We start from the raw sequence: 132991 nt of genomic DNA on the forward strand, positions 1-132991 counted from the left end.
AAAGTCCCACGCATCTTGGGCCGAACCAGAAAAATCGGACCCTACAATTATTTTTAATCCAAGTAAAAAAAAATGACAAGAAGGAATTCCTCTCAGTGTGTTGTACTAAAATTTTATATTTTCAAACTCCGACTCAAGCCGGTTAGTTAATTATAGTATTTAGTACTACAGTGGACAATTTGGTATTCCAAGTTTGAGACAAAGTGTTCGTTTGGAGGAAAATTATTGAATACTCCGGGAATACAATGAATGCGTACTCTCCCCTCTCATATGAATTTTAGGTCCCACCATAAATTTAATTAGTGGGATCCACAATTATGTGAGAGGAAGAAATATGTATTTATAGTAATCCAAGAGTATCCAATAATTACCCCGTTTGGATCTGCTTATTTTGCTAAAATTGAAAATTTTTTGCTGAAAGTACTATAGATAAAAATAAAAGTTAGCTAATATAGTACAGTGAAACTCATAAATAATACCAAAAAGTGCAGTGAGACCCATGAATAGTAGTAAAAATAAGCTGAATAATAAAATAAGTTGAGAAAAATAATCCATTCCAAACGCACACAAAAATTAAAAATCAATTGGGTTATTATTATGTGACAGAATTGGCAAAAGAAAAAAAAAAAACAATCTAATTGAGTCACCAGTGTATCCTATTGGCTGTTTATATCTAGTAGGATTATAAAATGCATAATATGAAGAATTTTTATTTAATTTTATTGTTTCCAGAATTTGACTTTTTTTTTTTTTTAAGAATTTTGTAATACACATTCAAATTATGAGGGTGCCCCCTCCCCACCAATAAAAAGGAATCAATGTAAGTTGTGAGAAAAAACAAAGAGTAAGGAATCAATGCAAGTTGTGAGAAAAAACAAAGAGTAAGGAATCAATGTAAGTTATGAGAAAAAATAAAGAGTAATTGTAGTATCATATACATGTAACTATCTATTACAAAGTTACAGACTTATCATTTCATTAATTTGGGAAATAAAAATTATAGGTAGGTTTTATTGGTCTGGTCAAAATATTTTAGGTCACGATGTTTGCCAATTGCCAGTGATAATCGTGGAGGGCTTCACTATGCACAAGAGATTGTGCAAGTTATTTTTGGGCAGGTATCATTTGGACTTGTAAATAAAGCTCCACATTCCTGATCCTTTGCTTCAGAGATTGAACTAGCATAAGTTTTGTTGGAGGGAACTCTTCCCCTATTGCAAAATTTACCTTTGAAGATGTAAATTGAGTTATAAATAATAAGTAAATTTATTTTTCCTTAAGATTTAAAAAAATAAAAAAATTAAGCATGGGTTTTATTATTATGTGCCGGCCTAACAAGCGTCTTCTTCTTTTTTCTTATAAAAAGTTTCTAAAAATTAGGAATGACAACAGGTCGAGTTCGGATTGGGTTTTTTCATACCCCAACCCGACCCGCAGGTCTGCCCCAAAAACTTGGACCCGACCCATTTATTAAACAGATTTTTTTCTTGACCCCAAACCCAGCCCGTCGGGCACCTACAGGCCCCGCTAGCCATGCCACGATTTGGACCCAAACCATGGCCTAATCCCAAAAAAAAAATATATATATATATATATATATTTGCCTGATTCATTATTTTTGAAAATGTGTTTGCCAGATTCTTTTTGAGAATGTGTTTGTCCATATTCAAGGCTTGAATCTAGGCAAACATTTTTTATTTATTTTTTATTTTTTATACTAGCAGGAGTATACTTAGGTAGAGAAAATCAAAGAAATCAAAGAATGAAATACCCACATACAACAATTGTTGAAAAATAATAAAGATTTGAGGATCGGCAGAGAAAATCAAAGAATGAAATTGAAAATTTGAAAAATAAAAAGACCCACCAGGAAATCATGGATGAACAATGACCAAAGATTTATGATTTTCCCTTTCAAAATAACAAAAACAAACACAAATCCTAACACCAACACAAACACAAAAATTTCAAATTTATAATTTTCCCATTCAAAATCACAAACACAAACACAAAAATTTCAAATTTATGATTTTCCCTTTCAAAATCACAAACACAAATACAAACAACTCACATGATTGAGACGAAATGAACCTAGAAAAAAAAAAAAAAAAAAAAAAGATAGAGAACGAGGTGGTCCAATGGAGACACATGGAGGAAACAAGGCGGCTGGAGGTGCAACTGATGGCTGGCGGTGAAGGGCTTCAGGCTAATCAGGCCGACGGTGACAGATGTTCAAGCCAGCGGTAACAGATTGGAGGTTGGGGGTAAGTGAGAGGGAGTGATCGAGTGGGAGTGGAGAGTAGAAAGAGTCAAAGAGAGTAGTGGCTGACTGAGTGAAATGGGAATATTGGGTTAGGGTTTTTTTTTTTTTTTTTTTTAACTTATATATATCGGGGTATTTTAGTATTTTTAACTTATATATAAACGGGTCAAGTCCGGGTCCAAGTTCGAGCCGGGTTTTTGCAAAAACCCGAACCCGACCTGGACCCATTTTGGGTTTTTTTTTAAACCCATACCCAACCCTATAATTTATCAGGTTGGGTAAAATCCAACCCATTAGGGTTAAGATGGGTATCTGTGGGTTGGAAATAAATTGTCATCCCTACTAAAAATATTTCCTAAACCATATTGTGGGGGGATGAAAGAATTTACACCCAGGTATGAGGCCCAAATGTTTAGAGGATCCTGTGGAGTGGAATGGGCCGGACCCATCTACTTAAGATAAGGCTCAAATGCCTGGAGGATCCCATGGAGTAGAATGGGATAAGCCCATCTATTTAAGTAGCGAAGGGAATCTCTACGAATCGTTTCTGCGAAATTGATGATACGCTACATCTCTCGAAGCCTTATCCGAGGTAATGAACACAGATAATCCACCATGTGCCCAAATATAACCTTGGGAAATCCTCTAGACAGATAAGGATAACAAAGATCTTTACCTCCGCATTAATGAGGAGTTCTTTTCCTAACCTCTGCTACATTAAATGCAAATAACCTCTACCACATTAAATACAAATGAGACAACCTGAATAGTACAAACACCCCCAAAAGTCTTGTATCAAGATAAGAAAGGGGAGAAACCAATAAAGGAGGTGAGAAATATCCAAGGAAATCCGGCCAGAAACAGGACAGCTAGGAGGATAAGGGAAGAGAGGATGTCTATAATAGGGGGGGGGGGGGGACTGGCAAATAGGGGGGAGGGAAAAAAAGGAAGAGAGAAAGAAAAACTAAAGGAGAGAGTAAATCTTGTCTTTTGTAATCCAATACCGTGGGAAAAAGTGGTTTTTCCTTTGTAATGAGTCTACTTCAATGTGAATGAAATTTTGTTTTATAAATTAGTTGTTTGAGTTTCTCCTTGTAGAGTCTTCCCTTTATATTTTTATTAAATAAATTGGGTTTATCAATCACCCCAACGTCTTGCCAGCCTTTAGATCTTTTTCCTTTTGTGGTTTTTGACTCCCACAAATACTCTTAGGGACTCAACGGTGAACAAATAAATAAACTAACCACATTCCATTTATCGAATCATAACATACATTCAACTACTTTAATAAATGTCTCAACTCGATTATAAGCTTACGCTACTAAGCTCGGCTCTTAGAGTCTTCGTTAAATTTTCCTTTTTAATAATATTTTTTTTAGGTGAATATGGAACCAAATATTTAGGATTGAGTTGCTAAAGATATACATGAGTTGATTAGCACTGCTTGTACTTGGCAACAAGGCTGAGTACCATTGGCAAAAAGACAAGGATTTGCCTGATTTCTCCTGTGAGAAGTAGGGCTATAAATATTTTCTTGAATTTTTTTTTTTTTTTTTTTTGTTAAAGGGAAAAACAAGAAAAGAAAACTAAGGAACTAAACACAGCTCAGGACAGCACCTGGCTACACCAACCCCAGTAAGGTCAATTTCAACAATAGCAAAATAACAAGAGGACTGAGACAAGGCGACCCTTTGTCACCTTATCTCTTTCTATTTTGTGCTGAGGGGCTTACTGTGTTGCTTAGAAAGGCAGAAATAGATGGAATTATAAGAGGAGTGGCAACTAGCAGAGATGGTCCTTATATTTCTCATCTCCTATTTGCTGATGATAGTTTATTATTTTGTCGTGCCTCAGTCGAGGAGTGCCAACAAGTCATTTCTTTGCTTAATTTATATGAGGATGCTTCAGGACAAAAGGTTAATATTGATAAAACTTCTCTTTTCTTTAGCAGCAATACTAGCTTTGAGACTCAAGAATCAATCAAACAGGCATTGGGTGCAGAGAAAATCCCAGAATATGAGAAGTATTTAGGGCTGCCTAGTATAGTGGGGCATAACAAAAAAGCAGCTTTTGCTCAAATCATTGAAAGAGTCTGGAGTAAACTAAAGGGATGGAAGGAAAAGATGATGTCTCAAGCTGGAAAGGAAATTTTGATTAAAGCCGTGGCACAAGCTATCCCCACATATGCCACGGGATGTTTCTTGCTACCGAAAGGTTTGCTTAAAGATCTTGAAGGGATGATGAGCAGATTTTGGTGGGGTCAAAAGATGCAAGAAAGGAAAGTACACTGGTTGAGTTGGTCTAAACTCTATATGCCCAAGTCAATGGGAGGAATTGGTTTTCGGGAGCTTCATTCCTTCAACTTAGCCATGTTAGCCAAACAAGGATGGAGGCTTATGAAAAATACACACTCCTTGTTCTATCGAGTCTACAAATCAAAGTACTTTCCCAATATATCTTTCTTAGATGCTCCTTCACCAAATTCAATTAGTTTTGCATGGAAAAGTATAGTGGCAGCCAAATCTGTCTTGGACAGTGGTTTAAGATGGCGAGTAGGAACCGGAAATAAAATTCGAATTTGGCAAGACCGATGGCTTCCAACTCTACCATCATTCAAGGTGGTAACCCCATACTCCACAATGTCATCAATGGCCACAGTGGATAACCTCATTGATCCAATTACAAGATCATGGTGTGTATCCATGATTGATCATGTATTCCTCCAACACGAAGCTGAGGTTATTAAATTCATCCCTTTGAGCAATAGAGTGGTGCAAGACATCCAAACTTGGGCATACACAAACACGGGCGAATATTCAGTAAAAAGTGCATACAAGATGATACAAACTCAACAACTGAGATCTTCTCATGGCCAATCATCCAATTACTCACAGTGCAATAAAATTTGGAAAGCGATTTGGGCGGCCAAGGTATGTGATGAGGATAAAAACACTGGCAAGGGTGACGGCACGTGCCTGACAAGGGTGACGGCACGTACCTGACAAAGGCGACGGTGCAGACCTGGTATGGGTGAAGAGGCCGACTTAACAAGGATGACGAGATGGTCTTGCCGTCAGCATACCTTCTAGGCTGACGGTGATGTAAGGCAAAAGAACTCCACATAGGGCCGAACTTCCTGAAGCTTACGGAGTAAGCATAGACTGACGGGATAACATAAACTGACGGTGTCAGTCTATGGAGTTTCCATTTTGCACGTATAAGTAAATAACTTGCTCCCCACGTTTCATGGAACCTAAAGACTCCTATATGGAAAGAATCCCGTAAAATACGCCCAAGGAGACTCCTACAAGGAAAAGACTTCTACTCCAAGGAAAAGAGGGTCAACCCTCTCTACTATAAAAACCCAAGCACCCTCACAAACCAAGGTACGCGTAATTTACCCTCTCTAGCACTCTAGAGCAGTGAGAATAATTCTAATTTGACCTTCGGAGGGTACTTGGCCGGTACCACACCGGTACTCCCCGCTAGGTTATTCTTTTTCGTTGTGCAGGTGCCATTAGTGATCGTGCGAGGAACGTGTGACTCATTGGTGGTATTGTTTTCGGTATCATCAGTTGGCGCCGTCTGTGGGAAACGCTTTAGCACGTTCTCGCTTTCAAGACAAGAGAGTTACATGGTACTCACTCGTTCAATGGCGACCAACAACGATATTCAAGAAGAAGAAGCTCCTACAACCGCGCTTGAAAGACAGGTGAGGACGCTCGCCGCCGCCGTGGAGCGCCTCACAAAGCAAAATCACGACCTAGAAGAGCAACTGAGACAGAAGAATGCAGCTCCCAACAACCAAGGAGCAGAGCAAGAAGGAACCAGCGCTGACAGGAGAAACCAGGAAGGACCCCAGGCCAGCAACGCCCCGAGCAAACCTGAACGACAGAACACGAGCATCCCCTCCCTCGCGGAAACCACTCCGCCCCTCGTTCTCGCGGAGATGCAAGCCATGAAGGAACAAATGGAGGTTATGATGAATGCTCTCAAGGGACGGGTATCGAGCGACCTTGACGACCTCGTCAACCGAACGGACTCACCGTTCACCACTACCGTCAACTCCTACCCGTTGCCAGGTAAGTTCCGCATGCCGCAGATAGACAGTTATGACGGGGTCAAGGACCCACTGGACCACCTGGAGACCTTCAAAACACTAATGCACCTTCAAGGAGTAGCGGACGCCATCATGTGTAGGGCCTTCCCTACAATGCTAAAGGGCGCAGCGAGAATTTGGTTCAGTCGACTGGCCCCAAACTCCATCAGCACCTTCAAAGAACTCAGCGCTCAGTTTACTGCACACTTTATTGGAGGCCATCGGTACAAGAAGTCTACGGCTTGCTTGATGAGTATGAAGCAGCGAGAAGACGAAACTCTAAGAGCCTACATCTCCCGCTTCAATAAAGAGGCGCTCTCGATCGACGAAGCTGACGACAAGATACTTGTCGCGGCATTCACAAATGGTTTGAAGAAGGGCAAGTTTTTGTTTTCCATATACAAAAACGACCCAAAAACCATGTCAGAAGTGCTTTATCGTGCCACAAAGTATATGAACGCTGAAGATGCACTCTTGGCTCGGGAAGAGAGGCCTAGAAAAAGAGAACTGCAGGAAGACAGTCGACAGGACCAAAGCCGAAAGAAGATAAGAACCGCGGACCGAAGGGACGAAAGACGCCCTAAGCCCCTGGGGGGAAGGTTCACGAGCTTCACTCCGCTAACAGCCCCGATAGATCAAGTCCTTATGCAGATCAAGGACGAGGAATCGCTGACGTTCCCAGGAAAGCTGAAGAGTGACCCCAACAAACGTTCCCGAGATAAGTACTGCCGATTCCACCGCGACCACGGCCACGACACAGCTGATTGCTATGACCTCAAGCAGCAGATTGAAGCCCTTATTAGACAAGGAAAGCTGCAGAGATTCGTTAGCAAGGAGAGAGCGGATCCCCCCGCACAAGACCAGCACCCCCGACGGGACAATGAGCGACCAAGGCCCCCAATTGGGGATATAAGGATGATCATAGGAGGGATGACCGCCGCCGGGTCATCCAAGAAGGCCCGTAAGACCTATCTTCGGATGATACAGAGTGTTCAACTGACGGGAGCCGTGCCTAAGATAACAAGAAGAGAAGGTCCCGTAATCGGATTCTCAGAAGAAGACGCACGACGCCTTCACCATCCACATGACGACGCACTCGTCGTCAGCTTGCGTGTAGGAGATTACAATATGCACCGGGTGCTTGTCGACAACGGCAGTTCAGCAGATATCTTATACTACACCGTGTTCCAGCAGATGAGGATCGACAGGGGGCGACTGATCCCAACAAATGCCCCACTTGTCGGCTTCGGCGGGAGCCGAGTATTCCCACTGGGCGCGGTCACCTTATCCGTAATTGTGGGTGATTACCCCCAACAGATAGCCAGGGACGTGACATTCTTGGTTGTTGATTGCTCATCAGCCTACAACGCTATCCTCGGGCGACCCACGCTCAACTCATGGAAGGCAGTAACCTCCACCTACCACCTGATGATTAAGTTCCCAACTGACTACGGGGTAGGGGAGTTGCGCGGGAATCAGATGGCCGCGCGCGAATGTTACATAGCCATGGTGGAAATGGAGGATCAGGTTCAGACTTTAAGTATAGAAGAGCACCGGACGGTAACGGAGCCGGTTGAGAAGCTAGAAGAAATACCCCTTGACAGTTCCGATCCTGGCCGAACGACCAAAATTGGAACACTCGCTAACCCCACGACCCGTCAAGAGCTCATAACATTCCTTAGGCAAAATCAAGACGTATTCGCATGGGGTCATGAAGATATGCCAGGAATAGATCCTTCAATCATGGTGCATAAGCTGAATGTGTCGCCCGCCTTTTCACCCGTCAGACAAAAGAAGAGGGTGTTTGCCCCGGAGCGGGACCGAGCCATAGCAGAGGAAGTCAGAAAGCTACGGGAAGCAAACTTCATCAGGGAAGTGTACTATCCCGACTGGTTAGCAAATGTAGTGATGGTGAAGAAAGCGAGCGGAAAATGGCGAATGTGTGTGGACTTCACCGACCTTAACAAGGCCTGCCCCAAGGACAGCTACCCCCTTCCCAGGGTCGACGTCCTAGTAGACTCTACGGCCCGACATCAGTTGCTGAGCTTCATGGACGCTTTCTCAGGATACAACCAAATCCGGATGCACGAAGCCGACCAGGAGAAAACGTCGTTCGTGACCAGCCAAGGCCTATTCTGCTACAAGGTCATGCCCTTCGGCCTGAAGAACGCGGGCGCAACATACCAAAGGCTCATGAACAAAATGTTCGCGCAACAAATTGGGAGGAATGTCCAGGTCTACGTAGACGACATGCTAGTCAAAAGCCGAAGGGAGGAAGATCATCTAGGAGACCTCAAAGAAACATTCGACACCCTTCGCTCTTACAACATGAAACTCAATCCGGGGAAATGTGCCTTTGGAGTGACGGCAGGAAAATTCTTGGGATTCATGGTGTCTCAAAGAGGGATCGAGGCAAACCCGGACAAGATCCGGGCCATTATGGATATGGCACCACCAAGAAATGTGAAGGAGGTGCAAAGCCTCAATGGAAAAATAGCGGCACTGAATAGGTTCGTGTCAAGGGCGACGGACAAGTGCTTGCCCTTCTTCCGAACATTGAAGAAATCCTTCGAGTGGACTGACGAGTGCCAACAAGCGTTCGAAAGATTGAAGGCTTACCTCTCCTCCCCACCACTGCTAAGCCCGTCACAGCCTGGAGAGGAACTTTTCCTCTATCTAGCCGTCTCCCCCGCAGCCGTTAGCGCGGCCTTGGTTAGAGAGGAAGAGAAGGTGCAAAAACCCGTGTACTACGCAAGCCGAGCGCTTCACGGTGCCGAAGAGAGATACCCGCCCATGGAGAAACTTGCCTTCGCATTGATTACGGCAGCCCGTAAGCTTAAGCCATACTTCCAAGCTCATACTATAAACGTCCTAACGGACAAGCCCTTACGACGGGCGATGAGCAGCCCAGAGACGGCGGGACGATTAGCACTCTGGGCCATAGAATTAAGCGAATTTGACATTCAATATCGCCCGCGGACCGCCATCAAGGGACAGATCGTCGCCGACTTTATAGCTGAGTTCACCCATGGGGAAGATGAGGAGGCAGCAGGGTCCCCTCAATGGAGCATATATACGGACGGATCGTCCAACAGACAAGCCGCAGGGGCCGGCATCGTGCTGCTATCGCCCGAGGGAGACACCATCGAATGTATGGTCCGTTTCGACTTCCCTGCCACCAACAATGAATCAGAGTATGAGGCTCTGATAGCAGGACTTGACCTTGCCAAAGTAGCAGGAGCCGCCAGGGTAGTCATCTACTGCGACTCGCAGGTCATCACTAACCAAATAAACGGAGACTACGATTGCAAGGGCGAAAAGATGAAAAGGTACCTTGGCGAAGTAAAGACAAGGGTGGGAGACCTAGAAGCCAAAGTCGTTCAGATTCCCAGAGAAGAGAACCAGAGAGCCGACCGTCTCGCGAAGGCCGCTTCAGCTGAACAAATGGTCATCCCTGGTAATGTACTCTCTTTTGTACAGCTTTCCCCGCTAATAGATCTCAGCAACATGCAGGAAATATGTTCCGACAGCAGCTGGGCAGCACCGTTAGTTTCGTACTTAAAAGACGGGGTCTTACCAGACGAGAAGGACGCCGCAAGGAAACTTAAAGTCCAGGCGGCAAGGTTCGTCCTGATAAAAGACGTCCTATACAAGAGAGGTTTCTCCCGACCGTATCTGAGGTGCTTGGGTGCGGAAGAAGCAGACTACATCATGAGAGAAGTACATGAAGGAATCTGCGGAAACCACTCAGGGTCCAGATCATTGGTACACAAGCTTGTACGAGCAGGGTATTATTGGCCCACCATGCAGAAGGACGCCGAAGCCTATGTCAGGACCTGCGACAAATGCCAACGGTTCAGCAATATCATCAGACAACCGACCGAAGAGCTGACCCCAATGACAGCCCCATGGCCGTTCGCACAATGGGGATTAGACATTATGGGACCATTCCCTACAGCTATACGGCAGCTGAAATTCCTGGTAGTAGGCATCGACTATTTCACGAAATGGGTAGAAGCTGAAGCTTTAGCCACGATTACGGAGAAAAACGTTCGGAGCTTCGTCTGGAGATGCATCGTATGCAGGTTTGGCATTCCTAGAGTCTTTGTCTCGGATAACGGGAGACAGTTCGACAACGACCATTTCCGGGATTTTTGCTCACAGTTGGGAATAAAAAACCACTACTCCTCCCCCGCCCACCCTCAAGCTAATGGACAGGTCGAAGTCACAAACCGATCCTTGCTCAAGATCATCAAGACTCGGCTCGAGGGGGCAAAGGGTATATGGCCCGAAGAATTGCCAAGTGTACTATGGGCATACAGGACGACGGCAAGAACACCCACAGGAGAGACACCGTTTCGCCTGACGTACGGAAGCGAAGCAATCATCCCGGCCGAAGTTGGACTCGCAAGCTACAGGGTACACAACCACGATGAGGGCAGAAACGATGAGGCTATACGACTGCAGCTTGACCTAGTGGACGAGATCAGGGCAGCAGCAGAACAGAGGCTCGCTAGGTACCAGGATCGCATGGCCAAATGCTATAACTCTCGGGTCCGACACAGAGACTTCCAAGTCGGAGACCTTGTTCTTAGAAAAGTCATGGGCGCCGCTAGGGACCCTACCCAAGGGAAACTCGGCCCCAATTGGGAAGGTCCTTACCGAGTTTTGTCGTGGCAGAGAAAAGGTACTTACCACCTTGAAACATTGGAGGGACAGAAACTACCACATCCATGGAACACCGAGCACCTACGGAAGTACTACCAATAGGAGCAGCAGCATGAAAACCAACTCCTTTTATATTTTTTCAGCAAATTATAGTTTAACTCCTCAGATTTATCGTTTATTTTAGTTTTTTTTCGCAACAACTTTTTTAGCCCAAGGGGCAGGATTTGGTTTTAATTACTTTTATTTAAATGCATGGCAATAAGAGGAGTTTTATTCAGAAATTGCTGAAGTGTATTTTCCTTCCGACGGTCCACTAAGTTTGCAGCCCAAAAAAACGACTAAGTCCATAACACACGGAGTAAAGAAAAAGCCGACGGTCCAATAAGATGGAGTAACCATCACAGGGCCCAGACCTTAATAGTTGACGGACTAATGAAAGATGTCAAGGCATCAAGGCTAAAAAAGCCAAGAAAACAGTGGTCCGAAAAGGCTAAAAAGCCGACGGATCAACAAAGATGTCAAAAGACATCAACACCTAAAAAGCTGACGGGCTAAAACGATGTCAAATGACATCAAGGCCAAGGCCAAGAAGGTGACGGCCCAAAAAGGCTAAAAGCCAAAAAAAAAAAAAAAACTGACGGACCAAAAGGATGTCAAATGACATCAGGGCCAAGGCCAAGAAGGTGACGGCCCAAAAAGACTAACAGCCTAAGGGCTGACGGTCCAATAAGGTGGAATAACCATCTTAGAGGCAAGGTCCTCAAAGCTGACGGACCAACAAAGATGTCAAAAGACAACACTTGTAAACCGACGGTCGTAAAGCTGACGGGATATTCAAACAGTTTAAAAAGCCGACGTATTAAAAACAGACGGGAATTTCCAACATTTGTCTAAGATAGAGATAAAAGCGACGGAAATGAAATACGTGCAACTATGCATAAACGTCATGGGCACTTAAACATTACAATTGTTTAAAAACTACAATTGTTTAAAATTACAACTGTTTAAAACTAAAACTGTCTAAAAATTACAACTGTTTTCCAGAAGAGATGAAAAAAAGAAAAAAGAAGCAAACTACAAAGCCATAATTAGGCAGCAGGAACGTCAGCAGGATTGCCGTCAGCAAGACGGTCTTCAACGTCCACTATAACAGCAGGAGAATCAGAAGCTGTAGGATTAGCGGCAGGCTGAGCCAGGACGACGCTGCCGTCATGCTCCGGTGTGGGTTCGGGCTGAAGAGAGACGTCGTCTCCATCATCCATTGTAATCCCAGACAAGTCCAGATCCGGGAAGGCCGACGCAACCTGATGAAGGCAATCATCAAACCCAGTGCCATAATACTGACCACATGAGTCGATGAAAGACTGCGACGTTTTGAAGTCCCTGATCGCGTCAGCCCCCGCCGTCTGTAGCCTCTCCTCCAGAGCCGTCACCTCTCCTTGGAGCTTGACGTTCTCGCCACTGGCCGCCGTCAGTTTAGTATTAACATCCTGCAGCTCCTGGTTCAGGATACGGACGGCTTCCTTATACTGAGCCTGCTGATTCAGCAAGTTCTTGTTATGGCTGCGAACTCGGCTGACGACCCCCTCCTTCGCCACGCAACGGTCACGGAGGGCTTTGACACGAACCAAGGCCTGAAAGAGCATATCCGTCAGATAAAAAAGTACGCCAAAACAAGATACGGCATGTTCAACCCAAAAATGTGAGAAACTTACCCTGGAGAGATCAAAGAGGGCCGACGCCCCTAAATCCTCCGTCCCTACTTGATCACAGGGCTCCATGTCCGTTGGTTTTATCAGGGACTCAACCTCCCCGACGGCATATTCTTTGTGGGTTAGGAGACGGCATGGACCCTCAGTGACGGGACCAGCGGAAGTCATCACCCCCTTTCCCGCACCATGGCCAGACGTCGGAGGGGACTTTTCCTTCAATGGTTCGACTGACGGAGTGACGGCAGGCTTTTTTGAGGGACGGCCGTCACTCCCGTCAGGTTTCCTCTTCGTCACTTTGGCGACGGCCGTGGGGGTTGACGAGGCTTCCCCCCCTGCGTCCTTGGCCTTCCTCTCCTCCTTCTGACGAGCTGCGGCAGCCCGTATCCTTTGCTTCGCAGAATCCATCTCTACAACACAAAGAAAACACTTTAGGAAAAGTGACGGAAATAATGAAACTGACGGAAAAATAAAAGTCTACTTACGACGTCGCGCAAACTCCTCCAACCTGCGAGCTTCCGCTGACGGATTTGGGCCCCCACAGTATAGATGGAGGGTGTCAAGGGTAATCAAATCCTTGCACTTACGGTCCTCCAAAGGAATTTCTAGAATCCGACGGATGAACTCCTCCTGCTCGTCAGTTATATGCGGACGGGTATAAGCTGGAAAAAGAAAAAAATAACAAGTGTTAGCACCGTCACTTCAAAAAACGCACGAGCCTTATGGGTGACGGGATTAACCTGAATCCTTGACAAAGGCCCAGGTATTGTCAAAGTAACCACTGGGCATCGTCACCCACTCCTCCTGACGGCACACCCAGTCCGTCCCTTCAACGAAAAAATACCTACTCTTCCAGTTCCTATTTGAGTCAGGCATATCTGACACTAACCGTAGCCCTTTCTCTCGGGCATTAAAATGATAAGTCCCCTTAGACGAGGCAATGTGATGAGGCCTATAACAATAAAAAAATTCTCCAAGTGTAAGCTGACGGTGCCCTCCACTAAAGCTGCCCCACAGGATTTCAGCTCCTATAAAGGTCCTCCAGGCGTTTGGGGCAATCTGGGTGACGGATATTCCTAGGAAATCAGCTAGCTGACGGTGCAGAGCCGTCAACGGTAACCTCAGGCCCGCAGCAAACATGGCGTCATACATACCGACGTCAGCTGTCCGCCCGGAGTAACACCTCTCACCCTCTCTAGGGAGACGGATGGGAATGTGGTCTGGGATCTGATAGCGAACCCGTAACTCCCTAAAGACCTTACCACTCATCCCGGGCAAAAATTTGTTGACGGCCCAATCCTCAGGAAGAATGAAGGGACGGTTATCTCCGGAACCCTCCGAACTCCCTTCACTAGATCTCTCAGCCCCGTCACTATCATCCCCGTCAACATTTATGCCATCCCCGTCAACATCCATTCCAACCCCATCATTTTCATCCCCTCTTCCCTCATCCCCATCTCCCTCAGCAAAACTCTCTTCACTGTCAGGAGATTGGGCTGACGACTCTCTCTCTGACGGGAGGGAGAACTTTGACTCATTTCCAGAACCAAAGGCCTCGTCGTAGCCCGCTCCCTCGCGGACTGACGACTCGTCACAAGACGCGTCACTCGACATCTGACTACCTACAAGTGACGGGTTCAAACTAAGTACCTAGGCTGACGGCCTCACTTATGAGCCAAAAAATAAAAAGAAAAAGAAGTAAGGAGAGAGGATGAAAACTCACCGGTATGGAAGCCTTCTGGACGGCTCTAGAGACAGCAACGGTAAAGTGACGGTGGTGAAGCTAACGAAAGGTGAGCGACGGTCTGTCTCTCCACAAATTCAGCAGGGTTGAAATAGTGAAAAATGACTGAAAACGCTGTTTATATATATGGAAAAAATGGCGCGGAAGACGAAGCGACATCTCGTCAGGAGTGAGGCCAATGGGAACGAGCCACCTGTCCAGGGCATTAAATGCTCAGATCTACGCGATGTTTCTGCCTCTTTTGAAAACAAACTCCATAACCCGTCAGTGCAGAGGGTGACGGAGGTATGGAGTAGGGGGCAAATGATGAGGATAAAAACACTGGCAAGGGTGACGGCACGTGCCTGACAAGGGTGACGGCACGTACCTGACAAAGGCGACGGTGCAGACCTGGTATGGGTGAAGAGGCCGACTTAACAAGGATGACGAGATGGTCTTGCCGTCAGCATACCTTCTAGGCTGACGGTGATGTAAGGCAAAAGAACTCCACATAGGGCCGAACTTCCTGAAGCTTACGGAGTAAGCATAGACTGACGGGATAACATAAACTGACGGTGTCAGTCTATGGAGTTTCCATTTTGCACGTATAAGTAAATAACTTGCTCCCCACGTTTCATGGAACCTAAAGACTCCTATATGGAAAGAATCCCGTAAAATACGCCCAAGGAGACTCCTACAAGGAAAAGACTTCTACTCCAAGGAAAAGAGGGTCAACCCTCTCTACTATAAAAACCCAAGCACCCTCACAAACCAAGGTACGCATAATTTACCCTCTCTAGCACTCTAGAGCAGTGAGAATAATTCTAATTTGACCTTCGGAGGGTACTTGGCCGGTACCACACCGGTACTCCCCGCTAGGTTATTCTTTTTCGTTGTGCAGGTGCCATTAGTGATCGTGCGAGGAACGTGTGACTCATTGGTGGTATTGTTTTCGGTATCATCAGTATGTAATAAAATCAAAACTTTCATTTAGAGAGCTTGTAGAGATATACTGCCTACAAAAGCAAATCTAGCTAGAAGAAAAATTTTGTTTGATGCTAGATGTGAATGTTGTGAGGATGGGGTGGAGTCAACAAACCATATCCTGCTAAGTTGTACATATTCTGATATGGTTTGGAAGTCCACATGCTTAAGGGGGCCCATGTCTCATTGCACAAATCTTTCATTTGTGGATGTGGCTGATCAAATTATGCAAAGGAAAAATGACCTAGAGATTGCAATATTTTTCACAACCAGTTAGATGATTTGGAATAAGCGGAATGAGGCTCACTATGGTACTCCATGTCCTGACCCCTCTTTTCTAGTCAGGTCTGCTGCAACCCATTCTATAGAATATTTGGAAGCTAATTATGGAAGCTTGTCTTGAGCTTGTAAGATAGTCTTGTTTTTCTTTGGCTTTCCTTGATGTAACCTTGCATATAGCTGCTGTGTTTGATAGGTGGTGGGAAAGCTCTGTAGCTTGTGCAGTTTTCTTTGGCTCTCCTTGATGCTACTTTGTTCTTGTATAAATTTATTCTTTCTTTGAATAAAATTCTGCCGTTTGTTCTCAAAAACAATAGCAATCATATCCTCCTGAAATATTTCATTTCATGCATTATAACTCGTGCACCTTGTTATGATTACAACGCTGACGGGGATGGTGAACGATAACTTCAAATTTGTCCCCCACATTTTTAATGTCCTTCCTATCTTATCCAAATTAAGATACAAATGAGGATAATTTTGACAGTCTAGTTAGCACCGCAATTGCTGATTTGCTGTGCCACATATTATGAGATATTTGTCATGATATCCTTAACAGGGAGAAAAGGTTCGAACAAACTCAACAAACTACTGAGGAAATAGTCATGATCTACGAGCTTAAAATTTTGTTGGGTGCATAAAATGATCACGAACTACTAGTATTTCTGAAATGACAATATTATTATTTAGTTGAATATTTTCTTTGTTTATGTGGGATATTTTTTTTATGGTATCTATTTGTGTGAAATAATAATAATAATAATAATAATTATTATTATTATTATTATAATATTGTAAATGCAAATTTTGTTTTTGAAAATATCCCTCACGAGAATTGTTCACACACCATCTTTAAGTTTTTAAATGCATAAATTTGGAATTGGTTCGAAGCATGTTTATTAGAATCACTTATTACTTGATGGAGACCAGAATGACCTGTGTAGACTTAGTGGTTGACTTGTGCCAAGTAGCTTTTTTTTATAAAAAAATAAAAAGATGAAACTCGTGCCAAATAGCTGGCTCGTGCCAACTAATCAAGAATGATATGTACATAAAATAAAAATAATTCATCGTTATAAAAGATAAAAGCGAACAAACATTTTTTTTTTTTTGATAAAAAGTGAACAAACATGATCAATACACGTACGTATCAGTCTTATCAAAACCACATATTATAATAGATTATAAGATTTTTTTTTTTTAAAAAAAAAACATTTTAAATATGTTAGAATTTTTTGATAATATTTTTTTGGATATAATAAGGTGGGGCTAGTGCTCACAGACACTCGAACCCGGACTGACCCACGAAAGGAGAGGTACCATCCCAACTAGAGATTGGGTGGTTGAAACTTTTGATATTGAGTTGTTACTTTTAATCTAAATATTAAGTAATTAAGTTTTTTGAAACTTTGGTAATAGAATTTTATTTAGAATAAACTTTCATATTAATAACTTTTATCTATACTATATATAAGAGGATACACTTTTAAACTGAACTTTTACGTGATTCAAAAAAATCATCATTAATGAAGAGTAACTTCTATAAGGAATAAGATCACAAATGTCAAATAATAGATTTCATTTTGAATTCAAAAAGTGAATTCCTAAAATTTAAGATTTTTTTCCTTTCACATTTATCTTTTTATTTCCTAAAATTTAATATTTTTTATTTATTTTTCATCTAAACAAAAGTAAAACACTCCAATTAATAATAATAATAATTATTATTATTATTAAAGAACTCCTAAAATTTAACCATCTTTTCTCTCAAGTTTATCTTATTTTTCTTAATCTCTAAAATTTATCCTTTTTATTTGTTTAAAAAATAAAAAATATATATTTCAAAATTATAATAAATACAAATTATTAACCTTTACCTACAAAATAAAATAGCTTCTTAGCACGCACAACTCTAGTATGCTTAGTTACCTGACAAAATTATATCATACTTGCATTGGTCACAGTGCAAGTATGATGTGTACAGTCCAACTCAACTTTTGAGTAGCCCATTTTTAAACAAGACAATGATTTCAAAGCTCGCCCAAGATGTCAGAGTAGCCAATCTAAGAAGTCCAGAACCATTTGCAAGCTCCTTCACAGTGCACTCATTCATTCGTCACCCCATGTTGAAGGTCCACCAAGTCCAATTTCAAGTGTGGGGGATATGTGGGGTGCAGGGTCAACACCATGGCTTTTAGCTTTCTTTTTCTTTACGGAGATGGAAACTAAGCCATCCGACGTCTTCATGTCTTTAATAGCTTTGTTAGCTATCTTCTTTTTATCGTCATATTTGGGATTTTCTGCATTGTCAGGTGCAAAAATCTCCATAAATGAAGCTTCTGGATCATCAATAACATCAAGCGCACCTTGCCTCGCATTTGTTTTCTTTAGTTTCTTTTCAACCTTGGCATCAACCTCCTCATGGACTGGAACTTGTTTTTTTGAGAGCTTGTCATTCTTCTGCTTCTTGTGCCTAGATTCTCTCTCTACATGAACATCTTCGGCATTGTCTTTACTTAGTTCCACAACGTGATGTTCGGAGTTGTTTTTCTTAATATCATCTCTTCTCTCATCCTCAAACATGGGAGTTTCTTTTTCTGATGAAATGTCATTTGTTTTCGACCTTTTCTTCTTCAATTTCTTCTCAACATCAACACCTATAGCATTATCAAGAGGACTATCTTCGCCTAGATCCTTGAGATGATATTTGGAGTTCTTTTTCTTGATGTCACCTCTTTTCTCATCCCTGTGAAACGAAACTACGTTTTCAGACACATTGTCACTTGTTTTCTGCCTTTTTCGCTTCAACTTCTCCACATGTATACCTTCAGCATTATCAATAGGACCATCTTTGCTTTGGGCCATTACATGATGTTTGGAGTTCTTCATGAAGTCGTCTCTTTTCTTGTCCTTCTGAACTTCCACCTTGTTAGTAGAATTTACATAAGAATCATCAACTTTATCAATTCCATCACTGTTATTGGTGTACTTATCTGCCGGTTTATTGTTGAATATCTTCAAATTTGGCAGAACTTCTTTGATCTGCAGATTAAATTGCTTCGATAAGAATCATGCCAAGGCAGAAAAGTTGGATTTAAATATAGATCAGAAAGGAGAAAGGGGGAGGTGGGCAGCTTGAGAAATGACAAAGACTATTACCTTTTTTGCTAATTTATCCTTTTCAGCAACAGGGTTTCCTTGTAGATTGAGATTTTTCAGATTAACTAATGAAGCCAGTACCTACAATTTTAGCAAAAAAATAGGTGGTAAAATGTTTTCCAAAGGAAAAAGGCAAAACAGAGAAGAGACAATTTCAGCTCCCTGTATCTGACCTCCAGATCTGACCACCTTATGATGGCATTATTCCCCAAGTCCAAATTCTGGAGTTTCTTATTCCGAGCCAACTCAGCTGGAAGAGTCTGAGCAGTTCAGAGAGGACAAAAATGTGGTTAGAATTTAAGAAGCAAAAATAAACTACAAAGTAGAGATACATCAAAGGAAAAAACAACAAAGATGACAAAAGCAATTACATGAGGATAACATTGAAGAAGTTTTCATTTGAGGAAAGCATGCTTGGCAGAAGAGATAGAATGGTCTGGAATGCATACCCTGATACTATTGTGGGAAAGTCGGAGCTCTTTCAATTCAGTACAGTACTTGAGTGAAGAGCCAATAGTATGAAGTTGACAACTAGAGAGGGAGAGCTGGAACCAAAGAAAGGTTGTAAGAGTGAAAGCCATATCAGGTGAAGTTATTGCTGAGGCCATAGAAACTTCTTACCTTTGTGATAGACTTCACCTTCACTAGAGATTCCCCAATTTCACAAATTGGATTTCTAGAAAGAACTGCATCATAATCCCAAAGGCCAAAAAAGTATTATTTTTTCGGTTGGTAAGTAACATGACCTCACCCTCCCACGCTCTTACAATGGGAGGAGGTCCCATTTGAGTTAGAGCTCATTAGCGAAAGGCTACCAAGTATCATTCAACTTCCCCAAACCAAATTATTTGTATTTATTAAGCAATTGAACTATTAATCAAGAATTTTTTTTGTAGAATAAGAGAGCCATTAACTTTAAAGTATTCAATTAAAAAGAAGTAAATGACTCAAGTTCCCAAACCTGAATTTACCTAGACCAGCCCTGTATCAACCAACTACAAAGTATCACATTCCTATCCACCTGAAAGTGAAAGATTTTATTTTATTTTATCTTTTTTATAAGTTAAATTAGTTGGGAAACATGTGACTTGGGCAGCTTTTGCCTACAAATACCAGCCCATAACTTTTTTGTGGAAGAGTGAAAATTTTCAAAGGGATTTCTCTATGCTACAAGTCAAGCCAAAACCAAAGATGACTACCACCCTTGATTTGATATCTGATAAATTTAGAAAATATACTTCAAACCACTTCTAATGATCTACCATCCCATGTAACCTCATCCAATCCATTGATTACCCCATATTTTTCCTGAATACCTGCCTCCAGAGGTGGTCCCTCACCCAGTCACAGCATAGTCCCGAGTCCCACGTTGGCTGTATACTAGATCCATTTGCACTATATAAGCAAGTAAAAGAAGCCCTAAATACACTTTTCTGTTTTGATAAATGGCACTCCAAGTGGTTTCTTCAATTGACCTTGGGGATTGAGACAAGGGGATCCATGTCTCCTTTACTTTGTCATTGTCATGAGGCCTTGAGTAGGATGATGTCAACAGCAGGGGTTCATCTTTCTGGTTTTACAATGCTTGGATGAGTAATGATATGTTAACCATATCCCATCTGCTATTTGCAGATGACACATACATATGTCAGATGTGTATTCCTATGTTTCAAAGTCGTTTCAAGGCCTATGTGGATAGATAGGCTCTCATTCTGGAATCTGGATGGAAGGTCTCCAACTTAATCATGAAATCTTGGGTCTTCCATTGGGTGCTTCTTTCAAAGCAATATCAGGATGATATTATTGTGAATATAGAACGAAGGTTGGCTGGTTGGAAGAGGATCTATCCATCCAAGAGAGGAAGAATTACAGGAATTATGCACTGGATGGTTGCTATTGCCTGTTTTTCTTTTTCTACTTTGCTTGAATTTCTTGATACTTTTTACTTTTTCTTCAGCTTTTACTTGCAATGTTGGTGTATCTCATGTATACTTTCTGTGTATTTGAATTGTGCCTCTTCACACTTTGTTATGACATTAACAATAAAACAATCACTCCAAACAAAAACAAATCAAAATAAATGTCAATCAAATATAGATTGTTAGTTGCCATTAAAGTGCAAGAAAATTACGATCATCAAACAGAATTTAGACATCGTATTGAAGAATCATGAAGTCATACCTAGAGTATTCAAGTCACTCATTTGATCAAGCTTGCAAATGGAGATAATCTCATTATCTGTGCAACCCAGAATAAAAGGCATCGGTGAAAATAAATAAACACACACAGAGAAATTATGTTTCTCATCACATTCATATATATATATATGTTGATAATGTAGGGAACCTTTCTAAAGAAAGGCCCATTGTACTCGCCTTTAGCAAGTAAAACCTAATGGCAACTAACCCAACCGCATTCAAATATAAACTTGCAAAACTTCTACGACAATGCAATTGGTTACAATAAGGTTCACAAAGCTCACCATTCAAAATTAATGCACGTAAACTCACAAGAGATTTGATCTCATCCATTGATCTAAGCTTATTTTTGCCTGCATTTAATACCTGTTTTACAAAAAGATGGAACACAGTGACTTTTAGAACATAACATAATTCAAAATTTTAAAATTAGACCAGCAAAGAAGGTAGGTTAAATTGGCCACAAGGTTGCCACTCATCTCTTAAAAGATTAAAAAAGAAAGTTCTTAAATAATAATAAAAATGCCCAAATGTGCTCACTTCGGAGCCAAAGGAGAGTGTTCCTCGCCTTAAAGCTCAAAAGGCATCACAGGAGCATTCCTCACCTTGCCTTTAGCACCTGGTGACTACCTCTTTTACATTTGACAACTCTGTTTACTTTTCCCCCCCCACAGGTCATAATAAATTACAAATATATGTCGTAATTCATGGTGAATGGTGGAAGCTTTTAAAACAAGCAAACCATCCTTCCAAAAGTACCTCTGAGTATTGACTGATATACCTCATTTTAAGCAAGTTACCAAGAATAAACAAAGAAGAAAACAACTTCCACAATTTAATTAAAGTAATCTGAATTTGCTATGCAACATCAATGATTGATGTGATCATTATGGATTAAAAGTTGTGTTATCAAGTTTATATTATGACATGCTAATAGGAACCAATGTTCCAATCCTATATCATCTTCTTATTGAACAATGAACTTGATTAACAACTATTAAATCTCAAACTTGTATAATGCATTCACAATCATAAGAATAAACGCATTGACCATTTTTATTTTCAATTTTTGAATTAAATTTTCAAGGTCACTGCACAGTTTTCTGAAAAAGTCAACCCCCAATTCCCCACTCAATCAAAACCACTAAAGGATATGTTGAGGTTGAGTTTATGTTAAAATTTCCGTGGTCCAAGCACAAGTGGGCCCTCCATTGAAAAATATATCAATTATGTTAGTAATACTATTAACATTATCCTCACAACAAATGTCAATGACCTCTAAGTCAAATGGCATTTCTTGGTCTTTCCAACGGAGACATCTATGGTTTTAATCCCCCTCCCTCACCTAAAATGTATCCAAAAAGACATATACCCTCACAAGAAATGTTCTTGAATTGAAAATGTATGTGAGCTAAAATCATAAGTCATGCTCTTATTCTTCTTACTTGCAAAACAAAACTTGATTCAACAGTAATTTGGCTTAGTATAATGCAAGATTTGTATTTATTGCTTGGGATTTTTACAAATGTCACCTTCGGCCTTTGACATCAGTGTCAATTTGGTCCTCATATTTTCAATTTCAACAATTAACCCCCTGGACATTATATATGTGACAAATCAAACCTTATATTAACAATTTTTGTAACAACATAACGAATTTAATGACATGATGCACGCATGGTAATAATGGCATTTTAAAGTTATTAATGATGTGGCAAAAACCATGTACATTTCATGTGATTAAATCCATTACGTTAATGAAAAATACCAATAGAAAAATAGATTTGTAATAAACCTAATATCCAAGAGGTTAATTTTTTTTTTTTTATTAAGTATATAAATGTGTTTATATATTATGTATGCCACAACATGAATAGCTATCCTCATATAGCAAAAGGAAAAACTGAAATACAAGGTGGCATTAGTAAATGTAGCTTATGATTATGTTATGTTGCTGATGGAAGAACAAATCAGCACAAGACCGTCAATAAGCACATCAAAGAGATTAATTTTTCAATAAAAAATCAAAGGACCAAATTATAACTCATGTCAAAATTGAAAAATCCACTAGGCTTTCATGAAAAATACCAATAGAAAAATAGATTTGTAATAAACCTAATATCCAAGAGGTTAATTTTCTTTTGTAAGTATATAAATGTGTGTGTATATATTATGTATGCCACAACGCGAATAGCTATCCTCTTATAGCAAAAGGAAAAACTGAAATACGAGGTGGCATTAGTAAATGTAGCTTATGATTATGTTATGTTGCTGATGGAAGAACAAATCAGCACAAGACCGTCAATAAGCACATCAAAGAGGCTAATTGTTCAATCAGAAATCCAAGGAACAAACTGAAACTCATTTGAAAATAGAGCAAACAATACTTTTACCGAGACGGTATATATATATATATATATATTTGGATAAATCCTGAGATGGTATAATTAAAATTGAATCAATTGGGTAGCTTGAATGAGTTCTTAAACACCACCTTGGTACAATTCGAAACATTCCATGCTACAAATTTCAACATTCAAATGCTTCACAGTGATTCAAAAATTAACATCATTATACTACAAACCAAACCAAGATGGTAAATAAATTTTTTTTTTAAATGAGTAATGAAATATTTGAAAATTGAAAAGAAATTGTTACTACTTACAGTGAGCTTAGAAAGAGCTTCAATTCCATTTAAGCTTTCCAGTTTGTTCTGCACAACAGCTAACCACTTCAAATTGACACAAGCCTCCAAAACCTGACTTGTATATATCATTTCAGAAATCAATGTCAAAAACTTCCAATTCATATATATAAATATGTTAGGGTTTAGAGAGAAAGTAGACCTGGAGAGAAGTGAGATTGTTGAAGCTGAGGTCGAGTCTCTCCAAGTTGGTGAAGTAGCTCAAGCATGAGACCTGATAATTCAAAATAGTGAAAATGGCGCTGTGATAGGGTTTTAGAGAGAGAGAGAGAGAGAGAGAGAGAGAGAGATGGTACATCGGAGAGTGCTTTGCAACTGAGCTTGAGAGATGTGACGGAGTTGGGGTCGCTGGTTTTGCTTTCCTTCAAGACCTGCTCCGAGCTCAACCGAGTCATGGTTTATCGGTCTGGTGCCTTGGCTCTCGTCGTGGACAACGAATGCAAAAACCCTAGCTCGCCTCATCTGCTATAACGTTTCAATTTGAAGGTGGTTTGGTTCCGGGTTCTCGGGTCGGGCAAAGAAACAAGCTTGTGTTCTGGGCAAAAAACAAGATATGAATTTTTTTTTTCCCAACTCTTGTAATTTTTTTTTTTTTTAAAATATTTCATTGGTAAAAAAAAGGAGTCGCATGTGTGGTTATAGTACCCAACCTACTTAAACTCAACTCATCATGGCATTGGGCCATTCGCATAATAATGAGATTTGTCACTACTCGAATTTACAACTTCCAAACTTACAAGCATGATGAGTTATAAGAATTTTCTACCACTAAGTTAATTTCACAAATAATATTGTAAACTTTTTTATTAGACGCGAATTTCAATTTTTTATTTATTTATAATTTTCTTAGATTTTGCATCAAAGGAATGTTTAATATCTCTAAGTCATTACAAACTTTGCTAATGAACCCTACTTTAAATGGTTTTTTTTTTTTTTCAACATAAGGGGGGTGAAATTGTGGATTTAAATCAACTAGGTATGTCAATGATATATTAATAATAGTAAATATCTTAACATGTATTATTAAAGAAAAATCTCTTGGGTGGCAATTGTGACTTCTTGGAGAAAAGTGCAACATTCTTGGAAGTGGTTGGGCAAGAGGGTGTTGGATGTGACCTAGCACACCGCTGAAGTTGAGAGGGTTTTTGAGCACTTCATCACCCCCAAGAGATGCAGCCGTTGTGGATGCTGCCATAAAAGCCCCTTATGGTTTGTCAGATTGAAGCTTTGATAGTGGCAGGGCTGGGGTGAAAGTAAGTGACAACGAGGGTTGGGGAGAGCAATGTGGTTAGTGTGATGAGAAAGAAAAGGGAGAGAGTGAGAGTGCAGGAGAAAGAAAGAGGTCGAGAAAAAAAAAATGAAAACACATTAAAGAATTTATTGTGTTTTGGTATTTGCATAATAAAAATTGAGTGAGCATTTTTAAGTTTGTGTAATTGAAATGACCTAGCCAAACATTTTTTTATTTTTTTTTATCTCCCTACGTATAAGAAAATAATCTTTCAACTCTATAGACAAGAGTTCGGATGATCGTGTCCTGCAATACTCTCCACACATAACCCGTAAGAATGTCTTTGTGCAAAGGAATGAAAGGATACATACTATCTCATTCACCGTCAAAACTAAATTATTAGTTTTTCCTTCTTTCATAATTTCAGGAAACCCACATTTGATGTTGAAATTGGACTCATATAGTAATGGTTTAACAACTCGAGCAATATATATATTTATATCTTCCAATTTACCCTTGATCACTATTTCTTCTAGTAGCATGTGAAGCACAGGAGTCAGGAAGGAAATATAAAGCAATGGCTACTTCCATGCTGTAAATAAAGCTCACACAGATTCGCATAAAAATTGTTATATAAAGTTGAGAATTAGTGATCATCACATAACTGGGTTAGTAATTTTCCAGGGTAAATATGAAGCGTATTTGAAAGCTTAGTTCCATACATAGATGCATTCATTAACAGAATGGTGCAACAACTAGAGTTTCACCACTTGCATCGCTGCTGACAGCATAACCATGACACTACTCATGTGACAAATACAAATTTCCCGTAGCTTGGAACACTTGCGAAACATTTCGCCTTTACACACATTAATTATCAACGAAGCCAAAGTCTTTGACCAAAACCTCCTGCTCTTTCAAAACCCACGACAGAGAAGCTAACCGAACCTAAATAATGCTACTTCCAAATTCAGACTACCTTTGACATTCAGGGAAAATTGTTTAGAATTATCATGAAATGTATTTTTCCTGCTGCGCTTGAAGAAGTCTTGCTGAAGACTTTGCATCCATATAGAGAGCTTTCACTTCCTCAATATCCGCCCATAAATCATATAAATTGAAACAAAATTACTAATGTAGTTGATGGAAGAAGAATTCTGCAATATTTTAAATCATCTTCAATCACATTGATTACAGATTAATCCAAATCATATTATTACCTTGCAGATATTGTCGCGGCCATTCATTTTTGCCATAATACTGGAGGGCGATAACAGCTGAACTGCATGCCTGAAGAGATGACAGAAGCGTCACTAAATATCTTTTGAGGGATGGGACTCAGAAACAGCAAATCTAAAGATTAAGCCAAACCTTAAGGATGCTTGTAGACCAATGTCGCCCAGGTAAGCCAAACTTTCGTCATCTATAACTAGGTCCTCCACATTTGAACGGAGAGCCAAAATCTGACAGTAACAAAGACCACAAATATCAGTATGTGGACAATGATAATATGGTTAGGAGTTGAAGAGAAATTCTAGACAGTAAGAGAACACAAAATTTGGGTTGAACCTTTATCGTGTCAGCAACATTATAAGTCTGTGTACGGATAATAACCAACCGGTCCAACAAGTCAACAGGTATGCCATGAGGACAGTTCATATCAGTCCCTCTGCATGAAAACATATTCATATTCAGAAATTTTTTATAAGATTCATGTTCAGAATTTAAAACATCAAAGTAACTTAAGTCAAGGTTCCTAGGAAATTATGAGGTATGGTCCAGATGACAAAAAAGCATTATTGTTTGTAGACCACTATAAACACAAAAGATCAAAGTAATTAAAGCATCACATACAAGAATTAATATATATATATATATATATATAATTAAAGCAACCGCTGTCACACATGCCACCAACCTCCATCACTTGCACAAAATCAATTTAACCACCATTTTCATCCAAGCAAGTAAACCCCCACCACTGAGCCCATCTACAACAGAACTTGTCCATTTAACCCACCACACAATTGCTCAATAAGATTGCTAAAAAACCCCAATAATTTTTTTGATAAGTAAATAAGAATTCTATTGAACGAGACTACTTCATGCACATGGAAAAGTACACAAAGGAGTCTAAAGAATTACAAGATGTTATGTACAGAAGTATAATGATTCTAAAAACTTAAGAATGGAGTTAAAATTAGTAAAACCCCATGCCGGATACCAATCAAACCAATAAAATAAAAAATAAGAAAAAACAATTCTATCAAATGTGTCCTTGAAATTCCCAAATACTCAAATTTATGACGGTTCGCTCCTACGATAGAGTCCACATCAAACATAATAGAGTCAGATTACAAATATGTGAAAAACGCTCGCCTATTCAATTCCACCATCCAAACAAAATCCACAGCTTGAATGCAACATTACAGCGTAACAAAAGATGCTCCACAATCTCCCCACTATGGTGCTTACAACACCACCCTACTAGCATGAATACTCTCTTAATGAGATTATCACAAGGATCCTCCCCTATGCTACCATCCAAACAAAGAAAGAAATTTTCCTGGGGCCTTGACACATGAAATACTTTTCCCAGGAAAACTCTTAGAACAGGGACCCCTTGAGGCATCACAAATAGAACGCACATCAAAATCTACATTCCCTTTCAATTGCCAAATCAATCTATCTCTACTTTCTCGATGAGGGATGTTGGAATAAAGGAGATTAAAGAAGGAGGTTACCACCTCTATCTCCCAATCAATAGTCACGCTCAAATCTGACACCCCTATTCCTATGTTCCCTTCTGTCTCCCTGGCAAAGAGCCAATAAAGGCATCTCTAACTAATGAACAATCATATAAATCTGGAAAATCATCCTCAATTGTTGGTCACCACACCACTTGTAATGTCAAAACCAAACACAACTACCCTCCCCTATATCAAAGCGGGTATATATACTGTAGAAACCCCTTCCCACCCATGCTTATGCTTTTCCATAAGCCACAACCATGAGTTCCTTGAACAGACTTTGTGCACCAACCTCCCCACTCCTCTCCATATTCCATGGCTACCACATGTCTCCATAGAAGCATTTCCTTCAACCCAAAATGCCATAACCATTTACCCAAAATGTTCTCATTAAAGGTCACTAACTTTTTTCCGCCCAATCCACCATTAGCAATTGGGGTGCAAACTGTATCCTACCCCACCAAATGCAGCTTTAAGATCATCGATCAATCCAAACATTTGACATTTTACTACATTGAGAAATGTGGAACCACCATGGCATCATCCCAGGAAAAGGCCTAGTTAATCATGGACAGACTACAGAAGCCATGAAGACCATATTTTTTTAACTTTGTGTTTACATTAGTAGATCAAATGAAAATGAATAAACAATATAAAAGCTCTACATATCAGATCGACAAAGTTCCTAGGTATGGATCCTCTAGCAGTGGGCAGCATGGTTTAGAATATTTCACAAACCCGTGTCCCACAAAACACATACAATACCTAGTTGTTAAACTCTTTGTTACTTAGGCATCAGCACAGCTTCACTTTCTTATCCCCTGACCACCATTGCAAGCCAAAGAAACCATCTCCAAGTTGCTCCAGCTATAAGCCATAAAGGAAAAATAGTGCTCAAAAGAAGTTTGTGATGCACTCATTTCATTTGTATGGCTTAAGTATCAAGGCTGATGCCTTAACAATGCAATACAGATGGCAAATTTATTGGTTAAGGCCTGAATGATGATAACACCAACCACAATAATAACACATTAAGAGAAGTAGATCATGCATATCTATTAATCAATTACAAATGCATTCAATTTCTGCTTTAAGATTTATGACTTGTCAACTGGCAACAGTGACTTTCATATGTAACAAGTTGCTTATTAAGGTTAAAAAGACGGTCAAGGAAGAAGCACTGCAAAACTTTCAGGTGCACAAGAATTTCATACCTCACATTGCAAAACCCTCTGTTTGTGGCAAAGATTACTATTGGAGATAGTGAGCTCTCTAAAGCACGATTCAAGTATGAAAAGCATTCCATATCCAGCATATGTACCTGCAAATAATGATAGATAAACAAATAAATAATAATAAAGAGCAACCATGAAACATTTAAAACATGGACAGACATAATAGAGAAAAGAACCTCATCAATGAATAGAACTCCAGGGACAAGTTCTGCTACACCTTCATCAATGTACCGGTTAACAACCTGTCATTAAAAAAAAAAAAAAATTACCTCCAAAGCTAGACAAAAACATAAATTTGGGAACAAACATACACCATCTCATCTTTAATGCATCATAGTGGGATAAAGACAAAGTATAGAATGATTTTTTATGTATTATTGGTGAAAAGAAGAATGGACTGTGTCAATGTCTTGGAATTTTCAACTTAATCAGAGAACTGTAAGAAAAATAATAACCACTTAAGAAAAGGATTTCCCAAAATAATTGCAAAATTTTTTGAGAAACTTCGTATGACTTGCTGTCCATGATTTAAGCTTCTATCAAAAGAAAATAATACGTTGAAATTAATATCTGACATAAATTTATGAAGTAGATTAATTTATTTACTTTATTATTAATTCTTATCAAAAAAAAAAATTTATGAAGTAGTACCTTATTAATTTCTTGTCTTAACTTGTCAGTGATTTCTATTTTCCTAGGCTTCATCATCTGCCCCACTAATGACAGTATATCTTGCCCACCCTGAGGCCGTGCATTTGCAGCATCCAGATCATGTAGTGTTACATCCTGTTAGAGATTGGATAAGCAAACAGAAAACTGAACATCAAAATAGGAAGCCCATTACATTGCAAAAAAGATCAGTTTATGAGTCTTCTGATAAGTATAAACTTCCAGTACCAATAGTCAACATCAACATAATCTAAGAAAACAAAAAGAAAATTCTATCAGAAGCACAACAATATATATATATATATGAACTGAAAGCAATGCTTATATACATTAAGCTCAGTCTCACTCTTTCTCTCTCTCCTAGTTCTCTTTTTCTTTCCCTTTTTTTCTTTGGCTAAGCAAAATATGATTGTATGAATGATGCAGGACAACCAGAACAAAACTAAAACAACAATAAATAAAGGGATATGACCTAGGAGTCAACACCTAGGCCTTGCTTGGAGCCAGCACCAAGCGGGAAAACCATTAAGAGTTGGCACCTAAGGTAGACCTGGAGTCAGCACCAGATCAAAGAAAGACCAAACGGCCATTTTTTTTCATTCATCAAAATGTCAACTATCTCCTTAAAGAGTACAATAGGTTGCTTATAAAGGATTGCTAAACCCTAATTCTAATTGGCTAGGAAACCCTAATTGCCTTATTACAAAAATAACCTTACTTCCCAAATTAAAATACTAATAGCCTAATAAACTACTAGGACCTAAAACATAAAAATACAATTGACTTGCAAACATAAATAATATTAAATAATAATTTTCTTGCATCTCCCGCATCAATGAACCACCCAACTCCACCCCCCACTTTACCACTTAGAACAGGCCTAATGGTTACAAATCCTATAAGAAGCTCAACAACTTACTATGCCACCAAGAGTCACAAGGTGATAAGTTCAACCAACTTAAGAGGCATTAAATTCTAGCTATATCATCCTTGGGTCGGCTGCAGTCATAAGAGAAATTCAAGCAACTTCAAGAGTCAGTTACGTCTCGTCAGATAATTTCTATAACACATTTCCCTCATAGGTCAAACACATATGCAGCTTAAATTCTTTATATTTTGATGGCATATGCTTCACAAAATGTCAATATGGCATTTATGAAAGAAATGCTGCAATTAATAACTACACTGACAGTCAAAAAATTGAAATGCGCAACTATCTTGAATCCTGATCTCATATGGAATGCACATAGTCAGGAAATGTCTAACACTATTATTATAAATTAGTATGTCACTTATGAGTTTACAAATATGCAACATACACAAAAAAAACCTAGTAGCTGAATGAAAACAGACCTAAACTATCTCCTTCTTTTTGTGAACCTCTCCTTTAGGGAGTGGAACATACTCTTCTGCTTCAAGGTCAAATTCTGTAGCAAAAGCGTCACTTCTGCCCACCCTCTTTACTGCTCCACTATTTGCTTCAACATATATAACATCACCAACAGCCATCTGCAACATTGTATCAGGTAAACCAAAAAGGGATCAAACTATAATCAAATTTTTAATTAGATTCTCCTTTTGAGCACACCAAACCCCAGGTTAAAAGTTTTAAAATAAATAAATAAAAACAGCAGGAAAATGAAGAACAGGGATCAAAGTGGCATGACATCAGATTGAGTTGCCTATCCTAAGTTAAAAAAAAAAATTAAAATTAAAATTAAAAATAAAACAGAAATTTGCCCCAAAAACAAACGACCTGGCATACTCAAGCACATGTTGCAACACTAGTAATACTGAATTTTTTATTAGGAAAAAAAGGGATGTAAAGTATACAGAAGATGTGTACAAAGGTTCACCTAAAGACCACATTTAAGATTCATCTTGTCTAGAAAATCTATTTATAAACCAAAAAATGAGGACGCAGCCAAAAGCAAGCAAGCATTCACTCATACTGCTATCATTTTGTTCTCTAAAAATCACCCATGTTATACGTAGAGTAGCATTCCATATTGATCTGTTACTTTGCCCCCCAAACATAAGGAACAAATCAGTAACCTTTGAAGGTATCACCCACTCAAAATAAAGAAAAGGTAAAAGACCACAAATCTCTAGCAATAAAACAATAAAGCCTCAGATATTCAACTAATTTGCCACTAGCTTTACACATACAACACCAATCCACAAGGATCGTATTCCTTTTGATGGAAGAACATTTTGCAAGGTGACAATAATAAATGAACATAGTCATTGAAAATTTTGCATATAACAGCTTCACACACACTCCATGGATAAGAAGGATGAGTAAATTTAAAATACCTCACAAAGAGATTATACAAAGTAAATGAATATATCAAAAAAGCAAATATATTTCTATCATTGTAAAAATAACAGCAAATAAATAAAAGGAACCTACCTTCTCCTTGATCAAGGCATCATAAATGGTTGGGTCCAACTTCAGTTGCTTGGTTCCTTTCACGGTTTTTAATCCAATGATCACATGGCTAATACTTTTACCATAGCCACCTGTCACACTCTCAGCTTCTTCCGGGGAAAGTTCAGTAACCTATGACAAGAACAGCAACATATCAAGAATTAAGAAGTAAAGATAAAAATAACACAAAGAGATTATGGTCACATCAGACAAATATCAAAGAAGCATTAGTAACTTGCCTCTCCTTCATAGACTTCTTTATTTTCCTTGATATGTAGACCAATGGCCCGTCTAAAGTTTTCCATCAAAACCTCAGTTTTCTTTACTTCTGATGAGTACACTTCTGACCCAACCATTGGGCAGAATGGAACCTGCAAAATAACAAAGAATAGTTTTATTTAATAAGCCTGAAGGACCATCAATCATCTAATATCATAATGGGGGAAAAACATGAAACGTCAACAAAGAACTCTCACCAAGGAAACATAAAAAATGTTGATAAATAAAAAAAACAAAACAAGTTACCAAGATAAAATGTGAGAAGTACCTTGCTCCCAAGTTCCTGTGCCATTCCAAGAGCCAGAGCTGTCTTTCCAGTACCAGGAGGCCCAGCCAGTAGAAGTGCCCGCCCAGCGATTTTCTTCTGCCGTATCATATCAACTACAAGACCAGATGCTTCCCTTACCTCTGCCTGACCCACAAACCCAGCAGCCAAGGGCAATGCTCTTACACTGGCCTGGAAATTAATGACCAAAAATCCAACATAGAATTACCAGTTATTCACATGAAGATCAAACCAGAAAACCAGTCATGATCTACAATATCAATTCAAGCAAGGATCTAATTAGGCCTCTAGGATTTGGTCGTCTGACAAGTGACCCCTTTTCCCTCCTTTGGTGCCCATAAACAGGTTTATATAATTGACATTCACAAGCTCTATTTCAAATGTTGTTTTCTTGCCCACAAAACAGAGGTCTGCCACTTTATAATAATAATAATAATAAAACACACACACATCAACATATAGGCGAGAGAGGACAGTACAAAGAAAATTAAGCAGAGCATGACAATGCATTATCAATATGTCCATACAACCATCTAAAATCCTCAGAATCATATAGTCCTAAAGAACTAATCTCAGCATCATATTCAGTGACCAAACAATTATAACTCCTACCAAAACTCTATTTTGCAACCACAACTCCCCGTACATAGCATTTTTTTACAAACGCTCATTATAATCTTTAAACACGATTTTCCAACAGCTTATACAAACGCACCCTAAGCACATTTAGAACAACTACCGTGTCATTTTTGAACAAACAATTATTTGAAAATACATTTATATAAAGAAAATGTAAGTCGATGACGGCAATAAATTATAGAAATTTTAAAGACCAAGAAAAACAAAACCCTTAAAGCGTCTAAAAATTGGAAAATTAGAGTATGAAATTTATATACCTCAAGGCCAAGACCTTTGATGTGAGTGTGAGTAGCGATGCGCTGCTTCTTCGTAGTGGACTGTACCTCTTCTATTCTCACTTTATCCATCTCTGTCTCTCTCTCTCTCTTCCTCTCTCTGTGAGTCTGTGTTTTCAATTTGGGTTTTGCAGAAACAGCTTGGTGGTGGTGAGCAATGTGTGTGTGAGGGTTTAAGCAGAGAGAACGAAGAGAGAACGCGCCTTCGCGGCTGATCTTAAATTTGGGACTTGGATATGGAAATGGATCTTTTGGTTTTGAATGGGCCCGCCTGAATTACGACCCTTTGTTATTTTAATGGTTTTTTTTTTAGTTTAAATAGTGTCATGGGCCGGATTTAGTTGGGTTTGTGGTCTTAACGTCGACCCAGTTTAAATCCAGCTCATTTGTAACCCATAAATTGTTTCACAAAAAGGAAATTGTTATGAGTATATTGATTAATTAGAGTGTTTATTATCAATGGTAGGAAGAGATGTTAATAAACCTAATACCAAAACTTAAGTAATAATTTTACACCTCACAAAATAATAAGAATGGTTTTAAGTTTGAGCTAAATTCATTTTAAGCTTCTAACTTCACTTTTATTCAATTGAGTTTTTAAAATTTCGAATTTATTCAAGTAAGACTTTCACATCAACTTTCATTAAACACGTGTCGTTAAGTGATTGTAATTTCAATGATATTGATGCTTTTGCTACATTGTTTTGATTGTGGTGTAGGTTATTGAGCTCATATGATCCAGGTAACTGAAAAGAAGAGCATGAGATTGACATATTGCAGTGTAAATATCTAGTATTTAAATGAGTATTATGATTAAATATCAAGTTTTGGAGGAAACAAATACCATGCTTAGTTACATTTTTTTTTTTTGTTGATATTTCGATAGTTACAACAATAGAGGGGATTTAAATTATGAATGCATTTGCTGGAAACACCAAATGATGCATATTGAGTCATGATTGTTGATTTATCTTTGAAAATTATTTAAAAACATTGCAAGTTTCTTAAAGAGAAGGTGGGTTTAGCATCTTCAACTATAACTTGTCTTTTGAAGACACGAGAAATATGTAGACCAAACTTTTGAAAATAGTTGTATCATTAACCATATTTAGCACATGTCTATTCATAAGAGTATTTTAAAAAAATAAATTTCAAACAATGCTATTTATCAAAATAATTGTTTAAAAATGTAATGTTAAGAAAAAGTGGACGAGAGATGTGAATGGATAGAAGGGTTAAAAAATTAAAATGGAATAATGGAATGAAATCAAACATATATCAAATGGAGTAAAGAGAAGAGAATAGAATGAAAAAAAAAAAAAAGTGGAATTTAGATATTGAGCATCTAGATTCACATATGAGAGAGACAAAATATAATAGTTAATCTGAATCCAAATGTTAATGAACATCCAAATTCCAGTTTATATTATTTTCAAACGTGATAACAAGGTATTAGAACACACAAAATATGGTCTTTAAATGGCTAAATTTCATATATTTTGATCGTTTATTATTTGAATTCACCATCAAAAGTCTTATAGTTCAATTAATTTATACATTCTGGTATGTCTATGACATTCATAGTTTAAATTCTCTCTCCTCAGTTGTAAATATCAAATTATAAAATAATAATAACAATAATAATGGATTCCTCTAATTTGTTATCTTTAAAAATCTCAAAATCTCTTTCTTTTTTTGATTTATTTATTTTTTAACAATAAATTGCGAAATGTCCCATGAGATTGGGAAAAGACCCAATTTTGCACAATTTTAAACGCCCTTTTCAGTTTTGCCCACTCCCCCAATCAACATCATCCACACAGATAGATTACTTCATATGCTTCAATACTAAGATATTTGTTCATTTCATAGGGAAGAGCCTGGACTGGATTGCCCAATCACAATGGACACCCTTTCAAGAGTTAGGTGCTTCACTACCTCTAACAGTTCTTCCAACATCCCATTTCCAAGAATTTCTCCAACTCCTCGCTCCACACTTCCCACTGTTTCAGTCCTAAGAACAAGCCCTCGTCCAGGTTAGTTAGTGTAGTATACTTATAGTACATTTTCTTCACTTTGATTACATTGAATAGAATCACTCAGCTCACTCAGATATCAATGCAATTCTTCTCAGTTTCCTTGAAAATGGAAGACCCAATTCAAACTCTGATTTTTCCTTTTTTCTTACGAAGACTTTATCTTTATAGTAAATTATGGTTTTTTATTTCTTGGGTGTCATTGGATATTGGACTAGTAGTTATAGTTACTCCTATATGGGTTGCATGATGTTTTTACAAAGTGCACAAATTCGGGGTTCTGGGTAACATTTGAGAACTTTTGCCAGTGAGCTCTAGCTAAAATGGCACCTCATTCCCTTGTAACAAGAGCAAGGTAATTGGCACTTGGATATGTATTCTGAAACATACTTTTGAAACTGCTAATTTTGATGTGACTTAGAATATGCTGTTTATAAGAGCCAAGTTATTCACTTTTATTGGTCTTTCTAGATGGATGTTACGACTAGAATTCTAGAGATTGAGAGCTCTTTCTAGTTACATTTAATGATTTATGTATGCATTTTTCGTTGACCTTGTAAATTGTCAGGACTTGTTTCTATTTATAATACTTCATCATGTAGTTTTTAGCTACTTGTGTTGAGTTGCATGTGCCTTATGTGATCATAGTTGCTGATTGCCTCCCTCGCCAACTCACCAGGGTAATTACTGCAAGCTTATCTTTTTTGTTATTTTTCTTGACTTCTAGTGAGTGGAGTAGCAGAGGAGGATGTTTTGCAAATGTTCTTTAAGGAGAGAAAATTAAGCGGAGATTTTATATCAAAAGCTTCTGATATATTTTGGCAGAGGGAGGTCCAGCAATTTGTAGATGCTGATGCCGGCGAACCTGCCGACACTCCTCAACAAGCAGAGCAGGTACACCAAGTTTTTTTTTAATGTTCCCTTTTTTTAGCTAGCATGAAAAGATACTCTTTGCAGGATTACGTGATTTTAACTTAAAGGAATATATCATTGATTGGTCAATTGTGTTGCATATATTAGAAAACAAGTAGTCTTCCCCCCCGCAACAACCCCCCCCCCCAAAATCCTTCTCTTTTGAAGAAAAAAAAAGTGAATGAGAGGGAATGAACTGAAACTCTTAAGCCGCACTTATGATCAGCAATTTTATGAAATCAGGGTTCAGCTTTGTTTCCTTGTCAAGAACATGGCCTAACTGTGATTTTAGCATATCAAACTGTTTAGGATTGGTAAATGATTATAAAATGTTGTCCTTGTGCATTCTGCATAAATAATGAACATTTCTAATGTAGGTTCCAGAATTCCTCTTTTCATTTGAAATAGAAATTGTATCAAGATAGTTGTTTTTCTGCAAAACTGTTTCTCTGACCATTTGTGATCATCATCAACAAACTGATTTTGAATCCCGTCATCCTTTCTTCCACACATCCAGATTTTATACATCTCCTATGCCTCATATGACTATTTGCAATTGGAAAGAGTGGTCTAATTACTGATGGTGGGTTGAGAATATAATGCTTCAAAGTATTTGAAGTATTGTGAACCTATCAGGCTATCTTAGCACTTCACATCATTTCTAGAGCCCCCCTGATTACTAGATGAAAGTTTTTGTTAGGAATTAATAGAAATTATTGTGTAAGATAATTGTGTATTAAAGCTCTGAGAATTTGACAGGACAATTTGTCTATCTTGAAGGAATCCCAAAGCTCATACATGCCTATATTCTTTTACAATATTTATGATGACATTCCCTCATTCTTGGTTCATCTTTTTGGAAAGTTTACGATGGATCCTTTAGTTTAAAATACGATTTTAATGTGCGGGTTCCTGAAGCAAAAGCAGTCAGATGCATATATCTTGAAGCATAAGCTTTGTGGGAATGGCTTGTGAATAAATAAATCAGTTGCTGGATTTAATGAAATCAAGAGAGGGAAGGAGGATCCTCATCAAATGTGGAAAGTATTTAACTGCACTGTCAGACAAACACAGACTTTTTGCATCTTCTGGTCTTTGATAAGTTCAAATTTTAGCTTTATCTAGTGACTACCTTCACCTTTGATTTATTTTTAATTTAATCTCAACAACTTGTGACTGATACCATAAACTAAAATGTGCCTTCCTACTTTGGTAGTTCTTTGCCCTTTTATTCTTCCAAAACTCTAATTGAAAATCTTGCTGTATTAGTGTTTCATGTTTATATTTGTGAACAAACAAATTCATTCACCATTTCACCTTTTTAATGGTCCTTTATTTATAGGTAATGGAAAGTGATAATGATGGTGGGTTTTTGAAACTGTCAAGAACCCTTGAATGGGTATCAGGTGACAACCCTGCACCAGTCAATAAGAAAGCCATCGCTAAGGTAAGCTTTTAGTTGTTTTTATTATATTGACACTGATGCTTTATGTTTGCTATTAAAACCCACCACCCTTCACCCTCCAACCCCTAAGAAATATAAAAAATTTCCTTCATGGAATTTTTGTTTTGTTTATTACTTATCTATAGTGCAATTTCAGTTGTTTCTTATCTATATATGCAATTACAGGCGTTGCAGGATGATAGTGAAAGAAGGAAGAAACTGAACCTCCTCAACTATGAAGCTGTATGATACTTTTCTTGACTCTGTATGCAGCTGAATTTTTCTCTTTTGAGGAATCTTTAATTTTTATGAAATCAATGGTTGGGTTTTGTATTTTATATTTCATCAAGAGTGCATATATGAATTTACTAGCTCAAATGGTATCTTCTTCCATTGTAAGAGCAAGGTGGAGGATGAGGTGGTGGATTCATGAACCCCCCTGAGTGTGTGGACTTACCAATAAAAAAACGTACATAGATGAGCTTTATTATGTTCACCTGAAACATAACCTTCACATTCTATGCAGTTGTAATTCTCTATTACCCTCCCCCCACTCCCCTCTTTCTCTCTTATATGGGGAAGACAAAAAAACCACAATAGTTGAAGTAATAAAGAAGGATTAACCAGGCCCATTTTAGTTTCTTTTACGTTTTTTTTACTTTGCTGCATCATTTCCATAACCAAAATTATTCAGATATTGCAGAGGATGCTGATTTTTTTGCACCTTCTCTTGTAGCTCAAAAGGGAGATGATGCTTTTATCTGTTGGTATTGGAACCGCATGCAGTGGGTATTGTTTGATAGTTTTATCAGCCCAGGTAACATTTCACAGGGAAGAATAAAGAGCTAGTCTTCAAAGTTAAGCAATACAGTTGCTCCGAGTCATGAGAGATAATAAATTTTCCATTAGAACTTTAAAGATTTTACCTTGTACACTACAATTTCAACAGTTTTTATGCTATATTAATTATGCTCTATTTAACTGCTGATAGGATTGGAATAACATGAATACCTGGAATCTTACTGGAATGATTCTAACTCATCTTGTTTTTAAAAGTTATTTTCCTTTTCTTTTTTGTCTTGACAGCAACTAAATCAAGCATCTTTTATTTTTTTCCAAGTATTTCTGGAAATAATGTAGTTTTATGTGCTTAAAGAGTACTGACCTGCCTCTTTTACTTTCACAGGCTGCAGTTAGTTACGGGACAGGAGTTCTTTTCAGGTTGATACATTTGTACTTCATATGTTTAGATTGTTTAATTGAAGTAATGGCTTGATTGAGTGACTGTTCCTGAAAATGTAATGATTCCCCATAACTTGAATATGACCCATAAAGGGGAGTTCCATAAACAGTTACTGAATCATTTTTCTTTTTGGAAGACTTGTTAACCAAGCCATTTCTTCAGACTTTCACATGACTGATATGATTGCCCTTTGCTGCAAAGATTCAGTAATCGAATTCTTTTTAGAGTTATAGATTTTCTAAGGACTTACTGGAATCTTATGCTGAACCAAATTAATAATGCTTTCACATCAAATTTTAAGAAAAAGAACAAAGGGAAAACTTCCTGAATTTGTTTACAATGTTTTAGCAGCCCAAGTTATTCATGTTTATTCTTGTATTTTAACTGACATTGTTTTCAGTGCAGTTGCTTGTACCTTCAGCTCTTATACAAACATGTAGACAACCTGTCCAGAGAAATCGTTCCTCAAGTTTTCATGCAAAAGAAGAAGAAGAAGTAGAACCCAAAACTTCAGCCTTGATCTCTTCATACTCTGTGTTGTTATTTTCTGTAGTCAAACACTCTTTATTCCCTTTTATGGCTAAATTAACATTATTCTCCATCTCCAACTCAGAATTGGAATCAGAAGTGAGGACCTTAAGGATTCGATAGAGAAATCCATCAAGGGTAGTGGAATTGCTCTTTCATCTCCAAGGCTTGTGATCCCAGCAGCAATATATGGATTGTGGGTCCTGTCTCATCAGTATTTTGCCAATGACTTATTTGATTTCCAGGTAACCCTTGAAATGACTTATACTGTAATGATTTTATTTTATTTTTTTCTGGATTCACGTATTAGGACTGGTAAAACATTCGCCAAGAGCCTGGCCATTGTAGCTTAAGTTCTTAACTGGTTTGCATTTCCTGGTGTTTCCAAAGGAGACATCCAGCCTTCAACTTCCCCCTCCCTCAATTATTGAATTATCTAAAAAAAAATGACTGAAAAGAAATTTCCATGAAGCTTAATAAGGAAATTTGTCATTTTATAGTTGTTTTGTTTCATCACAGCTTGTGCCAGCCATGGTTGGGATGTTTGTCTATAAAGCTGCTGCTCTCGTTCAAGTCTATAGAGATAATGAGGACCTGCAATTTGTCTTTCCAGAAAATGGGGATGGTTCAAGTGACTGAATATCATCTTCATTAGCAATTATTTTAATAGAGCTGGATGCTTTGCGGAAGTTCAGTGTCATTAGGGTTATAAATTCAGCTTCATTTTGCAAGCCTACCTATGTTGACTTCAGTACCTAGATTCAGCCTAGGAAATCACCTACAAGATGTCCAAAGCGAAATACTGCATTTCTTTTAGGATCTGATTCCAGCATGGTTAGCTGGTTCATATTAAAACTCTGCAAGTTCTACTGGTAAGGGCTAAACCTCTACTCTCAAGCATGATGACCTTCTCAGTGAGGCTATTACTAACATCTGTTCCAAATTCAAGTATGGTGCCTAATACATGTATGTGCCTATCTTTATGACGAACGTCTCTGTCAAAAGTTGTTACTTTTGGGTGATTATGTCATATGTTCTTTCTCAATGGTGTCAATAACTTTACCTCAAGAAAAAGAGGAAAATTTTCCTACAAATTGATGGAATCAAATCTACTGGTATTAATCTTTTCATACTGTTTCCACCCCCATTAATCACTTCCCTTATTCTTCTTTCCAACATGGTTGCAGTAAAATTTCCACTATAGTATGTAGCAAAGAATGCAGGCTGCTATGTACTATAGTGAAGATTTTACTATAGTATTAGCTTTCTATTTGCAACTGTAAAGTCTGGAATAATATTAATGGTCATTTGCCAAATTATGGCTAAAGGAACAAGCAGCAAAAGTGTCACAAAGAAATGATGGATACAATTTTGAGATATTTATTATTTTTTATATAAAAACTTCCTGAGTTTCATCAACCTTCAATCTAGCTCAAGTACTTAACTTAGGCCCACCTAATATTAATATATGCATGATTTTATTTATACTAAAATCCACTTTTATGATAATAAGCCCTGTATAAGGCCAGGAAGAGGGCAGGCCTATCTCAATTGATGACTCATGTTGTTCCTTTTTCTTTTCTTTTTTTTTAATTTTTTTATTTTTGCTGAGATGATACATGTTGATCCAAAAAAACATTAATAAAACTTTGTTATACGTCAGAAAAGGAAAACTAACGTCGAATATCCTTATATCAGCATCCTAGAATGACATATCAGTAAGGGACAAAAAGCTGAGGTTGAACTTGGGTACATGGGGTTCCAAACGCTTTAAAAGTCCAAAAACATAGGATTGCTCATCATGGGGTTCAGGGCGGCTTCAGATCAAGACATTGCTAATCAGGGCCTTTTTTTTTTTGTCTGCCCATTATTGTTATTGTTAAATATACACTTATGGTTTATTTATTTATTAGAGGTGATTTCAAATTACGTTCTCAATAATATTTTGAACTGAAAATATATTAGCTTTGTTTCAATTGAGTTCGACAATTATATTTAATCTTATGCAACATATGCATTTCAGATGGAAAAAAAAATCACGTAAATGGAGGGAAAAAAAAGAAGGACATGGCTTGTGTTCAATGCATTACTGCATTGGATATGTTGGGATTCGAACACATATCCAGATTTGGATACATGTCTAAATCCCAATGTGTTACATGCATAAGCACATTGGACACAAACTCCACTAAAAAAAAAAGTTACAATTTTATTTTGATCGAACTTATAATTTTGGTTTCTAAAAGTTAGGATCGCAATTTGAAATTATTTCTAGCCATGAGGAAGTAAATGTATAATCTCTCCTAAATTGTATCTTTTTCTTGCTAGGCACTGAGTGAGTGACAATTAAAAACTAAAGGAAAAGATGCTTTAAAAAAAAAATTTGTTATTCTTTTAACTTTTGGTTTGTCATTGTTTTGATTAATTGAGTATCAAACATCACAATCCATGTAGTCATTTTGTCAAAAATTTATTAATTTACATGCCCCAAAATTATTAATTTAATTCGTATTTTGTGTAGTAAAAAATAATAATTGATGGATCTTTAAGTCTTAATTAACAATGATTTTTATTAAAGTTGAAGGTGGTAATTTATTATATAGTTAATAATAATTTTTTTTAGAAGTTGGTAATTTATTGACAACCCCAAATGAAATGACAGCAACAGAAAATGATTTTAGAAAAAAGTAAATAAAAAATAAAAAAAAGCAACTGCAAACAAAACTAATACCGAACTTGCAGTGAGAGCTATTCCACTGTAAAGAAATCTCTCTCTCTCTCTCTCTCTAATTTAACTATAAAACACACTCAAATTTTTATAAACCAAAAATCAAAATAATTGAATCTATATCTGAATCCCGAAACCCTAGATCTTCTTCATCGATGGGTTCGCGAAAAGCTCGCGAGCGAGAAATGCTCGACTCGGTGTGCTCGATGATCGCGCTCGTCTTCTTCTTCGTGACCTGCGTCGAGCTCTGCGACGCCGCCACCGTCGTCGACGTTTACCGCCTCATCCAGTACGACATCTCCGGCGCCCCCTTCGGATCTCGCCTCGCCAAGCTCAACCACCACGCCGGCTCTCTTCACTTCCCTGCCGGCGCCGATCTCTCCCGCACCGTCCTCATGATCCCAGTCCGCGACCTCAACATCACGTTCCTTCAAGGTACTCATTTCTCTGATGCACAATTAAGCTTCTCTCTGGCTTGCTTAGCTAGCTAGCTAGTTTAAGTGCTTTTTCCATTAATGGGTTTTGCAAGTACTTGGCTTTGGAAGAATGTTTCTTTTTTACTTTTTTGTAGTTTTGCAATTTATGTAAAATAAGTCAACTGGGTAAGATTTTGTACTTTTAGGACAATTGAACTGCTACAATTGGACACAAACTATTCAGGTCTTGTAACTTCAAAGAGAGGTTTTATTGGAAACAAATGCTTTTTTGTTTTTTAAAGAGTATATGGTAAGTTTATTATGATATTATAACTTTCTCAATAAAAAAAACAAAAAAAAAAAAACTACTGCAGGTAGATAGAGACCAAAAAAAAAACCTGAATTTCATGGAACATTGTAAGCTTAGTACTTAGATGTGCTATTCATCTAGTATATCCCCTGTGTATTTGATGCATTAGTTTTCTCATTAATAAAACATATCACTTATCAAAAAAAAAAAACTGGCTTTTAGATGCTGACCTGCTGTAAGGTTACTGGGAAGTGGGAACCAAAAAAAAAAAAAAAAACCTGAATTTTTTTATTTATAAAAGATTTGTCTTTGATTTGCCCCATTATAATAATGAACTGTAATCTTGTTGAGCATGCACTCTTTTTTTGGATTGATAAGTTACACAGGCACCCAATGAGTTTTCAACTCATGAGTGACCTCACCCTCCAACAAATTATTATGGGAGAAGGAGGTGTCAGTATGCTATAGCTCATTGGCAATATGCTGCATGCACCCTTATTAATAAGAGCAATAAGTAATAAAGTCCAACACCTTCATGTATCCATGATGGTTAAATATTACTTCAGATATGATACTAATTCTCACCTTTTTCCTTCTTCAGCCATTGATTAGATTTTGTTTTATTTATAGCTGGTATGGATATCTTTTTTCCATTCTCTTATTTACAAAATGGTTAGATAATATATATCTCCAATTCCATTTGTTTCTGAAGTTGAAGATTTAGCACTTTGTTTTTTTTACTTCCTGATCAAGATTGTTATTATTTTTGACATACATATCCAGACTATATTGCTCAAAGACAGCCTTTGGGGGGCTTATTGTTTCTGCTTCCCCAGATGTTTAGTTTTGAAAATAAAGATGACATGAGAAGTAATCATCAAAATCAAGGAAATGACCTGTTGAAGAATGTAATGGCAGAACTTGAACAGTTACTTATACATGCCAATGTTCCTGTAAGTGTAACCTTTATAATCTCTTTGGTCCTTTCTTTAAGCACTACATCGTAATTGCAGCTGTTTATTTATTTTTACATCTCTCATTTACTGGTTCATGATGCCTATATATTTTAAATTTGACCTCTGCTCAGTGCTGTTTTATTGAGTTCTTTATTGCTCAAGAATTACTTGTGTGTAGCCTTTTCACTTGCTCATTTTGGCAGTTACATTCTTAGTCTATCTCAGCTGTCAAACTCTTTCATTCACCCAATGTGATGTCTTGGGGTCTCCTTTACTAATAGGCAGATGCAGTGATTGGGTTCGTTTGTTTTGGAGAGGAATTTTAAATGGACTCAACTGAGTGGGGTTTAAAAATTTCAGACCAATGCTGATCCAAAGCACCCATAAATGTGGTTTCACATGAGTCAGTTTGAAATCAGTTGCGTGGCATCTCCATTTGTCTTCAATCCTCCCCTTGCAAGTGCTAGGTGAGCTGTGGGGGGTAAGGTTGTGGGTTCAAAACCCACTGCTACAACAATCACCACAGCCCCCTACTGATTTTTTTGGGTTTTTATTGGTTTTAACATAGATGTTTTTACTTTTGGGTGTGAGTTGGGTGATGCCTCAAGGGGTGGGTGACTTGCCGTGTGGATGGGCTGGCCTTACAGTCAAACTAGGCTTGCTGCCTGTTTGGAGTGTAGTTCCTTCATGTTTACTAATAAAAAAACCTTTTCTCTATCTTTAAGTTAATTTGTGGAAATGCCTATTAATACGTTGCTATGCTTTTTTTACAGTATCCTGTGTATTTTGCTTTTGAGGATGATGATATTGATGCTGTATTGGCTGATGTGAAGAGGACCGATGCCATTGGTCAGCCCGCTACTGCAACTACTGGCGGGTATAATTTTTATATGTCCTTGAACTTTTCTCAAATTTTGAATGCTGTTGTGACACATGTTGCTTGAATGTGTATTGTGGATTCATTTGAGTGAGAAATATTTGCCACTCCTTGGGATGTTCACGGAAAAACTTGAATCCCCTCTCTTCCACTTGATTTTTTTGGGATAAGTCCCTCTTCCACTTGTTGTAACAATTGAATTATAAAAAAAATGTTTTGCTTATATGTAATGACCTTTTAGAAGCTCGTTACAGCAAAGGAAAAGGAGGCTTGGCAATGTAATCATGTTTATGGAAGCTTGTTTTTAAACTTACATAAAGAGGTTAAATAAAGAAATGTTCCCTGATTTCGCACCTATCAGCTTCCATAGACAAAGGGAGGAGTGTATAATTAGCATTTTGCTGAATTTTAAAGGCCAAAAAATCTTACGTAAACCGTGCCCTGTTCTGTTTATTTTTCCTTTTGAAGCTTATCACATTTTCTGCTGATTTAATTGTTGCTGCTTCTCTCTTTTAGCTAATCTTATTTGTCTATTAAATAATGCCAAGAGCCTCTTGGCTCAGTGGCATGTCTGGCTCCCCATGGGAGTGATTTTGGGGTTGAAGCGTGTCTGGGACAAAGTCCCTCACCTTATTGTCCCACAAAATAAAGAAATGTCTATTAAATAGTCAACATAATTTCATACTTAAATGTATATTTAATGTCATTATCCGCAATGCCCTAGTCCATTTTTATTGTCATTGAAATTGTCTGATCTCATCTTTTCTTATGAAATGTTGCAGATTCAAGCTTGTCGTCTCTGTACCAGAACCTAAGAAACTCATTTCTCCCACAATCACAAACATTCAGGTTCCCATTTAACCTTCCTTTTCCAATTGAGAATGAATAGAATCATGATGGAAGTGAGAGAAGCAGTTTGTGCTTGGAATTACAAGTTTAAGGTCCATTAAGTTCTTAGGACCTTCAGTACTTACCAAAAAAAGAGTTCTTGGGACCTTCAATAATTCTGCCTCATGCTCAATGCTGCTTCTTTGTAAAGTATGCAGATTGGATAAACAATTGGGGAGTCAAATGGGCCTTGTTGAATCTCTCTTTTATTGATCAATGTTTGATATTCCAAATCCTCATTACTAATGGAAGAAAGCCCCCTGCCCTCATAATTATAATTCCCAAGGTCAACTTTACACAAGTTGCTCAAACAATCTCAATCATCCTGTCATAGTCATATTGGATCATTTAAATATAGATATTTTTGAAGTCAGACCAATATATCCTAAATTCTTTATAGGATTGCACCATGGGGGTGCAACTTGAGGCATGTTTTAGCTTGGAAGTAGATAGTTGTGTGCGGGAAAAGTTTTTAGGGTTTATTATTTTATCCTAACATACATGCTTAGTATTTATACTAAAAATCTTAATATGTTATTAGACATATACCCCTTAACACTCCCCTTTAAGCTGGGACATCTGTATCATATAATTCCAGTTTATTACATGATAAATCCAATCTAGTCTTGCATTAGGGGTTTAGTAAACATATGATTCTAAGCAGTATGGACTGCTGTCTGGTTGTCATAATATACAGTCAAAGGTAACCTGACATTAAGTCTCAACTCCTCAAGTATTTGCTTAATCCACATAAGCTCACATAGCTATGAGCCATGGCTCTATCTATACTCTTCTGCACTAGATCGGGACATGACACTTAATTGTATTTTTTTTCTACATATCCTGCTACTGCTGCTTGGTCTGCCAAAACTTGTACTTCAATTGCATGTTTTCTTTGATTGGTGACAGGGATGGTTGCCAGGGCTGAAGACAGATGGAGATGCAAGTCAACTCCCAACCATTGCTATAGTGGCATCGTATGATACGCTTGGGGCTGCTCCTGTAAGTCATGTTATCAAATTTAATCTATAAAATCAAATCATGTGAACTGTACAAAGGTGTCAGAAAATTTATGTTTGTAGGCATTATCAGTGGGAAGTGATAGCAATGGAAGTGGCATTGCGGCACTTCTTGAAATAGCTAGGTTATTTTCTCTTCTGTATTCAAATCCTAAGACAAGAGGAAGGTATAATTTACTCTTTGGGCTAACGTCTGGTGGACCTTACAACTACAATGGAACTCAAAAGGTGCTTATCTCCTCTCAATTGATTATAATTTTCATTATCCTTAAATTTTTTTATGTCTTTCCATTAACGTAATCTTGTTCTCAATTTTTTTTTTGGTGGTCCCTTGATCTTAATATTCTACCTTTTGCAGTGGCTTCGGAGCTTTGATCAACGATTGCGTGAGAGTATTGACTATGCTATTTGCTTAAATAGTATCGGTTCATGGGATAATGAATTATGGATTCATGTGTCTAAGCCTGCAGAAAATGTTTACATAAAACAAATATTTGAGGTAAGCTACTTTAGTTTCACAAAAATAAAATTTGATGCATTATCATATTACTTTTTGTGCTGTTTTATAATTGATTTTAGTGTAGGATTTCTCAAATGTAGCAGAAGGGTTGGGCTTTAAAGTTGGTTTGAAGCACAAGAAGATAAACATTTCAAATCCCCGAGTAAGTAGATATATGTGAAATTTTGTACTTCTTTATTGACAAGAGAAAATTATTTATTTTTGTCTTCTCACACAATCTTTTCACGATACTGGCTTGAGAAAAGTAACAATAGTTTAGTTCAATGTGAAAATTGGGATTGTATTATTTATTGAGATTTTAATGAGTAATGTTTTTTAAGTTGTAAGGGACATTGTGTCATTTTGTACCATGGGGTTAACCTAAAAATTTTTTGGTTTCTGTGGTGATTGAAAATAATATTATAATCATTGTTCACTCTGAAGAACACCGTTGCAGGGATATAGTTAGTCAAAAGTAGGGTAGGAATTAGACTGCCAATGAGCTCTAGCTCAACAGGCACCTTCTCCCCTTATAAGTTTTTAGGTGTAGGGTGAGGTCTTGGGTTCAATACACCAATTGGGTGCGTGTGTTACTTATCAATCAAAATAAAAGTAGGCATTAGAATGTTGATGAAACCAGATGTGGAGAATGATACTGTTTTCTTGGTTATTTATTGTTTTGGCAGTTCTGCTTGAAAGGTTGGCAGAGAATACTCTAATGCAGAAAATTATGATGTCTGCTATTTTTTACCACTTTTATTATTATGTCGATGCCCTGTTTCTTCAAATGTACTTTGAATTCTTTTGATAAAATATAGTTCACAACTTGAGAAAATTAAAGAATTCATAAAAATTAACGTTGTGTTATTCGAACTCTCTTTTTTATAGTTATGCACATTGCACTTAGAATATAGGTGGATATTTTTTTCCATCATCTTCAGCAAAGGAACATAAAATCCTCTATACTTTGTCCAGCCTATTCAAAATTTTTGTTAGATGAGCTTTTGACCTGTTCATGAAGGAAACTTTTTCAGTTTTTCTCCTGTTGCATTTGATTCAACATAAAGATATTTGGTTTATATTGATTGTGTGCACCTAGTCAATCTGGGAACACTCTGAATTTTATAAGCATGCTGTACCCTGAACTTGTGCCCAGATTCTACTCTTGGGCCAGGTAATGAATCTGTTTACCTGCTATAGGTAGCTTGGGAGCATGAACAGTTTTCAAGGTTGAGGGTTACTGCTGCCACACTTTCAGAACTCTTCACAGCTCCTGAACTGCTGGAAAGCACTGGAGGGTTGGTTGATAGCAGGTAATCCTTCTGGAACTAAAGCATATTTATCTTATTGCTCTAGTATCTGTTTTGTTTAGAAGGCCATTTGCTGAGAGCTTGGTATTTTACAGACATTTTGTGAATGAAACTGCAATTATCAGAAGTGTCAAGTTAGTTGCAGAGAGTCTTGCGGTAAGGTTATATATCTTGGGATATATGTTTTTTTTGATGTTTATTTTTGATCAGACAGATATAAATGTTCTTGTAATTGTAGTGTGCTTTTATTTGTATTAACTTTTTCAGGATTATAAACATTGTTTTAGATATCACTGCTTGTGTCACATGAACAGCTTTAAGAATTATATAAAAGTTGCCTTTTGGATGACACAAAATAGCTGTAGGTACATCTTCCTAGTTTACTGAGAGAAAGATGTGTACACTTTACTTCTATGTTCATAGAAGGAAGAGAGCACATTTGTAGTTTTTATAAAGATAGTGTTGATTGGGTTTTTTTTTGGGTCCAAGTTTGAGTTTTTATTTATTTATTTATTTTTTTAATAAGTAATAAGATTTATTGATATCAAAAAAGGGACACCTTAGTACATAGAGAGTATACAAGGGTTAACAAATCTCCAAGTTTGAGTTATGTATGTGAAGCATCCTGTGTCAAATCAAAACTGCTGTTAAAAATATTGTTATTATGTATTTACGTGCTATGAATGATTGAATGGCTGCCTTAAGTAGTCATTCTTTTTCTAATATGCTGGAATTTTTGGATTTGTGTACTTTTAGATGATATTCTAGCAACCCTTGTACATGGGTTGAGATGTCTCTTTTCTTTTGAATAAAATTGTTCAGTTACTTATATATACATAAAAAAAGACTAGTGTTTAGATACTTGAAATCCACACTTGCGTGTGTATGTCCATTTGACTTTACAACTTCTAGTTTTCGGATGTCTAACACGGTCTTTTCCTCTATTTTATGCAGAGACATATCTATGGTTATCAGGGAAATAACATCCAAATCTTTGCAGATGACGGTAGTTTGGCTGTCAATCCTTCTTATATACAGTCATGGTTGGATTTTTTGTCACGGACACCTAGAGTGGCACCATTCCTCTCAAAGAATGATCCATTTGTCATGGCATTAAAAAAGGTTTTCAACTGTTTTTATTTTTAATGCAGTTTATGGTTTTCCTTTGAATTTCCTGCTGTTTCTTATATTGCAATGGTTTTCACTTGAAGATCACACTAAAATTCATGAACTACACGTTTATATATTTATCTAATATGTTCTCTACTTTTCCTAGATTATCACTAGAAATTTAATGTAGACTCCCCTTGAAACTTTTTTTTTTTTTTTTTGGTTTCAATGCAACTCCATGCCTTAATTGGCTATTATACTTCTGAAGCAGCCATTGGATAAGAGTCAAGTTGCTGGCTTTAGAGGGATTTTCAGTTTTGATATCTTAGAACTTTTTATATGGTGTGCCAATATGATTGAAGTAAGAGCCATATGGTTTTAATGTTTAGTCTTAAGTTATTTACCTAAAAAAAAAAGTTTATTTATCAAAAAATAAAATAAAATGTAGTCGGAGTACTCTAGGCTTAAATCAGATTTTAATTCATGTTTTTATTTGATGAACATTTCAGTAATTTTCTATACCTCCTATATATTGAATTTTGGTAATGGATTTGAGTCTAGAAATTTCTAGAAGATTCAAAGTGTCTCCCTCTTTTTTTTGGTGGGGGGGGGGGGGGGGGGGAGGGGGGTGTCCAGCCACTGAGCTCTATCTCAAATGAAACTTCCTTCCCCTATAAGAGCAATGTAAAGGGTGTGTAACTTACCAAGGAAGTAAAAAAAATTCTTTTGGGGGTGATTCTTGAGTTTTGTGTTTTTTGTTCATGAGGTAGTTTTTCTGGAATAAAATCACTAAGTATAAAAAAATAAGAATGTGATTCTCGAAGTTTGAAGCATATTGGGTCATTTGGGAGGTAATTTTGCCATTTTGATGATTTTGGAGGGTATTTTTTTTCATTTTGGTGGTTTTAGGGTATTTTAGTTATATTGGAGGTTTTCGAAGGTATTTTGGAGGTTTCAATTTTATTTTGGTTAATTTAGGTTTGGGAATATTGTAGAAGTTTTGAGGGTATTTTGATCATTTTGGAGATTTTAGGGTTATTGATATCATTTTAGAGATTTCCACGGTATTTTGGTCATTTTATTTTGGAGATATTATGTCATTTGGGAGAATCTAGACAAAAATGTTGATTAAATGTGGAATTTAATGGTCAGTTATATTAAAAATTTAAAAGAGTGGCTAAAGCCTTCCTTGGAGATTCTAAAGGATGTGAGCAACTGACTAAGGAGACTTGGTGGTGGACTAAGGAGGTTCACGGAGCAATTAGATCAAAGTGAGAGCTACAGAAGCTTACCTAGACGTAGAGACAATCCCACTTGTAAAAATTATAAAATGGCAAAAAGGGAAGCAATAAAAATTGTCCAAGAAGCTAAATGTAAAAACTTATGATGAATTATATTTATATAGCTAGAAGGGGACAAAGGATGGAGAAATAATACTTTTAAATTTGCTTAGACAAGGGAAGAAAACAAGAGACCTACAACTTTGATGCAATTGTGATTTAACTTCTATTATGCTAAATATAATTCATTATTTTATTTTTAAAGCTTATTTACTTTATAGTTTTATGTGTTACTTTTTTGTGTGATAGCGATAACTTATCAAAAGAGAAATCGTATCATAGTAATATTTATGTGCTGCATCTAAAAAAATGATAAAATTTTCCCCTCAACTGGGTCGGAGCCTGGAAGAGACTTCTATATGGCAGTTCATAAGACTATTTATGTATATTCAATTACATAACTCATTAAACCATTTAAACAAGTCATGTGGTTATTAAAGTTGTGATGGCTGAATGCTCGTTTGAGTTGTCAGTTTGTCACATGGTGGGTTAGAGGAAAATCCTGTCAAAATAAATAGTTCCCGAAAGTGTGCCTTGAGCTTTTAATATTACTGTTTCGGCCAAAAATATTCATGATGATGTTCATAAAGTATCCATCATTAGTACAATTCATCTTTGGAATTGACATATTTGTTAACTCATTGAATTGTGTTATTGATTTAGAATTTAATGGAATTGTAGTGGAAGTTATGACTTTCTGAATCCCAATTGTTGAATCTCATTACAGGAGCTAAGGCTTAGTCTTAAAACACTGATGTGATTTTATTTTTCTGATAAATAATCATACAAAATAAAAAATGCCTTTGTTTTTGTGGCAAGTGGTACGAAACTGCAGCTAGATAATTTTAGGCAAGAAGTTGTGGAAAGTCAGAATGAAGGGAGCTGTTTTTTTTGAAAAGTAATGAACTTCATTGAAAAATCATAGAAGAAAATATAGAGAAAACAAGGCACACAGGCAGTGTGCTAAGAGGCAACAGAGAAAACAAACTAAATAACAATGAATGAAAGTACAAAAATCATGCATATCAGACAGAGAATTGAAAGTAACAACACCCGAAGCATTTCCTCATTTAAACAAAGTCTGAAAGAAGAAAAGCTTCGACTCATGAATTGATCTTTCATTCCCTTCAAATGTACGTGCATTCCTTTCCCTCCAAATGTAGCTGTTTGGTCTGTTTTAAAAACAGATTTCATATTTTAAAAACAAAAGGTGGTGGGTCCCACTAGGGTATGATTGGGGTTAGTTGTGGATTTACTGCGTGCTATTTTTCTAGTTAATGTAAGAGAGGGTTACTGGAAAAAAAACTAATAAGAAAAGAAATAACTAGAAGCAACTGTTCTGTTCTGTGATAAAATCCTTCTACTATTCTCATCAGTGAATTTTATTCACAATTTCCTTTTTGTTGGCAGGAATTAGAAGATCATACTCATGAGGTGAATGTGCAACATGAAGTGCTTGATGGGATGTTCACCTTTTATGATTTGACTAAAGCTAGACTTGCCATATATCAGGTATCAATCTTAAGTTAGTTATCTATTTTTCTTTATGCTGTATGTAAATGTTGTTTTTGTGTGTTAGCTATTTTATTTTTTTATTGTTTTTTAAGTAGTTAAGTTCAATTAATAAAGTGGAATTACCTCATGTACATATATGTAAACGTTAGATAAACTAAAGGATAAAAAAAATAATAGTATGAACTACAATCAAAATGAACAAGAATCAATTAAGTTTACAATAAAAATAGTAGCACTAGGACCTAGAACATGAGACCATTAAAGCAATGATCTAGTGATAAAAGACTTCAGATGAACCATCCAGGGTTCCACATCTTCAAAAGTATGACGATTTCTCTCTCAATAATTTCCACAATAGGCATAAGGGGCTAAATTCCAATAAAAAAAGAGTGTTTGCCAAACCGATTCCTACAACCTGATAAAAGATCAACAACACTTCATGGCAAATCCCATTGAACATAATTTAATATCTCTTTGTTGAAGTCAAATGATAAATCTCTGTTTTTTCTTGGGAAGGTAATTTTTTATTGTCTGTCCCCAAAATATCTTTATGCCTTATGTTTCTACACTATACAATCTGAATTATTTGTCAGCATGACACTCAGTTTCTTACCCTGCTCTTTTGTGGCATCATTTCATTTATTTTGTCTTATTTTTGTTATGCATGAACCTACGCAAATTTTTCCTACATTGAGTATATGAAGAAAACAGATTATCTGAGAAATGAATCTATTGATTTCTTTATTTAATTTAGTGGCTCGGGAGGTTACGAACTCATGCATAATTTGCAGGTAGCCAGTGTAACATTCGACTTGCTGTTGCTTCTAGCGTTGGGATCATATTTGATAGTGCTGTTCAGTTTTCTTGTCATCACTACTAGGGTATTTACTCTTTCCTTCTTTCTTTTTTTTTAATTTGCTTTACACCCATTCACTTGCTGGAAAATAATGGATATCTGATCATGCTAAAATTGCCGATGATGCCATCAAACAGGGTCTTGATGATCTAATCAGTATATTTCGACGACCTCCATCTCGCAAGGTGAAAACAGCTTAGATGACTGAAGACTGGATTCACACCCAACTTGCTTCAGCAGTGAATCTTTCTTAAGTAGCTTAGATTGAATCTACAATGGAGGATTTGTTAGTAATCCTCTGTTGGTTAGTCTAGTACTCTAGTGTCACGTGGAAAGATGTTTATAATTTGTTGTGCCAAAATGAGAATCATCTTGTGCGAGAAAAATTTTGTGAGATTCATTTTTTCAGCCTTGTTATTGCCGGCTTTTTTGCAAATGACTATGTATTCGTTGCGTGCATCCGCACGTGGTGACTCAATGTGTATTGGTTGAGTGCAACTGCACATGGTGACGGAATTTGACCTAAACTGCTAAAAGAAACTTTTTAAAACTTATGCAACTCTGTTGTTAATCCTAATTTATGATTCAGCAAAACATCAATTTTTTAATAAAGCAAATAAGCCAAGCAACCCAAATAGTTGGAATGAGATTTTGTTAAGTTCCCTGTAATTTTTTGTTCCCCCCACCCCCCCGAGTTTGACATGTGAGGCTCATTGTGCTTGGGCTTTTGATTCAGTTGAGGACTGGTGCTTGTTTTATGATGTGAGGAAAAACAGAAGGGTAGTAAAAGGCAACCTACAAAAGTAAGAAATAAATGTTAATAAATGAGAGATAATCAGCTGTGTTAATCTCTCTTTTCGAAAAACTATGAAGGGAAAAAAATTTGTTTGAACAAGGAAAGGCTAAGAAATAGTAAATCAAATCCAATTATTTTCCTTAAAAAGGTGGTAAACTAATCCTTGAAAAACAAAATGCTTCGGACAATAGTTGGGATGCATCATACAACTTAAATACGATAGCTGAAAGGTTGAACAAGAAGATGAGCATCATACTCAACAAATTCATATGGGAATTAGATCTAGAACAAATTTTATGCTTCAAAAAATAAAAAAATAAAAGAGGAATTGATTTCTGGATGTAATTCTGAAAATTTTAAACCAAAATAATCGACTGATAGATTTTTATAATGTCGCATTTCAAGATTCCATTATCGGAACAAATGAAGAAATTTGTTTATCGTAACATATTATATTCCTAAAATTCATTTTGGAACTAGATTTAGAATAAATCCTATTCCTCAAAGGCTTCAAAAAGAGGAATTATGTACATTTAGTATCTGTTTGGATACCGATGAATTTCCCAATGTTTTGCATTTCCCTTTTTTTTTTTTTTTTTTAGAAGCATTCTGTGACTCTGTGTTTGTGGTTTGTTTTCAAGTAAGTCCCATGAATAGTACAAATCTTTTTTTTCAACAAAACTTTCATTAAAAATAGGCCCCATGTCACTATTCACAAATTTAAAAATTATTTTGTTATAATGTTTTCAATAAAATAAACGATATTCAAACGCATCCTTAATATACACAATTTTTAAAAGAATGTACACAAAAATGAATTTAGACTTACCAATCAATTTTTTTTCAAGTTTGAGCAGTTGATGTATGGGTTACCAAAGCCTCCGGTAATTTGAGCATGCTTTACTTCATCTTCACTTTTTAAAACCTAACCTCCCTATGGTTTGTAGTTGCGTTAATTTTTTCATCTAAATTAAGGGAAAATGACAAAGTACCAGAAGAGTCCCTTGATTTGAATTTCTTCGATGAATAGAAAGGTTGATATACAGGTTTTCAACCACGTTGCTGTGTTGTTGGTGGAGGCGTATGGGTTGGAGAGGAATAGGTGGCTAGTTGCTTCGGGAGAGCGTAAATAGAAGGGAAACGAGTATTTTTCTCATTTTCTGCTAATTTGGGAAAAAATAAAATACTTTGCAATTTAGTCCAAACTATAGGAGTGTAAACTTTACATGTGAAATATGTCCAAACAACCTATATTATAATTTTCACTTAATAAAAACTAAAAAGTACTATCATTGGAAAGGTGATCAGATGTAAATGCTATACAATCTCCTTGCACACTTCCAGAAAGGTTATTTAAAAAACAAAAAGGAAAAAATCAACAATATAAAAACTAAATAATAAACAAAATTCCAGCATGTGGATCACAAAGCCTCTTCCAATTGATTATGAGTGGTGTGCATTCAAAAGAGCTCGATGCACCATGTCAATGAATTGATTGTCCTATATCACAAATACAGAGTTGATCAGATACAATGCAAGAAGCAGCTTAACACAAGTAGGAAGGCTAGTTTTAAGCAAGATTTACTTGAAAAAGTTTAGAGCATGATGAGAAGTATGATGGGAAAAGAAAGAAATCCCCACTATCCAATTCTAACAAATAGAAGAGAATATTCCATAATTGAACAAGCAAAGTTAGTCAGAAAAAGTAAACATAACTTGAGATTTGCTTATTTCCTAACAATCATATGTGTGTGTTAAGGTTATGACAACTACATGAGTTAACTCAGATGATAAAAAGAAGCGTTCCAAGGTCAATTTGACTAAGCTGACCAATCTAAACCATCTATAACACGTCATTTATAGACCCAAGTTCCAGGAGATTAGAATGCCGCACATTAATGATCAACACAAATCTAATCCCAGAAAAGGCAATAACAAGAGAGAGCCTGTGAAGATTGTGGAAATAATAGAAGGGCATGGAAAGAATATAAATATCAGAAACAGATAGTTCCTTAAGTGATGTACTTTTTTTTTTCTAGTCACATAATATATGAACTACAGATGTTTTACTCCCCTTGAATTTGCCCTATTTTCATTTTGTTACTGTGTTTGGTAGTGTCACTTTACACCCTTAAGGTTAGTTTCATAAAAATTTCTAACAACAGTCAGTGACACGATGCCTCAAGAAGGTAACATCAATATCCCAGCAATTACAAAAGGAAATATAGCAAACATTAGGGAAGTGGCACTTCCTAAGCACCGGAACTTCCAAAGCAAACGTAAGGGCTGTAAGGTTTAAACTGGTCGTACCACTACGCAGCATCAGATTGTTTACACGAATTTCTCTTTCAGAAGGTTGTTAAGTAGTAATTGAATACAACAAAGCAATTCCATGTGCAACAAACACTAGTGACAAGTATGCCTTAAATTGAGCCCCGCACTCAATAAGCAGAAAAACCAGTCGCATGCAAGCTCAATTATAAGAAAGCCACCAAAAGATGACAAATACAGAGTCTGGAACTTAAATTACACCCATACAACCTTAACTCCAATTCCTTCAATTAAGAACCATATTTTCAGTACCAGGGGATACCTATTTTACTGACGAAGTGATGGTATTACAGAACTAGAAAATTGGTTTCCTTCAATATCCATATAAATATAATTGACTCCTGATTATTTATTTAACCTCAGTCCACATTCTTCCGTGCAAAATGTCCAAAAAGCATTCAAAATTTCGAATAGCAAATTTATGATCTATCAGCAATCAATCAGCTATCAATCAGCTATCAAAGAAGCTTAATGATTTCATGCAAACACAAAACATGACTATTTTGATAATTAACAAAAATTTTAATCACAGCCACCTGAGTCATGTAACTAAACAAACTAACCTGAACAAGCATCAAAAGTGCATCTCGGACTTTATCTCGGTTTATAACTGGTCCATAGTTTGGAGTTGGAATAGGAGAAGGAGCGAGAGATGGTGGAGGATTGGGAGGTGGAAAAGGTTGTAACAACGGTGCACCATAGGGGCGTTGTAGGTTGTGAAGTGGAGGAGCAGAAGGCATGGATGAAGAGACAAGTGGGATCATTGTTGCAGAGGAAGGAGGAACAGAAAATGAAGAAGGCTTTACAAGATTAGCGGTCAGGTTGCTGTTGCTGTTGGATTCAGGAGTATCAAGGTGGGGCATTAAAGGAATAGATGATGACAAAGGAGGGGGTGGTATTTGCAAGGTGGGCATGGTTGGAGCAGCAACACTGACCGGATGGGAAGGTGGAGGGACCATTGCAGGGAACTGGTAAGCTTGTCCAGATATTGCAGCATTTGAAGAATTACCGACAGTCATAGCTGCCTGCAATATGGTAATCAATAGACTCAGTACTACTCAAAAACAAAGAAATTATATATGAGAAAGAGAGAGATTTGTGTTTGGTTGTAAAGCAGAAGTTGAAGTTTAAATCCATGAAACAAGCAAATAAAATCAGTGTACCAACAAATACAGATATGAAGAATGCATCTATATAAACATTAAGGCATCCATTTTTGGGTAAAGGAGACAGAAATCGAATCTAGAATACAAATATCTTGGCTATAAAAGAAAATAGTGATACATCTACATGCATTTGAATTCAAGTTCCTCTTAGCAAACAATTAAATCAATAGAAGTCCTTCCATCGAATTTGTTTCATATCCCAAAACAGTGATTTGCACATCTATGATGCAGATTAGGCAACTTCCTTGTCAAACCATGTGTCAACATGGGATCTGCGCCCGATCTTTACTTAACTGTGACACTTTTTGATCTGATCTAAAAAGAGGAGCTTTCTTTAAAAAGAGAGGAAATTTTTCAAAAAATCATTTACAACCAAGAAGAGAGGATTTTTATACCAAAAGCTGAAATGAATTTATTTATTTTTCTTCATGGAAAAAAGCTGAAATAACTTTGATAGAAGACCATATTTGATTTTTGAGAATATTATATGGCTGCACATCATATTTATGATGCTTGCACCACAGTTTATTTAAGGCATGATATACAGGTGAACATAAAAAATGCCGTGAAATAATTCACAGAACCAGATAACATTGTCCAGAAGAGTACAACATACGTACACTGAAGAAGTTCACAAAGGAAGGATCATCAGGAACATCTGTGACATTGGAGGCAGTTGATGATGATGGCTCTAGAGGACCGTCCATAACTGCCAAAGTTGGGACTGCTTCCAGTTCCTCAAACTCACTGCAGTGAAATAAAACTGAAAAATTATTTCTCGCGTTTTTTTTTTTTTTTTTGGGTGTGTTTTTTATAACAATTATACATAAAACAGATTACACAGAGGGTGAAGAATGAATATCAAGGGTGTCAGCCAAAGAAAACATTAGAATATTACCAATAAAAATGAAGGATGCATGGAGGCTTTTATGAAAAATGTAACAAGGAAACTGCACAAGTCACAACTAGAAAGAAGTAAAACTACAGGTATAGAAACTCTGCAACCATTAGAAAAATGCAGATGCAAGTCCAACACTATCAGAATGAAATGAGGACAATATTATTATCATTATTTTTTAAAAGGGGAGATGCAAGTGATGATCAACATAAAAGCACAATGCTTTATACAATTTTTTGTTACTTTCAATGCGTAATTTACATATCATTCAACAATATTTATATATAATAATAGAAGTTGTAGAAGATTCTATAAAGATTGCCACATAGGCCATGATATATATCAGAAAAGACCGTCACTCAAATGAAAAAAAATTAATATTACAGCCAAAATTTAAAGTCAAATAAAAATTAAAACATCATCACTCTTTCTTAGTTCAAAATATTTTAAAAAAAATCCATAGAATGGATTGCCAATTAATACCTTTTGTTGGGAGACACCTTTGACTTTTGAGGCACCTTGGAGTATGCATTTAGTATCCTGCAAGCATAAAAGAAATTTAAAAAGTGAAATAAATAAAGTGTTTTGAGGTTTTTTTTCTTTTTCTTTTTTTTTTTTTTTTTTTTTTTTTTTTTTTTGTGTGGATAAGTTGAGATAAAATTATACATCATAAGTTTTTTGTTAAATGGATAACATACATTCATTTCAGTTAAAACCAAGCAAATATTTGTAACAACAACATCAGGAGGCCTATGAATTACAAAAAATTATCTAGAACCAAATGCAAATGGCACTTTGACGTTTATTTGACATCAAAGTAATTGTTTGTTCAAAACATAATACAGATCCAGTAAGACACAAATACTCTAATATGTCAAGGATAAGATCCTATGGGAACATGCTAATAACTAATTGAATTCATTAAGATGTGCGTGCGCGTACTCAGGCACACATGCATGTGTAACTAGATTTTCAAATATTCTATTATGTAGATGTATTGATTAATTGTGTAAAAAATTCACAATTAATACATTTGTACAAATGTGTGGCATGAACCCTTCATGTGTTTTTAGTCATAATTTACATTTCTATTCTATACTTAAGAAGGTCACATGTATCTGGTACTTATCCAAGAGTTACATTCACAAAGTGTAACTTTTATATCAAATATTTAATAAATATGTTCAAATGAGAGTAATTAATGCACTAGTAAGAAAGAGTGGGTTGATCCATATAGAGGGAACGAAAAAAGGCAGAGGAAGATAAACATAACATTAGTAGAAGTAATAAAAAAGAACATCAATTAAGGAAGTATCAAAGTGTATGAATTTAGATAGAATAGAATGGAGTAAAAAAATACATGTGGCCGACCCTAACTAATCTGTTGAGGATCCATAGCTGACCCAAAATTTTGGGACTAAGACTTTGGTTTTGTTGTTATTTGATAAATTTGTGAAGTAAAGGATAAGTATCAGTAAGGATCCAAAAATATAACTTTCTCGACCTTTTAGCTATGATAGGGTGTAGAAAGCATCCAAAAACATACGTAGCACAGATAAGAATACAACTCTCCTAAAGAAGTATCTGTGCAACATAGCCTTTATATATGTATGTTCACATTCATAAATTTATATGATAAATTGAAGTGAGAGAACTCAACCATATCCAGTAATCAGAATTTGGAAAAACAACATGCAACAATTACTTCTCATCACGAGACCAAATTCAACGTGCTGTTACTATTTTTCATCAAGTGACAGAGTTATTTGTAAACATACAATCCATTAGAACCTTTGAATAATTTTTATTGATAATCTATGGTAAATTGATCTGAGATCCATCAAATAGAACAAATCAGATGTATACAGCACCTTTATACATAGGACTGAACGAATAGCATTGTCAACCATCTAGTTCCTCTAGCCTCCTCCTAGCAATGTTGGACATATAATTTCATGGCAAGCCACAAGATCAACATTTCACAGGCTGGTAAAGAAAGCTGTTGATGAAAATGAAACTTTAGAAATTTTCTAGCTCAGCTTTCCACTCATAAGTTTCCAAGAATGGACTCCATCCAGAATTTTATCCTCTCCACAAAACTAACAGTTTATTCATGACATCCTTAAAAACAGCTTACCATAACATTCAGTTATATATAGATGTGTGTTCCTTAAAAAAGCTTACCATAACATTCAGTTCTATATAGATGTGTGTTCCTTAAAAAAGCTTACCATGACACTCAGTTCAATATAGATGTGTATTACGCTGTTAACAGTAGAAGTAGAAAATGACCCAAATTCAGAAGCCAACATTATTCCAACTATTAAATTAAGATGAATGAAAACCAAAGTTTTCTGAAATGCTGCATCCACTTTCTGCCAAACTGAACAACCAATGAAATATTTTCATACAGCAATTTTCATAAGGACAACTCCATGTAACAAAATCCTAACATGCAAAGTGATCCCAAAAGTGATCCCACCAAAGTAGAAGATCCTTGTGCTTGTCCAAAAAATTTTATGTCCTAGAAGACAGACACATCTAGTCATGCAACGCACACCAAATATTTCTGAACTGGTGGTGTAAATCCAAAAACCTCAACATAATGGGTGCAATCAAACATGGGCATATCAAATATCCTAATATACTTACATGAAATGCACAAATCATCCACCATTGCAATTTGAGAAATAAATAAATGCTCAATTGCTGAAAGAATGACAAGGGGCTGACCTAACAAAAGATCCCAAGAAGCAGCCTCTCAATCATTCAAGTTTTTATTTTTTGGCAAAATTGCAATGATTGTGTAAATTACTGGTAACTATCTCTATGATCTACATCCCCACACAATAATCCTCCAAAAATGCATTAATGATTTGAGTTCACACTATACCCATACCGGTTGCAATCAAGACATTCCTACAGCCTTGCCATGCTCCTACTTAGATGTCACATAAGAACCCCAAAACTCATTGCAGTCTGGCCTTTGGCCTGATAGGGAGTTTCCATTTACTGATAAACAGCCACCTCTTGCACATTATGAGTCACTTGTGACTTCACAAATCAGTCCTAACATTATGCTAAAAAGACCCTCACTCCATGAGCAGCCTAGCCAGTTAACCACCCTAATGAACCAAATGGTTTTAGTATCATGTCATTTCTTTTAGATATAAAGGTGTTACGACCCTATTGGATCAAGTTATATCATTTGCCTTTTACTACAATTTTTCTATGGGTAGAGACTGTGCTCTATTTCAGAGAACGGACTCTTACTGTAATTAGCAAAAGCAATGTAGCTTCACCTTCGGTCACTTTCAAGACAAACAATGGTAACAGAAAAAAGGAACTCAACAGCTGAATTGTATAAAGAACATGGCATCATAGTTAAATATCTTGCTTAAAGTACACCAAGTTACAAAAGATTATATTTTTCCTTACATGCCCCACTGAAACATATCCAAGAAGAATAATAACAAAAAGATATACTCCAAGAAAACAAGATATGACAGCCATGCTATGCTAACTAATTTGCAAACTAGACTGAGTACCAGATTATGAGGCTTCAGGCCTTCACAAATATAACAACCAGGATCTTTGATCTTAAATCAATACTTTATAGGCAAATTGGCTTTTCACATCCTTTAAGACAACATTTAATCAACAAGCACAGCCTATTAATATAGTACTTCACTTTAGGAATATATGAAATAAGTAGAAAATACAAGTACAAGTAGATAGAAATAAAGATTAAATAACATTAAATATATCTCGTACCATTTAGAAGGATGCTAGAAAATTAAATACAGAATCATGGCCAAGGCCAACAACTGCCTAAGATTAAATAGCAATGTAAAGATTGCACTAAGTAATATTTTGGGATAAGCAGCATTCAGTACACTGCAATGACCTATGATCCACGCAAATTTACCATGACCTTCCTAATCTTCTATTGGGTACAAACAGTTTCACTGCAATTTATAATAGAACTACTGCACCAGATTAAGATTAGGAGGTAGGGGGGGAAAAGAAAGAAAGAAAAAGATTATGTAATGTTCATACATATCTCCACATTAGCACACAAGAAAAGCTGCAACAAAACATTCAAGACAATAATTGCATCAAATAAAAGTCCAGTTCATACAGTTCCTCCACAGACCATAAAATGGTGGAACAACTTAAGGCCAGATCCCCAGAAAGGGTCTTATTTGAAGTAATGAATCCATGAAGGTCCATCAATAAAAATGTTGAGCTTAAAAAATAAACATGAATCTTGATTATGTCAAATTAACAAAGTGTTACGAGATTATGAAGTACTATAGAATTAGTGACTATGAAAAAATTTCATTTTTTTACCTGTTAAACAGATTTGCAACGTCTTCACATTCACGTGCATTGTAAAACCAAATGCCATTCACTTCTTGGGAGGCATTTCGATATAATAAATATGGAGCCTGGACTTCATACTCGAAATCTCCCAATAGATTCTCCACCAAATTATCTGTTTATATCAACATACTTAAGTTCTTCAGTTCAACAAATGGAGGAACATATATGCCTGTTACACAAAAGCAATCTAGTAACTCTGAACCAAATTGTTAGCAGCAACATGTGAAACTTAATCCTACTTAAGGAAACGATATTGAAAATGGTGCATAATCATATCAAATGATCAATTTCAATCCCCAAATCAACGTACTCATATCATTGCCATTCTACCTTTAAGCCTACAAATCAAGGTGGGTAAAAGTCAATAATTATTTTATGCATCAGATATCTGAATCCTCCCTCTGACAACGTGTGGGACCCACATACCATGAGAGGGAGGATGCATGTATCCTATACAAGAGATACCTTCTCTAGGCAAACTAAAACCAAACCCGAAAAAAAATATGATAGAGATTGTATTAGTATTACTTTGCCTCAATGCCAATGCCAAATGCCACACAAAATTGTTAAAAATTAAAACTTGGTGCACCCCAAAAGGCAATTCTTTACTTTCTTTTTTTCTTTTTTAATAACATACGGAACCTTTCTAAAGAAGAGACCTTTGGACTCGCCTTTAGCCAGTAAAACCTACGGGCACCCAACCCCACCCACCAGAACCAGTTGGCAAGTAATCCAGGGGCATTCATCCCTGAGTTCCTGACAGACTATGCAGTTTATCAACTCTATTAACCATATCACAATTGGACCTAAGATAATAGAAATACTACCAAACAAACAAGTAATTAGGAAGTTCAATCAGCAAAATAAGACAGCATAGAAATTCACTAACCCGTATTACGCCGATTCATCACAATGAACTGAAACCGAGGTTGAGTATTCCTAAAATTCACATAACAACAAAAAATTTAAAATTTTTATAAAAAATTCTTAACGAAACCACGCAATTAACATTAACAACAACCCACAAATACGAAAAGGCCCAAACAATTTACCTCTTGACGACAAAGAGAGATCCTTCGACATCCTTGCGGCTCTGAAAATGAACCAAAAAAAAAAAAAAAAATCAGAGAAAGCGAAGAATTTGAAATTGAGAGAGAGAGAGAGAGAGAGAGGCGAACCCATTGGCTAAGGTCGATGTTGAACTCGTAGAAGGTGACGTGAGCAGCAGTGATGAGGATCTCCTCGACGAAGGGATCGATTCGCTGGAGAACGGTGAGGTTGAGGAGCTTCGTGCTCTGTTGGTCCAGATTTGGCATTAGCTTCCCACTCTGTTGTGACATTTTTGCTGTTGTTGCTGTTGATGTTGGGACTCTGTGTCTGTGCCAACAAAAACCCTAGAGTTTGGGGTCTCAATTGCAGAGACCGAGAGAGTGAAGAAGAAGAAGAAGAAGAAAGAGTTGCGTGTGTCAATTTCAATTGTCGATGCCTACTACGACCACCACCACTACTCAGCGAAAGCTTGCTACCTAAGTTTATTCTGCAAAGTTACTATATTACCCCTTTTTTTTTTTTAACCAGACCCAACGACTATTTACCGTTGGAAAAAAAACACAAAGCAAAAACAACAAAAGAAAATCTCTTACTCTTAGCTTTAAAGCTTTTGTGAGTTTGTCCCCTCCATTTGTATACTAGATATGATAGGGGTGTCTAGATGCATTGGGCACAAACTATGTCCAAACCAATTAATATATCCATAAGTAATTCATTCGCTATTCATAAAATATGATCTCTTCCTTAATTTACAATAATAATCACTTTAATTATTTTCGTAGTTTTGAGAAGAACATTGCCATAATTCAATGTTCAAGTTGTATTAAATATTCAGCTCTTTGGAGTAACGACTATAAACCTCATCTATTTATTGAACAAATAATAAATGATATCTGATTGATACAAAATTTATCAAGAATGTTAAAAATATAGAGAATATGTAATTCAAAAGTAAAATTTTCAAAATATTGATTCAATAAAAAGTTATTAGACGATGTAACTTTACTTAAAGTTATACTGTGTATAACTTAATCTTGACTTAATAAAATTTACTTTAAGCCTTATAATTTAAGGGTAGTACAAAATTAAATACCATAAAGTTTCGAAAATTACAATATAAACCCTAGAGATAAAATTGGTGTAAGTATAATACCTAAAAGATGTTTGAAGTCACAAGACTGGGATAAAAATATGGACTTTTACAGCTCTTCTTTCTCAATAAAACACAATCACACATCTATGGTTTTTACTAGGGTTGTAGACGAGCCGAGCTTTACCGAGTAGTGCATGTTCAAGCTTGGTTCGTTGGTAAAATTCAAAAGCTCAAGCTTGGCTTGAGTTTAAGACAAGCCTAAAATATTGTTTGAGCTTGAGCTTGAGCTTGTGGGAAAGCCAAAAAGCTTAAACTTGAGCTTGGCTTGGTTTGGCTTAATTCATTAGTCAAGCCAAGCTCGAGCTTAATATCAAGCTCAAACTCAAGCTCAGATCAAGCTTTTAAGCTTGAGATCCAACAAAATTATCCTATCAAATGCTTAAATCTCCCAAAATCAAGTAAACAAAAATAAGAAAATAGCATACTCATTTTATCATGCTTCTAGTCTGACCTATGATTAGCCATGGTTCAAATTACAAATTTACAAAATTAAATCCATCCATTCATCCTTTATTGTCTATAGCTTCATCAATTGTTTAAAATATAATTTTTACATCCACATTAGATGATAAAGAACTAGAAAAAGACTTGTTTGTAACTATTGTGAATGAAAAAAGATTAACATGTTTTATAACTTTACATTAGATAATGGATAAGGAAGGACCATATGTGACCCACTTATAAATTTTTTTTTAAAATGTAACTAAAGTTTAAAGTGGTGCTTAATCAGTTTAGAGGGAAGTGAAAAATTAAGGTAAAGGGTAATGGTTCAATATGAGACATTTTATTGTTAAGATATGAGTAATGAGTTTATTTAGAAAGCACGTATTAAGCCTATAAATGAGTCTATACTTGACTTGTTTTGTATCGAATCTTATACCTCACGAGCTTGTTCATGAACAAATAGTTTTGCTTGGACTCAGCTTGTTTACTAAACAAGCCTAAAACTAAGGCTCAACCTTAGTTTATTTATAAACAAACAAACATTAATGAGTTTTTTATCAATCCGAGCCTGAGTTATTTATGAACGGTTTGATTCATTTACTGTCCTAGTTTTTACAACATTTCTCTATCAATCAAAACACAAACACGCATTTATGGGTTTTCAACGCTACAAAATTTTCTGATGGAATGAAAGGAATCAAATAAGAAACGATACTCGCTTTTCTTTCCTTTGATTTAATTTTCAATCAAAGTTTTATAAAAAACAAAATGATTACTCTTTACTATTTAAGATCCAAATTGAATCAGGCGTACTACGGAGTAGATATTGATTAATTTTGTTCATTGCAATTTGTTGCAATTGCATAATATCTATTCTATCTTTAGTTTTTCTTTTGAGTTTTATTATGTCAAAATTAACACATTAATTCCCACATATGTATTATATCCACACAACCAACTTTTTAATTTAGACATTGTGGTAAGATGAATATTACAAAAGAATCTTCAAATTAGGATGTAGTATCGAACATTTGATTATATAAATATCTAACAAAACTAATTAGGACATGAAATTAGAGTGTAATTTAAAACTACAACTATAATTGACCCCATTATTTTAGTGGATTAACTAAACTAACACCACTTTTTTAGCTAAACCTTACGATTTTAAATTTCAGAATTATTATGTAATTGTCCGAAATATATTAAAAGATAAATAACACAACACTACAGAAAACTGAGTGGGAAGAGCATCATTTCAACTGAAATATAGAAAAGGAGATTGTTGTAATTTACCTTATGTTTTAATTAACTGATCATCACACAAGAAGCTTCTTTCCTCAAATTCTAGTGCGTCTGGTGTAACTTATTTTTCATTAGTTTATTTTGAGTAGAACAATTAGAAACGAATGATGTTATAAAAACCATACTCGAAGCCTTCAAGGTGATCAATCATTAAATCAACCTAATCTAACATATTGTACCTATCAATAGGCCAGCATTACTATCACAGAGATCTTACCATGGTGGCCCTGACTGTTGCCATCACCACACTACTAGTCTATGACATTTTAATTTCAGAGGGCTTATTCAAACTAATGACTTAATTGCATATAGGAGTTGGACTTCTATATAAGTATTACACTAGTAGATACATTTTATTTGACTAAATTCAGAGGACATTAATAGAGCTCACAGGCCTCTTGTTTATAGAAATGGTTTTTCTTAAACCAATGCTACGATTTTCGGCATGATGAAGTCAAATTCACATGCAGCCCATGTCTTGGTTTGGAAACTCATTCAGTTGCCTTTCCTTTGCGTCTGCCGCTGCTGCCAGTTTCCAACAAGTAACAGACCATAGAATCAACATCCTCCCCAAATAAGCTATAGGCCTCAATCATCTGCAGATAACTGAACCCCATTGACAGCACTGTCTGCATGCTGTTGCTAAGGACATAATTCTGCACACCACGCTCTCTTCCACATTCCACCTTGGTCTCACTGCCTGACAAGCCAATTATTCACAAGGCACACTTCAGTTAGAAAGGCAGTCTACTTCAAGTTAATCACCGAGATTTAACACTGAAATTATGTGAGAAAAATATTATGTTTTCCGATGTTTTGTACAACCAAAAAATTACTAGTCAATAAAAACATTTTCATAACCCACCTCCCTCACCACACACTCCATGCCACTACAATCACCTCCCTTGCCCTTCTTTGTGCTGTCACCACCACCTCCTCTTTCTTCACCACCGCCTCTTTTCCTCCTCCCATCACCTAACTGCTATAGGCCAATAGCAACACCTCCTCCCTTCCCACTCCAACCACCACCTCTCACAACACTGCCGAGGCCACACCTCCCAACTAACACCCCCTCCTAAACAGAAATCTTCCCAACATCACCACTACCACATCCAGCACTGCCTACCAACTTTTTGTGGGTTTCTTGGTTTTAACTTATGGCCCTTTTGGATTGAGAAGGGGGGGGAGGGGGGAATAGAGTTGAGTTGGCTGGAAATTAGCCTCAATTCAAATGGACCATTAGAGATTTTTAGTGAAATTAAACACTCAAATTATCCTCAAGGCCTAAAGCAAACAATAGAAATCAAATCATTTTCCCTAAAGTTAGGTTAGTACATTTGGACTCCATATTGTCCCAATGCTATTAACAAGCCATAGAATTTATATACTTATTGGAAGTGAAGTCCATCTGGTATAGATAGATATACTCACTAGCTCCAGAAGATGATGGTTCAGCACCAGAGGTAGAAGATTCTCTGCAGCCAAGTTGCTGCTTGTATGAGTCATCTGCAAGATACTCGGCCCGAGAGGCTTCCATCACCATGCGTTCAATTTCCTTCTCAGTGAGCTCAAGGTCAGAGTAAAATCGACCCTCAGCTAGAAGTGCCTGTCAATAGAAAAGTTGGGAAGCAATTAAGATTATGTTGTTAGCATACTGTTGTTGAACATTCTAGTAGATCATAATGCTAATGATCAAGAAACTTACATTATCAATCTGTTGGTCCTGTTGAGCCTTAATTGCAGCCTTGACTTGATCCTTATCAACATTTCTCTGCAGAGACAACCACAAACATACTGCCATATGTAAGTCAACCAATCAAGAAACAACATTGCTTGCACAAGTATCCCTTCTTTGAGTTCTCCAGCTGTTCCACTAATTAATAGTTATTACCAACTAAATGATGGCTCTCTCTCTCTATTTATTTGTTCATTCAAAAAATAAAATTCTGAATGTCATCAGCATATAGTAACAAGTAAGATAAGAAAAAATAAAGTTATATTAGACAAATACAATGCCTAGCACATAGACGCACCCCACGAAGACAGCTGAATCCAAGTCCTGCACCAATGGTCAAACGACGTGGGTCAACAAGAGAGTTGTAATGATTCCCATGATGATAACTTAGCCGAATGGGAGGTGTGTCCGTGTTATAGCTTCCATGAAAGATGTTGATAGGTTCTGCATTCATATGTAAGTTAAGTCAGCAAAAATGCTAGAACAATGCATATGGCGAAAGTTCACAGGAGAATGTCAGTATCATTAATCATATTAACAGAGCATCACCTGTGCTATAGGAATAAATATGGATTGGCCGATTATACATTTCAGATAAGGATTGGATCTCCATATTGTTTCCATAGACCTGCCACCAATGATAAAAAGAGTATAAATATTCACATTGTCATTGGAAAAGACAAGAAATTGACCTGGAACACAACTAGGCCATGATGGTTAGTGGACCATCATAACCAACGATTTAAAATAAGGACCGAGTCACTGCCATGTAACATTTTAGAAACAGAAATTAACCATTAAAAGATAAATAATCTTACAAACTTGACCTTGTCATCTTGAGTGCATAATTAATTATAAAAAATGGTCACATGGTTGTTGATGATATGCTATACACCACCCTTCCAAGATTCATAACATCATGATATATAATGACAACGAGATTAACCCAAACCAAAAGCAGAACATGATAAGAGATAACACACAGACTCAAGGTGCACGAGAAAAATGGGATGGTCACATGTGTTGAGGAAACCCTATAAATGTTGAAAACTTGTGCTCTAAAACTGACAGATCAAAAAAATAAACAACTACTTAAATTGCAAAAGTGCATACCTTGTCTCTTCTCTTCCGCTTACAATAAGATGTAAAACCTTCTGTTATAAATTGAGAAAAGTGATCTCTTTCCCGCTCCTGAATAAAGTAAAAGCTGGTAAGTATTACCCTATGCTTTGCGTTAAAAAGTATCTACAGAAGTCAGAAACTCCAATTCCCCCCCTGTCCCCCTCCCTCTTTTGTTTTTTTATTTCCTTCTATAAAAAGGCAGCTATTGTAATTGAAGCACCAGAAATAAACTTGCATGACTCGTGCCAATTTTAACCAACCCACAATTGAACAAATCTTTATTCCTTCCTAAGAACCACAATATGATCCTAAACATAGTCTGACTAATATGAATGTTGCAACATACAAGTACTTACATAATTTTCTCAGTGGATGTAGACAACAAGAATCCAAAAGTAAATTTAAAAGAACCCTACTTTCACATAACACCAACGAAATTTTTTTCCACAACCTAGGCTGAATTCCATAATTTGGTCATAATTGTGGTTTTAAAATGCAAAGTAGAAGCAACACCATTGGTTGCCTATCCATAGGTGGGGAGGTAACTACAAACCAGGTGGAAATTAATGAGCAATAGTACTTTCTCATAAAACCAATGAACTTTGTGTTTTTATCCAAAAGTACCATGAACTTTGAGACAAATTGCATTTAGTTTTTCGGGAAAAGTGAGGTTTATGTTAAAAATTGAACTTCTACTTTAGGAAAGTATTTAGTTATTCAAAGAAAGCACATCAGTTGTCAAAAGGTGAAAGGAGTAATATCCCAAGAAAGATATCCAGTAGTTCAGCACATGCAAGGGCTATTATTGTGGTTTTAAATACTGGACCACTCAAACAGTAAAAAAAGTGAGGTTTAAAGATTAGAGGCCCAACCAAGGTTGGACCATCACATCAAATTAATGATATTAACATTATAAATAAAGTATATTTGTTATAGGTTCGTTGATGACTCAATTTAGACCAAAGATTTGTAGCTCAAATGACATATCACTTCAAAAGAAAAGGGTGGAGGGTAAGGTTGTGGGTTCAAAACCCACTAAGTGCGTGTGTAAACTTACCAATAGTAGAATAATGACCCAATTTAAGTAAATATAAAAAATAAAAAAATAAAAAGATAATCTTGTTGACTTTTCTCCTATAAGCCAATAGAATTTAATTAATTGCTTAAATATAATGGACATGATTATATGTTATTATTACATTTTTAATTTAAATACCATAATTGTCCACACAAAAATCGTTACAACTAACACACATGACAACATACAATTCATTACCCAAAAAATTATTTGTTTTACATTCCCAACATTCAAAATCTCTTACCTACATTCCCAACATGCTATCTTACTTGATATCTTTACTCTTTTTTGGTGCACCAAAGATAACATAATCTACTCTTTTTCTCCTTTTTTTTTTTTTTTTTTTTTTTTTTTTTTTTTTTAAATATTTAATTCCCTAATTTTTTTCCTCCACTTTCAGGACACATAAATTATTGCAACTCATCAACAGCAAATTGCAATGCAGGACGAGATGCCCCCTTACATAATATATGACAGTCAACCAATCAAAATTTGATAAATTATCTACAAGTACAATTAACACATGCAGCACCAATTACTAATGAAGAGTGGTCAGCTTAGGGAACAATGAAATTTTATCCAATGTTTACTTACAAAGTTTGATCAAGTCTTCTCCCAATAAAGACATTTTTTTTTCCAACTTTATTCTTTTAAGATATTTCAAATTCTTATCATTATATGTAAAGCACATAATTACATTAACAGCTTCAATTAGTATCTAATGAATTACTATGTAGCTAACACATAGTTATTACAATTAGACCTTCAGCAGTGCATAAACATGTTAACAAGAAGAAAATGCACATAAGAATTATCTTACCATATAGTCGATGCACATTTGTCTGATCAAATCATACGCTTCTGAGTCCCCATAAACCTGATCTGCTACAGCACGGAAGAGACAATTTCCATCCTCCAGCATTCTCTTAACTTCAAACCCTTTTGCTCTTCTAATATCAATCTCAAATTGCCGTTCTCTTTCCTGAAAAAAGATGCATATGGAAATTTACAATACTGTGTCTGATTAAGCCAAAAATCAAAGGGTTACAACTTCAACACAGAATATGCAACCTGCTAAGCTTCACATTAAGACACAGCAATAAAGATAAATGAAACAAAACAAAAACAAAATTAGCAATAACAAGTTCCCTAGGCAAGATAGAAGGATACACAACTAAATAAAATGTAGAGGTAGCAAAGATTTTGGCAATAAAACAGTGAAAAGTTCAACGTTCTACACAGAATAGGGGTGGCTTCTGTAATTCAAAATAGTTACAAACTTCAACATTGTAAATAAGGTGGGGGCTGGCAAATTTTATTATTTGAACTTAAATTGTCCAAACCACAAGAGGAAAGACATGCAACACTTGTCTACTTGATAGTAAATATAAAACCTTCAACTTACGTTATCATCATAGGATGAAACATTGCAAGGATTCTGCTCATCAGCGCTATTGTACCCCTCGCTTTCACCATGAGACCTGGGAGAACTAGGCCGTGACCCAGTGGGTGAAGTCCTTGTTGAAACAACAGGCCAGGCAACTGCTCTTCTGGATGATCCAATACGCATTGCATTTGAATTTCCCGGTACACATCTCCTAGAAGTCGAGTTTCCCGATGAAGGTTTCGGAGGTGGGACAGGCGGAGGGGGTGGATGCGAACTACCACAAACTGTCACAGAAGAATCACCACCTGAACCCTCCGTTTCAACTGCAAGCCTCTCTGAAATTCTCAGCCCTCCCATCCCTTTCATCAACTCTTCTCCTAAACCCATACTCTCATCACTGCCAGCTTTCTCACTATCTGCACTTTCATCACTCAGCCCCTCATTCTGATCATTACAAAAGCTTTCCCTTTCCATCGAAAGATCATCACTTTTCGCTGACTTATTTTCACTAGTCCCACAAAACTCCAAGATCTCCTCCACCACAACTTGTTCTTGCACCTCATCCCTAATTTCCTCATCTTTCAAAGGAGCAGGAGCAGGCTGAGGCTGTGACTCTGGCCGAGCTGAAGAAGAGCCAGGAAAGGAAGCATTAGAATTCCTATTCGGGTTTGAAGAAGAACCAGCATTCGAAGCAGAACCACCTCGCTGAACCAAAATCCGAGTCATTTTATATATTCAAATTCGCGTATAAATTCTTTATCTGTCCTGACCCTTCCTGAACACTCTCACACACAAGCAAGCACACGCCCCAAAAGCCCCCAGAAGCTTTTAGAGACTTGAGAACCAAGTCATGGGTTTGTCACGCGTTCTAGCTTTGGGCGCTGTGACGCCAATCCCACGGCTGAATAACTTATTCTTCCAGCCAAGTGTCCTGCTGTGCTCCTCGCCAATGCCAAACGATCTCTGCATTCCCCTGACAATTCTCATGAGACCCAGACCAGACCCTCCAACTACTTTAAACTTACAACAATTTTTAACCCTCTTAAGTAGTCGAATTTTACCGGATTATCCACCACAAGGATTAGCCCTCACACACAAGCTCTAGCTGCAAATTCACACCACACATTTCCAATAACCAAAAAAAAAAAAAAAAAGAGAGAAATAAATCAAGAAACACAAAAAAAAAAACACACACACACACAAATTTAATAGCTTTCTCTGCCAAATCCCTAATAAAATTAACAAAATTAAAAATTTGCTACCAAGAATATGGGAATGTTCACTATAGTACAGCTAATTCCACTATTTAACTTAATTTTAAAGCGAATTTTCCATTATAATAGGAACATAAACAAGAAAGACACAAAATTGAAAGCTTTTTTTTTTTTTTTTTTGGTCTAATCAAATGAAAGATCAAGAGCCAAGAAAGGCGATCAAAGATCAAATAGACGAAAACGAGAGCAAAAAGGGTAAACAGAATTAGAAGATGATCGTGGAAACCCTAGAGTTGACTCAGGATCGAGTTAGGACGGCTCACCTGGTAGAGAGAGAGACAGAGAGAGATGAAAAAACCTCGAAGACAACAAAGACCAGCGATGATGATGGTGTAAAGATCTGCAAAAGAAAAAGCCGCGAAACGTTTCGTGTGAATTGGGAAGAAGAAACGGATTTTATGATTTGGGGGAAAAATCTTTGTTAGGGTTTTTGAAAAGGGAAAGGAAAGCACCGAATAGTGATTTTTAAGAGAGAAGAGAGAAAAAAAATAAAGAGAGAGAAAACTTAGGGGCGAAGGAGAGTATTTTAGAGAGAGAGAGACGCGTTTTAATGGTGGGTGGAGGAGAGAGAGAGAGAGAGAGAGAGGAGGGGCAGGTGGTGACGTGGAATTCAGCAGCGACGGCCCGTAGAGGAGAGGGTACACGTGGCGTAACCAGGACGGTTAGTGGCACGTGTGATTTTCACGTGTGGGAGGGGGGGTGGAGGGGTTTTCCAGGTAAAAAGGAAAAGGTGTACAAGTGGGTAGTAAAGAAATTGGGGGAAGTGGTGAAACAATAGTGATGTATATGTGATTGGATGGGCGTGCGTGTGAACTAGTCACTACTTGCTTCTTTTTTGTCACTCTCTCCCGCTCTATACTTAACTAGTTTACTTTTTTTCTTATGTTATGTTCGGAATGATGCACGAGTAATGCTAGGTACGTATAAAAATGTATAATTTTGTGTCACAATCCGTCATATGGTAAGTTATAAGTGGTGGTAGTGTGCTCCCACATGATCCACCATCACACATCTATCAGTTATAACTTGCCACGTGACAAATTATAGCACAAAATGATACATTTTTATGTGTTTATAGCATTTCTCATGATATAATAGGCTTTAGACCTCATCTCATCTCCCCTTTCTTGGGAAAAATATAACCTGTTTCGAGTATATGTATCTTATCTTTCATAATAGGTGGTCCTACTTTTTTATAGTGGGACTCACCTGCTTTGAGAGAGAAGATATATATATATATATATATATACACACAATATATTTGAAATATGGTATACCTTCTTCCTCTCTTGAGTCTTTGATGATGCTGATTGGTTGGTTATCTTAGGCTTCTGCATCCTTTGGCTCCTGATTAATATAATCTCTTCCTCACTGCTTCTTTTTTCTTGAGAAGAAAAAAAAAACTTGGTTTACTTTAATTAAATTCAAGCACATACTTGTATTAGATTTATTTATTTTTAAGAAAAAAAAAAAAACACAAATTAGTTTTATGTATTTTGATCTATTATACCTAAGTTTTAACTCATATATCCTCATTTCTCTTGTATCGATCCCTCTTATGAGAAATCCAAGTATTTAAAAATGGTTTGAATTATAACTTTCAATTAAAATGATTTGAATAAAGTATAACACAACAAGGTTTTTTTTTTCTATTAAACATTGTATATAAAGAATTAAGGTTTATTAATAAGGTGATTTAATATCATTAAATATAGGATGCTATTTAAAATTGATAACAATATAAGTGCTTTTCTTGGAGAAAAATTATGAAATCTCAAATTCATCATGCTTTGATAAAATTTATGTAAATTATTTTATATTAAGAATGGCTTATGATATCCGGTAAAAAGAGGTCCCCAAATCCAAATGTTACTGAAGATGATAAAATATTGGGTATGGTGGGCTTACCTTAATGGGCCTGACGGATTGGGTCTCTTGGGCCTGCGTAGGTATGGTCCCAGCTTTGGAGGCCCATCACTACTGACGCAGCAAGGGCCCATGATCCGGTAATGAGAATCCTTGCTCACTACGTTTGGAAGAATTGGGAATAGAGTCCCACATTGAAAAGATGTGAGAACCAAAAAGGGAAAGTCAACCCCTTATCACTATAAAAGGCGTAATACCCACAGAAATCGAGGTATGCTTTTATGAACCCTCTCTAACGCACTAAGTAAAACAGAGGAAGTCTAACTTGACCGTCGGAGAGTCTTTGGCCGGCACCACACCGGTGCTCTCTGAAGGACTCTTTAGTTTGTTTCGTCGTGCAGGTTCAATTCGAGTCGCGAGTACGGTGTGACCCATTGGTGACGGTAATCGACGTCATCAGTTGGCGCCGTCTGTGGGAACTCGACGACCGGGTACGGTAACATTTCCTAGATAAAGGAGTTACATGGTACTCACGCGCTCGATGGCAACCACAAATGACGTCCAAGAAGAAGCTCCTACGACTGCCCTTGAGAGACAGGTCAAGACGCTCGCCGCAGCTGTGGAGCGCCTCACCAAACAAAACCACGACCTGACGGAACAGCTGAATCAAAAGAGTGCAGCCGTGAATAGCCAGGGAGATCAAGAAGGGAACAGTGCGGAGAGGAGAAATAATGACGGACCGCAGGAGAGCAACGCACCGAGCAAACAAGTGCGACGGGACGCTAGCATCCCCTCAGTGACGGACACAGCTCCACAACCCATCATCGCAGAGATGCAGGCGATGAAGGAACAGATGGAAGTCCTGATGAACGCTCTCAAGGGGCGAGTGTCCAGCGATCTTGACGACCTTGTCAACCGGACTGACTCGCCATTTACGGCGTCCGTCAACTCCTTCCCCCTGCCGAGTAAGTTCCGCATGCCGAGCATGGACAGTTATGACGGAGTCAAGGACCCCCTCGATCACCTAGAGACCTTCAAGACCCTGATGCACCTCCAAGGAGTGGCGGACGCGATTATGTGTAGGGCATTCCCTACAACCCTGAAGGGCGCGGCAAGGATTTGGTTCAGCCGCCTGACACCAAACTCCATCGGCACCTTCAGAGAGCTGAGCGCTCAGTTCACTACACACTTCATTGGAGGACATCGGTACAAGAAATCCACGGCTTGTCTGATGAACATCAAGCAGAGAGAGGAGGAGACGTTACGGGCCTACATATCACGCTTCAATAAAGAAGCGCTCACGATCGACGAAGCCGACGACAAAATATTGGTGGCCGCGTTCACAAACGGGCTGAAGGGGGGTAAGTTTTTGTTCTCCCTATACAAAAACGACCCAAAGACAATGTCGGAGGTGCTTTACAGGGCCACCAAGTATATGAACGCTGAAGACGCTCTACTAGCAAGAGAAGACAGACCGAAGAAAAGAGACAGACAAGAGGATCCCCGACAGGACCAGGGGCGAAAAAAAGGACGGATGGGAGATCGAAGGGACGAGAGACGTCCAAAACCCATGGGTGGAAGGTTCACAAGTTTCACCCCGTTGACAGCTCCGATAGACCAAGTCCTAATGCAGATTAAGGACGAAGGATCCCTGACGTTTCCGGGAAAGCTGAAGAGTGATCCCAACAAAAGGTCAAGAGACAAATATTGCCGCTTCCACCGTGACCATGGTCACGACACTGCCGATTGTTACGACTTGAAGCAACAAATCGAAAACCTTATCCGACAAGGAAAGCTGAAGAAGTTCGTCAGCAAGGAAAGAATGGATCAACCCCAACAAGAACAACACCCCCGTCGAGAAAACGAGCGGCCAAGGCCCCCAATAGGGGACATAAGGATGATAATTGGAGGAACAGCTGCGGCCGGATCATCAAAAAAGGCTCGCAAAACGTACCTTCGGATGGTACAGAATGTCCAGCTGGCAGGCACGGTACCAAAGATGGCTAGAAGGGAAGGCCCCATTATCGGGTTCTCGGAGGAGGATGCAAGACGCCTACACCATCCACACGACGATGCACTCGTCGTCACCTTGCGAGCAGGCGACTACAACATCCACCGGGTGTTGGTCGACAACGGTAGTTCGGCCGACATCATGTATTATCCGGCATTCCAACAAATGAGGATTGATAGAGAACTGCTAATACCGACAAACGCCCCGCTCGTCGGCTTCGGGGGGAGTAGGATATTCCCTTTGGGCGCCGTCACGTTACCGGTGACAGTAGGAGACTACCCCCAACAAATCACTAAGGACGTAACATTCCTGGTGGTCGATTGCTCGTCAGCCTACAATGCTATTATTGGACGGCCCACTCTCAACTCGTGGAAGGCGGCAACATCAACATACCACCTGATGATCAAGTTCCCAACGGAGTATGGGGTAGGAGAGCTACGCGGAAGCCAAATTGCCGCACGAGAATGCTACGTAGCTATGATGGAGGTGGAAGACCAGATCCAGGCCTTGAACATAGAAGAACACCGAACGACGGCAGAACCTACTGAGAAGCTAGAGGAGATAGTTCTCGACAGTTCCAATTCAGATCGAACTACCAGGATCGGAACGCTTGTCAAACCCGCAATCCGTCAAGAGCTCGTAGCTTTCTTGAGGAGCAATAAGGATGTGTTCGCTTGGAGCCATGACGATATGCCAGGAATCGATCCCTCGGTCATGGTACATAAGTTGAATGTGTTGCCCTCGTTCCCACCCGTCCGACAAAAGAAGAGAGTATTCGCCCCGGAGCGAGACCAAGCAATAGCGGAAGAGGTCCGCAAACTCCAAGATGCAAGCTTTATCAGGGAAGTCTACTACCCCGATTGGCTGGCGAATGTGGTAATGGTGAAGAAAACGAGTGGCAAATGGCGGATGTGCGTGGACTTCACCGATCTGAACAAAGCATGCCCCAAAGATAGCTATCCCCTCCCAAGGGTCGACATACTAGTGGACTCGACGGCTCAACACCAATTGCTAAGCTTCATGGATGCTTTCTCGGGTTATAACCAGATCCGCATGCACGAGGACGACCAGGAGAAGACTTCGTTTGTAACCAGTCAAGGTCTCTTCTGTTACAAAGTAATGCCATTCGGTCTGAAGAATGCAGGGGCAACATACCAGAGACTAATGAACAAGATGTTCGCACAGCAAATCGGGAGAAACGTCCAAGTTTATGTCGACGACATGCTGGTGAAGAGCCGGAAGGAGGAAGACCATTTGGAAGATCTCAAGGAAACATTCGGCACACTCCGATCCTACAACATGAAGCTCAATCCAGGAAAGTGCGCGTTTGGTGTAACGGCAGGAAAATTCCTAGGATTCATGGTATCTCAAAGGGGGATTGAAGCTAACCCGGACAAAATCCGAGCCATAATGGAGATGGCCCCCCCGAGAAACGTGAAGGAAGTACAGAGCCTTAACGGCAAGGTAGCGGCATTAAATAGATTCGTGTCGAGAGCGACGGACAAATGTTTACCTTTCTTCCGAACATTGAAAAAGTCATTCGAGTGGACGGACGAGTGTCAACGAGCATTCGAGGAGTTAAAAACCTATCTATCTTCACCACCTCTACTGAGCCCCTCGCAACCAGGTGAAGAGCTCTTCCTCTATTTGGCCGTCTCCACTGTGGCCGTCAGCGCGGCCTTAATCAGAGAGGAGGACAGGGCACAGAAGCCCGTATACTACGCCAGCCGGGCGCTCCGCGGTGCCGAGGAAAGATACCAACCTATGGAGAAACTCGCTTTTGCGTTGGTCACGGCGGCTCGCAAGCTCAAGCCCTACTTTCAAGCCCATACCGTGAACGTAGTGACCGACAAGCCCTTGCGAAGGGCACTAAGTAATCCTGAGGCCGCAGGTCGACTGACGCTGTGGGCAATAGAATTGAGTGAGTTTGACATCAAGTATCGTCCACGTATGGCCATTAAAGGACAAGCTGTAGCCGACTTCATAGCTGAGTTTACGCATGACGCGGACAAGGGGGCAGAAGAACCCCCTCAGTGGAATATCTACACCGACGGATCATCCAATAAGCGAGTTGGAGGAGCCGGCATAGTATTGCTGTCACCTGAAGGAGACAAGATTGAATGTATGGTCCGGCTCGACTTCCCCATTACCAACAATGAAGCAGAATACGAAGCAGTAGCAGCAGGACTCGACCTAGCCAAAGCCGCCGGAGCTGAAAGTGTGGTCGTGCATTGCGACTCTCAAGTCGTGACCAATCAAGTAAACGGAGATTATGAATGCAAAGGGGAAAGGTTGAAGAGATATCTCGATCAAGTGAGGGCTAGAGTCGACGGGCTAAAAGCAACGTTCGTCCAGATCCCCAGGGGAGACAACGAGCTCGCTGATCGGCTAGCCAAAGCCGCTTCAGCAGAACACATGATAACACTGGGTAATGTACTTCCCTTTGTTCAAATCTTTCCGCTAATAGACCCCGACAACATGCAGGAGATACGCTCCGAAAGAAACTGGACTACGCCGATAGCTTCATACTTAAAGGACGGGATATTGCCTGAGGAGAAGGAGGCAGCGAGAAAGCTAAAAGTCCGAGCGGCAAGGTTCGTCTTGATAAAAGACATTCTTTACAAGAGAGGTTTCTCCCGTCCTTACCTAAGATGTCTCGGGGTTGAAGAGGCAGACTACGTGATGAGGGAAGTACACGAAGGAATATGCGGGAACCATTCTGGATCGCGGTCGTTGGTGCACAAGCTGTTACGAGCTGGTTATTACTGGCCGACCATGCAAAAGGATGCTGAGTCCTATGTTAAAAGATGCGACAAATGCCAGAGGTTCAGCAATTTTATCGGACAGCCAGCTGAAGAGCTGACCCCCATAACGGCTCCATGGCCGTTCGCTCAGTGGGGACTGGACATCATGGGACCTTTCCCAACGGCGATAAGGCAGCTAAAGTTCTTGGTAGTGGGCATTGACTACTTCACGAAATGGGTAGAAGCGGAAGCCTTGGCCACCATTACAGAAAAGAACATTAGAAGTTTTGTCTGGCGGAACATAATATGTAGGTTTGGTATTCCTAGAGTCCTTGTCTCAGATAACGGGAGGCAGTTCGATAACGGCCCCTTCCGTGATTTCTGCTCACAACTAGGAATAAAAAACCACTACTCATCCCCCGCCCATCCTCAGGCTAACGGTCAGGTTGAGGTCACAAACCGATCCTTGCTAAAGATTATCAAAACTCGGCTCGAGGGGGCAAAGGGCATATGGCCAGAAGAACTGCCAAGCATACTGTGGGCATATAGGACAACGGCGAGGACTCCGACAGGAGAGACACCGTTTCGACTGACCTACGGGAGCGAGGCAGTCATCCCAGCGGAAGTTGGGCTCACGAGCTACAGGGTTCACAACCACGACGAGGGAAGGAATGACGAATCCATGAGGCTACAGCTGGACCTTATAGACGAGGTCAGGTCGGAAGCAGAACAGAGGATCGCTAGATACCAGGATCGCATGTCCAAACATTTCAACTCCCGGGTCCGACAAAGAAGCTTCCAAGTTGGAGACCTCGTACTCAGGAGGGTCATGGGTACAACTAGAGACCCTACACAAGGAAAACTCGGCCCCAACTGGGAAGGACCCTACAGAGTTACGTCGTGGAAAAGGAAAGGGACATACCACCTGGAGACAATAGACGGAGAAAAGCTACCACATCCGTGGAATGCCGAGCACTTGAGGAAATACTACCAGTGATAGCGACACGACAACCAGTTTCTCTTTTAAGACTTTTTGGGAATTATTAACTTTTATTGGCACTGTTTAACTATTTTTGCTACAATATTGTCGTGCCTTTTTTAAGCCCAAGGGGGCAGGCACTTTTCCTTTACGCATTCTACAATCAGATGCAATTTTTGATCTTCTACTTGAATGTATGTCATTGCAATTGCCCACAAAAGTTAACGGAAACGATAGAAGTCCGCAAGATGGACGGATTATCCTACAGGGACGATCCCACTACGTCCACAAGGTGGACGGATCATCCTACATGGATGATAACCATAAGTCCACAAGATGGACGGATACAATATGAAGTCCACAAGATGGACGGATCGTCCTACAGGGACGATCACCCTGAGTCCACAAAGTGGACGGATCACTAAGGTGATGAAACAAAAGTCCACAAAGTGGACGGATCACTAAGGTGATGAAACAAAAGTCCACAAAGTGGACGGATCACTAAGGTGATGAAACAAAAGTCCACAAAGTGGACGGATCACTAAGGTGATGAAACAAAAGTCCACAAAGTGGACGGATCACTAAGGTGATGAAACAAAAGTCCACAAAGTGGACGGATCACTAAGGTGATGAAGCATAAGTCCACAAAGTGGACAGATCGCTAAGGTGATGAAACAAAAGTCCACAAAGTGGACGGATCACTAAGGTGATGAAACAAAAGTCCACAAAGTGGACGGATCACTAAGGTGATGAAACAAAAGTCCACAAAGTGGACGGATAACTAAGATGATGAAATATGAGTCCACAAAGTGGACGGATCACTAAGGTGATGAAGCATAAGTCCACAAAGTGGACAGATCGCTAAGGTGATGAAACAAAAGTCCACAAAGTGGACGGATCACTAAAGTGATGAAATATGAGTCCACAAAGTGGACGGATCACTAAGGTGATGAAACATAAGTCCACCAAGGTGGACGGACTACTTAGGTGATGTGACATAGGTCCACAAAGTGGACGGATCACAAAGGTGATGCAATTAGTCCACAAAGTGGACAGATCACTAAGATGTTGAAATACATGAAATAAAGTCCTTGAGATTGACGGACCGTCCTACATGAAATAAAGTCCCAAGGTGGACGGATACAATAGATGGACGTTTTCGCAAAGTGGACGTATACTGGCTACGTTAAAATTATCTACAAGTCCATTAAATACGCGATATATTTAAAAGTGATGAACAACGCCACAAAGTGGACGGTCCGCATAATAAACCCCTCAAAACAGACGGAGAAGGAAAATCCTCACCGATGTAAAAGCTCAATCAACACAAGATAACAAGTCTGCAATGTGGACGGATAATCACAGATTAACAAATATTCTCACAAAAATAATCCCTCAAGAAGGTAGACGGAGTTTTAAACAGAGCACCAAACAATTATAAAAAGCATGTGAACTTTTAAGCCAAAAGCCCCAAAGGCAAATGTTCAATACAAAAAAAAAAGGGACGGTTTGTCTTAAAAAATGAATAAAAAAGAAAGACGGATTGTTCAGTACATATGCATCAATCTTTCTTTTCTTCAGCATCTGGGACATCCTTCGACGGGGCGGACTCTCCGTCTCCCTGAGCAGCACCGTCTCCAAAAAGGTCCTCCGTATTTTCGGAGGCGACGGGGAGGGCAGAAGTCTGGGCTTGGTCCTCAAGTTTGACCATTGTCAAGTCCAGCTCTGGATAAGCCTTCTTGACTTGACGGAGGGAATCATCGAATCCTTGGAGGAAGGAGTCCGACAGCTCGCCCAAACAGGACTCCGAGCATCGGTACTCCTCGACGGCTGCCACTTTAGCCTGACGGATCTCTTCTTTGAGTTGTTTTATCTCAGCTTCTTTGTTCTCTATGACCGTCAGCGAAGTGGCCGTTTTCTCCTCAAGCTCCTTCCTCGCCTGCTCAGAAAGCTCCAGCTTCTTCACCATCTTAGACCTCCATCTCTGAAGTTGTCCGAGCTCTTCCTCCGTCTGCTGCGCCTTCGCGCGCACCCGGTCCAAGCTACTCTCACGGTTGAGACACCGGTCAAGTAGTCCCTTCATCATGACCAAGGACTGCAAGTAGAAAGGAGACCGTCACATAATGTAAGTAACAGGAAGAATGAAAAACAAAAACTTATTTGACAAACATAACCAACCTGAGCGACGGCGAAGAGGCCCGTCTCCCCCATGGCCTCCGTCGAATGGTTTCCCAGGTCTTCATAGTCTTCTGCCGTGATGATGGACGACAGTTTCTCCAATGCATACTTGGAGTCATCACGAAGAAGGGAAGGGGGTCTCTCTTGCTTACCGTCTGGGACCGCCATCAATCCTTTGCCCTTCCCCTGCTTCGCTGGGGTGACGGCCTTATTACCCTCAGCCATTAAGCCAACCACAGGTTCAAGAGAGACCTTTGGTTGCTTAAAGGGACGGTCGGATTTTGTCGTCAGTTTCCTTTTAGGGATTGAAGCTGATGCCTTAGGAACCTCCTCGCCGGATTCCCTCTTCTTGACGGCTTGGGACTTGATCAAAGCCCTCCTCTTTGCGTCATCCATCTCTGCAAATAATGACAGATGAAATTAAAACAAAATAAAGCAAAGTAAATGACAAAGTAAAGTTGACGGGCTTACGTTTGTGAACTCGCTCGTCGTATCTTATCGCTTCTTGGGTGGGCTCAGGACCGTCGCAGTACCAATGTATGGTCCTCGGGTTCACCAACTTCGCCCAAGTCCTTTCCTCCGGCGTAGTCTTCTTGCAAACCTTTTCAAGGAAGCTAAACTCCTCGAGGCTGACTTGTGGGCGCCGTCTACCTGCAAAGAAAGATGATCAAGATATACACATATAACTGGACGGATATGAAAAGCAACACAAAATTTAGACGGATGCATACGTGTCTGATTTATAACTGCCCAAGTTGTGTCGACGGGCATGAACTCCGTCTCCCCTGGATGGTTCATCCATCTATCACCCTCCAGGAAGAAGTACCGACTCTTCCAGTCTCTATTTGAGTCTGGGGTCTCAAAGATCACCTTCAACAAGGGGCTCCGACTGGCAAAACTGTACATCCCCCTCGATCCAGAAATCTCGTCTGGACGGTAACAGTGAAGAAATTCACGGACCGTCAATTTCCTTTCCCCGTTTGACATTGCACCGTAGAGAATCTCCATGGCTATGAAGACCCTCCAGGCGTTAGGGGATATCTGGGTGACGGACAACCCCAGATACTGCAAGAGTTCCCTATGAAGGGTAGAAAGCGGGAATCGAAGTCCAGCCTTCAATGCCTGTTCGTACACTCCTACACCGTCTACCCCTTCGTAATAACACTTCTCCGACACATATGGTAGACGGATGGAGACATAGTCTGGGATTTGGAAGTTGGTCCTGAAGGTGCTGAAATGTCTCTCCCTGATGACGGATGTAAACCTATGAACAGTCCACTCTGGCAACATGATGAACTGCCTTAGTCCATCAGCGCCTACAACGGACTCCAGTTGTTGATCCCCGTCATCATCGGAACCCTCTACTTCGACTATCTCCACATCCTCATTTGTTGAGGATGAAGAGGAGGCAGACGGACTCCTACTTTCGCCGGGGCTCTCTTGGTCTTTATGACCGGACGGGTATACATCCTCGTATTCCGTCCCATCACGAACCACCGACTGGTTACTCGACGCACTAGACATTTCCTACAATTGACAATAAAACCTAAGACCGACGGGTTTGAAAGTGTTGACGGGTATGGAAAGCCTAACAACAATGCATGGAAGAGAATGTAACTTGACTATAGTAAATTAGAAGCACTTACCAAACTTAGCAGAGGACAGGTGACGGTTGGTGTAATCAGCGAGTATTCGTCCTCGACGGATTGCACAGATAAGGTTGACGGCTTTGCTCTGACAGGGTTGACGGCTTCGCTCTGACAAGTGTTTTCTGAGTGAAAATTGAAAAATGAAAGAGTGAGGCGCCTTATATATATAGGAAGTGCACGGAAGACGAAGCGACGCTTCGATCCTATACAACGACCATTCAGAGAGTGACACGTGGCATGCTTAATAAATGCTGACAACCTGTCAGTACGTACCAACAGATTTGTACCTGCCATGTATCCGTCAACTGGATGATTCTTCCTTTGACGGGATGATCCAGCTAGAACCGTCGATCTACTTTGCATGAATCCGTCATATCCATATGTAAGGACCGTCACCCCACTGATCCTTTGACCTTAAAGGTGACGGATCATCGGGGTGAAGGGGGCAACTGAAGATGATAAAATATTGGGTATGGTGGGCTTACCTTAATGGGCCTGACGGATTGGGTCTCTTGGGCCTGCGTAGGTATGGTCCCAGCTTTGGAGGCCCATCACTACTGACGCAGCAAGGGCCCATGATCCGGTAATGAGAATCCTTGCTCACTACGTTTGGAAGAATTGGGAATAGAGTCCCACATTGAAAAGATGTGAGAACCAAAAAGGGAAAGTCAACCCCTTATCACTATAAAAGGCGTAATACCCACAGAAATCGAGGTATGCTTTTATGAACCCTCTCTAACGCACTAAGTAAAACAGAGGAAGTCTAACTTGACCGTCGGAGAGTCTTTGGCCGGCACCACACCGGTGCTCTCTGAAGGACTCTTTAGTTTGTTTCGTCGTGCAGGTTCAATTCGAGTCGCGAGTACGGTGTGACCCATTGGTGACGGTAATCGACGTCATCAGTTACCATATAGATAGGATGGAATATCTTTGTTTCATCACTATTTATAGCACATACTATTTACAACACTTTAATAACTTGAAGTGTCTCATTATGAGAACACTTTAACAACACTTTGAGAAGTAGTAGATTCTCAAAGTGCTTGGAGGTTTGGGGGAAAAGAGTTCAAGTTTCGAGCTACGAAGTTAGCAACATGCTGTAATTATCTCTCAAAAAAAAAATTTCAATAGTAACAACACTTCTCTTTACCCCATTTGGTGTGCTTAAAAAAAATGCCAGTTTATCACATCAAAAACTTACTTTTACTATTTGAACACACTATTTAACAATACATTCTATATCACATCTTCTATTCTAGCACACAACACATTAAAATAACCTAATATAAAAAAATAAAAAGAGAAGAAAGGAGAAATGAATAGAAAAAAAGTGAAGAGAGAAGAAATGAATAATAAAAAAAGAATAACAAGATAAGGTAGAATAAAAGAATAAAAAAGAATAGTATTGCTATAGACTATAGTGAGATATGCTTAGCAAATGCTAAAATTTTTGGCAAATAGCAATCTGGATGGAGGTTACTTTTTTGATATTTAGTGTGTTAAAATAGCATTCGGGGTGTTTTAGTACACCTAATACTAGTGCATTTAAAAGTAGTACATCAAACAGTGGGTTAATCTCACATTGGAAAATGAGTGTGAGTTAAAAGGTTTAAAGTCTGTGTTGTATATTCAAGAGTTAAGTCCTTTTGGATCACTGTAAGTTTCTTTGAGACCTTTTTTCCTCTCACCATGTATATGTTAAAAATATTTAATATTCTAAAAAAAAAAAAAGTAGAACATCAAAAAAGAGATTTTTGGAGTCTATTAAAAGGGAAAATGTTAACGGATTCCCTTAGGACAATAATTAACAAATCATTTACTTTTTTAAAATAGATTGTTAACAATTAGCTTAAGAGCATGAGTTACCACGGCCCTATTAATATTATCACATCTAGTCTTGTCAAGCTAGGTTTGCCTTTTAGGAGATGAAACAGCTAGGGATGCCAAAATCTTGTTATTAAATTATTAAACCAAAGGAGCACACAAAGCAAATGAAGGGGCTACATGCAACAATATGGTTGTTTGTGTAGGTGGAATCGAGTTTCAAATCATAAGATGACAAAAAGTGACTATACCAACCAATCAAACTTTGATCTACTCTACATTGAAACCCTAACCAAAACCACACACCTATTTAAAAGTAACCAAAACCAAAACCACATTGTTACAATTATGGTACTATTTTGTTTAATTTATTACATTTTTCAAATAAGTTATAAAAATTAAATTATAATGAAAAATATAGGAATTATTGAGATCAGTGCAATGCACCATTGTAGCCACAACACTTCCAGACAAGAGGTTGATGATGTTTTCCTCGATAGCACCATAACCTCTAGGGATTTGTTAATTTATAAAAGGTTAAAGGTTCTTTTTTGGAAGGGACCACAAATATGAATAGATTCTTCTTTCTTTCTTTTCTTTCTTTTTTTTTTTTGTTGGGAAAAGTCTCTCAACAGGGAATGATTCACCAATTTCTCACATCCTCCATCGTGTTTTTGTGTTGTGGTGAGTCCTGCAAAACTGTTTTATTTTTAGTTCAATTATTAATTTGGTCCTTCAATTATTGAATAAAGTTCAAACTAATTTACTATTTAATTTATTTTTGATACTATTCAACGTATTTTTACTATTATTTATAGGTTTCACTGTATTTTTTAGTATTATTTATAGGTCTCACCGTACTATTTCAACTAGTTTTTACCTTATCTATAATACGAATTCTTAGTCTATCGGCTTTTAGAATCAAGTTAATTTCATTATTGAATATCCTTGTTTCAATTTTAACAAAATTAATTGATGTGACAATAAGGCATATGTTACAAGCTTATTTATGAAAACTGTAAAACGTTCAAACCAAATCGATTTTAACTATTAATGTTGTTAAAAATTTAACGAAGAAGAGATTCAATGATGAAATTGCCTTGATTTTGAAAATTGAGAGACCAAATTGAATTTTACCCAATAGTCCTCATGTTAATTTGGATAGAGAGAGGAGACAAGATGAAAAAAGGAAGATTGTTGGAATATATTAATTTTAGTATATTCTGACAAGTTTCCCTCTCTTCTTCACTCCAAATATATGAACGTGTAGGCATTATATATAAATTACTTCATTTTTTATAATTAAAAAATGGGGGAGGGGTATTGGATTGGCCCCTTGTTTATACAATATTTCTTTGAATTTACTTGTTTTCCAAACAAATTGAATTATGAGCGAGAGCTTAGTAATTTAAAGCATTTGGATCAATCGATATTTTGAGCTATTGCGTTTGGTAAGCTTAAAAAAAAAAAAACAAATGTTTTGGGCTTCAAAAGAAACATGAAGATCAATACATTAATTATACATCACAGAAACACTCAAAAAACAAGCTTGTAAGGAAAACAAACTGAAAGAGCAAATTCTTCTTACTTTGAAATTCAAGAAATTAGACAGCACACAACACAACGCAACACAAGCCCAGTACTGCACCCACCACAAGTTGTTGGAAGGTACGTACAACATCTGACAGTTCTTATGTACACAGCAAAACACAGGCTTAGCTAGCTCCATGATGGTCTAGCATCTCTCAGTTTCTACTCAGAGCCAAAGAGGAGAAAACAACCAGCAAGATGAAGATGACTGCTACGGCAAAGGAACTCTGAACAGCCTCAGTGATACTCTGGCAAAAGTCATCGAACTGCTGGCAAATAGGGGCCCAATTAGCGTTTGAATTCCCATTCTGAGCTAAGTCCGCAATGGTAGCAGCCGAGGCAGCTGCAGCCATGGCAAGGCCAATCATCAGCTGCAGTATATGAACAATGTCATCAATTGGTCAAATGCTGATATATATATATATATATATATATATAAACAACAACTACAAAGGAATGAGGATTATATTGTATATGGTCATAGTGGTCCAAGCTCAAGCTTACTGTATCGAGGACGATAAGGAGGATCCTTAGTCCTCTTAAATGTGGCCGAACGATGCAGACTATAGAAAAGGGCAAGGAGAGGACAAGGTATCCGCTAGCTATTGCATTTGCAATCACAAAAAACCTGCATGCATGAATGGTAGTTAGTATAATCTAACATCAAAAAAGGAAAATGACAGAAAGAATGGTAGTATAAACTAACATCAAAAAAGGAAAATGACACAGCAAGAATGGTCCAACGACTTCTAATATCTTTTACCAATTTCGAATTGACTTATAAATGCACTTGTCATATGTGTTCAGATACCTAAGCACATGTTCGCGACAAAATTTAGTTTTTAAAAACTAAACTAAAATAAAAAATGCTAGAGACAACTTTTTTCACAACTGTTAATATGACTACTTGTTTAAGAATTAAATAACATATTTTTTACCTAAGTTCCTGCTAATATCACTTTTATTATGTATAAATCATAATAGGACATTCAATGGTTGTGAAAAATATAGTGTCTATAGAATTATTGTTTAAGAAAATATATGAAGCTAGCATACGTGAAAGTTGGAAGATCATTATATTGAGCTTGGAACTGGAAGAACTGTGTGAAGAATGGAAGAGTTTGTTCAGTAGTTCCCATTATGGCAGTGGCAGCTAAAGCAACAGCAATGCCACAAAGCCTTAAAACAAGGTCAAAAATGGCAAAGCCTCTTTTCCATCCTCCTTTTGGGTTTGAAGTAGTAGTAACTTTTGAGGAAATTACAACAGGGGGAGGAGGAGCAGCCCCAGCAACAGCTTTTCCTTTGGGATTGGCCTTTGGCTCTTGAACAGAAACCTCTGTCAGAACACCACTCCTGTCTGAGTCCATTAGATATGTAAAATATGGAAATCTTCTTTGAAGGATACTATACAAGATTGGGTTGAGATGCAATTAATGGAGAGTACTGTGTGTGTTTTATATAGGGGTGGAAAGAAATGAGACTTCGTTAATGGGTTAGTTTGTTTAGGGTGTTTAATATGGTGGGAAGTTAGGTGCTTGTGTAAGGCTTAATAGCAGAGGAGTTGTTGATGAGTGCTCACTTGCTCCACTTCAAACACAAATAGGGTATGTATGCAAGTTATTATAATAAGTATGGAATAATAAACAAGTAAAATGTCTCTTTGTTGATGTGCCATATTAATCAGTTTTTTGAGATAGTTCATGTGTTACAAAATTTTCAAGTTAAATCATATTAAGCTTGATGCCACCTTCCTTTCTATTATTAGAAATAGTTTGCTTATAGCAATCTCTATCTTGTGACTGCTCATTATATATTGCAGTAGATTTCCTGAATATTATTTTGCTCAATCAATGAATAACAAAAGTGGTGTGATTGTTTTTTTTTTTTTTTTTTTTTTTATGACATAAATGTAGATTAAGTTGTCATGAGTGCTAGTTTGGGTGGCATAGATTTTCTTTCTTTCCTCTTTCTCTTTTTTTTTTTTTTTTTCCTAAAGAGTTTTGATTATTTCAAGTCCAAACACTGTTCACACTTTTTTTACATCACATGTAATATGTGAAAGTGAGGACATTGTAAGAAAAAAAAAAATTCACATTTAGATATGTGAAACAATAATTATCTTTTCTGTAACATCTGAAGACATATATAATAGATAAGGATAATTAATTAATTATTTTTTCTAAAAAAAAACTTTATTTGTGGTAGGCAAGGAAGGACTGTACTTGAACTAAAAAAGGAAAAAGGCAAAAAAGTATATGAAGCAATGTTTCTCATGAATATACAAATATAGCGTACCAATCACAATCATCACTGTAGCAGTTTACAAGTCTTTTCTAATAAACTTGACTTATAATATTTTTCTTATAATAATATAAATACAACTATAATGACAACAATTTTGAACTTCCAGTTATCATTATTAATGGCAATTTGTCGTTACTATCACATCATGGGCTTGGTTTCGATTGTTGTTATGTTGGTATCCTCATCATCATCAGCTAGGTTCTGATTGTTTTTATGTGGAATACAGTGCTTCCAACGGTTCCCCTTGCCAATACAATATGGCAAAAGAATTAAAAAGGAAACAACATCACGTCAGCTAACCAACAAGCTGTACAGGGGCATAGATGTTACAAAAATGAAAAACTAGGGATCAAAACGAACATTTTTTTTTTTTTTTTGATAACAATAAGACTAATGACAATCAATTTTAAATTATTTTTCAAAACTAATGAGATAGAAGATTGTGGTTGGTGTACAATAAAAAATGATGTCAATGAAAATAATGTTGAATCAATCACAATCTGTCATCTCAATAAATTGTAGAAAAAATTATAAAATTTGTTGTGCATGTAATATTAACAAATTTTAAATAAGGTCTCTCGAGCATAAAGACTACCATGCTCAGCTGGAATATTGCACCTTGTGTCAATGGCAATAACCTTCATACAAAATTAATGTTGTTGTGATTTTGTGTAGACCAAAGGATCAGGGTGGAGTGAGAATTTTGATCCAGGATGAGATGGGGCAGATTAAGGCTGCTTTTATGGAATCTATTATTTTTTCATGAAGTTGTCCAGTTACATGCTATTGCTGTGCTACATGCTGTTTGGTCTGCACATGATCTAGGATTTCATCAAGTTATCATTTGAAGGCAACTGTTGCCTTGTAGTTTGCATTCTGCTCTTATAGATCCATATTTCAAATCTTTTGGCGTTTTCCTGATATTTGGTTTTCTACTACAAGGTTGTGTGATTTTAATTTTGCGTGTATTTGTTCCTGTTGCAATAATGCAGCTTCTGTCTGAGCAAAAGAAGCTATTAGGCATTCTAAATTTCTAATTCACAGATATGGGTAGAAGAGTGTCCTAGTTTTCTTCTGCCTTCTGTAATCCAAGATAGGGTTATGAATTAATCCAAGCAAGCATTATAGTAGAAATGGAAAAACATAAGCAGAAAAGAAAATCAGCCACAAAGACAATTTCAATAAATATGGAAAGATTTTGATATTGCATAATCAATTTAATGTACAAAAACATTTTCAGCACAAAATATATTTCTTAACCAAAACCACCCATCAAAAGGGCTTTTAGTAGAGCTGAAACAGACATGCCTGTGTGCCTCTTGCCTATTTTTACAAGCCGAAATAATACAACAAGCCTTTTATTCCACATACCTCAAAACTCCATGGTGAGAAAGAATTATATTCAAAAAGCTTTGAATGCTTGTAGCTGTAGTTCCTATACGTGCTAATGAAGAAACTAAATTTTCAATGGCTACACCTTTTTAAGCAAACAATTGAACAATGTGCTTACAACAACAATTATTAACAGGAATTCTATGGCCGCAATCTCCAGCCACGCTCAGCAACCGCTTCATGAACCCGTCTAGCTGCTTCCGCAGTGTCATTAAGAGGAGGATAACTCCAGCTCTCAGAAATCTGAAAATTAATACAGGCACCAATATGTAATAATTGGTTTAAGGAAAAAGAAATTTCATTCCAACGAGTTGTTCGCTTATAATTAGTGTCAAATAAAAATTCACCAAATAACACCTTCATTTACAAAGAATGAAGAAAATATTGATGTGGTTAAAACTTAATAGCCCAACCCCGAAGAGAGTTGCCAGAAAAACCTTTCTATCAAATTCCAAAAGGGAAAAAAAATGCACAAAAAATAAATATGTAGATAATAGAAATCATTCTTGTAGCCAACAGGTCATTAAGCAAGCTGGAATGAGACTATCACATATCTTAATATATATACAAGTTCATTAAGAAAACAGAAGTGAAATGCTGCCTAACAATGTGATGGCAACTGAGTTTTTTATGACCTGGATTCTATGCGCCAGCACCTCCCCCCCTTTTTCTTTTGTTTGTGTGGATAAGTTTGAGCATAAAACCAACCCCAATGCCACTCCCACCCCAACTACCAACTGAACCAAGACCCAGGGGCACTATTTAAAGAAGTTAGGTTTAAAAAGAAGCACCAAATGAAAATATTACAGTAATGTTTCAATGGAAATAAAGGAACATTTAAAATACAGTAAATAATTTTCTAAAGACAGAATTATTATATCCAACATTTGACATAAAGCACAACATCACAAAGTGCCAAATCAAGACTTTATTTTCATATTTAGAGATAAATCAGGGCCCAAAGAGTTAGGGTTATCCTAAATGGCAGAATGACTTTCCCTTTGCAGTGTTAGAACCAACAATTATCCTTTGCAGATGGTAAAGGTAAGGTAACAATTATCAAGTATTTATTTAATTTAGATATATTTCATAATTTTTTTATTTTTTTATTTTTTTATTTTTTTATTTGAAGTACATAAAACAGAAGCATACAAGGAATTAAGGAAACTATCATGCTGTGGATAGGCCAATGAGCCCTAGCCCAAATGGCGCTTCCTCCTCTCACTATTGTAGGTGAAGGGTGAGGTTGTGGCCTCATGAGTTCGAAACTCATTAGGTGCATGGGTAACCAACAAAAAAAGTAACTATCATGCAATTGATAGAGCAACATATGGATAGTTATTTATTTATTCAATGCTGTGAAATAAAAATGCTTGAGGAGGAATTATAAGCAATTTTTTTTTTTTATAAGAAAGATGTATATTCAAAAGGTTACTTTATGAATATACATATTCATGTATATTCGTGCTAGTTTAATGCTTTGTGAATTACATATGGTTCATAAGATAGTTGGCTACTGGGGCGTGGGAACAATCAGCAGAAACTTGTTCAATGAGAGTGGGGGTGAAAACAAGCAAGAAAAGTTGCCACCAGCAACAGAACAGCACAACCTTGGCTCTATTGGATCCAGCTTGCAAATATTTAGGGATTCTTTACTCTTAAGAAAGCAAATTGGTAATGATTAGCCACCCCAACCCCACCAAAATTAACCCATGCACTTCAGTGAGAATGTATGACAATCTAAAGAAGGGAAATCATCTACAATATTCTTGATCCTCATATCCATAGGGTTAAAGAAGTAGAAAAGATTTCACTTACATCCTCAGATCCTGTAAATGGCCGAACCACTCCCCTTTCGTTCAAGGATTTATGGAATTCTGATAATTTCCATGTACAACGCTCAGCTCCCATTAAATATACAGGTTTCCTGCAAAACATAATTGGAAATATTTATGTGTTGACTATCTATCTATCTAGCTATATATATTTGAAACCAAAAAGTAAATCAATATGTTCTAAGAATCAATAATAGAGGTAAGCCTTCAAAAGCATACCCAGTGCTACAAGCTTCACTTATCAAACTAACTGAATCTGCTGTGACAACAAATGCATCAGCCCAAGCTAGATGCCCCATATTCGGATTTGGTTCTGTAGAAAGAAAAAAGCCACATGTAAACCCGGGTTTAATCACCTATTGTTCATAAAACTGAATTTCAAATCAATACTTACCCTCACCATCCCAGATGTAAACTTTTGGATTATTTCCAAGTTCCTTTGCAACAATGTTAGATACCTATTGATACCAATCAAAAAATGTTACAAACCTATGAATGTAAAGGGAATAAAGAGTGCTACTCAATATAAAACATTTATCAGAAACTTGATGTCTGCGGGGAGCACCTTTTCAGGAGTCCTATCTGAGAAAGATATTCTGACACTCCCACAGCTTTGAAGAACACTGAGCAAATAAGCTGTTAACTGCTTCGCGAGGTCAGCACCATAACGACAGTGGCCTATATAAGTGATTGGGATGAATAAATGTATAAACATCATTTTTCATATACTTTTTCTTTATAAGTATATCTCATATACTTCAAACATGATGAGAAGTGACAATAATAAAAACTGAAAATAGAGAACATTATTCCAATTATCAATAGAATCAAACAGTGATCCCAAGCTCAAGAAAGACAGACTTGACACTAATATTTATTTGGCACAAATGTGCTTACAGTGACAGGTCATTAATGACAATTCTAGTCAATTTAGGTAGTGAGAAACAGGTAACAAAACTGAACGGAATACCAAGAAGCCCCTGATGGCTAAAAAACTTTTCATTATGTTCATAATCTGTACACATTATCACACAAACTGCTCTAAGTCACACCAGCCCTAGTATTCACTATATATATTCAATTGTCTCATAAAAATCTCTAGACCCATAGAAAATAACATCCTTGATGTTGATACTCTTGAAAAGTGCATGGATGTATATAACTCGCCAACACTGATTTGTAAAAGACAATCCCATCTCAAATAAACAGACAATGTTTCTAATATTAGAAAACAAGCGGAAGAATGATTCAACAGCCATCCTAGAGGGCAACCTAAGGATTAACCGACTCTACCTGAATAAAATTGCTACCAAAATAACATTATGTGAATTTTTTTATAAGTTTTAGCCTCAAGGGGAGGGGAAGGGGATATTCAAGTTAGTGACCTTCGCCTCATGAGGTGTGGCCCCTAGCCAATTATGCTACCCCTTGGGGTTGAACATTATGTGCATGTTTTTATGTCATTAAAAAATTTAGGGCCTGCTTGGTTAGGGTGTTTGAACAACAGTTTTCAGTGTTTAAACAACAATAACACTTCTGATACGTATTTCTATAACACTTAAACACGTATTTCCAAAACACTGAAAACTAAACAACAATAAACACTGTTACCAAACGAGCCCTTAACAATTAAAAAGATGTCTCCATAACATGAACAATCTGATCCACTTCCTCCAAAATTCACTATTTCAGTTTTAGATGATCTTGATACTCGAGTAAAAAAACAAATATTGACAACCAAAAAGAGTCACCCCCACAAAATGGCCAATAGTGAAATTTCTATTTGAAAAGGCTAAATCCTACAGGTAAATATGTATTTCAAAGCAAAGAGTCCTATGTCAAATAGGTATGCATGATAGTGCTGATGTAGAATTGACAAAAATAAAAGTAGATGCATATATACATAAAGGAGATTAATCTCACACAAATGAAGCTGATGTTGAAATACACATAAAATTGAGCATACAACATTCAAAAGCAAATAGTCAGTTAGGTACAACAAAGTATCAAACATTAAAGGACTGAGTATGATATGAAAATTACGTGTGGGTCCTCCGATGTTGACCACTAGAAGGGGCTTTGGAAGAGGTGCAAATTCATCATGCCATGTGCTAGCTGCACTACGAAGAGCAGCAGAATCTATTTGATGCAGAGCTCCCACAGTGAGGACCTGAATCCAAAAGTTCTTAGCATAGACTAACAGTAACAACCCAGAAATAGATGAGGCTAATATTAAATCAAGACCAAAGTTTCTCAAATAAAATAAAATTTTGCACACAATGTATAGTCATGATACATACCACATGCCTGTCAGGAGGTTCACGTGGAGTTATCCAACTACGAAGAAACCGAGGAACCTGCTCCTGTGCATGAGGAGTCAAAGGATAATAATCATGACGAGGGGTAATCACCAAATCAAACCTATTCAAGTTTGACCTTGGATGTTGTATCTGCAAAACAAAAGCCAAAATCAAGAACAACATCAGAGGTCTAAATATCACATCAAAAATATTTAAGCATTCAAAAGTGAACTCCATGCCCACAACAATTAGCACAGAAACACAAATATTCCATCAAACTAACAGTGAATGTTAGGCTACAGCAGAAGAAGACATTGAACATTAGGCAACTAAAGAACCTACATACGCTAAGAAGTATTTTAGAACAGTATTGGTAAAATCATGCATAAAGCTCAAAACACAAAGTGCCAAGCCTTAAGTTCTTTTTGCACCTAAAGAAGAACCTTCAGAAAAGCAAGCTTTTTTGAGCTTTTTCAATAAGTGCAAAGTGCAAAAAAGTGCGTTTCTTTTTTTAAACCTATTAAATTTAATCGTTACATCTTAATGCTATTGATATGGACCTTGTATTTGCAATGTAGAGACCAGTTTTATGGTGTTACATGAAAGCCGGCCCCTCAATCCCTCATAACAAATTCTAGAAGAAGACATTCAAAATATCAATTGAGCGTGAAAGTCACTACTTACCACATTCTAGTACTTTTTGGTCTTTGACTCAACCATGTACTCCATTTTGATCAATGGCTATCAAATATCATATTTGTGTATTTTTGTAGAACATAAGAGATTTTAAGAGAAATCTATAAAGTGCTATATTTATATTTTATATAATTAAATTGATCACTTGATAGGCATATTGTCCATTAATAAATTAATAATTGGTTTTGAATTTGCTATATCATTTTAAAAAAATTATGTTCTATACTTCAATCGGGCATGAACAACCGCAAGGCGTACCCTTCCTTTCTCTTGGGGCCAAACTTGTAAAAATTAAATAAAGCACATGCTTGCACTTTGTGCAAAGGCTCTAGGAGGCCTTGGCGTTTTAGTGCATCTCATGTTTTGACCAACGCTGGTTCAAGAAGAGTATAAAGTTAGCTTCCATCAACTAAACTATACTGATGGAACCTATCAAAAAGAGAAAAACTAAACTATATTGATGGCACGTAAAATGAACTTACTACCACTACCCAAAAAGCTAGAAATTATTAATAGCAATATAAAGACTTTTGAACCAAATAGGAGGGAATGAGAAGGAAATAATGTAGAAGAAAAAAATGAAAATTTTTGTTCAAATTTTCCTTGTAAGCTCAGAATAGGAAACAATACAATCCTCTGTGACCAAAAGGGGACTAGGGGGCACCTTGCTGCCAACAAGGACTTCAAGAGTCCAAGTCGTCCTACATCCAAGTTAGCAGGACTAGGAACCAAAGGTAACAAACATTCAATTTTTCAACTAAAGTTAACTTTTTCTCTTAATGGTGTTCAAATGCCTCTAGCACTTAATAAAATGAAAAATATGCCCTCAAAAAATAAAATAAATTTCATTAAATCATCTACGCATTCAACCACACAAGTCCAAGGAAGCAGCTTCTTTGCTTAAGCACAAACTAATACAAAAAAATTAGGTTCCACTCACAAACCTGAACAACAAAAACATTCTGCGATGCTAAACGTTTGATGGAACTTGCAATAGATATGGTATCTCTGCCAGAAGCAACCACTAACAAAGGCCCATCCCTGAAAAAAGATATAGTTACGAAATCAATCTCATATTCAGCATAGAGCTACAAAACGCAAGGAGCTGAATTTCGTTTACCAAAAATTCAATTTCAGTGTTAACAACATACTTTCCAAGGAAATTGCCATAAACATTTATACTCACACACATTGAGGAATACAACGTAAACTTTGAACATGGTTTTCTTAAAAATCCGCACTAATTCAATGTAACAGTGCAAGACATTTCATTTCAGCCCACCTATATAAATTCAAACTGCAACAAAGTTTATGCATTTTCTGGTTTTCGTTTCTCCAATGGACAACAACAACAACTAACTAGGCAAGTTAAATAAACAGTAACAGAAAAATAAAAAGAAAGTACTTGTCATAGGACTGGCGAGCAATGGTGACAATCTGGTGCACATCAGCTTCTAAAACAGACGCCAAGCCTACAGCCCCATTCTCCAAAGGCAAAGGCGCGAGTTTGTTGGACCGGGACAGGGAAGCCGTCAGCAAAATAATCTGCCTTATCAAATAAACTAACTTCTTGTGAAGCGAAACCGGCAGCCAGTGCAGCCACTCATTTACTCCCCCTCTAGGCCTAGTTACACGCTGCACATTCATATCAATATACATAAAAAAGATTCGAAATTTATAGCATCTTTTTTGACAAAGATAAGACTTTATCAGTTGAGCTAATCGACCGTTTATAACAAAATTATACTTATGCAATTTAAGCGAGAGAGAGAGAGAGAGAGAGAGAGAGGAGTTACGTAAAAGAGGTGGTTATCGGCGAGGCCTAAGGCGCGGACCAAGCCCAAGCACTGATTCTCGGCAGCGGGGAAGCCGTTGCCGATGACGACGGCGCGCCTGATGGCGCCGGAGAAGCCGGTTTCGAAGATGTCGGGAACGCCGCCGCCGAAGTGGGGACTCGGCGGCTCCGGAAGCCGGATTGGCTTGACTTGTTTGGAATCAAGCCCTAACAACATCGAGGATTTCACAAGTGAAGAGAGAGAGAGGAGTTGAGTGAAGGAATTGAATTGAATTGGATTGGAAGTCCTGTACAGCAGTTGATCTAACTGGAATTTTGGGTTTTTACTTTATTATTTTATTTATTTGACGACTAATTTTGGAGTCGGTTTTGCCGTGTATAGAAGATTTTGGAAAGGAAAGTTAACGCAGCAAATCGGTTCCACGAAAAGTTGGGAACTTTCCTCCTCCTTTTTGTTTTTTTTTTTTTTTTGTTGGTTTTTTTTTCTTTTAATATTTTCTTGTACTTTATTTTTATTATAAAAATATCTTGTTATACTTCTACAACTTTAAAAAACAATAATAATTTACTAATAAAACTTTGTCTGGCTTCAATTATTTTTTTTTAAAAACTCATATCTAAAATAATTATTATAATTAAATAATACTAATAATAATATTTAAATGACATGTAAGGATGACAAGGTGTAAAACCGAGTTTTTTTTTTTTCCAAAGATAAAAAGTATAATAATAATTTATTAAAATTCAGGGAAATTACAAATAGAATATCTAGTGTTTATACCATGTTTCTATGCGAGTTGCAAGCTTTTAGTTGTATCAATTAAATTCACAAACTTACAAACTTATGAAACCGTTTCAATTTAAAGCTTCCATCTATCTCTATTATGCTCCCAAAAAAAAAAAAAAAATCATTGATAAAATTTAGTGTTTCACGCAATAACCCAAATTTGATTTTCGGAATAGAAGACTTTTTTTTTGCACTTCCTCATGTTAAGTGAATTTTTATCTCTCTTAATGGAACTTTCTTTACATTTTTTGTTCAATAGTTATCAAATTGATTTATAAATTAAACAATCCCTAGGTGAAATGTAGAGTTTTATTAACGATTTTCTATTTTTCCATGCTACTTTACTATGATGCATGGACATGGATATAATATGGCGACACGAGTAATTTTTGAAAAATCATAACATGATATGATAATTAGAACATCGTCATGACATGGATATGAAATTGGTATAGCATCTCAAATGAGCAATTTTTGAAAAATCATAACATGATATGACAATTAGGACATCGTTATGACACGGATATGAAATTGGTATAACACCCCAAATGAAGCATCCATACATCATAACTACTTTCTATCCAAAATAACAAAGATAAATAAAAAAAGATGAGCAAAAGTTTCAAATTGAAATAAACAAACGTAAATAAGATTTTTTTCAAGTGAAACTCGAGCCGTTCATAAATAACTTAGTTTATTCACAACCCTAAATTGTTGCATCTCTCTCTATTCCCATAACTTTTTAGATCTTTGCCCCCCCCCCCCCCCTCTCCCTCTCCTCTTTGAATCTGATGATCGTGGCCCCAGAAATTTAAAATGTAGGTTTGTTATTGAAAAGTTCAAAGAAATGGGTCCTGATGCTCTCTCTATTCCCCATAAATGTTAGGGCTTGAAGGGGATTTTCTTCTTCAATAAATGGGTTCTCATACACAGCAAAATTTAAAGCTTGATTCATTGTTATCGACATCTAAGAACCATGGATACAAGCTTGGTTGCAGTATAAGACTGTCAAGGCTGCAATATAAGCTTCTGCATTAACATTCATCACGCTCTAGATTCTGCACCCTCGGATTTCTGTTTTGAAGGTTCCCTAGCTGTAGCAATATAGGCTTCAGTTTCAACATTCTCAACCGATTTTTGCTTCTCAAACTCCTCTGCCTTTTTCTGTAGAATAACCAGTCTAAGCAATTACATTAAAATAGAAAAGTCCTAGAAAGTAAGATAAGCCAAGTCTCATGGTATCATGATCCTATATACCTTCAGAGACATGGCCATGGCTACCATATGACCCATATCTTTGTTATCATCCTTAGATTTTGTATCCATCTTTCTTGGTTCCTGAGATTTTTCAAATCAAAATTGATAGAAAGTCATTGGGATAGAAAATTAAGTAAAGAGTTAGTCTCAAAATGTCAATAAAATGGTGACAATTTTTTAATACATTTGAAGTAGTGGAGAAGGGATTCGAACCTTGGATTTCTCTGTTGGAAACACTAAGAGGAGCCATTTGACTTGAAGTTCATCAGCAATATTATGAAGACGATTGAGTATAAAGCACCTTAGAATACAACCTCTGGGGGAATAAATGCACAATCTCTTTTTCTTTTGTTTTCTGTGGTTTTCTCTATCTGCTTCTCCTGTTTCTCTTGCCACTTCTTTGATGATTTCTTTTTCAAAGTTATGATGAATTCTTCACTTGCCAATTGTTCATCAATTTGAAAATACCATAGATCATTATTTTTGATAAGTAATGGTGAAAAATATTAATAAAAATTGTCATACAATGTTCTATCTAAATACCATAGAAGGGAATCGCATGAGGATCAAAACTCACCTTGCTAGGTTGTTGTGGAGGAGGGAAAGGTGTATATGTTTTCTTCTCTTTTAGTCTTAACCTTCTTTTGTTTGACATTCTTCCTGAGTAAAAGTTATTAGGGAAATTTAAAATAGAGGAAATATTAAGGACAGAAGAATTTGCAAGAAATTGATTATATATATAATATATACAACAAAAAATATAGTGGATCCTTTTCAAGTTCCTTCTTCATCATAAGAACCTAATCAAGAGAGAGGAAGGGGGGGTGGGGGGGGGGGGGGAGGAGAGGGGGAGGGATATAAACAGAGATTGAGAATGACAACAGATCCTCAGGTGTAAATAACTGTCAACAGGTCTTCAAGGGAAACCACCAACTACAGTAAAAACATTGAGCCAGCCTATTCACCTTGATATGGTATTGTCTTCTCTTAACAAATCGCTTCTGAAAACCACTTCAAAAATTAGACCAAGGCCCAAGAATTTATTTAACTTTTATGATACTTTTAGCATTTCCGGTTATTTGTGAATATTCAGCATTACAGAGACAGCTTTCACAAAGAAGGGCAAATTCAATATGAAAAGCTTATTTTGTAAAAACCAGGTTTAAGGTTGAAAAACTACCTGCTAGTAACCAAACAAAATTGATTATTTTTCAAAGCTTAAAATGTACCTCCCCAGGGATGTCATCCCTAATTTGATAAATTGATATTTTTAATTTTTGTACCCAGAAAAGCTTAAATATCAACAGGTAAGTCTAAAAGTGGTACAGATAAAACAAATTAGAGGATTCTAAGGTGGTTATTAGATTGTTTTGATGCATGTGTTTTAGGAGTTGAAGTTGGAAGATTAAAAGTTCTATAAGGGAAGTTCTTAGCTTCCACTATGAGACTACATACAAGAATGCTCAAAACTATATTTGGGGAGGTTTTGACTTATCAAATACACACACACACATACTTGTGAGGCTTTGTGAGCAGTTGTGACTATGCATGATATGCACATGTATGCTTATTGGTTCTTAGAAGTCGACGCCCTTAAACTCCATGATTTTTATATTATTTCAAAATAATCTTTTTAGTCTTGAATATGAAAATTTGAAATTCAAATGATGTTTTAACCGCTCTCCCATATTTTAAGATGATTTTATGAACTTTAAAAATTTAATAAAAAATTCAATTGCTACAATTAGTGGGGGAGGGAGGATTTGAACCTTGGTTCTCCTTATGAAGAAGACCAAGCAATGCCACTAAGCTATAGGACTCTTGGCAAGATGATGTTTGGAACTAAACCATCTCTAGTGAAAAAATGAGTTTTTAACTAAGATTTCTACAATGTTTGCACTGTTTAAAATTGTTTAAGCTTAGATGATTTTAAATTCTTATTGCATGTTCTAAAACAGTACTTGAAATGGTTAAAGAATGTTTTTTTGGTACTTGATTTAGAAAGTATAAACTATTTCATAAACTCTTTAGTCTTTATGTGTTCCATAAAGGGGTCAAGCATCAAATGTTTAATTCTTCAATGAAGGATTGAAGAATTATTCTTATTATATAAATAATTTTACTAATGTCACCCCCCGCCCCACCTCCCAAAAAAAAAAAGAAAAATTTCTGGCTCAATTCCAATTACTTTAACTATAGTTGGTCCTCAAGTGTGGACCGGAGGCTATAAATTTTTTATAAACAAAGTAAAAAATTTACAAGGCTTTTGAAGCAGTAGAAGAGTCAGCATTTTTAGGGTCAGCCCAGCTCACAGTTGGGGCATTATCACCTAACTTAAATTTTGGATTCATCACCTTCTACCTTGAATACTTGGCACATGCATGGTCATGGTAGTCAACAAAAGCAAAGCCCCGATTATTGCTTGGATTCTTAGCATCCTATGACCAAGAGTTTAATAAATTGAGTACAAAACACTTGTAATTGGCACAAAAGAACTAAACCACTGGCTGTGGTAAAACATAAATTTTTTAAAGGCACTGGGAGTTCTGAAAATAAACAAAAAAGAAATAAACGATCTCAACTATTAATGATAACTACCCTAAAGACGTATAACTAGTTCACACTGACCTTAACAAGTTCCACAGCAGTATAACTCCAGGCCCAACCTCCAGGACAACCTTCCTTAGATCCTGCTCTCCCCAGCTTCTAGGAACATTACCAATGAACAAACGGTGCTTTGCTTGTGATGTTGAACATTTTATTTTTTTAACCAGGAGAGAAAGAGTTTACACAAAAGCATTCAACAATTGCAGCATTCATAAATAACAGCAAATGGCCACAATAATAATAATAATAGAAACCTTAAAAAAGTTCTAAGGAATACTCACATTAATCTTTTAGCTAACAATAATAATTTTACATCAAATTCAATATTCAACTTGCCGTTAAGTCCTCAGCCTATGCGGGGAAAAAGGCAATAATAAATGATGCACAAAAGACTATGTTACATTGAATTCAGTGTTATTCAGCTCATCAAAGGCTTTAGAAGTTAATTCTGCACTTCTAAAGGTCACAAATGCAAAGCCCTTGTTCTCACCAGAATCTTTGCCTTTCACAATCCGAACCTGTTGGCACAGAACAAAGTGGCATTGATATAAATCTTCACAAAAGCCACTTAGAAGATTGCATTATATAGAAATGGAGCTAACCTCTGTAACCTCCCCTATAGATCCACAAAAAAGCTCCAAATCCTCCTCTGAAGCATGGAAGAAAATTAACCTTTTGCATACCAACAATTGCTAAAATGGAAAAGAAAAAAAAAAAAAAAAAAAAAAAAACCAGGAGAGTTTCCTTTATACTGAATGCAGTGAAACTATTCAGCCAAAAAAAATTATACAGTGAGATACTTTATATATACCTTCACTCCACATTCATATATCAAAACTCAAAGATTACAAATAAGAGAAGAAATGATATCAAGTCTACACCTACAAGTTGACTTACAGCTCACCCAATTTCTATATATAATCTCAAAATCATCCCGAATCTTCAATCAAATTAAATTCACATTTTCAGTATTTTAGTCAAGAATCGACAATACTCACATTTAACATGGATAGCAAGTGTATAATTAAAAACCGTCATAAATTCCACAAGATTGAAATATTAAGAATTGCATTCACCAAAGAATCAAAAAATGGACATGAAAAACAAAAGCAAAATTTAAATATATAAGGATATGGTACAAAACCCAACAATATAAATAAGCAAGAGAGACTGAGGCCTTACTGTCTACACAGAGGCCTTGAACTATTCAAGAGCACAAAAGTTATTGATATGTTCCAAAACATCAGAGGTACCAACCTTGCACATTACTGGGCATTTTATGCTAAGCAAAGCAGAAACTGTGCACCTAAAGAAAAAAAAAAAAATCAGATAATTAAAATACAAGTATTATAACAACTGAAAGCCAGAATCAAGGTGGAAAGGAATCTTGGGCCTACCAATTATTTCAATAGCAACAACACCAACCAGCTGCATTAAAATAAAATTAAGAAAAAAAAAAAAACAAATCAAATACTTATTTTATAATTAATATTGACAAAGTTCAGCAGCTTGATTTCCCTATGAATGAGCATTTACATTTAGAGAAAATAGAGAAAAAAGTGACAAAGAGAGAAGATGTAGCTAAAGAAGGAGGCATACCTTGGCAATGAATGGTGTCCTATGCCTTTGGGAAACATGAAAGATAAAGAAGATGAGAGTGAATAAGGATGATGAAGATGACAAGCAGAAAGGGAAGCTTCATCTTTATCCCAATTCTGACATATGGAAGGAATTGGGGTAGAGCTCCATTTTCTGCTGGGTTTTGCCGTCTGAGTCAGATTCAGAGTATGTTTCTTCCGTTCCATTGGAGTCAGATTCTAGCATGTCCGTAATTTCTTCCATGGTTGAAAAAAATTCCACTATCTAGAAATGAAAAAACACACAAGAGATGCATTCTACTTGGACTCCCAACCTTTTCATGAAATAAAGTGATTTTCGCGAATTACAAAAAGTTACAACATGCCTTTGACACTTTCTTCAAAAACTCTAACAAATCTACCCACAAATATTTTTGACTTGTTATTTTCTTCCACCGCTTCTGCTGGCATTATTCTTCAGCCTTCTAAGCAAAATATGTTGCTCTAGTTTGACCATCTTCACAATCCAATTTGGTTTTCCAATTTTAAACATAACATATCCCATTAATGTTCCAAATATCACTCCACATCCATAACCTATGGATACAGCTTGCCAACAAAACCCATTTTTAAACTCTAACTCTAAGTTGTCTTCTTGTTGCAAGGTCGATGGTGGTGGTTGCTTTGACTCGTGGTTGTTGCATGTTCTTGTCAATGGAAATCCACATAATCCCAAGTTATTGGTGTATGAATCATTGTCGAATGTATTGAATTGCTTCCCTGAAGGTATTTGTCCTGTAAGTTGATTATGTGATAGCTTTAAATCTGCAAGCCACGGAATATCTGCCAATTGCTTGGGAATCTCCCCCCTGAGCTTGTTGAAAGAGAGGTCTAACCATTCAAGATTAGTCAAATTTCCAAACAAAGATGGAATACAACCTGTAAGGTTATTGTGAGAAAAGTTGAGACCCTTGAGTGAATTAAGGCTACCAATTATCTGCGGAATCTCCCCTATGTATCTATTGTTTGAAAAATCAATGGTTGTGAAGATAGTTTGGATTCTCACTAACTCAATATACGACCCTTTTATCATCACATTCAAAGAATCTTGATAATAATAATTTCCCATATATTTCAACTCAACTTCTCCTTTGTCCACATTCACCATGGCTTTCAAATATTTGAAATATTTTCTTGGCAAAGGACCATTAAACTCATTGTTAGAGATGTCTAGGATTCGCAAATTTGGGAAAGGAAATTGGGTCATAGGATTGCCTATATGGCCTCGAAATTTATTTGATCTAATGACTAGAACCTGCAGTTCTGGAATACTTCCCAACCAACAGGGGAAGGTGTCATTTATCTTATTGTTTCCAAGATCTAGAACTTCTAGGTTTGTACAATTTTTCAAAGATCGTGGCAATGGCCCTTCCAATTGATTGCTATTAAGGTTAATAGTCCTCAATCCGTTTCCCTCTGAAGATGTTGCAGGAATGGAACCATTAAGGCTATTCATTCGCAAATCCAACACTATGAGTGCATTAGAAAGTACTAAACACTTTGGAATTGTGCCACTAAAGTTGTTATGGGACAAATCTAGAACTTCAAGGGAACTTGCATTGCAAATTAAAGAAGGAATTTCCCCAGTTAAATTGTTATGGGAGGCAAAGAGATAATAGAGGTTAAGAGCATTTAACGTGGGGAATGGTCCTTGAAGCAAGTTGTTATGAATATCAACAATTTGTAGGTTCTTCCAAGGAATCTAATCTATACTTGTCAAAAAGTTGTGAGAAAGATCCAGAAATATTAATGAATTCCTCCCCACAGCTCCCAACCATTTTGGAGTTTGACCATGAATTTTGTTATTGGAAAGGTCTAAGCTCTGTAAATTTGTTGCTATTCTTAGGATAATTGGGAATTCACTAATGTTGCAAGAAGACAAGTACAATTCCTCCAGATTGGGCAAGGTAAATGTTAGATTGTTGTTGATGCTGACTAATAAATTGTTATATGAAAAATTGAAAAAAATGAGATTATTGAGGTTTGAGAACAATTCTAAGTTCAACATAATACTCAGGTTATTTGATGAGAGAGATAGAGAAGCAAGGTTCACAAGTCTAGATATTGAACTAGGAATAGAGCCCTGTAGGTTATCTGATGAGAGAGATAGATAAGTAAGGTTCACAAGTCTAGATATTGAGCTAGGAATAGAGCCCTGTAGCATATTATAGCTCAAATCAAGGGAATCCAAGGAATTATTATACTTGAATTCCCCTATCTCACCAATGAATTGATTATGATCAAGAGATAACATTACCAAAGAGGTCAAACTGAATAACCAAGATGGAAGTGTCCCATTTAGGAAATTTGAACTTAAATAGAGATCAATTAGGAGATGCAAACCACTTACGTGATTAGGAAGGGGACCAACAAGTTGATTGTGCTCAAGGAATAAACCGGAGAGATTTGGCAAGTCAAATATTGACAATGGTAGCAAACCTGTTGAATCCACAATAATTAAAAAAATTGTCAGTTTGATGTGTTAGCCAAAAACACTTAAAATTTAAAAGTGGCAAGTTTTAAATCTCACCGTTGAAACTATTATATGACAAATCCAAATTAATAATTTGAGTGAGGTTTCCAATCGATGTTGGAATTGCCCCTATAAAATTGCAAGCAGAGAGATACAAATACTCTAAGGACTTTAGACTGCCGATAAAATCAGGTAATTCTCCTGAAAAATTTGTATGATCGAGTGATAAGAAATTGAGGGAACTACTGTTCCAATTAGACCTTGAAAGAGAACCTTCAAGATTCCTATTTCCCCCAAGATCAAGGATTTGCATACTTGGAAGGCGGAAGATGTTTAATTCGAGTGTTCCCTGCAAACTACAACCACCGAGACTAAGAGTTGTCAAAGAGGAGGATAAATTCATCAAAGAACTAGGTGTAATTGAGGACATATTTGTCTCATCCAGAAGAAGTTCCCTTAACTGGGTAAGGTTACCAATGACTCTTTTCCAAACTGGTGTTTTGATTAATAATCCCCAATTGTAAGAAAGATCAAGTGAAACAAGCAAAGACAACTGGGAGATTTCATATGGGATTTCACCATAAAAACGGGAATGAGATAAGTTAAGATGAGTCAAACTCTGAAACTTGCCAAACTCAGGTGAAATTAGGGAGGAATTGAAGTAATTCCCAGCAAGATTCAAGGTCCTGAGATGGCGAAGAACGAAGAGGGTACTGTTGGAATGAATGGAGCCAGAAAGCCAACTGCAACCAAGGTCAAGGGCAATGACATGGCGAGTGGAATTGTCACAGACGACACCATCCCAAGTGCAGCAGTCCTTATCCTCCTTCCAAGACCCTGTCTTTGGATAAGAATTAAAACACTTCAATGGAGGAGAAGCGGAACTATTGAGAGAAAGAGAGTGATTAAAATGGAGTAGAGCAGAGCATTGTGAGTTTGAAGAAAAGGAAGAAGAAAAGGGGAACTGAGAATGGAAGAAGAGCAAGGAAAGTAGCAGACTGAAATACTTCCAACTTAAACATTTGCCCATTTTGATTTGATAATTGATACCCTTAAAAAAAAAAAAAAGAAGCGAAAGACGCAAATATTTGGTGATGTTATCGGTAAGGCTGAGGCATGGGATGGGATGAATATATTAGATTCACATTTATATAGGCGGCCAAGTCAATCAAAGTCTTCTATCTTTGTTATCAAAATTCTTTTTTTTTTTATTTTTTTCAATTTATTATTATTGTTTTAAGTTAATCAAAGTCTTCTATCTTTCTTTCATTTTTTTTTTTTTAAGTTAATCAAAGTCCTTAAATTACGGAACTACATTGACATTAAGGCTGTGTTTGAATTGGGTGAAAACCGTTTCCAGAAATCATTTTCTGTAAAACCCAAGTGTTTGGCTGTCACGGAAAATGATATTTTCCGGAAAATGACTTCCGGTTGACCAATATTTTCACCTTTGACCCGGAAATGATTTTCTCCCCTCATTTTCACTTCAAATCATTTCCACAGAGAGAGAGAGAGAGAGAGAGAGAGAGAGAGAGAGAGAGAGAGAGAGAGAGAGAGAGAGAGAGAGAGAGAGAGAGAGAGCCCAGATCGCGCCGCGCCGACTAGTGGCGCGATCGTCGATCGTGCTGCTCGTCCGACGATCGCATCGCGCCGACGAGCGGCGCGATCGTCGATCAAGCGGCGCGATCGACGATCGCGCTCGTCGGACGATCGCACCGCACGTCGATCGACGAGCGGCGCGATCGCGATCGTCGATCGTGCCGCTCATCGGACGCTCGTCGGACGAGCGTTTTGTTTCTCTTGTCGGATTTGATGCATTTTCTGTAAAAATGTTTGAATGAACCAAACACCAAAATTAATTTTCCGTAAAATGAATTTTGTGACAGCCAAACACATGAAAACGTTTTCCTTTCCGAAAAATAGCATTTCCGAAAAATGAAATATTTTCCGAAAATGCTTTTACGCGAACCAAACACAGCCTAAAGCTTTATTATTATTCAAACGTGAGTTGTGCGTCATCTTGACCAAATTATATTCTAACCCATTAAAAGTGCAAATGACAAAAATATTAAAATATTCTAACCCATTAAAAATGCAAATGACAAAAATATTAATAGCGCGCATTTCGCCCCTTTTTACTAATGAATGATTCTGGGAATTGAAAAAACAATTTTTTCTACAACGATTGAGAATATATTATTAAGAACAGACCACGTGCAATTCACGGTTGAATAATAAAGCCGCACTATCAACGTAGTTCCGTAATTCAAGGAGTTTGATTGATTTAAAAAAAAAAATTATGAGATGGGATGAAAATTTTAGATTAACATTTATATTTTATATACCGTCAAGTCAATCAAAGTTTTCTATCTTTCTTTCAAAAAAAAAATTTTAAGGTATAAATGGTAGGGATTCGGCAAGTCCAATATTGACAACAGCAACAAATCTGTTAAAATATTTCCCAATAACTAAAAATTGTTAGTTTGATGTGTCAGCTAAAAACACACGTAAAATTTAAAAATGGCAGTTGAATCTCAACACTGAAACTGTTAGATGACATGTCCAAATCAGTAATTTATGTGAAGTTCCCAAGTGATGTTAGAATTGACTCACTAAACTTATTTTCATTTAGATCTAAATAATTAATTTGTGTGAGGTTTCCAAGTGATGCTGGAATTGACACAATAAAATTGTTTCCTGATGGATCTAAATAAGTAATTTGAGTGAGATTTCCAAGTGATGTTGGAATTTCCCCTATGAAATTGCAATTAAAGAGATTCAAATGCTTCAAGGACTTTAGACTGCTGATAGAATTAGATAATTCTCTTAAAAAGAATATCTCAAAGATATCTAAGAATTTTAGGAAACTACTACTCCACTTAGATGTTGTCCTCGCTTAACAAATCAGTCTTGCACACTAATTCAAAAATTAGACCTAGGCCCAAGAATTGATTTAAATTTTACGATACTTTTAGCATTTCAGGTTATTTGTGAATGTTCAGCATTAAAGAGACAAATTTCACAAAGAAGGGCCAATTCTACATGACAAGCTTATTTTGTGAAAAAACAGGTTTAAGGTAGAAAAACTACCTGCTTGTAACCACGAAAATTGATTATTTTTTAGAGCTTCAAAATGTACCTCCCCAAGGATGTCATCCCCAATCTGATAAAACAATATTCTAAATTTTTGTATCCAGAAAAGCTTAAATATAAATAGGTAAGTCTTAATGTGGTACAAATACAACAAATTAGAGCATTCTAAGGTGGTTATTAGATAGTTTTGATGCATGTGTTTTAGGAGTTAAAGATGGACAATTAAAAGTTCTATAAGAGAAGTTCTTAGCTTCCACTATGAGACTACACAAAAGAATGCTCAAAACTATATTTGCGGAGGTTTTGACTTATCAAATATATATATATATACACACACACACATACTTGTGGAGGTTTTTTGAAAATATTTTTAAAATAATAATAATTCAACCGTTACAATAAGTGTTACAATAAATGGGAGAGGGGGGATTTGAACCCTGGTTCTCCTTATGAAGGAGACCAAGCAATGCCACTAAGTTACAAGACTTTTAACAAGATGATGTTTTGAACTAAACCGTCTTTAGTGAACAAATGAGTTTTTAACTAAGTTTTCTATAAAATTCGCTATTGTATAAGATTGTTTTAAGCTTAGATGATTTTAAAATATTATTGCATGTTCTAAAACAGTACTTAAAGTGGTTAAAGAATTTTTTTTTCCGTACTTACTTTAGAAAGTATAAACTATTTCATAAACTTTTTAGTCTTTATGTGTTCCATAAAGGGGTCAAGCATCAAATGTTTATGCTTAATTTATATCGAATTGTGTTCTTTTTAATATATGAACATGTTTCAAATAAATTCTTAAGATATAGAAAATTATTTATATTTCATGCAAAGATTGTTTGATTAATATGCCTCATTGTCAATGCTGCACCTCTAAATTACTTTTCATTAAATAAGCATTTTGACATACTGTTAGAACACATTATCTCCACGTATCCCTTATCTTTGTAAGAAATTACATAAAATGGAGATTAAAAACATGTAATCCAACGGTGAGATTGTCAAAAATTTTATCAAATTAAACATTATTGAATTTCATATATATATATATATATATATACACACACATATATATCAAGACTGTCCACTTAAATATGTAAAATTTAAAGAAAGACGAGTTCCAAATTTATTGTCAATCAGTGAAGCCACCCCCACTCACCCCCTTCTTCTTTTTTGTGGTGAATTTGGATGCTGGATTGCAGTGCATATATTGGCAGAAACAGAACATCTATATTTAATAGGAAAAAATTGTTTGATTAATACATTTCACTATGTTATCTCTAGTCTAAAAGTCCTCAACCTATTGAATACATAATTTCACAAACATTGGGAAAATAGTTGAGTCCTCATTAAGATTGACAGGGCACCTATCATAGTTTATCTTGTGTGCGCGTATGGTCTATAATGTTTTACACATAACTTGCAATTGGTCCAGTCTCTACATTTTGGTGAGTATATGTAGTGTGTTGTTTACGCTGCACCAAAGGTATATTGGATATCATTCTCAAGATATTTTGGTTTTGCAAAACATGAGAATGCTATATTCTTAGGAATTAGATAGGAATGTTACATGGCAAACTAGATGCGGGAATCCCACTTTACCAAGCACCTAATACTAGGAATCTAAATTTCCGAGAATGCTGATTTTCAAAGGAATAATAGTATTCTGTGGACCCAATGACACCTAAAAATAATATTCAAACAAAAAATAAAATAAAGCTAATTAACAAAACCCACAAAGTTTAAACAAAAATATAATTGAGATAGTATCAAGAGCTTAACATAATAGAATATGCAAGACTCTGCACCAAATACCTACTTAGTTACTAAGAAACCAGATATCTCCTATGTTATTAAGAAATATGAGTCAACAGATAACAATAATTTGAAGCAATTTAAGAAATACATACCCTATTGTGGACCAAGTTGCCAGTCTTGATGATATCACATTGCATTTCATCGTCCAGTATTTTTATTGCCTACCAACAAATTTTGTACAAAAGCTAAAAGTTACCAACTGATAAAAAGTAGCCAAAATAAAATAGTTGTCACAAGAGAGTTTCTACTAATATGGTATCGAAGGAAAGAGTCAAGCAAAATTACTTTACATGTTGCTCTTCCAAGACTTGCCATCAAATGTTGTATAAGAGCTAAAAGGGTTGGGGGGGACATCATCTCAGTAACAATTTCATACCTTTGAAATGCTACAGAAATTTCATACAGTATAGATATGAAAACAAGAGAAAAAAAAAAAGGTCAAAAGTTGTACCTGATGAACTGGAAAGCTTCTTGACAAAAACTTAATAAGATCCCTAGCCTTAATGATGATATATGGGTCCCTGGTCTTTCTGGTTGTTGAAACTGTCAGGGACCCCTCAACCTGACCAACATGAATCATACAACATATTAGAAAAACACATATACATTAGAAATGATAACAATAATTCACATTTGGCTCATATCTAGCAATGTAATCAGATTAATTTTCACTAAACAAATGGATCCATAGAAATTTCCCTTAAAAGTAGTAATTTGTTTACCAAAACTAATTAATTAAAAAAAAAGAAAAATTTACAGAAACTTACCAGATTAAGTTCACATGAAATGCCATACTCTTTCAAAGAGGAATTCACAGTTGGCCAGACCTCTTGCAAGTACTTCTCTGCACAAAGCAATTGAAAAACCAGCAACCTGAATTCAGCCAAATACTCAAAAAAGAAAAATATACCAAAAATGAACCAATTGCTAAGTTGGATTTGACCACTGTATCGAGGAAAGAGAGTGGAGAAGGAGCTGACTTCAAGCATTCTGGTTTCATTCCAAGACTGGTCAGACTTGTCAATCTTCCAGCGATCAATGTTGGGGTCATTATCCCATGGCTTCAGCTTGTCGTGCTTCCCCTTGTGCCTCATCTTTGGCTGCTGTGAAATGTCGCCATTGTTCTTGTAAGAACCAAGTACAAGAATTCTGGGCCTTAAATCACTTGGGCTCACAATTTATTTATAGTGGGTTTAAGGATTTCCTACAATGGGTCGTTCTCGGCAGAGAGACTCAAAGCAACACTCAGTTGATACTCTCTCCTTGACTGTTTTCTCTCAATTTTTCTGAACCCCTTCTTCTCCTAACTTTCTTCTATTTATAGCCAAGGTTAGTGGGGAGATTATGATTACAGTCACTGTTAGTGCTACTAAAGGTCCAGTATTATCTGGTTAAAGTGGGTGTTTAGGTGAAAGGGCGGTGCAGTATTTATGATCTTGGAACTTGGTTCCATTTTGACCGATTATGTTCGGCAACTCAATTTCCCGTGCATATCATGATTTTCCCGGATATGACTCACACGCTCGACCGAGAAAGCTTAACCGGTCAACTCTGGGAACTCAATACCCAAAACTTGTTTTTACTCTAAGACAGTTTCAAGAAGGGCATAAAGTAACTGAACCTTTCTGCTGGGCCTGCGCCCAAAGCCGGTATGGGCTTGGGCCCGGGGCCTAGATGGGTCTGGGCCCAAGGCCAGTATGGGCTTTGGAATCTCGGTACCGTACAATAGCCCCCCCTTGATTCATACTCGGTCGCCGAGAAGAATCAAGGAGCTGCCTGGGCCTTTTGACCTCGGGAATCTTCTAGCCTGGGACTTCTGACTGTCACTTCTTATTAATATTCATCTCAAAAGACGCGCTGGTTAGAGTGGCACGCCATTGCGGTAATTCTTTTGTCTATCTACTCCTTCATATAGATTTCCTTTTGCTTCCTTTCTAACCTTTGCACTTGCTAGGCCGCTCAAATGGCTCACATTGTGGCTGCCCGGGCCCGGGAGCTTGCCGAGGAAAACGAGCGCGCGAAGGAGGCGCGGGAGTCAGCGGTGAAAACGGCTAAGGAAAAGCTGAAGGCTGCTGAGTCTGCTGAGAAAAAGGCTGCTGCTGCGGAGAAGAACCGAGCATTGGCCGAGAAGAGGTACGCGGAGCTCCTGACTCAGCAGAATGAGACGGAGGTCAAGCTAGCCCAAGCCATCAGCCTTAATACCTCCAACGCCGAGGAGATTGCCGATCTCAGGGCAGGCTTGGCGGCCGCGGAGCAGAAATGGTACGATGTCGGTTTTGCCGATGCCAAAAATTCCGCAGAGCCGGTAGTGGCTCGGGCTCGGAATATGGGTTTTGAGGCCGGGTGGTTTGCCGTTCTCCAAGCAATGGGAGTTCCCGAGGATTCGCCTTTGAGAGACCCCGGCCAAATTCCATTCCCGAGCCCTGCACCTGCCGCCCAAGATGCCCCGGTTGCTATTGACGAGGAGGAGACGGCCAGTATGAGGGAGCTGGTTGAACAAATCGATGCTAACGCCGAGCCCAAGGAAATGGAAGCCACCGGTATCCCGACTGTGCAGGAGCTTCTCGGTGAGGGCCCGCCTTTTCCCCTGACCGTCCAGCAGGAAGTGACACCGCCGACCCAACCTCCCAGCTGATTTTACTTTTATTTACTAGCTTATTTTTTATTTTGTTGGTTTTATTTGCCTATGTCACCGGGATGTGGTGACTAAACAATTGCCTTTATTTGTTTAATTAGTAGTCCGTTTTCCTTTTCCGTTTCAATTTGTTGAATGAATTTATATCTATTTATGTGTTTTGCTTAAACCATGCCAGTGCTATGGCCGCTTAATAGAATGGTACCCCCGAGAACCTGTTGTGCGGCGCTGTGGGTAATTTGAGAGCGCTAATGGACTTAGTATTTGTAAAAGGGTTAGGTTTTCATCAGGCTTTGGTTTAACCGAGAATCGTGTTTTCGTCCTTAGAGTATTCGCTTGTAAGGTTTCCACTTGTTCGGAGATTTGAGTTTAACCGAGAATCAAGTTTCTGTCCTTAGAGACTTGTTTGTAAGGTTTCCACCTGCTCGGCGATTTTGGTCGAGCCGAGGATCAGGTTTCTGTCCTTAGAGATTTGTTTGTAAGGTTTCCACCTGCTCGGCGATTTTGATCGAGCCGAGAGTCAGGTTTCTGTCCTTCGAGATTTATTTGTAAGGTTTCCACCTGCTCAGCGATATTGATCGAGCCGAGGGTCAGGTTTCTGTCCTTAGAGATTTGTTTGTAAGGTTTCCACCTGCTCGGCGATTTTGATCGAGCCGAGAGTCAGGTTTCTGTCCTTAGAGATTTATTTGTAAGGTTTCCACCTGCTCGGCGATATTGATCGAGCCGAGGGTCAGGTTTCTGTCCTTAGGGACTTATTTGTAAGGTTTCCACCTGCTCGGCGATATTGATCGAGCCGAGAGTCAGGTTTCTGTCCTTAGAGATTTATTTGTAAGGTTTCCACCTGCTCGGCGATATTGATCGAGCCGAGAGTCAGGTTTCTGTCCTTAGAGATTTATTTGTAAGGTTTCCACCTGCTCGGAGATATTGATCGAGCCGAGGGTCAGGTTTCTGTCCTTAGAGATTTATTTGTAAGGTTTCCACCTGCTCGGCGATATTGATCGAGCCGAGGGTCAGGTTTCTGTCCTTAGGGACTTATTTGTAAGGTTTCCACCTGCTCGGCGATATTGATCGAGCCGAGAGTCAAGTTTCTGTCCTTAGAGATTTTTTTTGTAAGGTTTCCACCTGCTTGGCGATATTGATCGAGCCGAGAGTCAGGTTTCTGTCCTTAGAGATTTATTTGTAAGGTTTCCACCTGCTCGGAGATATTGATCGAGCCGAGGGTCAGGCTTCTGTCCTTAGAGATTTATTTGTAAGGTTTTCACCTGCTTGGCGATATTGATCGAGCCGAGGGTCAGGTTTCTGTCCTTAGAGATTTATTGGCGATTCTCTTGGTGTGCGGTTACGGAGTCAAAAACAGCATATACAAAAAAGTTCATCATGCTCTTAATTTTAATGGAATACAAGTTCTGGCTTACACCGATGATTATGCGTAGAATTTCTTCAAGTTGTTGGCGTTCCATGGTCAGGGGAGCGGCCTCTCGTCAAGGTCTTCCAAGTAGTAGGCCCCTGCACCCGCGATGGCTGTGACTCTGTATGGTCCCTCCCAACTCTGAGCAAACTTCCCTGCAGCCATGTCCCGCATGTTCCCCACTACCCTTCTTAACACTAGTTCCCCGGCACGGAATTCCCTGGCCTTTACATTTCGGTTGTACCTTTGGGCCAACTTCTGCTGATACTCGGTAAGTCGTACGGTCGCGGCCTCCCTGCATTCTTCTAGCCAATCCAAATGCTCCATCATCAGGTCGGCGTTCTGTACGGGGTCAAACCCGGCGACCCGTGCACTGCATAAGCTCACCTCGGTTGGTATCACTGCTTCTGCTCCGTATGTCAGAGAAAACGGAGTTTCCCCCGTGGATCTCCTGGGGGTCGTGCGGTAGGCCCACAAAACACTGGGTAGCTCTTCTGCCCATCTTCCTTTCGCTCCATCCAACCTTCTCTTGAGCCCGTTCAAAATAGTCTTGTTTACTGCTTCAGCTTGGCCGTTGCTTTGTGGGTATGCCGGGGTTGAATACTTGTTCTTGATGCCGAGCTCGCTGCAAAAGGTCCGAAAAGCGTTGCTGTCGAACTGTAGCCCATTGTCTGTCACTAGCGAATTCGGCACCCCAAACCTTGTAACTATGTTTTTCCATACAAATTTTTTCACGTCAGTATCCCGGATATTAGCCAAGGCTTCAACTTCAGCCCACTTTGTGAAGTAATCTACAGCCACCAATACAAAACGGTGGTTCCCCGTTGCTCGAGGGAATGGCCCGAGGATGTCAAGCCCCCATTGTGCAAATGGCCACGGGCTGCTGACAGGATTTAGACGTCCTGCCGACTGATGGATCATTGGGGCGTGCTTTTGACATTGTTCGCAACTCTGAACGTATTCGGCGGCATCCTTCTGCATCTGTGGCCACCAAAACCCCTGTGTCATTGCTCTGTGTGCTAAAGATCGTCCCCCAGCATGCCCGCCGCACATTCCCTCATGCAGCTCGGTCAGAAGCTCCTTGACTCTTTCGGGATGCAGGCACAAGAGGTAAGGGCCCGCGAAGGACCTTCGGTACAACTTTCGGTCCGAAGACAGCCAGGACCTGGGAGCCATTCGTCGAATCTTGTTGGCCTCGGCCTCATCCTCTGGAACTTTATCTTCGGAAAGGAAGTCTATGATCGGGTTCATCCAACATGGACCGGCCACCGCCACCTGCGCAACCTCTACTCCGGCCTGGTCGAGAACACTCTTCACACAGATGCTTGGCTCCCTTATAAGTTCTATCGTGATAAGCCTTGGCGTGTCCTCGGTAGCCGATGAGGCTAACGTGGCAAGAGAGTCAGCGTGCTTGTTTTGTGACCGGGCTACCTGGGATATCTTTACCGTTCCAAACTGATCGATAATCTGCTTTGCCGTACTTAGATAAGCTTTCATTCGGGGGTCCCGAGCCTCGAAGTCCCCAGTGATCTGATAAACAACCAGCCGAGAGTCCGAGTAGATCTCCACGTCCTTTGCGCCCAGATGTAATATTGCCCTCAACCCGGCCAGTAGGGCTTCATATTCGGCTTCGTTGTTCGAGGCTTTGAACCCCAATCTGAAGGAGTGTTCCAGTCGTATACCCTCAGAGGTGATTATGACAATACCAGCCCCGGCCCCTATAGCATTTGATGCGCCGTCCACAAATAACCTCCACGGGCGAATCTCTGCACTACAGATTACCTTGCCTTCATTCTTGGGTGTAAATTCTGCGATGAAATCAGCGAGAACCTGTCCCTTCACCGAGCTTCTAGGTCGGTATCTTATGTCAAACGATCCCAACCGAGTCCCCCATTTGGCAATCCGTCCTGTGAAGTCGGATCTCTTCAACAGTGACTGCAATGGATACTTGGTGAGGACGAACACTGTGTGTGCCTGGAAGTAATGTGGTAACTTCCTCATGGCGTGCACCAGGGCCAAAACTAACTTTTCAAGAGGCAGGTACCTTGTCTCGGCATCGACCAAGGTTTTGCTCACGTAATACACCGGCATTTGTACTCCCCGGTCCCTTAGTAACACAGCACTTACGGCATGATCGGTGATTGCAAGGTACATAAACAGATCCTCCCCGGGCTCCGGGGCCGTCAACCTCGACGCCTTTGCCAAATATTCCTTTAGTTCTCGAAAAACTTCATCGCAGCTCTCATCCCATCGAAACCCCTTCCACTTTTTCAGAAGCTGATAAAACGGCCGGCAGCGATCGGCAAACTTGGAGATAAATCGATTCAAGGCGGCTAACATTCCAGTGAGCACTTGTACCTCTTTGGGATTGCTTGGTGGTTTGAGGCGGTTCACGGCTTCTATTTGATCGGGGTTAGCTTATATTCCCCGAGTAGAGATCAGATATCCCAGGAACTTACCAGCCCCCACTCCGAAAGTGCACTTCTCGGTAGTCAGGCGCAATTTGTGCCGACGTAGTATCTCGAACACTCCCCGGAGATCTTCGGTATGCTGTGACTCAATTTTGCTTTTTACCACCATATCGTCGATATAAACTTCAACCGTGCATCCAATTTTTTCTCGGAACATTCTCGTCATCATTCGCTGATACGTAGCCCCGGCGTTCTTCAATCCAAACGGCATGACCTCGTAGTGATAGTTTGCATTCGGGGAGATAAATGCTGTCTTTTCTCGGTCTTCGGGCGCCAAGGCAATCTGGTGGTAGCCCTGGAAGGCATCTAGGAAGCTCATCCTCGGGTGCCCGTATGTTGCATTTACTAGCTGGTCAATCTTGGGCATCGGGAATGGGTCCTTGGGACATGCCTTGTTCAAGTCTGTGAAATCCACACAAACTCTCCATTTTCCGTTCTTCTTCTTCACCACGACAGTGTTTGCCAACCACTTCGGGAAGAATATCTCCTTTATGGCTCCGGCCTCCTTCAGCCACTGTACCTCCAGGTTCACTGCATCGACGTGTTCTTTTGACGCTCTTCTCGGTTTCTGCTTCTTCGGGGGGAACAATGGATCCACGTTGAGTCTGTGGACAATGAACTCGGGATCTACGCCGGGCACTTCATACGGGCTCCATGCGAAAACATCTATGTTCTGCAACAGGAACAACAACATCTCTACCCTTTCCCGGTCATTCATGCTTGTACCTATCTGGAAATATCTGTCAGTATCTGGGAGAATTCTTACCTTTAGCACCTCCTCAGCAACGTTCGCCCCAGTTTCCCCCGGGGGTTTCTGTAATTGCTATGAATTCTCTTTCTCGTTTTCCTCAGTTTGACCGAGCTGTTCCTTCTCCCACCTGACCGCGGCGACAAGGCACTGCCTCGCCACCCGTTGGTTCCCCCTTACCTCGGCAACTCCATTCTCAGTAGGAAATTTTACTTTCACGTGAAGGGTGGACGGAACAGCCCCCATGGCGTGAATCCACGGCCTTCCCAGGATTGTGGTGTATGGTGCGAATGATCGGACTACTATAAATGTAACTATAACTCCCTTGCCTTCCATGTCCACTAGGAGAGAGATTTTCCCCTCGGGAATTACAACTCTCCCGTCAAACGAGACTAACGGCGTGTCATACTTTGCCAAATCCTGGGTCTTTAACCCGAGCCCTTCAAAGAGGTCCGGGTACATGACGTCGGCCCCACTTCCTTGATCAATCATTACCCTCTTCACCAGGAATCCGCCTATCCGGGCTGTCACCACCAAAGCATCGTCGTGGGGTTGGATCGTCCCTTCTAAATCGTCTTCTCCGAACGAGATGGACAGCCGTCCAACTTTCTTTTTCTTCTTGGATGATTCTCCCTCCGCGCAGGCCACTGTCAATACCCTTTTTGCCGCTGCTGCCCTTCTTGGTGCGGCATGGATGACTTCGATTACCCCCAGGGGTGGTGGAAGGGGATTCCTTTTCTGTTGGGCGCCCTGCCCGGTTTCTCGGTCATTGGAATCTGCTACCAACTCTTTTAGGTACCCGGCCCTTACTAGCTGTCTGAGATGATCTTTTAACACTCGACACTGCTCGGTGGTGTGCCCCTTGTCTCTGTGATGGGTGCAGTATAGGCTTTGGTTCCTCCGGGATGGGTCGCCCCCCATTTTGTTCGGCCACCTAAAGAATGACTCGTTTTTTATCCGTTCCAAGATCTTGTGCACGGGCTCTTTAAACACCACATTAACCCCGTCGATCTGCGCCTCTGGTTGCTGCATTCTAAAGTCCCTTTTCGGTTTCGTCGGCAAAATGCTTTGACGAGATCTCCCCACTAAAGGAGCCTTCCCCCTGCTTTGCAGCCGATCATCCTCCAGGCGTTTGTACTCCTCTATGCGTCTCATCAGTTGCCTCATATCCTCAGGGGGTCTTCTCGTCAGTGACTCCCGTAATTCAGAATCTTCAGGGAGCCCCATCCTGAAGGTGCTTGCTGCAATTTTCTCGTTTCCTCCACCAATCTCGTTGTAGAGTTCCCAGTATCGGCTGGCATAACTCCGAAGGGTTTCCCCGACCCTCATCTTTATGGAAAGTAGTGCGTCAACCGGCTGTTGCACTCGGCTGCATGTCACGAACCTGCTGCCGAATTCTTGAATCAACTCGGCGAAGCTGTGTATAGAACCCTTCCGCAGCCCATTGAACCATCTCAGTACAGTAGAGCCGAGACTAGAGGGGAATACTTTACACATCAATGCATCGTTGTGCGCATGCAAAGATATCATGTGGATGTAATGGCTAACGTGCTCCACGGGGTCTGTCCTCCCCTCATACGAATTGAATGGTGGTCGTGTGAATCTGCTCGGCATCGGGGCCCGTTCAATTTCATCGGAGAATGGTGACCGGGCCGCCATCCGCAAGGCTCGGCTCGACTCATGGTGTCCATGGCGGCATTATGGTGCAGTCGTTCCTCCGGCGATTCTGATCCTTGGTGATCGTAACCATGCGACCGTGAACGGTTCTGCTGATGACATGGTTCCCGTGGTTGCCAGTGTGACTCTTGGGAACGCGATCGGTCTTGGGATCGCTGCGTATTAGACCGGCTGGAGCCCTCGCCCTGGTTTCTCCTTTGTTGGGGGTTGCGATTCCTTTCATGTCGCCAACCCCTTGCTTCCAGCTCTAAATCCATTACCAGTCTGCGTAACCGCTCCAGCTCTCGGTCCCTTTCGTCATACTGTCGATGCGCCGAGACGTCTGAAACCGTCCAGTGTGTCTGAGCCGACCCCTCTCCCAATCCGGACCTTTCCTCCCCTCTTGGGTGCTCCCTATCTTCCCGTCGTTTCTGCCTTCTCTCCCTCCACGTTGACCCCCGAGAAGATCCCATGGAGCCGCTCGGTGCACGCTCCCCTGAACGCTCCTCAGACATTCCTGTCGTTTGAGTCCCAGTCGAACCACAGCTTTGTAGGAGGGCCCCACGGTGGGCGCCAATTGTAAGAACCAAGTACAAGAATTCTGGGCCTTAGATCACTTGGGCTCACAATTTATTTATAGTGGGTTTAAGGATTTCCTACAATGGATCGTTCTCGGCAGAGAGACTCAAAGCAACACTCAGTTGATACTCTCTCCTTGACTGTTTTCTCTCAATTTTTTTGAACCCCTTCTTCTCCCAACTTTCTTCTATTTATAGCCAAGGTTAGTGGGGAGATTATGATTACAGTCACCGTTAGTGCTACTGAAAGTCCAATATTATCTGGTTAAAGTGGGTGTTTAGGTGAAAGGGCGGTGCATCATTTATGATCTTGGAACTTGGTTCCATTTTGACCGATTATGTTCGGCAACTCAATTTCCCGTGCATATCATGATTTTCCCGGATATGACTCACACGCTCGACCGGGAAAGCTTAACCGGTCAACTCTGGGAACTCAAGACCCAAAACTTGTTTTTACTCTAAGGCAGTTTCAAGAAGGGCATAAGGTAACTGAACCTTTCTGCTGGGCCTGCGCCCAAAGCCGGTATGGGCTTGGGCCCGGGGCCTAGATGGGTCTGGGCCCAAGGCCAGTATGGGCTTTGGAATTTCGGTACCGTACAGTTCTCATGCTCCATCGCCCAATTCATCTTTTCTTATCGGGACAACTATAATTTTGCATTCATAATGAAATTATATATAAAATTAACTGCAAGTTCCATCCACTAATTCTCTTGACAACACCAATCAAGCCACTTGAAGAAAAATAATAATAATAATAATAATATTAGGAAGTGCTTCCAAATAAACATAAGCCAACACTGCCCAAAAACAAGAGCACACTTTATATTTACCCTTTCAGCTGGGATTCAATAGTTACTGCAGAAACCATAGAAAGCTTAAATAAGAAATTACATTGAGTAGCATCTAGCTAAAACGATGCAAACAAACCCCTCCAATACACAATTAGATCCAATAAAACTAAAACCAAGGAAGATATTAGATTAGGTCCATTTGAGCTGCATTGTAAATTTTGCTTAGCTTCCAATAGTATGTTCACATGCTATAAAGGTCACTATTCTTATCATACCCACATGTAATGGAAAGTTCCTCTTTTTTTTCCCCTTGGAGATGAATCAATGATCATATATAATTAAAGAGGAAGAGAAAGTATGCTACAGATATCTGTAGCCTTGCCTCAACCATTGAAACACAAAAAAGTATGATCTGAAACAATGATGCTAATTAAAGCCACACATGATTGGAATTAATATGGCTATATATACAAAGCATAAACATCCCATCTCACATGACCCTGGTTGAGATACTTGAGTACAATATCAAACAACTTAATTTTCCTCATTTGCCAAACAGAGAGCTTAGACATCTCTAAATTAAAAATCAGTTTTTTGAGTCTTGCATTGCAATTCAACCAAAAAATAGGTAGCAAATGTCGTTTTATTAAATCTTAAAACCCCTTATCTCAACAAGCACATAAATTTATTTCATTGCTAGTAGAGAAAGTTTAATGCTTTTTTTTTCCAAAAAAAAATTAACTACTGTCTCATAAGGCATCAAGTTTGTGTATAACTCCTATCCATACGTGTTACAAGTTGTGTCTCATGTTTGATAAAAATTCAGACTTTATTAAAAATAAGTAAGAATTATTATAATGGTGAGTGAGACTTAAGTAAGAGTTATGTAAAACGAATGAAACTGCAGTAAGCAAGAAAAAGCTGACCAATAAGTTCATTAATTTGCACTCTGCCAAAAATATTTAATGACAAAAAGACAGAAACATATAAAACCGCCAGAAGGGTTACCTGAAAGTTGTGGAGAAGATTGGTGAATGAGGCTTTGCTTTCGGTTTAAGCTGTGGGTGCGAGTCGGTTCCAGGAAGTACTATCAAGTGACCGAAAATAAATAGGTTAGGGTGGAGCCAACTAGTACGAGGAGTCAAACGGTTAGTAGAGGTTTTGCCCATATATAAAACTTTTTTTTTTTTGGTTGTATAAATGTATAAAACATTTTAGAACTTCTTAGACCCATTTTAAATACGGGTAATTTTCAATCCCAATCAATTTAGATACATTTTTTTTTTTTTTTTGGTAAAGGTGATATTTTGTGGTTTGCATTAATGAGAATGATATTAAAACTAAGTATATATGATAGTAATGTTACTTCAATCCCAATTTGTTACGTTAACAATCGTGAACGTTTTATATACATATGTTATTATTTCAATCCTTTGAGGCTTAGCTCCATCTCGATTAACATGCCCCTACTACTGGGACTCCATAAGTGATTGGCATTGTGGTTTTGGACAAGGGTACTTACCTATGGTTTAAACAACAATTTAATATTGGATAATATTAGGGATACAAGTGTGCTGATTTTTCTTTTTTTTTAAATCCAATTCAACTCTCCAAGGTTGAGAAATCCCTAAACCAACTAATGACAATTTTAAAACTAACTCAACCTATCCATTAGGAAATAAGATGGGCCATTTAGCTAGGGCTACTAAAACATTTTGAGCTTTCATTCAACTATTTAAGAAAATTCAATTAACAAAATGGGTGAATAGAATTTTCAAAACTCTATAGTGTAGTGTATAGTTTTTTTTTTTTTTTTTTAAATAAATCAAATTTAATACTTCAAAAGTTTAAGTTGTTAAGCAAAAGTTTAGTTATCTTGTGACATACCTTTAGCAAAACTACTAGTTAAATTTATATGCATTGATTATTTAGAGAACAGTAAATTTATTACACAATTTTTTGCAACTGCTTATGCAACCTATTGTGATTGGTGTATAAAAAATGGCATTAGTGATGGTCTGGTGGGCACAAGTAAAAACGATGTTGCTCTAATAACAATTTATCACTTTATCAAATTATAGAAACGATGTTGCTCTAGCATTGTTCTTTGTGGCTCAATCCATGAGGAGGGAAAGCCCAAGCAATGAAGCCCTGCTCTTGTTACTGACAAGACAAAGATATTGAAGGATTGACAATTGGAGATTTCTAACTCGTTTCTTTGGCAGTTTTTTAGGCAAATATGAGTGTTTTTGAAATGAAGAGTCATACAATGGTTGTTTTCATGAGAGAATGCAGTTTTATGGTGATGTTGTCCATTCCTTGTGCAGGATCTAAGTCTACAGTCATGGTTGAAAGGGATTGTGCTCCTTTTTCTTCCTTTTTTTTCCTCTTTACGAAGCACAAAAACTTATCTCTCCACATGGGGATTTGGTTGAAGATATAAAATAAAATGGGTCACCATTGCTTTAAGAGACGTTTATTTTAGCTTTGTAAATCCTTTATGTAATCATGTTGTTCACATTCTAGAAAAAAAAAAGCTTTAGGGTTTGTTTGGATACAGCTTATTGCTGAAAACTAAAAATACTGTAGCAAAATAATTTTTAAATGTGTGAATAGTACTGTGGGACCCAGTTTTGAAGTTGTTTTTGCTGAAAAAAGTATTTGCGAGTCCCGTGAATAGTGCATGGGACCCACCATTTTTCTGCAAAACACTGGAACGCACAGAAAATGTGCGTTCCAAACACACCCATGTGTTTGAATACCACTTATTTCGCTGAAAATTGAAAATTGGAAACACTATAGCAAAATAATTTTTAAATGTGTGAATAGTGTCGTGAGACCCATTTTTAATGAAAGTTTTGTTGAAAAAAGAGGTTTGTGGGTCTTGTGAACAGTGCATGAGACCCACTGAATAATGCCCAGAGCCAGAGAAATGCGCTTCAAAAAAAAAAAAAAAACGCAGACGCTGAATCCAAACGGGTATTTAATAAAATGTAACTCTCATATTTAGGTTGAAAATTGTCCTGGCTAGCTTCCTTTTGCCTTCTGCACAAATGGATATGATTTAATTTGGTATTAAAAAAGCTAATCAGAGATTCGAAAACGGTTTTGTTACCTTTCCCAAGTCCAAAACTCCAACTGTTTTCCGTGATGCATAGTGGTAAAGAGCTGTCGAGGGGACAACTGAGTGCAACATAGATCCATGCCCTTTAAAGATGCTCATCATTATCCCTTCTAATAAGTACCCTTCTTCTTTTTTTTTCATAGATCTTGATAAATATGGCATCCACTCTAAGATATGACTCTTTGTCTTGTCTCTTTTTTGACAAAAATAAACTTTATCAGTTGAATTAATTGAAACTCACTCATCTAAATACATTTAGATGTAACCTTTTGCCGAATATTTATTTACATATTTTTTGAAACTTGGTTAAAATGTGGTAATTTTATTTAGAAAATGTGAGATATATATATAAAAAAAAAAAAAAAAAAAAAAAAAATTGCACATAAGAACTCAACATTTTCCCCTCATCAATCATGAAAGAAAAGGGATAAAACAAAGTTTGAGATATGGTGCAATACCATTTAAGGATTGAGGCGGGAATTTTAATTTTAAATTGAATCCTTAGATTGGAAAAGGACATGCCATAAAGTTCAGTGAGTTCATAATTTCTATCTCATTACTCTTAGCTGGTTATGAATTAAGATGCTAAACGACTTTTAGCCAATTTTGAGAAAGAGGAGGTTTGCCTTGAATGCTATTGCTAATTTCATATTACCATAAAGAGACCCTCATTTATGATTTTATATGGTATTATTACTATCTAGAGAGACTTTCTAATTTCTATAGATGAGGGTTTCTCTTTCTTCATAAAAAAAAAAAAAACAAAGAAGAAAAAAAAAGACCCTCATTTATAGAAATTAGAAAGTCTCTTTGAAGATAATTTTTTGAAAAAGTAACATAAAAAAAAAAAAAATCATAATTAATGACCAATTGACAAATTTCAAAACACAGCTAGCCAAATTCCAGAAGATCCATAATAATTCGAAGCTATTGGCACATATTGTAACTGCCATGCATAGATCTGCCACTCATTTGTCCATAAATTGAGCTTAGATCTTGAACACATCTTAGTCCATCCCACCTTTGACATGGCCATTAGTCTTGCATGCAAAACCTCTGCTAGTTTATTTAAGTAGCATTGTATAGACTTTCCCATTTAGGCTGCAATGAGATTCTCACAGCCATGTCTAAGTTTGTTACTAGTTTTAGCCAATGTCTTAGTCGATAACTGTGTTGCAGCTGAACTTCCCAACAATGGCCATAGACTCAACCCGGCGTGCTTTTGGTTATACCCTCCACCGGATTATGACTATCCTAGCCCAACTCTGACGCCACCATTAGAATCCCCAAATCCGCCAACACATGGACGGCCTCCTTCACCAAAACCTCCAATTAGTCCACCCCCAACTCCAACCTCTCCACCAAAACCTCCTTGTTCTCCCCCAAAAAAGCCACCTCCAACTCCAACTTCTCCACCAAAACCCCCTTGTTCTCCCCCAATAAAGCCACCTCCGACTCCAACTTCTCCGCCAAAACCCCCTTGTTCTCCCCCTATAAAGCCACCTCCAACCCCAACTTATCAGCCACCACCAGTACCCACAGCTCCGCCAAAACCCCCTTGTTCTCCCCCAATAAAGCCACCACCAACTCCAACTTCTCCACCAAAACCTCCTTGTTCTCCACCAAAAAAGCCACCTCCAACCCCAACTTATCAGCCACCACCAGTACCCATAACTCCCCCAATTATTAGTCATCCCCCACCAACTCACAAACCTCCAGCATGTCCACCAACCCACAAGCCACCTCCAACCTCCCCACCACCAAAGGCACATCAACCCCCTCCACAAATATCACCACCAGTTCAAAAACCTCCTCCAACTCCAACTTATCAACCGCCAACACCATCTCCTCCAATATCTAGTCCTCCACTTTCGCCTCCACCAACGCCTAAACCTCATCCATGTCCACCTACCCCCAAACCTCCTATTAAACCTCCAGAAACACCACATACAGAACAGCCTCCATCATCTCCTCCACTAGTTTATACACCCCCAGTAAGCCCTCCTCCAACATATGGATACCCTCCACCATCATACCAGACATAATCAACTATAGTCCATTTAAAGTTCAAGTAAGTTTATTACAAAAAATGTCTATTTAAGACTACAAAGTTTCTTTCTCTGTCTCTGTAATGCATCTCATTGAAGCCAAGCTTGTAGTAATACTTACTTTGAAAAAATAAAATGTATGGAGGGCATTAATATAGAAGACGTCTTGTTTTATTAAGTCAATAATGATTCTATTATGTTATTTCCATCAAGCATAGATTAATTGTAGGAAAATTATTAAGTACTCCTGGTTACTTTTTTTGAGAATCAACTCCTGGGTACTTAAATCATCATAAACTCATATAAGCAGATCATGCTCTACGGCACATTTCAGACTTTCCATATCCCTATTGCCAAAGCAACCATCACAAAGTGCATATCACTTAATATTTAACTTAATTATCCTTTGTCATCAACAGGCCATGCATTAAATAATTAAAATTAAGCAAATCTCTCGAGTATTTTAATCTTCTACAATCGATAGCTGCAAGCTTTAATTTTTCAACATATATCTATTCCATAAATTCATTTGCTGTTAATAATGTTCTTAAATAACAAGTGTAAAATTCCTGCTTAAAATTTTCCTTGAAAAAAAGGAGATGCCATGCCACAATTTTGAATTTCTTAAATAGCAACAGAAACAGAGTCAATATAAATTCTACAACCTTCCACCATTAGATGGTTTCTATTGCTAGTTTACCCACCATTTTAGCCAAGGGCACAGGACACTTTGTAACAATATCAAACCTGGACATATTCGAGGCGCGTCCAAACAGAGATAAGCTTAGTAGAAGAAGCTCTTGAAGGGACAACCTTGAGGAAAGGAAGCCTTGCCACTGATAAGGATCCAAATTAAAGAAAGCATCAAAGAACCTTCTTGTTCCATCCAAATCAAGCTTCAATAAAGTCTCCATTCCAAAAGAGTAAAACTCTCTTCTACACCTCCTTTCAATTGGCCACAAGCCATTCCACGCTCTATGATAAAGTGGCTGCCCTCTGATCATCCTGGTTGAGCCAAGGCACTCAGCAATGGCATCAGCTAAGACTGGTGCCAGAGCCATTGACCTAGCCACCATGTACCCTGTTGAAGGGTGAACAACCCCAGAAGTCCCACCAATTGCCATTACACTCTGAGGGAGTTTTGGGAGTGGACCTCCCATTGGGATCAAACACTTCTCATCCTCCAATACCCTCTTCACTCTAATTCCTAAATGCCTTAATCTTGCTACCATCCTTGACTTCACTTCCTTATAGGATAACACAGGCCGAGAAACCAGAGAAGTCTCTTCTAAAAATACCAAATTTGAATCAAACGGCATTGCATATAGAAAAGTAGGAAACCTTGAATTTTTAACTCGCAAATAAGGCTCATTTCCCAGATGGGTATCTCTCCAATCCATAAGAACCATCTTATCCAAGTCAAAAGGGTGTTCTTCCACTTCAGCCAAAATTCCATGAGCAATCTGATACCCATGATTCCTTTTCTTATCATACTCTATAAAACTACTTGCAAAGCCACTCGCATCAACAATTAAGCTTGCCTTCAATTCATTCCCATCATCACACATAATGAAAGACTCAAACTCTTGGTGCTCAATTTTCCAAACCTTAGCCTCATGAAATTTAACACCATTGGACACACACCCTTCCATTAGTTTCGTTTTTAGTTTTTTCCTACTAACTCTACCATATGGTCGGTCTAAATACTTGGTCTTGTTTTCATCGAGATAAACACAAGCCATAGGCCATGTTTTGTCTAAGCAGTCCTCAAGCTTCAAGCTTTCAAACTCATCAACCCAAACACCATAGTTATTAGGCCACACGGAAAGCGGAGAAGGGTCAACACAACATACCTTGATTCCATAGCGAGACACTTGCTCTGCAAGACGAAGTCCAGCTGGGCCAGTCCCAATGATGATCACATCAAAGTGGGGCCTATCAGACTTGGGGTCCCACCATGAGAGATCAAAATCCAAACTTTCAGGTTGTGTAGTTTCAGGCTTCAAGTCAAGGAAATTTCCAAACTTGCTGCTTTCAATTCTGTAATATTGATGCTTCTTTGTTGAAGATGTGGTATTGGGTCTTGGAGAAGAGATTGAAGGGGTAGTGGGTGATAGGAAGAACTTGTTAGTACATAGTGTAGTTGGTGGTGGTGAAAATAGCCTGAAAAGAGTCCCCATGGAATTCTGGGAGATGGGAAGGACTTAGTCCTAAGGTAAATGAAAAAGTGGAACTCTGCTATAGTATTTTATATGTGCAAAAAGGAATCCAAAATATATCTGGAAAATGATACTGCACAAGCACAACCTATTTGCCAAACTGATTTCGGCATTTGGTGCCTATGATTTAAATAATGGGAATTATAGAGGGCGTACCAAGTTATACATTGAATGTTTGAATCTCCAATGAAAATGACAAAAAAGGATATGTAGTCAGACCCAGTTCACTGTCTCATGCATCAAGTTGGCTTTGTTTTGTTCACAGAAGCACTAGTAATGAACTCTATAGTATTCTTGCACCATAATGATGACAATAAATTTCACTTTATTTTTTCCCTTCCTTTTACACTTCATTTGGAAGTGAAATTGTGATCAATGTGAAACCATTTTACATGGACTATTATTACTATATTTTTATTAACACACCAACTATAATCTATTATCTTAACAATAATAAAAAAAATAAAAGATAAAATACAGTCAGCACTCTTGAAGTTTGAACTAATATCAATCAAATTCAAGATATTTCAAATTGATCAATTTGATCCCTAAACCCCACTTGATGATCCCTAAATTATTACTCAATTTTCTTTCTTTCTCTAGGTAATCAAGAATCAAATTAGCCAATTTAATTGTCTTAGACTAGCTGATATTAGCGTGAACCTCACAATGTTACATGTATTTTAACCAAAAATAAAATTATAAAATTTGTTGGGTACTTAAGATATCTTTAGAGTGGTTGATGGGGTCAATGGTTTACAGGTGTTGTGAGTTTGCCACATTGGGTAGAAGCCTACTTGGTGGTGTACCACCCACCAGAGTTGGGGGGCAAATTTTAATGGAGAGTTAGGCACGTAGGACCCCACAGATTCCATCTTGTACGTTTACTGGGTGTCACACCCACTGAGAGCATTCTTGGTAGCGGCAAAAACACTCCTTTGCTTTGTCATAGACTCATATCATCTACGTTCAGCTCAGAAACCGCCAAAACATAAAACACATGACACACACCCACTAAGAGCATTCTTTTTTTGAGAAAGCACTGAGAGCATTCTTGTAGCGGCAAAAACACTCCTTTGCTTTGTCATATCATCTACATTCGGCTCAGAAACCGCCAAAACATAAAACACATGACTCATCGACACCCTCCTCCCCTGGCTGGGTTGAGGGATCTAATTTGCAAGTTGTTTCACAAATCACTATAGGCTAGGTAGAGAGGAAAAGTACAAAGTACTTAATACCACTGTTAAATACATAAATAGCTTAGCATTATGTGAACCATCCTCTATTTAGTCCTATCAGGCTATACCATGGACGATGGACCACAAAGTCAACAATTTTTTTATTATCTAATTGTCAAAATTAGTAGTACATTAAATAATTCATTTACCAAACTTGTCAATATTTTTTTTTATAGATATGATAAAGTTTAAATTTATAGGTTAGTTCTATATGATTAATGTTTATTACCATAAGCCAAAACATATATGGTAGTAAACATAGGGGAGTTAATAGCAAGTAAAAGAAAAGGAAAATACTATAAGGAAAATACTGTTGCCTTGAATGACTTGGTTCACAAGAAATTGTTAGGTCTACTAGGAGGATTACTGATGTGGTCCTCCTTGACCTTTCAACTAATAAAATACTATTATTTATACAAATATGACATCACGTGGTAATTTTTTTTTTTTTTTTTATTCCTTGTGCTGATTAGGAAACTCACTCACATTTGCATAAATGACATCGTCTCATTGGTTGAGAGGACCACATTAGTAATCCTCTTGGTGGACCTAATAAATTATCCTAGTTCACATGAATTTGACAAGTGGGCTTCACTATGTAAGCATTTTCCATGCCAGGCATGTAGTCAGTAGTACAATTAGGAGTCCAAATCTTCTGTCTCATTTTTCCTATCCCACTCTATGCTCCACAAATAAAAAAATTTTCAAGTGTCTACCTATTTAATTAAATGCTAATTTTTTGTCTTCTCTTATTTCAGTTTCCTAAAATAAAAATCAAAACATCCCTACCAATCACTGTCAATGGTCCACCACCACTAACCAACACCGATGCCACTACAAGCTTACAACGGCCATCTATCAATGCCTCATTGTTTTCAAAACCATGACTAGGTGCAAGTATAGAGAAATTGCATTGTCCTTTCATCAAACTAGCATCTATTCATCGAATCCACCAACCAATGGTCTATTTTGGTAGATTGATAAAGTATATTAGAAAACAAAAAATTAATATCAAATGGCTCTGTGTCTGTGATTTTCTTTTGGTATTTAACATAAACTGCCTTGGGCATATACTTTGATATTATTGTCTTTGGAATTTAGGATCCTGCATTTGCTTTTGAAGTAGAAGGGGATCGTTTCATGATATGAGAGTATGCACAGGTCCATTTGGTTTGATTTTAAGAAGAATTTCATAATAAAACAAACATTGACCCCTTAAGAATACTTTGGTTGAACAAACATCCAACGTATTCGAAAAATTGTACGGTATATCGGAACATAAACATAACTAGGGGTGGATTATCGTTGGTGAAGTGGCAGTGGCGCTAGTTGGTGGTGGTGGACTAGTGATGGTGGCTGGTGTGGATGTGTTGGTTTTTATTTTATTTATTTTAGCAAACTGAAATAAAAGGAGAAAATTAGTATTTAATTAAGTAGCTATACACTTGGCAATTTTTTATCTGTGGAGCATATAGTGGGATAAAAAAAATGGGATAGAAGATTTAGACTAGAACAACTAAGGGTGCAATTCGTGTTCATGT

At 37.9% G+C, this 132991-nt stretch overlaps 12 protein-coding genes and 1 pseudogene across 18 annotated transcripts; 4 read left to right on the forward strand and 9 right to left on the reverse strand.

Annotated features, from left to right (window-relative positions):
- Positions 1 to 17548: 17548 nt before the first annotated feature.
- LOC126721098 (uncharacterized) lies at positions 17549 to 24319 on the reverse strand. Of its 3 annotated transcripts, XM_050424129.1 has the most exons (11): positions 24083 to 24319; positions 23929 to 24000; positions 23748 to 23840; positions 21367 to 21448; positions 21066 to 21122; positions 19506 to 19570; positions 19334 to 19429; positions 19058 to 19144; positions 18885 to 18965; positions 18551 to 18767; positions 17549 to 18382 (listed from the first exon to the last, which is right to left on the reverse strand). In XM_050424129.1, the coding sequence occupies exons 1-11, from the start codon at positions 24179 to 24181 to the stop codon at positions 17835 to 17837; spliced, it is 1497 nt and encodes a 498-aa protein (XP_050280086.1). In that variant the 5' UTR covers positions 24182 to 24319; the 3' UTR covers positions 17549 to 17834. The 3 variants fall into 3 exon arrangements, with proteins under 3 accessions (XP_050280086.1, XP_050280081.1, XP_050280071.1); XM_050424124.1 differs by having other exon boundaries at positions 17549 to 18767; positions 23748 to 23795; XM_050424114.1 differs by having other exon boundaries at positions 17549 to 18767.
- Positions 24320 to 25610: 1291 nt separating this feature from the next.
- Positions 25611 to 33821, reverse strand: LOC126721110 (ruvB-like protein 1; annotated as a pseudogene).
- Positions 33822 to 35423: 1602 nt separating this feature from the next.
- On the forward strand, positions 35424 to 40874 carry LOC126721119 (uncharacterized). Its single transcript, XM_050424150.1, has 9 exons — positions 35424 to 35617; positions 36345 to 36511; positions 37872 to 37976; positions 38160 to 38216; positions 38710 to 38790; positions 39160 to 39194; positions 39622 to 39711; positions 39830 to 39989; positions 40264 to 40874. The coding sequence occupies exons 1-9, from the start codon at positions 35485 to 35487 to the stop codon at positions 40381 to 40383; spliced, it is 948 nt and encodes a 315-aa protein (XP_050280107.1). The 5' UTR covers positions 35424 to 35484; the 3' UTR covers positions 40384 to 40874.
- A 1604-nt stretch (positions 40875 to 42478) lies between these two features.
- Positions 42479 to 54127, forward strand: LOC126721129 (uncharacterized). The gene is made up of 14 exons (XM_050424157.1): positions 42479 to 42907; positions 43982 to 44151; positions 44928 to 45031; positions 45814 to 45880; positions 46829 to 46921; positions 47002 to 47166; positions 47297 to 47437; positions 47523 to 47600; positions 48638 to 48750; positions 48843 to 48903; positions 49702 to 49869; positions 52608 to 52709; positions 53504 to 53593; positions 53706 to 54127. The coding sequence occupies exons 1-14, from the start codon at positions 42628 to 42630 to the stop codon at positions 53766 to 53768; spliced, it is 1695 nt and encodes a 564-aa protein (XP_050280114.1). The 5' UTR covers positions 42479 to 42627; the 3' UTR covers positions 53769 to 54127.
- Positions 54128 to 55531: 1404 nt separating this feature from the next.
- On the reverse strand, positions 55532 to 64679 carry LOC126721140 (mRNA-decapping enzyme-like protein). The gene is made up of 8 exons (XM_050424162.1): positions 64324 to 64679; positions 64198 to 64238; positions 64035 to 64084; positions 63113 to 63257; positions 59243 to 59299; positions 58482 to 58608; positions 57259 to 57720; positions 55532 to 55864 (listed from the first exon to the last, which is right to left on the reverse strand). Exons 1-8 carry the CDS (start codon positions 64483 to 64485, stop codon positions 55808 to 55810), a joined length of 1101 nt encoding a protein of 366 aa, XP_050280119.1. The 5' UTR covers positions 64486 to 64679; the 3' UTR covers positions 55532 to 55807.
- A 2512-nt stretch (positions 64680 to 67191) lies between these two features.
- LOC126721148 (OVARIAN TUMOR DOMAIN-containing deubiquitinating enzyme 6) lies at positions 67192 to 74229 on the reverse strand. The gene is made up of 10 exons (XM_050424171.1): positions 73957 to 74229; positions 73481 to 73524; positions 72438 to 73382; positions 71853 to 72014; positions 69946 to 70023; positions 69382 to 69460; positions 69131 to 69276; positions 68803 to 68868; positions 68529 to 68703; positions 67192 to 67797 (listed from the first exon to the last, which is right to left on the reverse strand). Exons 3-10 carry the CDS (start codon positions 73143 to 73145, stop codon positions 67589 to 67591), a joined length of 1623 nt encoding a protein of 540 aa, XP_050280128.1. The 5' UTR covers positions 73146 to 73382; positions 73481 to 73524; positions 73957 to 74229; the 3' UTR covers positions 67192 to 67588.
- A 1340-nt stretch (positions 74230 to 75569) lies between these two features.
- LOC126721157 (uncharacterized) lies at positions 75570 to 82859 on the forward strand. Of its 5 annotated transcripts, none has more exons than XM_050424182.1 (2): positions 75570 to 81919; positions 81960 to 82859. In XM_050424182.1, the coding sequence occupies exon 1, from the start codon at positions 76083 to 76085 to the stop codon at positions 81309 to 81311; it is 5229 nt and encodes a 1742-aa protein (XP_050280139.1). In that variant the 5' UTR covers positions 75570 to 76082; the 3' UTR covers positions 81312 to 81919; positions 81960 to 82859. The 5 variants fall into 5 exon arrangements, with proteins under 5 accessions (XP_050280139.1, XP_050280146.1, XP_050280152.1 ...); XM_050424189.1 differs by having other exon boundaries at positions 75570 to 81879; XM_050424195.1 differs by having other exon boundaries at positions 75570 to 81839.
- Positions 82855 to 84974, reverse strand: LOC126718360 (uncharacterized). Its single transcript, XM_050420540.1, has 4 exons — positions 84203 to 84974; positions 83943 to 84122; positions 83472 to 83869; positions 82855 to 83388 (listed from the first exon to the last, which is right to left on the reverse strand). The coding sequence occupies exons 1-4, from the start codon at positions 84759 to 84761 to the stop codon at positions 82855 to 82857; spliced, it is 1671 nt and encodes a 556-aa protein (XP_050276497.1). The 5' UTR covers positions 84762 to 84974.
- A 3465-nt stretch (positions 84975 to 88439) lies between these two features.
- LOC126721184 (casparian strip membrane protein 3-like) lies at positions 88440 to 89979 on the reverse strand. The gene is made up of 3 exons (XM_050424215.1): positions 89591 to 89979; positions 89039 to 89162; positions 88440 to 88905 (listed from the first exon to the last, which is right to left on the reverse strand). The coding sequence occupies exons 1-3, from the start codon at positions 89899 to 89901 to the stop codon at positions 88690 to 88692; spliced, it is 651 nt and encodes a 216-aa protein (XP_050280172.1). The 5' UTR covers positions 89902 to 89979; the 3' UTR covers positions 88440 to 88689.
- A 2035-nt stretch (positions 89980 to 92014) lies between these two features.
- On the reverse strand, positions 92015 to 99302 carry LOC126721194 (mitochondrial fission protein ELM1). The gene is made up of 10 exons (XM_050424227.1): positions 98858 to 99302; positions 98467 to 98696; positions 98006 to 98102; positions 96366 to 96515; positions 96109 to 96235; positions 94631 to 94743; positions 94460 to 94523; positions 94285 to 94378; positions 94049 to 94157; positions 92015 to 92473 (listed from the first exon to the last, which is right to left on the reverse strand). The coding sequence occupies exons 1-10, from the start codon at positions 99071 to 99073 to the stop codon at positions 92372 to 92374; spliced, it is 1302 nt and encodes a 433-aa protein (XP_050280184.1). The 5' UTR covers positions 99074 to 99302; the 3' UTR covers positions 92015 to 92371.
- A 1598-nt stretch (positions 99303 to 100900) lies between these two features.
- LOC126721201 (receptor-like protein 9DC1) lies at positions 100901 to 108723 on the reverse strand. Its single transcript, XM_050424240.1, has 8 exons — positions 107675 to 108723; positions 107495 to 107583; positions 104905 to 104935; positions 104690 to 104813; positions 103529 to 104199; positions 101478 to 101560; positions 101114 to 101333; positions 100901 to 100981 (listed from the first exon to the last, which is right to left on the reverse strand). The coding sequence occupies exons 1-4, from the start codon at positions 108645 to 108647 to the stop codon at positions 104785 to 104787; spliced, it is 1122 nt and encodes a 373-aa protein (XP_050280197.1). The 5' UTR covers positions 108648 to 108723; the 3' UTR covers positions 100901 to 100981; positions 101114 to 101333; positions 101478 to 101560; positions 103529 to 104199; positions 104690 to 104784.
- Positions 108724 to 127048: 18325 nt separating this feature from the next.
- Positions 127049 to 127987, forward strand: LOC126718437 (proline-rich extensin-like protein EPR1). Its single transcript, XM_050420656.1, has one exon. The coding sequence runs from the start codon at positions 127049 to 127051 to the stop codon at positions 127985 to 127987; it is 939 nt and encodes a 312-aa protein (XP_050276613.1).
- A 569-nt stretch (positions 127988 to 128556) lies between these two features.
- On the reverse strand, positions 128557 to 130463 carry LOC126721207 (capsanthin/capsorubin synthase, chromoplastic-like). The gene has a single exon (XM_050424252.1). It carries the CDS (start codon positions 130168 to 130170, stop codon positions 128665 to 128667), a length of 1506 nt encoding a protein of 501 aa, XP_050280209.1. The 5' UTR covers positions 130171 to 130463; the 3' UTR covers positions 128557 to 128664.
- Between the last annotated feature and the right edge of the window lie 2528 nt (positions 130464 to 132991).

This window comes from Quercus robur, chromosome 1 (assembly GCF_932294415.1).
Source record: "Quercus robur chromosome 1, dhQueRobu3.1, whole genome shotgun sequence".
Classification (NCBI taxonomy): domain Eukaryota; kingdom Viridiplantae; phylum Streptophyta; class Magnoliopsida; order Fagales; family Fagaceae; genus Quercus; species Quercus robur.

What these genes read in the sequence shown, in the direction of transcription:
- LOC126721098 (XM_050424114.1), bottom strand. Translation starts at nt 24,181, where the DNA reads ATGACTCGGTTGAGCTCGGAGCAGGTCTTGAAGGAAAGCAAAACCAGC. An exon ending in AAGCTCTTTCTAAGCTCACT is followed by an intron (nt 21,449 to 23,747) that starts GTAAGTAGTAAC and finishes TTTGTAAAACAG; the next exon opens with GTATTAAATGCAGGCAAAAA. An exon ending in ACGTGCATTAATTTTGAATG is followed by an intron (nt 21,123 to 21,366) that starts GTGAGCTTTGTG and finishes TGGGTTGCACAG; the next exon opens with ATAATGAGATTATCTCCATT.
- LOC126721119 (XM_050424150.1), top strand. Translation starts at nt 35,485, where the DNA reads ATGGACACCCTTTCAAGAGTTAGGTGCTTCACTACCTCTAACAGTTCT. An exon ending in CTCCTCAACAAGCAGAGCAG is followed by an intron (nt 36,512 to 37,871) that starts GTACACCAAGTT and finishes CTTTATTTATAG; the next exon opens with GTAATGGAAAGTGATAATGA. An exon ending in ATGACTTATTTGATTTCCAG is followed by an intron (nt 39,990 to 40,263) that starts GTAACCCTTGAA and finishes GTTTCATCACAG; the next exon opens with CTTGTGCCAGCCATGGTTGG.
- LOC126721129 (XM_050424157.1), top strand. Translation starts at nt 42,628, where the DNA reads ATGGGTTCGCGAAAAGCTCGCGAGCGAGAAATGCTCGACTCGGTGTGC. An exon ending in ATACGCTTGGGGCTGCTCCT is followed by an intron (nt 46,922 to 47,001) that starts GTAAGTCATGTT and finishes TTATGTTTGTAG; the next exon opens with GCATTATCAGTGGGAAGTGA. An exon ending in TTCTTGTCATCACTACTAGG is followed by an intron (nt 53,594 to 53,705) that starts GTATTTACTCTT and finishes GCCATCAAACAG; the next exon opens with GGTCTTGATGATCTAATCAG.
- LOC126721140 (XM_050424162.1), bottom strand. Translation starts at nt 64,485, where the DNA reads ATGTCACAACAGAGTGGGAAGCTAATGCCAAATCTGGACCAACAGAGC. An exon ending in ACATCGACCTTAGCCAATGG is followed by an intron (nt 64,239 to 64,323) that starts GTTCGCCTCTCT and finishes GTTCATTTTCAG; the next exon opens with AGCCGCAAGGATGTCGAAGG. An exon ending in CACTTTTGATGCTTGTTCAG is followed by an intron (nt 55,865 to 57,258) that starts GTTAGTTTGTTT and finishes TTTGTGATATAG; the next exon opens with GACAATCAATTCATTGACAT.
- LOC126721148 (XM_050424171.1), bottom strand. Translation starts at nt 73,145, where the DNA reads ATGACTCGGATTTTGGTTCAGCGAGGTGGTTCTGCTTCGAATGCTGGT. An exon ending in AAATGTGCATCGACTATATG is followed by an intron (nt 70,024 to 71,852) that starts GTAAGATAATTC and finishes TACTTTATTCAG; the next exon opens with GAGCGGGAAAGAGATCACTT. An exon ending in ACCATCATCTTCTGGAGCTA is followed by an intron (nt 67,798 to 68,528) that starts GTGAGTATATCT and finishes TTGGCTTGTCAG; the next exon opens with GCAGTGAGACCAAGGTGGAA.
- LOC126721157 (XM_050424182.1), top strand. Translation starts at nt 76,083, where the DNA reads ATGGTACTCACGCGCTCGATGGCAACCACAAATGACGTCCAAGAAGAA.
- LOC126718360 (XM_050420540.1), bottom strand. Translation starts at nt 84,761, where the DNA reads ATGTTGCCAGAGTGGACTGTTCATAGGTTTACATCCGTCATCAGGGAG. An exon ending in GGCAGTTATAAATCAGACAC is followed by an intron (nt 84,123 to 84,202) that starts GTATGCATCCGT and finishes CTTTCTTTGCAG; the next exon opens with GTAGACGGCGCCCACAAGTC. An exon ending in CGACGAGCGAGTTCACAAAC is followed by an intron (nt 83,870 to 83,942) that starts GTAAGCCCGTCA and finishes CATTATTTGCAG; the next exon opens with AGATGGATGACGCAAAGAGG.
- LOC126721184 (XM_050424215.1), bottom strand. Translation starts at nt 89,901, where the DNA reads ATGGACTCAGACAGGAGTGGTGTTCTGACAGAGGTTTCTGTTCAAGAG. An exon ending in AATGATCTTCCAACTTTCAC is followed by an intron (nt 89,163 to 89,590) that starts GTATGCTAGCTT and finishes TCATGCATGCAG; the next exon opens with GTTTTTTGTGATTGCAAATG. An exon ending in TCCTTATCGTCCTCGATACA is followed by an intron (nt 88,906 to 89,038) that starts GTAAGCTTGAGC and finishes CATATACTGCAG; the next exon opens with CTGATGATTGGCCTTGCCAT.
- LOC126721194 (XM_050424227.1), bottom strand. Translation starts at nt 99,073, where the DNA reads ATGTTGTTAGGGCTTGATTCCAAACAAGTCAAGCCAATCCGGCTTCCG. An exon ending in AGAATGTTTTTGTTGTTCAG is followed by an intron (nt 96,516 to 98,005) that starts GTTTGTGAGTGG and finishes TTTGTTTTGCAG; the next exon opens with ATACAACATCCAAGGTCAAA. An exon ending in TTACATCTGGGATGGTGAGG is followed by an intron (nt 94,379 to 94,459) that starts GTAAGTATTGAT and finishes TTCTTTCTACAG; the next exon opens with AACCAAATCCGAATATGGGG.
- LOC126721201 (XM_050424240.1), bottom strand. Translation starts at nt 108,647, where the DNA reads ATGGGCAAATGTTTAAGTTGGAAGTATTTCAGTCTGCTACTTTCCTTG. An exon ending in GTCATATAATAGTTTCAACG is followed by an intron (nt 107,584 to 107,674) that starts GTGAGATTTAAA and finishes TGGATTCAACAG; the next exon opens with GTTTGCTACCATTGTCAATA. An exon ending in TGTTGCTATTGAAATAATTG is followed by an intron (nt 104,814 to 104,904) that starts GTAGGCCCAAGA and finishes TTTTTTCTTTAG; the next exon opens with GTGCACAGTTTCTGCTTTGC.
- LOC126718437 (XM_050420656.1), top strand. Translation starts at nt 127,049, where the DNA reads ATGAGATTCTCACAGCCATGTCTAAGTTTGTTACTAGTTTTAGCCAAT.
- LOC126721207 (XM_050424252.1), bottom strand. Translation starts at nt 130,170, where the DNA reads ATGGGGACTCTTTTCAGGCTATTTTCACCACCACCAACTACACTATGT.